Source organism: Musa acuminata, chromosome BXJ2-3 (assembly GCF_036884655.1).
Source record: "Musa acuminata AAA Group cultivar baxijiao chromosome BXJ2-3, Cavendish_Baxijiao_AAA, whole genome shotgun sequence".
NCBI lineage: Eukaryota > Viridiplantae > Streptophyta > Magnoliopsida > Zingiberales > Musaceae > Musa > Musa acuminata.
This window is the reverse complement of record NC_088340.1, coordinates 38,918,562-39,021,302: the sequence shown is the minus strand read 5'-3', so window position 1 is coordinate 39,021,302 and position 102,741 is coordinate 38,918,562. Positions and strand designations below refer to the sequence as shown.

General features: G+C 40.4%; 15 protein-coding genes, 1 long non-coding RNA gene and 1 other non-coding gene across 36 annotated transcripts; 12 read left to right on the top strand and 5 right to left on the bottom strand.

Moving 5' to 3' along the window:
• The first annotated feature begins 1,770 nt into the window (after positions 1-1,770).
• LOC135585266 (nodulin homeobox-like) lies at positions 1,771-19,257 on the top strand. Of its 6 annotated transcripts, none has more exons than XM_065100680.1 (19): positions 1,782-1,928; positions 2,002-2,180; positions 4,214-4,339; positions 4,420-4,575; positions 9,177-9,260; positions 9,352-9,477; positions 10,535-10,759; positions 11,138-11,269; positions 11,365-11,460; positions 11,534-11,695; positions 11,767-12,082; positions 12,190-12,312; positions 12,411-12,480; positions 17,085-17,145; positions 17,339-17,395; positions 17,493-17,778; positions 17,876-18,048; positions 18,148-18,182; positions 18,537-19,257. In XM_065100680.1, the coding sequence occupies exons 2-19, from the start codon at positions 2,154-2,156 to the stop codon at positions 19,102-19,104; spliced, it is 2,823 nt and encodes a 940-aa protein (XP_064956752.1). In that variant the 5' UTR covers positions 1,782-1,928; positions 2,002-2,153; the 3' UTR covers positions 19,105-19,257. The 6 variants fall into 6 exon arrangements, with proteins under 6 accessions (XP_064956750.1, XP_064956752.1, XP_064956751.1 ...); XM_065100679.1 differs by having other exon boundaries at positions 2,002-2,251; XM_065100675.1 differs by having other exon boundaries at positions 2,002-2,251; positions 17,282-17,395; positions 17,879-18,048.
• An 844-nt stretch (positions 19,258-20,101) lies between these two features.
• LOC135608145 (histone H2AX) lies at positions 20,102-20,831 on the top strand. Its single transcript, XM_065100673.1, has 2 exons — positions 20,102-20,396; positions 20,478-20,831. The coding sequence occupies exons 1-2, from the start codon at positions 20,199-20,201 to the stop codon at positions 20,697-20,699; spliced, it is 420 nt and encodes a 139-aa protein (XP_064956745.1). The 5' UTR covers positions 20,102-20,198; the 3' UTR covers positions 20,700-20,831.
• Positions 20,832-21,092: 261 nt separating this feature from the next.
• On the top strand, positions 21,093-27,331 carry LOC135608143 (uncharacterized). The gene is made up of 7 exons (XM_065100672.1): positions 21,093-21,461; positions 23,181-23,399; positions 24,318-24,404; positions 24,506-24,652; positions 26,497-26,523; positions 26,780-26,875; positions 26,967-27,331. The coding sequence occupies exons 1-7, from the start codon at positions 21,222-21,224 to the stop codon at positions 27,165-27,167; spliced, it is 1,017 nt and encodes a 338-aa protein (XP_064956744.1). The 5' UTR covers positions 21,093-21,221; the 3' UTR covers positions 27,168-27,331.
• Positions 27,332-28,286: 955 nt separating this feature from the next.
• LOC135585260 (nicotianamine aminotransferase 1-like) lies at positions 28,287-31,549 on the top strand. Its single transcript, XM_065100671.1, has 8 exons — positions 28,287-28,444; positions 28,529-28,839; positions 29,688-30,027; positions 30,105-30,317; positions 30,394-30,453; positions 30,526-30,681; positions 30,757-30,850; positions 31,209-31,549. Exons 1-8 carry the CDS (start codon positions 28,427-28,429, stop codon positions 31,337-31,339), a joined length of 1,323 nt encoding a protein of 440 aa, XP_064956743.1. The 5' UTR covers positions 28,287-28,426; the 3' UTR covers positions 31,340-31,549.
• An 821-nt stretch (positions 31,550-32,370) lies between these two features.
• Positions 32,371-40,494, top strand: LOC103978986 (squamosa promoter-binding-like protein 9). Of its 3 annotated transcripts, none has more exons than XM_009394972.3 (10): positions 32,371-32,953; positions 33,078-33,253; positions 33,613-33,869; positions 34,007-34,081; positions 34,159-34,266; positions 34,975-35,092; positions 35,685-35,820; positions 37,717-37,897; positions 38,656-39,225; positions 40,009-40,494. In XM_009394972.3, exons 1-10 carry the CDS (start codon positions 32,457-32,459, stop codon positions 40,327-40,329), a joined length of 2,439 nt encoding a protein of 812 aa, XP_009393247.2. In that variant the 5' UTR covers positions 32,371-32,456; the 3' UTR covers positions 40,330-40,494. The 3 variants fall into 3 exon arrangements, with proteins under 3 accessions (XP_009393247.2, XP_018678451.2, XP_064956742.1); XM_018822906.2 differs by lacking the exon at positions 40,009-40,494 and adding an exon at positions 39,824-39,996; XM_065100670.1 differs by lacking the exon at positions 33,613-33,869 and having other exon boundaries at positions 34,017-34,081.
• A 1,718-nt stretch (positions 40,495-42,212) lies between these two features.
• LOC135608142 (ribosome biogenesis protein NOP53-like) lies at positions 42,213-50,008 on the bottom strand. The gene is made up of 12 exons (XM_065100669.1): positions 49,709-50,008; positions 48,565-48,737; positions 48,445-48,490; positions 48,320-48,345; positions 47,415-47,495; positions 47,201-47,311; positions 46,671-46,756; positions 43,952-44,071; positions 43,747-43,869; positions 42,890-42,956; positions 42,716-42,795; positions 42,213-42,453 (listed from the first exon to the last, which is right to left on the bottom strand). Exons 1-12 carry the CDS (start codon positions 49,887-49,889, stop codon positions 42,444-42,446), a joined length of 1,104 nt encoding a protein of 367 aa, XP_064956741.1. The 5' UTR covers positions 49,890-50,008; the 3' UTR covers positions 42,213-42,443.
• A 277-nt stretch (positions 50,009-50,285) lies between these two features.
• Positions 50,286-55,809, top strand: LOC103978989 (LEC14B homolog). Of its 2 annotated transcripts, none has more exons than XM_009394977.3 (10): positions 50,286-50,494; positions 51,023-51,391; positions 51,497-51,616; positions 52,260-52,337; positions 52,925-53,098; positions 53,288-53,365; positions 53,700-53,875; positions 54,722-54,880; positions 55,091-55,151; positions 55,450-55,809. In XM_009394977.3, exons 2-10 carry the CDS (start codon positions 51,035-51,037, stop codon positions 55,642-55,644), a joined length of 1,398 nt encoding a protein of 465 aa, XP_009393252.2. In that variant the 5' UTR covers positions 50,286-50,494; positions 51,023-51,034; the 3' UTR covers positions 55,645-55,809. The 2 variants fall into 2 exon arrangements, with proteins under 2 accessions (XP_009393252.2, XP_018679202.2); XM_018823657.2 differs by having other exon boundaries at positions 50,287-50,494; positions 51,026-51,391.
• Positions 55,810-58,981: 3,172 nt separating this feature from the next.
• On the bottom strand, positions 58,982-61,100 carry LOC135608141 (leucine-rich repeat receptor protein kinase MSL1-like). Its single transcript, XM_065100668.1, has one exon. The coding sequence runs from the start codon at positions 60,540-60,542 to the stop codon at positions 59,352-59,354; it is 1,191 nt and encodes a 396-aa protein (XP_064956740.1). The 5' UTR covers positions 60,543-61,100; the 3' UTR covers positions 58,982-59,351.
• A 312-nt stretch (positions 61,101-61,412) lies between these two features.
• LOC135608140 (putative E3 ubiquitin-protein ligase RF298) lies at positions 61,413-66,584 on the bottom strand. Of its 4 annotated transcripts, XR_010485432.1 has the most exons (5): positions 66,449-66,584; positions 66,103-66,136; positions 63,940-65,995; positions 61,575-62,158; positions 61,413-61,491 (listed from the first exon to the last, which is right to left on the bottom strand). XR_010485432.1 is itself a non-coding variant. In XM_065100665.1 (4 exons), exons 3-4 carry the CDS (start codon positions 65,953-65,955, stop codon positions 61,637-61,639), a joined length of 2,538 nt encoding a protein of 845 aa, XP_064956737.1. In that variant the 5' UTR covers positions 65,956-65,995; positions 66,098-66,136; positions 66,449-66,584; the 3' UTR covers positions 61,413-61,636. The 4 variants fall into 4 exon arrangements, 3 of the variants coding, with proteins under 3 accessions (XP_064956737.1, XP_064956736.1, XP_064956738.1); XM_065100665.1 differs by having other exon boundaries at positions 61,413-62,158; positions 66,098-66,136; XM_065100664.1 differs by having other exon boundaries at positions 61,413-62,158.
• A 1,897-nt stretch (positions 66,585-68,481) lies between these two features.
• On the top strand, positions 68,482-75,011 carry LOC135608138 (phosphoglycerate mutase-like protein AT74). 4 transcript variants are annotated; one of them, XM_065100661.1, is made up of 3 exons: positions 68,482-68,965; positions 72,012-72,711; positions 72,797-75,011. In XM_065100661.1, the coding sequence occupies exons 2-3, from the start codon at positions 72,252-72,254 to the stop codon at positions 73,207-73,209; spliced, it is 873 nt and encodes a 290-aa protein (XP_064956733.1). In that variant the 5' UTR covers positions 68,482-68,965; positions 72,012-72,251; the 3' UTR covers positions 73,210-75,011. The 4 variants fall into 4 exon arrangements, with proteins under 4 accessions (XP_064956733.1, XP_064956730.1, XP_064956734.1 ...); XM_065100658.1 differs by having other exon boundaries at positions 68,483-68,649; XM_065100662.1 differs by having other exon boundaries at positions 68,483-68,649; positions 71,993-72,711.
• Positions 74,094-75,011, top strand: LOC135608139 (ethylene-responsive transcription factor 8-like). The gene has a single exon (XM_065100663.1). It carries the CDS (start codon positions 74,254-74,256, stop codon positions 74,911-74,913), a length of 660 nt encoding a protein of 219 aa, XP_064956735.1. The 5' UTR covers positions 74,094-74,253; the 3' UTR covers positions 74,914-75,011.
• Positions 75,012-77,390: 2,379 nt separating this feature from the next.
• LOC103978995 (oxygen-dependent coproporphyrinogen-III oxidase, chloroplastic) lies at positions 77,391-81,854 on the top strand. Its single transcript, XM_009394983.3, has 8 exons — positions 77,391-78,080; positions 79,325-79,400; positions 79,773-79,867; positions 80,270-80,353; positions 80,782-80,869; positions 81,149-81,273; positions 81,360-81,458; positions 81,556-81,854. The coding sequence occupies exons 1-8, from the start codon at positions 77,517-77,519 to the stop codon at positions 81,622-81,624; spliced, it is 1,200 nt and encodes a 399-aa protein (XP_009393258.2). The 5' UTR covers positions 77,391-77,516; the 3' UTR covers positions 81,625-81,854.
• A 926-nt stretch (positions 81,855-82,780) lies between these two features.
• On the top strand, positions 82,781-87,621 carry LOC135608137 (uncharacterized). 2 transcript variants are annotated; one of them, XM_065100657.1, is made up of 2 exons: positions 82,781-83,076; positions 84,492-86,327. In XM_065100657.1, exon 2 carries the CDS (start codon positions 84,549-84,551, stop codon positions 86,124-86,126), a length of 1,578 nt encoding a protein of 525 aa, XP_064956729.1. In that variant the 5' UTR covers positions 82,781-83,076; positions 84,492-84,548; the 3' UTR covers positions 86,127-86,327. The 2 variants fall into 2 exon arrangements, with proteins under 2 accessions (XP_064956729.1, XP_064956728.1); XM_065100656.1 differs by lacking the exon at positions 82,781-83,076 and adding an exon at positions 87,066-87,621 and having other exon boundaries at positions 84,401-86,141.
• Positions 82,806-82,878, bottom strand: TRNAA-CGC (transfer RNA alanine (anticodon CGC)). The gene has a single exon. It is a non-coding gene; the product is annotated as a tRNA-Ala (tRNA).
• Positions 87,622-88,154: 533 nt separating the features above from the next.
• Positions 88,155-93,726, top strand: LOC135608136 (vacuolar-sorting receptor 6-like). The gene is made up of 15 exons (XM_065100655.1): positions 88,155-88,172; positions 89,942-90,028; positions 90,140-90,473; positions 90,795-91,487; positions 91,573-91,661; positions 91,749-91,818; positions 91,918-92,001; positions 92,082-92,158; positions 92,244-92,325; positions 92,418-92,500; positions 92,593-92,656; positions 92,736-92,864; positions 93,017-93,120; positions 93,195-93,300; positions 93,390-93,726. The coding sequence occupies exons 1-14, from the start codon at positions 88,170-88,172 to the stop codon at positions 93,294-93,296; spliced, it is 2,001 nt and encodes a 666-aa protein (XP_064956727.1). The 5' UTR covers positions 88,155-88,169; the 3' UTR covers positions 93,297-93,300; positions 93,390-93,726.
• A 233-nt stretch (positions 93,727-93,959) lies between these two features.
• On the top strand, positions 93,960-97,716 carry LOC103978998 (uncharacterized). Of its 2 annotated transcripts, XR_001977355.2 has the most exons (3): positions 93,960-94,374; positions 95,329-95,472; positions 97,093-97,716. It is a non-coding gene; the product is annotated as an uncharacterized LOC103978998 (long non-coding RNA). The 2 variants fall into 2 exon arrangements; XR_010485431.1 differs by lacking the exon at positions 95,329-95,472.
• Positions 97,717-99,024: 1,308 nt separating this feature from the next.
• Positions 99,025-101,678, bottom strand: LOC135585245 (myb family transcription factor IPN2-like). 4 transcript variants are annotated; one of them, XM_065100654.1, is made up of 7 exons: positions 101,325-101,678; positions 101,116-101,192; positions 100,978-101,035; positions 100,820-100,883; positions 100,635-100,707; positions 99,913-100,568; positions 99,025-99,539 (listed from the first exon to the last, which is right to left on the bottom strand). In XM_065100654.1, the coding sequence occupies exons 1-7, from the start codon at positions 101,488-101,490 to the stop codon at positions 99,530-99,532; spliced, it is 1,104 nt and encodes a 367-aa protein (XP_064956726.1). In that variant the 5' UTR covers positions 101,491-101,678; the 3' UTR covers positions 99,025-99,529. The 4 variants fall into 4 exon arrangements, with proteins under 4 accessions (XP_064956726.1, XP_064956722.1, XP_064956723.1 ...); XM_065100650.1 differs by having other exon boundaries at positions 99,398-99,539; positions 100,635-100,704; positions 101,325-101,632; XM_065100651.1 differs by lacking the exon at positions 99,025-99,539 and having other exon boundaries at positions 99,837-100,568; positions 101,325-101,632.
• Between the last annotated feature and the right edge of the window lie 1,063 nt (positions 101,679-102,741).

The window sequence follows — 102,741 nt, the reverse complement described above, 5'->3', positions numbered from 1 at the left end:
TTATGGTAAATTGATCAATTACCTCTTGACAAGTTTGTATTTGATGTTTTTTACTAGCAAAGCTGCACATAGTGCTGAAGTTCTGTGCATTTTTCCATCACAGTGACAGCTTATAGTGATTGCCATTTATATTTACCTCAACTTTTAAATTAAAAATTATTTTAGGCTTGGTGGTATTGGAAAGTCTATTAATACAAACTTGTAATTGTATAGATGGGTGGATACACTACCGCCAATTATGTTTGGGATCTTTTGCAAAGCCACAAGATCACTCCATGGCTGCCTGCAGTGAAGGCCTTCTATGAAGGCTTAAAGGTGATGTACCATTTCATTGCTCATACGTGTGCTGCATTGGTTAGGAAATCATGTAGGTGATAGATTTATGAAGTAATGAAGTTTAATTACTTCATTCCAAACTAATTGATGGTGGCTAATGATTGGATTCCAGTTTGCAAGCTGCAATGATGAGCATGTCTTCACGAGTTTCATTGCCCTTCTTTGTTTCAGGAAAGGGAGATACCATCAGATAACCCAAGGCTTGTATTGGTTGGGCGCACATAGGACAATGTAAACCTCAGATTTGGAGGAAGGCGAAATGTCTAGAACAGATTAATCAAGTGCTTTCTTACTTTGAGATGCTTCCAAGAGCGTCAGGTGTGGTCTCCATGCCCACTTGATCCAGAAGAAAGCACAGTAGAAATCTTGAAGGCCAGCTACGTGTCCGTAAGTTCTGCTCGGTTGCGATCGCAACTTGTGTCACAGAGTCATTACTCGAGCAGATGGTCGACTGAACTTCCACAACTTTTGGTTTTCTACACCAAAATATTTAGCCACTGACAACTTCTGAAGTGAGAGGAACAGAAACCAAAGTTGGTGAAGAATAACTTGGACTCAACAATCACTAGTCTGGATTCTGAGTTTTTGAGTTCTTCGAGTGTTGCAACTGTGTGATTGGAAATGTCTACTACCGTTATAGTAGTGGATAGTAACATGCTTTTGTGCATTGGATTCATTGCAGAAACATAAACTTGCAATAGGTGCATTTGACGAGCTGAAGTTTAGCCGAAAGTCATTTTTTTTTGTCCCGCTTATTCACATTCTTCATAATTCATTTGTTGGGGGCGAGCTGAAGGAATGAAAATAAAAAATAATGAGATATTATCCAATTACAGTTTTTTTCATTGGAGTTACAATGTTTTTAATTCAGTAATAAAAAACATTGTAATTCTATTAAAAAAATATTGTAAGTAAAAAACATTGGAATTTTATTGAAAAATATTATATACTTGATCAGTTTTAATCCAAATTGGTCTTGATAAAAAAAAAAAAAAACTTTTATGGATATTTTGGTTCTTTTACAAAGAGAAGAGATTCTCTCTGGGAAATATAGAAATGAGAGACTGTAATCCGAGAAAAGCCCAAAACCTATGGTTTATTTAAAAAAAATCACCCTTGATAGAAAGCTAGGAGATAGGCATATTTTATTATTCTATTATATGTGTTATGTAAATTAGCAGATTTATTACCAGTATTTTTATTTATCTGGATATATCATAATAATAATAAATAAATAAATAAAAATAAAATACCAAATATCCTCTTTTTCAGAAATATATAAAGAAATTAGAGGGAAAATAGGGGCAATTAAACTTCTGATTCATATGTAGCCCAGCCGGCCCGGTTCAGACGACGCAGGTTCAATTAAAATGGTTCAACCCAACTGTTAACCAAATCACAATCTCTAACCCGACCCACACTGGCTTGAGTTCAATTAGAGCAAACGGGGGCTCTAAAAGCCCTAACTCTCAACTGGACGGGGATAGAACGCTCCCCCAAATCTCTGCCCGACGTGTCTCTGTCCTGACCATCTCCACCGGCCCTGAGCAGATCTGGACGGTCAACCGCGGCGGCTCTTCTCCGGCCTCCAGGTACCTCTCCCTCCCTCTCCGTGTGTTTCCGTGCCCTTCATCGGTGGTTCTGTTGTTCCCTTTTGTTTTATAGGTTTCGGTGATCTGTAATCGTAATCTGTTTGATGAATGGGATGGGCTAGCTTCTTGGTTTGGGGATTTTGAAGGGTTCCTTATCTGCCTCTCTGAGCGCATCAGCTCCTATGATTCCCGTGGTTCAATTACTTGATATGTATCTGACTACATATGGAGACTGATCTTTGTTATGTAAAGGTTTCATATCTTGAACTTTTATGGTGTTTATAACTTGTGAAAAGGCGGTGTGTCCCCAACACAGATTGCTGGTGCATATCACATACTTATTACGTGTCATTTTTAAACCCATTTCAATGATGAACAATAATAGAGACAGCATTTACATCGTGCATATGGTTAATTATTTCTCCAAAACTTATTTGTTGTCCTCTTGGGTGTAGCTGGTGAACTTTGTGGAATGATGGCTTTTTAGTAAATTTCGTAATATCAACCTTCCTTTTTTTTCTTTGTTAGAGAAAAATGGTGCATATCTTTTTATTCTGTTTGGTTTATCATGCTTACTTATTAATTTGATTGATGCTTCTAAGGTTCCAATATCTTTTGCTTTTACTTTGACATTTCAGAATGATATATCATATTTCTTTTGTCCAATTTTAGTAATTGCATTATACATTAAATCATTCTTACGTTAGGTGCCACATATGTTAATTGTTGCAGTAGTATTTTTCCACGAAATCAATTCTTATCTACATGGAATGCTAATTAATGCTCAAAAGGCCTATAATTATACATATAAAGATCCTAGGCCACACGATAAAACCTTGATCTCTCCGTTACAATTTTTTTGTCCTATTCTATGATTCTCTTAGACTTTCTATCATGAATTGTCATCTTGTACTGACCATGCATATTGGTCCTTGACCCAGACCAATATGTACCGACTAATATCGGTGTATCAACATATAGTACTTGGTGCGCACTGAGGACTCAAAGAGGAAGGAGGGTGGAAGAGGAAGGAAGATGAGGAGATGATGAAGTTAGAAGTAGTAGGAGGAAGGAATAGATGATGGTGGAGGAAAAAGGAGGAAGAAGGAGGGAGGAAGAGGAAGGAAGATGAGATGTTGAAGTTAGATGTAGGAAGAGGAAGGAGGAGGAGGAAGAGGAATGGAGAAGAGGTGGTAGTGGTGGAAGAATAAGCACGAAGAAGAGGAGACAGTGGAGGGTGAGGAGGAAGAGAAAGTAGGATGAGGAAGTGGAAGTGGTGGAGGAAGAGGAAGGAGGAGGAAGTGGAAGGAAGAAGAGGAGACAGTAGGGGAAGAGGAAGAGGTCAAAAGAGGAGGAAGAAGGAAGAAGAGTAGTAGGACAAAGAGGAGGAGGAAAAGACGAGGAGGAAGTGTGCTCGAAATCAATGGCGGGCAGCAATGGGGCCAACAGTGGCTCACAGGCTTTGTGTGTACAGAGAAGAGGGTTCGCGAACAAGAACCCTAAACTAGATGAGTGAATAGTTTTTTTTCTTTTTTTAATAGGTCAGACCAGACCATCTGAAATGGTGGCGGTCTGCATACCTAGTTCATGTCCAGGCTGATATGTACTACCTGTTTCATATTGGTCCAAGCGAAACCGTAGTCTATGCTTTCTACGTTATTAATTACTAACTGTGGTTTTGGTTTCCTTGTTTTCTTTGTGCATGTGGTACATCTTTTGCTAACATTTGTATTTCACCTGACAACCAATCCTTGTCATTGTATTATGTAACTGGGAACCAACATTCATTAAAGTCCAATCTGTGTTACAGCACCACACTTAGAACAGTTTTGAAAAGTTAAATCAACGAAAGTCATTCAATTAATGTCATAATGTGGAAAATTCTTAACTGGAGATCCTTTAGTAGACCTAGTTATAATGGATTGCATAGTTTCAGCTATGAATTGAACCCACTCCATCTCCACTGCTTTGGGAGTCATCACTGCTGCAATTTCTTGCTGAAACACCAACAAATATCATAACTTTAATTTTCCCACTTTTTGTTTGGTGATAGGACAATGATGTACAAGTGTTAGTATGATAAGGATCATAATGATCAAGGCAGGTTATTTTCCTTGTGATTTGTATTTACCTTTGATGTGATTGTTTTTCCATGAAAATGAAATTGAATATATGTGTTCTTTTCTGACCTCAGGATCATCTTGTTAACATGGTGTGTGTAATTTATCTGATGCTTACAGCTGTTTTTTCAGTTACCTTCTTAAATCTCATTTTCATCTTGACAGATGATTGACATAATTTCAGCCGTTGGCGAGTTAAATGGTCTTTCTTCTCAAGACTTGAACAAGTTGTTGAAAGATTCCGAGAACTTCACCATACAATGCAAGACAGAACAAGGGTCCTTGAAGCAGGCAAATTTCTACTCGCTACAGTTTTACTAGAACTAAAACTAGTTTCTGGTTACTACTTTCTAATTTTGTTTCCTTTTCAGATCAATGTGGAAAAACTTGCGGCTTCTCTCCCTTTGCACCTTATTGCGACTCTGCTATCACCTGATAGGGATATGCGCATGGGACATGTGCTTCGTGGCATTCGCCTTTTGTATACACTGTCTGATTTAGCTACACGCCATGCCAGACTGGAGCAGGTTTTTTATCTCATTAAATTCTCTATCTATTTTATCATAACAAAGAAACAAATGAATAATAAAGAATACCACACAATTTCTTTTCATTTGGTTCTTTTTTGCTTGCTTCATATTTCAAGATTGTACTACATGTTCTAATTATACTGAATAATTATTTGACCTATGGTAGTCTATGAACAATTAGTTGGAATTTTGTGTATTTATTACCAAGGATGAAAATCATGGCACATATCTCATCTTTGGAGTAATCTGAAAGGGTAATTTCTGGGCATGTACCCATGGTTTGCAGAATTTAAATATAAAAAAGGAACATCTACAGTCACCAGCATCTTGCCACAATCTTTATGACAGTTTCCATATTCCATGCTTGGAAATTATAAGTGCTATCTATTATATCTTTGTTTGTTCTACTAAATACAATAAGGGATGTAAGTAGAAACTATTTTAGTCTTGATATCTGTAAAAATTCCCATAACTACAATCTGTTGCACATACTTTTGTTACTGCAATTATGTCACATGTTCCATAGATATCCGGATATTGATAACTGAGGTTAGATATTTGGATGGCAGTCTGTGGTTCACTAGTTGATCTGTCACTGACCTTGTGTTGATGAGGTAATTTGTGCAATACTCTCATTTGCAAACCTGCAAAATTAAGTCAGCTGTCTTGACACTCTCAAAGGCAAAGTGCCTTAGCCACTTGTGCAAAATGCACAACTTTGGTACACAAAGGGAGGACACACACAATTGCATGAAAACTTGGATTTTATTGCTCAAATGGGAAGCATACTATATACTACAATTACAATGGTGTTGCAAGGGTCCAAGAGAAGAAAAGGGGAATACTTGTCATCCAAAAATTTCACACCCATGTGAATTGCTTAATCATCAAAAGCTCCACAACCTTTGTTGGGACTGGCTCTACATGTGTGCGGAGTTTTTGGTTGATAGTTTTTTCTTTGCCTACTCTTGGTACCCTTGCTTGCTCTTGTCAATAATGTTCCTCCATCTTCAGTGCAACTTGTATGATTTTCTGTTGTCCACCAAAATATGTTTTCTAATGATTAAGGTACTTTGCCCTTGTGATCATACAAGTAGGCTAACTTCTTTGGCATGAATTATTTAGATAACGTTAAATATGTGATGGTTAAGTCCATATGATAATGACATCGATTGAACATAGCTGGAATTAGTACTGAAGCATCAACTGGGTTGGGGTGGATCTGAAATAGGTATTTAACGTAGATAAACATTTTTATCATGGTTCGTTGTGTCGACCTGTATCGGGTGGTATGGGTGGTACGTATCGGTCCAACATGGGACAAGCACACGGATCACCCTATATTGGGCAATTTATTACAAGATACCCCGTATCGCTTGATACGAAGTTTGTACTAGTTGAAATGGTCAAAATCCAACCGTTACCGACTTGTATCGATTGAAATGGTCGAAATCCAATTGTTTTCGATTTGTACCGGTTGGTAACGTCGGATTTCGATCGATACCAATCAATAGTTCGGATTTGTTGAATTCAAACGGTTTGAACTAGATCTAAGGGCTTTTAAACCCTTTTCACCCCCTCATTCTCTCTTTCACTCTCTAAATCACTTTACCACCATCAACCTCTTCTTGCCCGATGCTAAGCCTTCTGACCCCAACTTCGCCTCCGTAAGTTGAGTCGCCTTGGTTCATCCGTCAAATGCCTCGCCGAGATAAGGTGCATGTGCCTTGAAGCTTTATTCGACTTTGGCACAATGCAATATGAGTCCGCTCCATCAGAATGAGGGACCCATAGAACGACATGATCTCACTCTTGCTTCTGCAAGAGTTTATGTCCTTGATCTCTGTCCAAAGAAAATTTATGCTTTCGCTCTATGTTTTGTCTTTTATGCCGACTTTTTTCATGCGGTTTGGGCACTTCGTCAAGTTCCACCCAAGTTGCTGCGCTCCTCGGTTTGCATTGAGTTGATGGTAGCCCTTGTGCCTATCATTCACGGGTTAGCCCTTCGTTGAGTCCGATCTCCACATCAACTCTAAGTGTGTATTTGCTTGGTGTTGCCTAGGATTGCTCTCCACTTGACCTCACGATACGTCCATCAACGCATTACCTCGTGCAAGATTATACGACGACTCCTTGCTGCTCGCTTGGTCCGTTGAGTTTTATGGAGCTATCATTTTGAGGTACCCCTCAACACGTGTAGTCCGTTGCACATGATTCTCCCTTTGGAGAATTGAGACTTATTCCTCCCGATATCTGTCCTATTGGAGCAACTTTTCTCTTCGCATCATTCCCTCTGAAAGTTTTAGAAACCACTATCCCCTTGGATTACTCTGCCTTGTTGAACAAACTATGTCTTGTTTCGCCATCATGAACCAACTTGCTAGATTACGACTCTTCGCCAATACAACCCTCGCTATGCCCCTTAAGGCCTACCAACACGCTAAACTTATTGCACACTTTAGCTTCCTACGGATGTATCCTTTTTATGCTGAAGAGAAAGTTTTAATGCCTCGTGGTGTCGAGTTTCGGTCGCCTTGGGATGGCCATGGATAGTCCATCATCTGCATACAAGCCCTTATATGTGTATCGAATTCTTCTATCTCCAAATATTTTCACATCTATAACATTGTTTTTAAGATCCTTATCAGTAACAATTCTTACACCATTTCTTTGTTAACTTTTTCAAAATACTAAATTTTAAATCTGGCACTATCAATCTCTCTAGATTTTTCCCCTATCTATTTAAGTCTCTTGTAAGTAAATAATATTTATTCCTCTTCTGATCATAGTGTTTGCCAATTCTAATCCTTTCCCTAAAAGTCTTCCTGTATTCCAAGTTGCTAACTGAACCCTCTGTTCTTGGACTAACTTCTTTACTCCTATTGGTCCAAAACAATGAGAGAACCCTTGTTTACTTGACACCATATATGAGCGCCGATGTGATGGGCCGCTTTCGGGCGACCTTCTAGCCCATAGTTTGCAATTCGGGACACCTAGGTGTGAATGTGCCTCGTGCCACTTTCGGGTGACGACTTAGCTTTATATTGAAATCGGTTAATGTAACACCTTGATTAGTCCCACATCGGAGGTGGACAAAACTAAGATTGGCTTATAAGGGTTCGATGGGTGTACTGTCATCAACTTTAGCTTAAGTATTCTGACCAGTGGTTTAGATCAAACGAAGTTGATAGGCGAGTTATCCCATTAGGTCAGGTCGTGACATTTGGTATCAGAGTTGACCTAGTATTGAGACATGGTGAGGGGGCTCGAGTAGGAAAGAGCTACTTGTGAATAGAGTCAGAGGACTCATCACAGTGTTGAGCCACCTTGGGTGACGTCTCACATGCACCATGCTAGGGTTTGATCTAGATTATATTGGGTCTTGTCGAGAACGTCAAGTCCTTAAGTGAGGGAGATTATAACATCCCGATTAGTTCCATATCGAAAGTGGGTAAGACTAAGATTGGCTTATAAGGGTCTGATGAGTGTTCTACTACTATCAGCTTCAGCTTAAGTATTTTGACAAGTGGTTTAGGTCAAACGAAGTTGATACGTCAATTGTCCCATCAGGCCAGGTCGTGATAGTTAAGATCTAGGTTCATGTGATCTGGCATAATTTTACGTTGGTTGTCAGTGACCTAATGCAACCCTCCATCTTTTTCATCTAAGCTTGGGCCCGACATTGGCGGTTTTACGCTACTAACGAAAAATGCCCTTTACAAAGGTGGTCTTATTGATAAACCAAGAGTGTTATTTGTTTTCTATGGAAGGTGAAACATAAAGAAAGTTATTATTAGAGTGGAACTTCATTAAACAAGGTGCATCTGTTCTCCAAATTTCTAAATGCAAACCACCTTTCCAGACTCTTTTTAAGCCTTGGTGACAGACAATAGATGAGAAGGAACAACAATTCTTTGAACAACACTTACGAGTTACAACAAAGGCCCACATTACTTTTTGAACTTTAAGTTGAAGTATTAATTAACAATGATTTTTGAAAAATTCAATAAAATCTTCTGATATATGAGATTAATCATTGAAAGCATAGAATTGCAAGATCATATAAACCAGATGCGGAGAGTAAGCTGAGGGGAATGAGAAGAATCTGGCCATACAGTATTCACCAAATATTACTGATGAACAACTATGAAGCAATATTCAGTAATATAGTGAAAGAACATTAAGTAGTTATTCCATGCAGACCTGCTATCATGACACAAATGGTATAGTGGTTGGACTTGTTCATTTGAATGATTCTGCAAGTGATTTACTCCATTGGCTCTGTAGTAATATTCCATGCATATGGCACCTACACCTGAGTTTCTGCAGGTATACTTACTGTATACAGTGAACTACAGTTTACTTTTTTAGACCCTGTCTAGCCAGAAACTTTTGTCACCCAAAAAGCAGTAAGTTTTTGCACTGTTTATGTGGATTACTATTATTTTCTGTCACCAATAGATTCTTTGTAATATCATACTTTTACTGATTATTGATGCTTCTTTACTTCCTTTTATCGATATTTTCACCAGTGATATACCAATGATTATGTTCATTATAATGGGTGTAGCTTTTAATACTTTATCCCATCTCTCCAGATTCTGCTTGATGATGTAAAACTATCTGAACAGATAATGGATCTGGTACTCTATATGTTGATTGTTCTTGCATGCCGCAAGCAGGTGAAACTTTCTCTAATCACCTACCACGGACCAGTTAATTTTCTTACAGTTGAGATATAAAAAATCTCTAATATTGTGGTTTATCATTCAGGATAATCATATTGGGTCTTCTCCTGTTCTGCACTCAACACTTGTTGCTTGCAGCCTTCATATTTTGACAAGTTATCTTTCATCTCAGTGGCATGATCTTGTGCATGTTCTTCTTGCGCATCCTAAGGTAGAACGTGATATTGTGTGTATAGATTTTATAGATGCTATTATTTGTTTCTCCTTAGTTTATGCAGGACTTAGCTAATGAAGATTATCTTGCAATACCAGTATTCTTTTATTTCGACAAGTGAAATTTGTCATCCATTGGCCTGCAAAGTAAAGACTACCCTCTTGACTTGCATGGATTGTTTCTTCTACCATCTTTTTTTTGTATAAATTGAGAAAGTTTTGTATCATGAGGGATACTACTTGAATTGCACTGAAGGAAATTGAGGGCGATAAGTGGCCCGTCTTCTCATTTCTGTTGCTGTAATTCATGGACTGTTAGGGCTTGACTTAGGTACCTTAATACTCCAAAGAGGTGTGTTTGCCGAGAGGGATCAATATGTATGAGGAGACATACTATTTGAAGAGCGTGAGAGGAACCACCTTTCTGAATCCATTTGCGAAGGACATATATATTTGCTAGTGTTATAGCCTTTTGAGTGATTAGTGGCTTTGTATGCGTCTAAATGGTCAAAGAATGAATTTAAAAGAAAATTGGGTTGCTGCAATTTGAGGAACAGACTGTTTAGCCTAAAAGGAGAAAGATAATACATGAAAATACAAGATATAAATGAAGAGGAAAGGGAAAACAAAAAAACATAAGAAAACGAGAAAAGAGTGGATAACTACAACCAAAGAACTAGACAATGGTAGTGATGTAGTTGCAATGAAGTGTGTAAACTGCAAGAGGTGTTGTGACATGAACAAATTAGAAGATACTGCTAATCTTCAGATTGATAGGATTTTATAACACTTAGGTTGACAGAGGATTATTGCCCAATAATCTTAGTTCTTCCAGTTGTAATTTTGAACTTTATGGATATTTTGCTAGCCAATGGTTCATTTTATTGGTTGTGGTAGAGCTTCATTATTTTCTCTATATTACCATGCCCCAGAGTTGTGTAGTTATTTCATTGTCCATCTGATGTCTCTGCCCACTTTTTTCATTTTATATTTGTCTAGCTTTGTTTAATTTATTTCATTTGTTGCTTTTCCATTAAATTAGTATTCATTTTCAGGTAGACATATTTATGGATGCAGCTTTTGATGCTGTGCATGAAGACATCAGGATTCTAGGAATCAAGCTACAACTGTTCAACAGTGAATTATTGAGCAACAAGTCTAATCTTCCTGCAGCTGAACGAACAGCTCATTACATCTGTCAGCAATGTGAGGCTTCCTTGCAATTTCTTCTGTCCTTGTGCCATCAAAAACTGTTCCGAGACCGCCTTCTAAGGAACAAGGTTGTCTATTCTAGGAGGTGCATACTTTTTATGCAACATTTTCTCCAATGCAGTCTATTTGTAGAATATATTCCATATATAAGCATTCCAACTAGTGCTAAGATTGACCATCCAACCATTGTTCCCTTGCTATCAAAGGATGTGATAAGAGTGGCTCAGTGTTACCTTCTAGCTCTCTGCCAGTAAAGATTACTCGAGTGTTGCACGCTTGCTGACTAAAGAATTGAATCCTTCACACTGGATCAACTTACAAAGTGACCTTTGACTTTTTTCATAATACACAACTATTTTCTTCTTTTTTCTTTTGCTTTTTACCTCTACTATTCAAGTGTGAAGCCATTTCATAAGGAATTACTGAAGTATCTAGTGGCAGAGCAGGAATTGTGTAAACATGGTGGCATACTTTCGCTGGCTTATTCTATCTTGAAGTTAAACATTTCACATTGTTTTAAGAATTCCTTCGACTTTGTGGCTGCTGTATCTAGGCTGAAGGCCAAGATTCTGTCTATTGTAAGTCTAGACCAACCACATTCTCTCCTCTAATTTTAATCTTAGATGAGTATTAAATTTAAATTAATTCTCATTATTAGTTACACTATGTGCAGTTGTTGCAGCTTTGTGAAGCAGAGAGTATTTCTTATCTTGATGAAGTTGCTGGTTCTCCAAAAAGCATGCACCTGGCAAAATCAGTTGCAATAGAGGTTAGTTTTGTGAAATGATTTTTTATTTCTCCTGAATTCGATCTATTCCTGATTGATTGGTATGTCTTGATAGTTTCTTGAGATACTGAGGATTGCATTTAGAAGTGAAGTTAGGCTACCTGGTGATACACAGTACAAGAGTAACCCAATGGGCCTGCTGCTTCTTAATGCGTTGCGTTTAGCTGACATATTTTCGGATGATTCAAATTTTCGATCATTCTTTATGTCTAAAAGTGTAAGACTTTGTACTTTTATTTTCCTTTTGTTATAGAAACTGCCTTGTGACAAATTTGTTCACTTTTCCAGATTCCAGTTCTTGCTGAAATTTTAGCAGTTCCCCATGAAAATTTTTCATTAAACTGGTGCTCTTCAAATATACCAGTGACAGAGGAAGATGTGAATATTGAATATGATCCATTTAATGCAGCTGGCATGGCATTGGGTTCTCTTAATGATGCCAGTGAGAGTGTTCATTCAGCAGCTTTTCTGCTGCCTGAAACTAATTCCACATGTCCTATTAATTTCAGTGGCATGCCATCAGCTACATATGCTCAGCAGAGAACGTCATGTTTGGTCAAAATAATAGCAAACCTGCATGTTTTTGTTCCCAATATATGTGAAGGTTGTATTTTGAACTGTAGTTTTTTACAAAATTTATATTTTGATTATAGTAGTAGATAAAATATCTAAAGTTCATGTAAACCAAGTTCTTTTCTATTATAAAAACAGAAGAAGAAAGAGATCTTTTTCTCAACAATTTCCACAAGTATTTGGTTATGAAGAGCCCAGAATCATCTGGAGATCACTCTAGTTTTGACATGCAGAAGGCTGCAACAGTCTGTAAAAACTTAAGTAATTATGTTTTCTTATGCTTTTATATTGTTCTTCCAAAGATAGCTTGCTTAGTTAAGTACTCTCTGAACCCCTTTAATCATTCATGTGAATCTCAGGTTCACTTTCCGAGTATGCTATCTCTTTGACGCCAAATTTTTTGATTGATGAGGATGTACACCTGCTAAGGTAATTGAAATTTGTGTTTATGTCTTTCTTTTTTCAACAGAAAGGGAAACAATCTGGGCTACTGAATTGATGTGTAAAAAAAAAAATCATCAATGTGAGACCTAAAAAATTGTCCACTTATGAATTAGATATCTTTTGACTGCATGCCCTTATTGTTTTACCAATCTTGCTGTGGACCTGTTTCAATTTGTACATACTAGACATCATTTGATAGTGTTAGCATAATTGTTTGTCTAGATGAGAATAAATATGCTCAACCTTCTATTAGGAGGATCTCTGCCTTCAAATTAGAGAACATTTCCTCATTTTAACAGCTCGTGAATTGAGCACATGTTTTAGTTCATTGCAATTTGGACTTGGTTTCTATATCATGATTACTTTCTGTATTCATGCTTGTGCTGATTTTACCATTTTTTCTTCTCTGATTTGATTTTGTACAGGCTGAAATGTAGTACACTGTACACATACTAAAAGGCTCTTTCCTTTCAATCTCGCTCAACTTGTTTTGTGTGAGCAGTACCATTGTGTGCTGAACACCATGAGACTTGCCTAGATGAAGGCCCACCGAAAATGGCTGGTGGCATTTATATATGTGGCACTTTACCCTGGTTTCTCACTATGAATTTAAATTTATTTCTTCCTTTTTTGGTAAATTATCCAAATGCTTAACTTTGGGATATAAGTTTTTTTTTGTCCTTTTGTTCTTTTTCTTGCAACACTGCCAATGCCGGTCCTAAGCTTGGATGAAAAAGGTGGAGGTTTGCGTTAGGTCACTGACAACCAACGTAAAACTATGTCAAATCTCATGAATATGGATCTTAACCGATTTCATTATAGAGCAGGTCGTCACTCGGAAGTGATGCGAGACATCTTAACTACCTAAGTGTCTTGAATTGCAAACGGTGGGTTAGGAGTTTGTCCGGAAGCGACCCATCACATTAGTGCTTGAATGTGATGCCAAGTAAGCAAGAGTTATCTCATTGTTTTGGACCAATGTGAGTAAAGAAGTTAGTACAAGATCGGAGGGTCAGATTAGCAAATTAGAATATAGGAACACTTTTAGGGAAAGGATTAGAATTGGTAGACACTATCATCAGAAGAAGAATTAATATTATTTGCTTACAAGAGACTAAGTAGGTAGGGGTAAAATTAGAGAGATTAATAGTTCTGGATTTAAAATTTGATATACTGAAAAAGTTAAACACAAAAATTGTGTAGGAATTATTGTGATAAGGAACTTAAGAACAATATTGTAGATGTAAAATATTTGGAGATATAATTATAATTCTAAAATTTGTGAAAGGATAAGATGTTTGAATGTCGTTAGTGTTTATGCCTCTCAAACCAAAAGAGAATTTTGGGAAAGCTTAGATAATATCATTTAAGGAATATGTATAATCGAAAAACTTATAATTGAAGGATATTTGAATGATTATGTAGGAAAAACATATTTTTAATCTAAAGGGGTGCATGGGGGCTTTAGTTATGGGGAGACAAATGAAGATGTTGGTATAGTTTTGCAACTTTGTATAATCTTATAATTGTAAATACTCATTTTAAGAAGGGATAAACATTTGATTATTTATAAGAGTGGTCACAACTCACAACTCACAACTGTAGTCAAATAAACTTTTTTCTCATTAGAAAGGTAGGAAAAGTTATTTGTAAGAATTGTAAAATTATAAATGGCGAAAGTTTGACAAATCAACATACGTTGATAGTATTAGATATTTGCTGTAGAGAATGAAAAAGGAAAAAGATAATAGAAAATTTTACTAGGACTAGATGGTGGAATTTTAAAGATGATAATATAGAGACTTTTAAAAATTGGATGGAAAAGAAGATGACTTGGAACTTAAATGAGGATAATATTAATATTATTTGGACTACGATGGCTAATATGATTAGGAGCTTAATCAAGGTAATTCTTGGTGAAACTAAAAATAGAAGTGTAACATTAAAAAAGAGTTAGTGGTGGTGCAAGGAAGTTCAAAAAGTAATTTTTACTAAAAGATCATGGTTTAAAGATTGGTAAAATTGTAAAAATGAGAAAAAAATTAAAAGCTATAAAGAATCTAAAAAATAGTTAAAAAAAATTAGTATGGCAATATATAAAACTTATTATAATTTTTATAATAAATTAGGTACTAAAGATGATAAAAAAGATATATATCTAATTGTTAAAGTTAAGCAAAGAAAGTGTAAGAATTTTGGTAATATTAGATGCGTTAAAAGCAAAGATCAAAGAATACTTTTTAATGATAATGAGATTAAGAAAAGATGATAAAAATATTTTTATAAATTATTTAATGAATATTCACATGACTTAGATTTAATGAAAAATAATAATGGTAGATTTAATAATCATATAAATGTTTGTAAAATTAGAGTTAGTGAAATAAAAGACGTATAAAAAAAGATGAAAATAGCCGAGGGTGTGGGACCTAATAGTATCCCTATTGAGGCTTGGAAAAGTTTAGGGGACAAGGAAGTAATTTGATTAATTAGCTTATTTAACAAGACCATGAGATTTAGAAAGATACCTAATGAATGGAGAAAGAATATTTTAATGTTAATTTATAAGAATAAGAGTGACATACAAAATTGTTTAAATTATAGAGAAATAAAAAACATGAGCTATACTATAAAACTTTGGGAAAGAGTTATTGAATTTAGGATAAGGCTTGAAAGAAATATATTTAAAAATCAATTTGATTTTATACTTGAAAGATCAACCATAGAATCTATTCATTTATTAAGACAATTAATGGAAAAGTATAGGAAGAAAAAGAAAGATTTATATGTGGTTTTTATTGATTTAGAGAAAACCTATGACAGAGTTCCTAGAGATCCATCATGGTGGGTTTTAGAAAAAAAAAAAAGTGTATCCACTAATTATATTGATGTTATTAAAGATATGCATGATAATATAGTTACTAATGTTAGAACTACAAGGAGTGTGTCTAGTGAGTTTTCTATTAGCATAGAATTACATTAATGATTTACATTAAGTCCTTATCTTTTTATATTGATAATGGATGAACTTACAAGTCACGTACATGATAGACCTCTCTGGTGCATGTTATTTTTTAATGATATTGTCTTATTTGATGATAGCCTAAGTGGAATTTATTATAAACTTGAGCTATGCAGGTAATCCCTACAAACTAAAGGTTTTAGATTAAGTAGGACTAAATTTGAATATATGTGGTACAATTTTAGTAAATTTAGGAATAAATAGAAGAAAATAGTTAAGTTGGATGGACAAGAAGTCTCTTTAAGTAAAAACTTTAGGTATCTTGGATCAAATATTCAACAAGATATAGAGATCGATGAAGATATTATTCATCGAGTAAAAACAGAATGGTTAAAATGACAAAGAGTATCGGGGGTCTTATGTGATCATCGGATACTTTTGAAATTAAAAGAAAAATTTTATAAGACAATTGTGAGACCAATGATGTTTTATGGATTCGAGTTTTGGGCAGTTAAGAAACAACCTATACAAAAAGTTTGTGTTACCAAGATGAGAATGTTGAGATGAATGTGTGGAGTTATTAGGTAAGATAGAAAAAAAAAACTTATTTATGAACAATTTGGTATCGTTTCAATAGAGGATAAGATGAGACAAAATTGTTTAAGATGGCATGGACATGTGCTTAGGAGACTTCCGGATGCGATCGTTAGAAAAGATGAAATGATTGATGTTGGTGATACGAGGAGAGATAGAGAAAGATCTAAAAATATTTTAATAGAAGTTATAAATAAAAATTTAAGTATTCTGAACTTAACTAAATATATGATTTTTTATAGATATCAATGACAACAAAAGATTCATGTAGTCGATCCCAAATAGTTGAAACTTACGACTTTGTTGTTATTGTTGTTCTTTTTCTTGCAAATTTTTGTAGTGCTTGTTCCTGTTTTTGTTGTCAACGCAGAAACAACACCTGAGCATACCTTGTGTCAGCATGGTAGTCCTGCTACACTTAAGGATGAGTAAAAGTACCAGTACTGGAAATGCAAACCTTGATCTATCCTTTGCCATTTGATGTTTAACATGACAATCTCTTTTGAAATGCTTACTACCAAATTGAGGTTAAGAAGATAGATAATTTTCTTTTGCTTGAGTCATTTTGCTACCTTTTTTCCCTCCTTGGATCATGGCACCATGATCATCTTACAGTCTTAGTACCCTCTAAATTTTCAATGATTATCGAGCACAAAGTTCACGAGGCTCAGCGGAAAAGCTTAATATATTTTCACTTGTCAGCATTGTATGTCCCTATCATGGCAATTTTAAGAAACATCAGGCCTTCTATGAAAGTTGGGGGAATCCTCATCAGAACATGCTCATTCAAGTTAGGATGCAACTTCAGGAAGTGCTTGGCTTTAAAAGGGTCTTGACACTTGGACAAAATGATTTGACATATGAACCTGCTCTCATATAGGCAGCACAGAACAATAAGGTTTTATTGAAAAACAGCACTGAGAATTTATCCAAAATTTGTAAAAAAATTTCCATGCCTAATTTGGGATGTGTTGTGTTTTTATTGTACTAAAGCAATTCATTTTAAAGTGTTTTCTTGGTATTTTTCATACAGTAAATATGCTGACGAGCTACAGAACTTAACTCATCCAGAAGTTGGAGATAGATTTATTCAGGTATAACAAACCAATTCTTTTCCTCCTACTTATTGGTTCACGTTCACTTGGTTTTGTTTCTTGCTTTCTTAGCATAGACTGTGTTACCCATTTTTAGCTTGGCTACATACCTTACCTTGTTTGAGTAATTATTTAGGAAAATGTAGTCAAATTGGAAGAAGATATGAAACCTGAGTATGGGCCTCTTATGCAGCAATCTTCTCTGTACTGGACTAAATTTCCAAACTCCACTTTCAGTAGAAGCCAACAGGTAGTTTGTAGTTTTATGTTGCAAAATTAGGTAGTTCACCAGAATAATCATATCAAAGTGACATTTCCCTGTATAGACTGAAATATAAAATTAACAGGATACACAGTTTGTTTTGGGGAATGTACCATCTATTTCAAGAAAACAAGATGAAACTATTCAAGATGATGATCTAAAGCGCAACAGCAATGATGATGTTGATCTAAAACGGAGAGTTGGGGAAAATTCAAGGTGTCAAGAAGTAGAGCAGCTAAAAATTATGAACCACTCAACGACCGGCCTACCAGAGGATTTTGAGGTGAGCCATGACAGAAAGAAGAATATAATCGATCAGCCTGAATACCTGAGAAGTGGAGAGAAAGATACCAATGATTGTGATACGAAAGGTATAGAACTTGATCCCAATTAGATGGATTTTGACTCAATACCTGACAATAGGGAGTTCCCAAAGTCAGAATTTACTAAAGAAAATGTTTCTCACAGAAGATGATAAAGCAGAAAATGGCCTAAGTGAAGAGAAGCAACCAAGGAAGAGAAAGCGGAATATAATGAATGAGACGCAGGTACTCTTGATTGAGAAGGCTCTCCTGGATGAGCCTGAAATGCAAAGAAATGCAGCATCACTGCAGTCATGGGCTGATAAGCTGAGTTCACAGGCATGTACAAATGGTCACTTTTTATTTCATCTAGGTTTTAATCAATGCAAGTATTTATCAGTTTGATGTAGCAAAATATCAAGTTTTTGTTTCTTTCAGGGCTCAGAAATTACATCATCTCAGCTAAAGAACTGGTAAGAATACCATCTTTTCCGGCACTACTATAAAAGCTACATAAAATTTTCTGTAGTAGAAGCTCTACAGTGTGTTCAACATTGCAAACTTAAGCATTTATTTTAGTGCATGAACATTCAATGCATTTTTCAATTTGTTGATCTGCTTGAATCTTTAATTCTCAACCGCTGATATCTGGATTTTCTCATTGGCATAGTTGATAATTTTTTCTGAGCTGTAACCTCTTGGTATTCAAGGCATTATTTCTGTTGGACTGGCCCTATATCACCACCACCTGTGTCCGGGCCTCATCTCTAGGTTACTTTGCTTCAGCAAGCTATCCAATAGCATTAACAAAACATCTGTTGATGCAGGCTGAACAACAGGAAAGCCAGGCTTGCACGTGCTGCAAGAGAGGTCCGTGCCCCATCCGAAGGGGAGAGCTATCCAGATAAGTCCTGTGGTCCGAGCTCTTCTCATTTTTGCGACTCCTCTGAGAGTGCCGGTGAGGAAATTTATGCTGCTCCTGCTAGAGGAAGCACCCACCAATCCATTCCCAAATCTGGTGGCATGATAACACGATCTGCTAGATGTGAGGATGTGGAGATGACTGCTCCTGATTTCGTTCGTGGAGCTCACCAGAACCGCCCTTCTATAATATCTTGTTCATTCGAACCAGGTCAGTTTGTCTCTGTAGTGGATGTGGATGGTAAATTAGTTGGCAAAGGAAAGATCATTCAGGTGGAAGGTAGGTGGCATGGCACGAGCTTAGAGGACAGCGGCACATGCGTCGTGGATGTTACGGAGCTGAAGATCGAGAAGTGGAAGGAGGTTCAACACCCATCAGAAGCAGCAGGAAGGACTTTTGAGGAGGCTGCAGCAAAGAATGGTGATATTATGAGGGTGGCCTGGGACGTAAGCAGGATCTTGGTACTGCCTTAGTTTGCAATAAAGTTGCTGTCTTAGAATTGTGTTAATTACATCTACTAAAAAGTCTTAATCAGGTTCAAAGAGCAGCAAAAAGCCTGTCAAGATAATTAAGTTAAAGAGAATTCATTGTACTCCTATTACTCTTAACTTAGGCCAGTTTTTTCATCATTCATCTAAATTTCACCTCTTTCTTTTCTAACCCATTGCAATATGCCTAAATTTTCAATGGAACTCAAGGGAGTGTTGTGATACAATAGTCATTATTGCTTGGTAACTGTTAGATGCAGTGGTATTATTTCTGCATGATTTAAGCTGCTTTCAAGTTTGTGTACCTTTTAGAACTGCTTCGATGTATTTAAAGTTGATAGCTTCACCCAAAAGTTCATCCTTAGAACTCCATGTAGAGACTGTTGTCATCGTTTCAATTATATTACATACGCATCAGCCAGGCTTGCAGTCAATGAATTCGTCACAAATGAGTTTGTTCCCTAACCTTTTCGTTGCGGAGAAAACCGATAATAAAATCATAAGTATAATTTTATTTAAATATAATATAATAACCAATTATAGTGTTCGATGCCACTATTTTAGCAGGAAAGAGTATAGAAATCATAAGATGCGGAACTTTTCTATGGAAATTGCCTGAAGATATCCTTGGCAGAGCAATATTGCTTGATTATTATTTTTAAAATCAAATCATTTTTAAATTAATGTCATGAATCAACCGGTTGAGACCAAAACTCTTGACGGTGCCGCAAATGTTTGCTTTGAGATTTGCAAGCTTCTAATCCAACGGCTACAAATGTCGCGCTGTACCATGACTTGGCGATGCGTCGTAGAATACACGTCAGCTAGCGAACCGTCGTTTCAATCGCTCCAATGAACAATGGGGAAATCTAGGCCCTCCACGTTAGGAATCCTGGGCATCCTTATTCCAGCCAGTCATGTCAAAGATCTCCTCCAAATAACCCTACCGTTCGCAGCTCTATATATACCCAAGCCCTCACGAAGCGATCGCACCAGCGTTTTCGCACGCCTCGCCATTGATCTCGTTCGCCGTCTTTGTCCTCGTTAGGGTTTTCTAATCGATCCGAGAACTACCAGAGATGAGCTCCGCAGCGCCAGCGAAGGGCGGCCGAGGCAAGGCCAAGTCGTCGAAGTCCGTATCCCGATCGCAGAAGGCTGGCCTCCAGTTCCCTGTTGGCCGCATCGCCCGGTTCCTCAAGGCCGGCAAGTACGCCGAACGCGTCGGTGCCGGCGCCCCTGTTTACCTCGCCGCCGTCCTCGAGTACCTTGCCGCCGAGGTTGGTGATCCGGTCCCCTTTGCTATAAATGTTGTGATTTTGTCTTGTTCCTTAATATGATTTGGATTTGGCTTGTTTTAGGTTTTGGAGTTGGCTGGGAATGCGGCGAGGGATAATAAGAAGAATAGGATCGTCCCGAGGCACATACAGCTTGCTGTGAGGAATGACGAGGAGTTGAGCAAGCTTTTGGGGGCTGTCACGATTGCTAGTGGTGGTGTCTTGCCCAATATCCATCAGACCCTACTGCCCAGTAAGGCGGGGAAAGGGAAGGGTGATATTGGATCTGCGTCACAAGAGTTTTAGTTTTGTGAAGACAATATTGTGGTGTGATGGGAATATGATTTGTGGAGTGTGCTTGATGATGTAGCACCTTTTGGTATTTTGTTCAATACACTCATCGTAGTATGAGAGGGTAATTCCAAATTATTTCTTTTATATGGGATCTATTTTCCCTTGTCTTCGATCTTATGTGCCATTTAGGTCCAAAGTATCACTTTCTGTCTCCATTCAATTGAATCGTACTGGTTGACTGAATCAGTGATTCTTGTGATTACTAATTGATAAAGCCTATTTGAAGCATAAGTAAGCTTTGGTTGCTTTGTTATCATTTCAGCTGTGTGATTTCTACTTTTCACATTAATCATTTTTTGGTGGACCAGATTTGTAATTCTTGTTTAGAGTCGCTTTCAGGGTAGATATCCGTTTGGTACACTTATTTGTATCTTAGGAATATTTGTGGTGTAGAATCATGCATCTGTTTCCTCCATTGTTCTTGCCTTTTAAATTGCCTCATCCACCTTCAAAGCTATCCCAGCACTAAGGGATATGAGTATGACATTCTGTTATCATGGCCCTCTTCCTCTCAAATTAAGATTGTTAACTGTCAGAGCTGTAAATTCTCCTGAGCCAGCTGTAGATTCTATTGATTCTGGAAGCTTGCGGTTGCAGCTTTTAGAACGAGTTGATGAGGAGCTAAAGAAGGGAAATGAGAGGGGAGCTCTATCTCTTATCAATGAGACACATGGGAAGCCAGGGGGCCTTCGGTGCTTTGGAACAGCAAGACAGGTTATTTGTCTTGATATTAGTGTTCTGCAATCTGTTTCTATGTTGTGTGGATTCCTGTTGAGTGTTCTTTTCTTTTGATTTATCAGTTTTCTTCCAATGAGCACTCAACTGGACGATGTGAAAGAGGGTTTCCACTTTTTCTTGATTTATAAGTGAGTCTTTAGTTAATGTTCAATGAAATAGTAACCAAGAGGAAGAATAAGAGAGATCTTCATGATTTTAGCTGCTATCAGCTATTTACGATGATGAAGGTGATTAGAAAGTTATCAGTAGTTTACATTTCAGCTAAAACGAAATGAGAGTGATGCATTAGATGGAACACCTAAGATTATTTTTTTATGTTGGTCCTCATTCTGTGTTGCAGCTTATGTTCATTGGCCAAATTATCTTCGATTTTGAATTGGCAACTATACGCATAATATATAAGCATCTAATTTTCTGAGATAATCTATCAATGAGGTTATGTAGTTGAAGTTATTTGTTGATTGCTGAGTTTTTTCTCACTTCGATTGATTGAAATTATTTTGATGTATGGTTAGATTGTTTTTGGTGGCAGACCAATGAAAGCAGACCAATGAAAGCTAAGCCATAATGGAATTTGATGGGATGAATATATTGAAATTATGTAATCTCAGACCAATTTGGTGCATCTGTTGGATTATATACTTTTGCAGCCAGAGGTTTTGGGCAAATAGTAAGCTAAGCCAAACTGGAATTTGATGGGGTGAATATTGAAATTGTGTAGTCTCATATCAATCTGTTGCATCCATTGCATTATATAATTTCACAGCCAAAGGTTTTGGGCAAATAGTAACTCGTGGCTCTGTAGATGTGGGAATTGCTCTTGAAACCACTTCATTGTCATACCTAATGCTCGTGCAATTAAAGAGATTGGATACCACAAATTGCTTTGGGACAGTTGCAAAAAGCTCTTGCTGACATGGGATGCTTGATGCTCTGATTGTCAACTTGCATTTCATCTATTATAATATGGTGCTATTTTTTTTTATGAATGAGAGCATAAAGCTGAATGTTACATCCATTATTTGTGTTTATATGTATATAAAATACCTTCGGCGTGACTGATATGATTTCTAGCCTGTCAAACTACATTTAACTATTTGTTCATGATGAGCTTGACTGTTTTGGGAAAAGCATGAAATCAGGTGGCCTCACATCACTGATGTGAGGGACTTGTTGGAAGAGAGGGTTGAATAAGGATGACTAGACAGACCACACAGAAGATGTGCTGATATGCTCTTATCAGAGTTAAATCAGAACACTTGCTGTTTTAAAGAATTATGAAAAAATCACTCAAATTTTTAATCTTTTGAATTGTTTTTGTAAGATCGTATATATATATATATATATATATATATATATATATATATATATATTATAAATGATGTTTATATGCTATTGCTGGAAGAGCTTGGAGTTATGTTGGAGGTTAAGTGCTGGGCATGGCCAGGTATATTTTGTGTGGCAATAAATTATAGGACTCATCAGGTAAACCAAGGCAAGAGAAGTTTATGTTCTTTTGATACTTAAATAAAAATCCTTTTTAGTTAAATCCAAATGGTTCTCTTTATCTGTAAGCATTTATGTGGCTTGTTTCCCCTTTGGGTAAAATTAATGAGGTGTTTACAAGATTAGCTTGTTCCAAATCTTAATTACTCGTACCAGTTTTTTGTTGACTGTGTGGAATTTGTGATGTAGGTACCACAAAGACTCTACAGCTTGGATGAACTGAAGCTTAATGGAATTGACACTTCTTCCTTTTTATCACCAATTGATGTAACACTGGGCTCGATAGAGAGAAATCTTCAGCTTGCTGCAGTTTTAGGAGGTGTTTCTGCATGGTTTGCTCTTGGGTTTTCTCCAGCACAGATATTGTATTTTTCACTCGGTTTACTGTTCCTTTGGTCATTAGATTTGGTGAGTTAACCAATATTATTACTTATGTGGGCAGTAATACTTCTTTTTAGTGACATTGCAAGATTGATAATCATGATATTTTACTGATGTTGAACCTTGCTAAAGCTTCTTTTGCTATGGGATATACTGATTATATTCATGCATATGACATATGTGTTTTGTGTTACATAACTCTTTGGAATATTGACAAATGTTTTAACAGTTGCAACAGCAATGGTCTGTCCAAAATGGAGGTGAAAGATCTTCTTAGATTGCTTTTCTGAGTACTAGCTACTTACCAAGTTCTTTTCTTACTCATCGCTGTTCATTTGAGCGCTTGAACTCTATTTGCAGTTCAATTTTTTGTTTGTCCTTGAAAGCATTTTCGACTTCTGTAGGATGAAAAATGTTGATAGATTATCAGATGGAAACTTGGCTGCAGTCTGAGCTTTGTCTGCATGGCAATCAAAACCTTGATGTAGGCCATAATAACTGCAAAAGAGTATCTTGATTTGTAGGCATTTATCAGTCTAGCTGGTGGATCGGTGGATCTTAGTTTGGCACCATGGCTGACAATGTCATGTTGGATTAACATGTTGATCCTGCTAATATGGTACACTAGTTCACATATATGCACTTGGCATGCACTTGTATGTGTATTTGTATATATAGGCATTTATCCTAGCTTATTTTTGCATATTTTCTTTTCTATATTGTTAATCTATCTATTTGTATATGCATGTATTTTTTCAGTGTCTATATTCTTCATAGGTGCTAGTTGCCAATGATAATAGAGAATTATTCCTAAACATACATGCAGAGACTAAAGTCACTTCTTAAAAGAATGATTCTCGTAGCTTTGGGGAGATTGCTGTGGGTCTATTGTTCTCAGCAAAACAGAGTTATCCAAATCATCTCTTCTTTTTTTTGTCATTGTAGATCTATTTCAACGGAGGAGTCAGGAATTTGGTGCTTGACACCATTGGGCACAAAGTAAGTCAGAAATATCACCAGAGAGTTATTCAGGTAAAGTTTTACCATACTATTAAAGATATCAGATTTAATTGTTCTGGAGTGTTATCGAAGGTATGGTCCTAACCCTTTGAAGATGGATATATGTGATACAGCATGAAGCTGGTCATTTCTTAATAGCCTATTTGCTTGGTGTGCTTCCCAAGGGTTATACATTATCAAGCTTAGAAGCGTTAATTAAGGAAAGATCTCTCAATGTGCAAGCTGGCACTGCTTTTGTGGATTTTGAGTTTATTGAAGAAGTATGGCATTCTTTTCCTGTTTCTTTCTTAGTTTGTCTTCATTGTTATTACCTTGCTTTACATGGAAGCACTGGCATTCTTTTCCTGTTTCTTTCTTAGTTTGTCTTCATTGTTATTACCTTGCTTTACATGGAAGCACCATGCTGGCTCGTGCATTACAAACTTGATGTATTGCCCTTGTCTCTAGTTTTGTTCTTTTGAACTTAGTTTCTCACAGTTCAGTGCTAAGTTGTCTCCACAAATGTGCACCAAGGAAAGATGCTTTTGCCATCTTTGGTTGAATGTTCTTAGCTTGTTAAAATTAGCTAAGCATGGATGTGGGTCATGGACACCACTTGACCCATTATAGATATGCTGGCACAGCAAATCTATAAAAAAGACAATATAGCTGAACATGATAGTAAATCGAATAGTTATAGAATAATTTATTATATTAATCCACATGAAGATGTACTTTGTACAATTTGTATGTAATTCATGAGAAGCATAACAATCATTTATCTTAAATGATGGCCATTTACTAAAATGCTAGAAACATGTCCAGCAGCCTTATGTATATGGCATGCATGTTCTACATATAAATCATGTAGATCCATGTGTGTGTGTTGTATATGATTGTGTATCATGCTTGTCATAAATACTTTGAGTCTTGACAAGAACCTGACATGGACATAGCAAGATTTTGGATCATCCTTTATACATAGTAGATCAGACTTGGCAATTCATCTCAAGTATTACCTGGCAATGTTTCTCTTCCCATCATTACCCAGAAGCAAATATGCAACTTTTACTACATTGATATTTGTTAATGCTCATATTGATGCTGAGTAAACAATATTTGCTTTCTAGATTCTCTTGTCCTCTTTGTGCATATTTGGCATGTACTGTTGGCCTCATCCCTGATGCCTGATGTCTAGTTTTTTCAAAGAAATTCTTTCGATGCAATATGTTCTATATCCGATAGAACAGAATTCCATGGTAAAATAGTGTGATGCCGCAGAGTGGCTTTTATAAACCAATTAAGGTTCATGCAAAAACTTGACATGAATACCAACTAGGTCCCTTGAGTTTATAGAACTGTATACCCACTAGAGGCTCCCTGATATTCATATTAATCTCCACGATTAAAAGTTGCTGATTACATGATTTTGTTTGTTCAAATTCACTGGGGGCATAGGAAGTTTTACATATTTCTAACTTAATGAGTCTTCTTCTTTTTTCCATTCTTAGAAACTCAACATTTATAAGTGCTTTATCTCAAAAACTAACATGCTTCTTTGTCATCGAAACCAAGTTGTTTGGGTCCTCAATTTTGCAACAAAATTCTATAGCTGCAGTCCAACACTTATACCCTGATTGGCTGTAAGAGAACACAGTGTTTAGACTATGATCTTTACAACCATTGTGTTCACCTCCTAATGTGGTCCAGTGCTTTTTCCAAACAAGAATGGTCATGCCAATTGGCATTCGCACCAGAAAAGCTTCTGCATGAGCATGGCAACACATCCTAGAATTGCTGACATATAGTTGGGACAAATTTTGGTCTGTACATGGGCTGATACATGGTTGTGAATATGTTCTGGGCACAATGCAGAATTGTACCATGCCAGAGAGGTGTGTATGTGAAATTACCTTACCACAGTATCCAATCAATTATGATTTAGAAATATATAGTGTTTTCACCTAATGATTTGTCAAAAATGTGGTTTCTCTGACTAGCCATTTAACAAGGTGGTTGTGGGGCATGCTACTAGATGAGTCTTTAGATATGTTTATGGTTTCTACTGTTGTTTCAATTTCTTGCTTCCAACGTATTTACCCTGACTGTATTATTCTTTATGCAGATAAATACTGGAAAGGTATCAGCGAAGGTGAGACTTCAAAATTCTTTCCTTGAAACATCAGTCTCATTTTCCACTGAAACATTTTGATTTGTTGGATGCATATAGTTACTCTCTGATCATTCCTTTCCCTTTTTCCCAATTTTTTTCTTTTGTAGGTCTGCACTCCTTTTCGAAACATTAGTTTCATTTTGAAAATTTCAATTCTATCACGGTGAATTTATCAGTGCCAAAGACAGTAAATTTTTCACCGCCTTTTCTTTTGGGTTTGGAATTTTTTAAGCAGATGCTGAACAGGTTTTCATGCATAGCGCTGGCAGGAGTAGCTACAGAGTACCTCCTATTTGGGCATTCTGAAGGAGGTCTTGCTGATATCGATAAGGCCAGTCTCAAGTTCCTAACATTCTCTTTATATGCACAAATTAAGAGTTCTTTTCTTTCTCCTAACTGTTTCTTCCGATGTCTAAAAATAGTTGGATACATTACTCAAGAGCTTGGGTTTCACACAGAAGAAAGCAGATTCTCAGGTAAGATGGGCTGTGCTGAACACAATTTTACTGCTGCGCCGCCATGAAAAAGCTAGATCACTGCTAGCTGAGGCAATGTCTTTAGGGAAATCAGTTGGCTCTTGTATTGATGTAATCGAAAATTCCATTGAAGCTGCAGATGTTTGATCCAAAAATGCATACAACATACTCCTGTCACTGGATCCTCAAGGATATTAGTCCCACCTGTGTAAATGTACACACAAATACATGTAGAACTAATTTACATACACATGCAATATATGATGTATATTGAAAACTCCTCTTTCCAAGTTAATTTTGTTGTGAATCAACTATTCTCTCTGCTCATCATCATTTCAGTTGATTGCATTTATGTATGTTTTGTGATTGGCAATGCTGCATGATATCTTGATGGACAATGCTACATCATCACGAGGTGGCCCAGATTGAAACAAGGTAAGATCTCACCCCTCTTCTTGATGAACTTGACTACTCAGAATTGAGCTCAACTGTTCTTGGCGTTCTATATCAGGATAAGTTCAAAGTCTGGTTTTGGTGGTTTGGATTGTGCACGGCAAGTGCTTGACATGTTGCTTAGCTGGGTGGCTTATCCGTACACCGCAGCATGCACAGCGGAGTCCACGGCGTGTTGAGCTCGCAACCGTGCGTGCCCCATCCAACATCCAACATCATCACGAAGACGGCTTCGCTGCCCACCGACTGCGACCAAACATCGAACAGGTTGTCGTCTCTTTTGATGGTCTCGTTGACCACCCTTACTTATCCTTCTTCAGCCTTAATCTCTTCCAAAAATATTATAAATACATGAGGGCTCAAATAATTGATAAAGAATATTTTGGGTATTTTAAATTTTTATTTTTTAGAAAAATAAACAATAACTATAATGGTTTACTTCTATTTCACGAGAATGACGTATCGGAAATTTACAGCGATAAATATGTTCCTTTCAGACTTCGGAAAGAAAGATACCTAAACATCTTTTCTAAGATGTGACCTGTCAAAATAGTTATGCCGTCAAATAAATAATCCACTAATTATTATATATAATTCTTAGAAACACTATTATTCATAGTTTTGGTTGATTAAAATGCTTAGATTTTATAAAATGGATATATATATATATATATATATATATATATATATATATATATATATATATATATATATATATATATATATAGTTAGATAAATTTCTGAGGGCAAAGTTACAGGACGGTGAGCTGATCCATTGGCCCACGAAAACACTTATTTAAACACCACACGTTGCATCGCGGTGGACCAAAATTCGCGAGTCGTACTGCCAAACACATCCAAGCGTTGGAATTCATCGTATCCTTCACCAATCCCTCTTCCCTCTATCTTCCTTCTTGTCTCTCCTCCACACCCCCCCTACTCACTCCCCTCTAATGGCGCCCACATCTCAGGCATCTTCTTCTTGCCCTTCATCAGAATCTATCAAAATTCTCTCTTGCTATCTTTCTCATTGAATTCCCTCTTTGTTCCTGTAGGGTTCCGTCGTCTCCGAGAACAAGAACAATGCTGCGTGCATGCCGAATAAGCCGGCGCCGACGGCAAATGGAGCGACGGTGAAGTTCAATCCCTGTTTGTCGGAGAACAAGACGTCCATCAGGGGAGTGGTGGCGCAGCTGCTGGCGATGGTTAATCCGGAGAAGCCGCTGATATCCCTCGGGGTCGGGGACGCCTCCTCGTTCCCGTGCTTCCGGAAGGGGAAGGACTTTTCAGACTCCCTCCTCGCCGCTGTTTCTTCCTCCATGTTCGACTGCTATCCCCCCTCCTACGGCTTCCCCTTTGCCCGCAGGTTCGCATGTTCCGTTTCCTAATAATTAGCTTGTCTTCTCCGTAGTTGCTGCGTAAGTTTGAGCCCATTCGTTATCGTGAATTTGAAAGTAATCCACCGAAAAGCTCCAAGAAACCACGCAAAGGCAAACGGTCCTGCACACTAGTTTTGGTGAGCAAGGTTAGGCATCCGTTTACTTCTTGAACCCAATTCTACAAACAGATGGAGTGCATCAGCCTAGTTTGACGAGAAGCGTAGGCCTGTGTGTAGAACCCTCCTGCTTGGTTCTTATCACCAGTCATCTGATGATGGAGCAAGGAGTTGGATCTTAGCCAGTGTCCCAAACTCTTCGCAATCTTTTGTCGTCGACCTGCGTGTTCCAGCCGTCTCTCATACGTTACTGCTACTATAGTCTTATATGTCATTGAATCTAGTGTGTGGTCGAAACGCTGTGGAGAAGACGACGTGCCGAGTACAAACACAAACAGAAGTCATCGAGTTGAGGCCGTCATCGCTCCTCGGAGGACACCATCACGAGGAGTTCAACACGCCACGTATCTTCAGGGGACGAATCCATTTCTTCCCCTCCGTCCCATAATAATAATAATAATAATAATAATAATAATAATAATAATAATAATTATTATTATTATTATTATTATTATTATTAGTGTTAAATATTATTTTTAGAGATGCATATTTATTAGTTTTCCAGCAATAATAATAGATATTATTTGCGTTCTATCATTTATTAGAGATTTCCAGCAGCGAAATGAGATCTTTCATGCAACTGCTGAGTTCACGTAAGATGTAGCAGTGGAGTGATCATGGCATCTTTCCCTCTTCTTCTTCTTGGAAACGATAAGCAGGGCGGTGGCGGAATTCCTGTCGAAGGGAGTGAAGCATGGCATCCGGGAGGACAGCGTGTACCTGACGGTGGGAGGGACGCAGGCCATCCAGGTCTGCTTGACGGTGCTGGCGAGCCCCGGCAGCAACCTGCTCCTCCCTCGGCCGGGCTTCCCCCCTTACGAGACCGCCTGCGAGCTCGCCGGCGTCGAGGCCCGGTACTACGACCTGGCGCCCCGGCGTGGCTGGGAGATGGACGTGTCCCAACTCCGCTCCCTGGCCGACGCCAACACCGCCGCGCTGGTCATCATCAACCCCAACAACCCCTGCGGCGCCGTCTACTCCTCCACCCATCTCCAACAGGTGCTCCTGCGATCCATGCTTCCCCTTCCATCCTGCTGCAACTCTCACCTATTCATCGCGAGTGCTCCTCTTGGCAGATCGCCGAGACCGCCAGAGACCTAAACATCCCTATCATCGCCGACGAGATCTACGGGCACATGGTCTTCGGTGGAAGCAGATTCATCCCGATGGCCTCCTTCGCTCACCTGACTCCCGTCATCACCATCGGAGCCTTGTCGAAGCGTTGGATGCTCCCCGGTTGGCGTCTCGGATGGCTCGCCATTTGTGACCCTCATGGGCTTATAAAGCAGGTAAGGGATTCTAACGCCGGCATCTCAGGACCAGCCATGTTCACATATTGACTTCGCTCGGCTTCCATCGTGACAGGTGAAGGTGGCGACGGAGATGCTCATGAACGTTACTTCGGGACCTGCATCTGTGGTTCAGGTACCAAATGATCTCCTATCAACGATGTCTTCACATATTGAAGCATGAACGATGAATCCATCTCTCGAACAGGCAGCAGTTCCTGGAATTCTCTCTGATTCCCATGAAGAGTTCCACAGGAATGTCCTCACGGTGCTGGAATCCTCACTGGATGCCCTTTATGCCAGGATTGGTCAGATCGAAGTCCTCCAGTGCCACTCTCGACCTCAGGGTTCAATGTTCATGATGGTTGGTTCTTGTTCATCTCCTGCTTCTGCCTGTGCAATGAACAGATCCAACCATGACTGTTCCATTTGGTTGCAGGTGGAGATCAACACAACACTCGTGTTTGGCATTGAGAACGATATGGATTTTGCAAAGGAGCTGATCAGAGAAGAATCTGTGCTCGTGCTGCCAGGTAACCTTCCATTTTGGTGTACATCAAGACAGTAAATTTATATCTTACAGTGTTTGTGGTCAAACTTGATTCTCAATCCGATGTGATATGCTTCTGATTCTGAGTATCTTTTTCATCATAATTTATGCAGATGTGATATACTTTCTTAGTGACTAGAATCAAGAACTAATTGGTACAGAATATTTATCATATTATCTAGAATTTAGAATGCACAATGTTCTAAATGGAGCTCAACCCAGATATGTTAATGTCAGACGGAAGCTTCCCTTATCTCTTCTTGTTTGTTGTTCGCTGCTGCACAAGTCGAAGCTTCAGTTCGTCTTGTTCTTCTACTGACCGTGTGACTGATCTCTGCCAGGCTCTGTCATTGGATTGAAGAACTGGATCAGGATCTTCTTTGGAATTCCTGCAGATGTACTGAGGGAGGCTTGTGACAGGATCGAGTCTTTCTGCAAGAGGAGGCAGATTAAGAGCTCAAGCATTCTGTGACCACATGCTACCAAAATAACATCCACATGATATCTATCCATGTATATGTATCCATGTATATACACATATATAGGGTTGATAGATGCACTGTAATAGTAACAAGCACCAGAAAACCCCACTGCAGTAGCAATTTAAATGTAATAACATTTGTATGTAAATTTTGGAACAGGTGATAATAATGACACTTGCCATAGTAAAATGTTTATTTTAGATGATATATGTAGTATATATATAGTGTTCTTTGTACTCTACGCATGTGCTCGAATGCATAAGTATTCTATGCGTAGAGGAATACATAGAATTGAACATGGAAAAAAAACATAAAGTCAGACTAAAATAAAGAATATAAAGATTTTGTTAAAATTATCTGATTATTTTTTAAAAAATAATTATAGATTTTTTAAATAAATGAACTACTTTTATGAAATTTCTATGGCCTATTATTTTTTAGAAAAATTCCAAAAAGCCCATGAATTGGATATTTACAAATAGGTAAATCCCATCCACCTCACTCATGAATTCTATCTAACATTATGTGCACATTACGACGATTGTTATCCTGATACCATATTCATCGTATCTAAGATCCAAAACACACTGTACCGCAACGTGTCATCTGCTGCTTCCAACGTGTCGCCCACGTATGACGACGTCCACGTGCGTTGTAGCTCTCACACTCACGATCTTCGGCCAGGACGAATTCAATCTACGCAACGGACGGCTGTGATCATCGTTCCCTTGCGGCATCATCTCCTCGTGTCGTCAGTCGTGGGCGAATGGAATATGTCAGGCCACGAATACTTTATTCGGAGCCGCACGTCATCGATGACGCACCCAATCCAAAAGATACCAAATTATTTCCCCCGTTTTGTACGACGAAGCAGTTGGAGCAGTTGGTGTAACAGTGGGTTGAGACGGTGTAAAGGTGCGTTATAAATGTTATATAACGGGATGCTCTCAGGACTGTTATGTTAACCGAATATATTTAAGTGAGCCCTTTTCACTCTCGTCGTCTCAAACGACGGGCGGGCGAGTCGTATACCGCTGAGCGCACTCTCCCTTTCTCTGTGCTTCCTCCGTCGACCTCTTTCTCTTCTAGGGTTAGGGTTTGCTATATATGGAGGCCCCGGAGCTTCTTGACTTCGCCGTCGATGACGAGGAAGACGGTACCCTCTTCCCCGCCTGGGAGTTCGGGGCGTCTGACCTCCCGACGCCTTGTCCGCTGCCTGCTACCGTTCCTCCGCCCATCCTTCCGTCGCCTCGGGCTGCGGCCGGAGAGGGGTCAGAGCCGGTTGGGAAGCGAGACCCGAGCCTCTTGTGCTCGAATTTCTTGGAGGGACGGGTCCCTTGCTCGTGTCCGGCGGCGGACGAGGTGGAGCCGGCGGAGTGGGGGGACAAGCCGATGGCGGGCGCCGTTGGAGGCGACCGGAAGCGGGCGACGAAGGCGCGAGCGACGCCGGTGGCCGCTTTGCGGTGTCAGGTCCCTGGGTGCGAGGCCGATATCGGGGAGCTCAAGGGTTACCATCGGCGGCACCGTGTCTGTCTCCGGTGTGCTTGCGCTCCGTGCGTGGTTCTTGATGGTCAGAGCAAGCGGTACTGTCAGCAATGTGGCAAGTAGGTTCGCGGTCGAATCTCGTTGTTGGTCGTTTCCTTCCTCCTGCTATCTTTTTGCTCCGAGTTCTTGACCGTGCGGTAATGTGCATGTGGTACCGGTTAACAAGTGTTGTAGCCTTTACAGGTTTCACATGCTGTCAGATTTCGATGAGGGTAAACGTAGCTGTAGAAGAAAATTAGAGCGTCACAATAAAAGAAGGCGGAGAAGACACACTGATGGTGTATCCATGATGGGAAAAGAGAAGGATCCTCATGGAAGCCTGCAAATGAACGTTTCTTGTGTTGATAAATCTATGACAGGTATGAACTGGTGGAATTTGAATTTATTCTTTATTCATGTTGTATCTAGATAGCAAAAATAGCAAACTCTTAGTTGCATGTAGAATATTAACCAATTTATGTTAGCGACTGCTTAATATCAATATATTTGTTTGGTTTGATAAAGAACTTGTTCATTCATTTATGATGGATAAATTTTATTTATTTTAATTAAAATAATTTCTCTTGATATTGGATAATTGAAGATCATCCCATGGCTGTATAACTAAATATACTAGTTAGGTCTAGTTCTTATAACTTGCTTGATACCCTTACCAAATTGGTAAGGGACACCTTGCTCATCCTTTTTTTTTTTTTTTTGCTTGCTTATTGTTGTCCAGAGATGTTGTTTGGAGTTGCATGCCACACAGAAGAAAAAGTCATAAACAACAAACTAATGGAGAGGAAAGTTCTACATGAATCGGATGATGGGTGTGATACTAAATTTAATTTGCTTAGTGGTTTTACAACTATTCGTGGAAACAGTTTTTTGTCCTTTGCTGCATCCAGTGAACCTCAGAATGAAGAGAAGGATGATAACCCCAAGTCCCCTATTTCCTTTACCCTCTGCAACAGTAAGAGCACTTATTCATCTACGGTAGGTTCATGATCTTTATCATCCTGGGAATTTGGTTGATCTTTAATAGCATAATTTGTTCTAAGAAGCATTATCGATGTTATTATATTTGAATAATGATTATTACATGTACCATATGAGGTATTACTTGTTTGTAGTGTCCCACAGGTCGTGTGTCATTCAAGCTTTATGATTGGAATCCTGCAGAGTTTCCTAGACAACTTCGACACCAAGTATGCATGCAAACTTTTAAATGCATTAAGCCTTTGATATAAGAGGCTAATTGATTGTCATTTGTTCCAAAATACAGATTTTCAAGTGGTTGGAGAGTATGCCTGTTGAGTTGGAAGGTTATATTCGGCCTGGCTGTACTTTCATGACTATATTTATTGCCATGCCAGATTTCATGTGGGAGAAGGTAGATCTTTTTTCCATAAAAGATTACTATTGATCCTTTATTCATGAATAATAGGTTGTACTCTTTCTTTCCTTTTTTTGTTTAATTTTTCTGAGTGGTTCTTTGGGCTTTTCCAGATGTCATCTTTATTATATACATGAAATTAACAAGAACATTAAGTTCTAGACCATTGACTTAGTTTTGGATAGTTGGAGTCCATCCTGATACCAATCTTACTGTCGGCACTTTATTGGCTGTTATCTTGTAGTAATTGGGTACAGATGTATAAGACGAGTTTAGGGGATATTATAGCTTAGAGGAGGTCATAGTTGCTTGAATACCCTAATTAAGTGATAGAATTACTCTGCACATGTAACAAAGTGGAAATTCTGTTAGAAGCTAATATTTTGCTTTGGTGGTTAGAAAAGGGTATAAATGATGCAAACATAAGTTGTAAGAAAGGCCTTACTCCAATCACAGCCTTCTCACCAAGCTCGTCACCGCAGCCCAATGATGTAGCGTCCTATAATCGTTATTTGATGAAGGATTACTCCACAAAGTATGGAACTTACTTTAACTGAACTTCTAGATGTTCTGATACTAATGTCCGGTAAACATTTATTGTTATGAAAGAACCATAGTGGCAGGAAATTGAAAATAAATTGTCCTCTTTTTGTCTCATCTTAACATGGGATGGCCCTTCCTTTAATCTATCCTTGCTTTGCACAGTTATCACAGGACGTGGCTGGCTGTATTGAAAACTTGATTTATGCACCTGAAAGCTTGCTTGTCAGAAGAGGCAACATCCATATTTACCTATGTGACACTATTGTTCAAATTTTGAAAGGTATTTCCTAGTTCATTTTCGGTGTGGACAAATAAGGGTGTTTTGTTTGTTCTTTTGACAATATGAAGCTTAGCCTGACTTTAATGACTTCTTCAGATTTTGTTGGTTATCATCTTAACTGCAATTTTATCTGCATGCCTTTGTGTATATGCATGTATGTACACATACATCTTGTGCACATCTATAGATGCTTGCATGTGTACAAAGCAGAAGGGATTTTGACCATGTGTTCTGAATCATATAATTTATTCCCAACGGTGTTGTAAACCAGAGGGTATAATCATATCAGATTAAGCCATATCTGATCACATCGGAGGTCTTGGGCCTTGAAGAGAAGTGTTAATCTTTGAATGGGAGAAATTATAATGCCACAATAGGTCCCATATTGGGTGTTGATAGTGGGTTGGATTAATATATTGAGCTAGAGGAGTTAAAAGTATCAACTATCTGAGCTTAAGCATCTTGAGTCACATAGTTCGTCTAGTTTACTCAACTTATTTGGTCAATAGGTTCATTTATTTGTGTAAATGATAGATACTGGTATTTAAACAGGCAGTTTGAAAGTGTTTTAGATTTTCCTCTATGAATTCAGATCAAAAGCCTTTGATGAGCACCAGGATGGAGGTGCAAGTTCCCAGGCTTCATTATGTTTATCCTACTCTTTTTGAGGCTGGTCGGCCAGTGGAATTTATTGCCTGTGGCACCAATCTGAATCAGGCGAAATTGAGGTAAAATTACTAGTAACCTGGGCAACTTATTTGCTGCATGATAAATTTACCTTTGCAATAGCTTGGTGTATGGTTCTGGTTTAAGTGCCAGATAATTGCAATTGTCTGTATTCTTTGACTTCGTTTTTGTATAGAACCTGTGAGTAGCAGTTCAGGCTTCATATGATTTGTACACTATTTGCGATGCTTGTATGTGGTGATGTTTCTGGTTATACCATTGGTTGCACGATCTTGTGAGTCTGAGCAGAGCTGCCAGAAGGCATTGATCTGAAAGAGAAAAATGTTTTTGCATAGCTTTCTTAGGATTCAGATACCACTTTTCTTACAAACCTAGATCTTATTGGTGAGGACTTCCCTCCTGAAGCTGAAAGAGTAATTTGCTAATTAAATGGTAGACCAAACTTTGTGTCTACATTTTGTACTCATCTAAGGCTATTTTGTTTTTATAACTTTATTTTCTAATGACTAGGTTGCATTTGATAAGTCTGAATAATTAGTTGAAAATGATTATTGTTGGCTTTCATATAGGTTCTATGACATTTCCAGCACAAGCTACAGTGATGTGTGGAGATGTTCCTTGTTTGGTAGGATATCTGATGGGGGATTAATATGTGGTTTTTATGTCCTATAACATTGCTCATAGAGGCCTATTAACATGGTCAATTTAAGTAGCATTACAGCTTGAGTTATTCTAAACTTCAGCAGTCTGTAGATTTATTTTTTATTGAAATTGCATAAAAAAATAATTTTAATCAGAATTTTAGTGTCTGATTAATATAGGCAAGAGTTTCCACATTTTTTTTGCCAGGTTCCCCATACAAACTATGTTGGTTATTAGTATGAATAAAGGTGCTATCTCTGTTCTTGTGTGTTCTACTTCTTTGAAGTAGAAGCACGGATCAATTACATGTAGCAGCATATCCATAACTGTCTTTCCTGTCCCTGTGCATTGGAATGTGTCTGTGAATGTAGCATATCAGCACTACCTCATAACAGCATAGAATGGCAACTAATACTAGCCTTGCCCAGTCTCTCAAATTATGGGCATGTTGACATGGTATCTTATGGCTTTATAAAGGCATTGCCTGCACAGGTACAGGTAATTTCTTTAGCCTTTCTAAAGAAACGCATTGGCTTTATAGAGATAGTTTCTATTGAATATCTTCTCTCTCTTTAGCCTTTAGCATTGACCTGCCTTTTGCCTAAGAACCTCAGAACAGAACTACTTACCTTCTGATCTAGCATACAAGTTTCTGATTGCAAACAAAGCGATGTGTGTTGCATTAATATATAGGATGTTCATAAAACAAGGTAGCACAGTGAGTGACCAAATTTGAGAAAGTATTTGGGACATGGAAGGCGAGTCATTTTGAAAGGATAATCTCTCTCTGTTTGTGTTTGTGAGAAAGAACATTGAGATTATGAAAAATGAAAATTTTGAGGAGAAGTCTCTCTTCCTGTTGCACTTCAATCACTTTCTGTTCTTTTGATCTAAAATTTAGATACTAAATAACATAACTAATGTATCTTTTGTTGAAATACAGTAGTTTTTACGCTTTTCTGGAGTGATACATGGTTCTAAGCTAGGGTAGCACTTTGATGGTTCTTGTTGTAACAGTAGCAATATTGACTTTCAATTTGTTCATAAACCTTCTTTTTCTACTGAATATGATAAGCCATGACATTGATCGTCCAAACCTCTCATCTACCAAGTTGCAATTCCTATTACAAGAAATCTTCAGAATCCCATGACTGGTTGGATCTAATATTATTACTTCCATACTCGTTGAATTGTATTGCACTAATTTTTAATGTTGTTGGGTCTGTAATTCATATAACTGCTGCTGATTGCATGTTAGGGCTACAAGAATCTAAACAAGATTGATACTTGTGCAGGTTTCTTGTATCTTTTGCAGGAAAGTATCTGGAATTAAGCTCATGTCTTGCCATATCACATCGGGTAACTAAACCATGCAATATCAATGATACGGATCATATTTGTGATGATGAGCATGAGATGTTCCAGATTAATATTCCTCAGACAGATTCTGATGTCTTCGGTCCTGCATTCCTTGAGGTTTGTGTCTTGCAACTTTTGTTTTCTTTGCTCATGGTAAATGCGATTTTTGTTCTGTTGGATGTTTACTTGAAGTGTCTACTGCATGCTTTGGATGCTTTCTTCATATGTTTTATTGTCTGCTCCTGCATAGAACCTGTAATGGAACGCCAGGAACTTTTGTTGTCATGACCTGGCCCTCTGGAAAACTGACCCATTTACTTGGGGTGAACATTTTATCGAGTTCTTTAGTGTCAGGAAACTAAGTTATATTAAGATAAATTAGGATGGACTTCAAGCAGTTAGGCAGACATGTTTAGCCTCATCTTTGTTATGTTTGTGCAATTTGTGCAAAGGCCATAAAAACTGTCCATGCAACCTAGATTGTATCAAAGAGCCATATGAAGATTTTCTACTGGCTTAGCTATGGGTGTGGCCTCCCTAAGCTCCAGGCATATGTGGTTTAGACGAGCTTTTGATTGTGCTTATCCTTAACTGTGCCCACAAAAATGTGTACAGTGTCTTTGTGCTGGAAGTGGTAGCCCAAGCATCTATTTTAGATAATCCTCTCTACATGTTTGTAATGACATGATTATTTTTAAAACAAAGTAAATTTTTGTTTGCTTTGCCTGCGTCCAGTTTATCTAAAATATTAATTCTTTGAACAATAATTTTGATTTGCATGCGAAGTGCTTGAGTTAGGTACAGATTCTCTACAGAAAGTTATTGATACTGCTGATTTTTTCTGCCATAAAAGTCGCTCAACTTGTCTCGTGTAGGTGGAAAACGAATTAGGAGTTTCAAACTTCGTCCCTATACTTTTTGGAAGCAAGCTTATATGTTCAGAGTTTGAGAGGATAAGCAGAGCTATTTTTGATAGCTGCTGTTCTGATGGTCTCTACAGGACTACGAATATTGATGCCACTTCATATTCTGGCAATTCTTTCGTTTCGAAACAAATTGGTATCCCAGCACTACTTTTGGACATTGCATGGGTGCTCCAGGAGCCTGGGTTGGAAAAAAGAGAACTGCTGAGTTCAACCAGCATTCATAGGCTAGTCAACCTATTGAAGTTCCTGCTACAAATTAAATCTTTGATTCTTATGGAAGTAGTACTACATTATGTAGATGGGATTAATTCGCTAAGCTTACATGAAGTAAATAACACCTTAGATGGTGATTGGTTGCTTTTTTTGAATTATATAAACCAAGCAAGAGAAGTTCTTTCTCAAAGAACCACACAGCATATGAGATCAGAATCAGGTTCAAGAAACTTGAGCCCCTGCCCTCATTTTTCACAAAGCTCCAGAGAGAATGACACAAAGGATAGTATGCTTTCGGCAAATCAAGTAAGCAGCACAACTTTTCTGGTCTTAGCTTCTTTGCCTGGCAATCTTTAGTAGTTTTTTTAGTTGACATTTCTTGATGTTCATTTGTTAGAATTATCGTCTCAGAGTTTATTCATGTGTCATTTTTTGTTTATGTCTATTTTTTAGCCAAATACTCAGTGATTTTTGCATAAAATAGAGATCTCACACATTGACTAATGAATGGTCTGTAATTAGGATCTCCCATTTGCAAATGATGATACTCAAATCAAGCTAATACAGACTTATTAAGTAGATGTTGCAAATGATGATACAAATCAAGCTAATACAGACTTATCAAGTAGTTGATGTTTTTCTTGGATTACAGAGTCATTTGTAATATAAAAGAGGGAAAATTTATCGATATTGTCTTATAGATGTAAGCAGTTCATCATCCGCATAAAAGTGTTAGTTATAATATCAAGGTGGGTTCAAGCCGGCTTCTATCAGTTTGTTGGTTTGCTTGATTTTTAGTCAATTCTAGCTTTCTTGCCTGCCTTTTGTTTATTTTCTGCCTAGTCTTCTGAATTGAAAAGATCTTAGGCGTAACGTTGGCTTCTCCATTTCCTTGTACATCCAGCACTGTCCTTTGGAACTGATGTTTTATTAGCTGTTACATTTCCGGCTGAATCCACAAGTCTCCCATTCATGATATGGTATTTCTTTTCTGACGACGGTCGTTGCTGTCGGAAACTTGCCACTACGTTCAAATAATAGGCTGATGAAACAACTCAAAAATAAATATATATTTTTATGGATCCCCAGGAGTTTGTGAGAGAAGATGAAGACAGTGTTGAGCTGACACACTCTCCCTCCAATCAAGAGAATCATGAAGCTATTCCGCTGGTGGCAGCGGCGAGAAAGCATACTTCGATCTGCTGCCAGCTGCAAATTGACAACAGATGGAAGAAGGGTCCATGGGGGAGCACTTTGTTCAGAAAGGCGAGCATGCATGTTGCTCTGGCGGTAGGAGTTGGTGCCATCATATGCTTTGTAGCTTGCCTTACCCTTTTCCACTCTCAGAAAGCTGGTGGTTTTGCGGTATCCATAAGAAGTCATCTGTTTAACCAGCTTAACCATCGTTAAGCTTTTCATTAGAAGAAGCCGTCTGTTTAACCATCGTTAAACACACTATTTGCTTTGTACTATTGTTAAAGATACATAACTCTATTACGTTGGCTTTGTACTATTGTTAAAGATATAAAACTGCTGTTACGTTGTTTAATCATCGCTTTGTCGAATGGACATTGTGGCCTGAGTCTGCCGATTATTACTACAGCTATTTGGTTTGGGGAATGTGAAAAGCGTTTTTGGAGAGTTAATTAGTTAGTAATTTTAGTATTTCGCTCTTTATATTTTAGAAAGTTATCTCTATATTTTAGAAAATTATATTAGTATCCTTAATGTTACAAAAGTAAAATATCTAAGTTTATTTACCTTAACGATTTCAGTTTTTTTAATGAAAATATGAAAACAAATAATAAAAAAATAATTTTAATGTTTCAATTGGTGATGACAGATGACATAATAGTTGAACAAGAGCAACTCTTTTATCACTCTGCATCTGCGTCGATGCTCCATCGTCATAGAATCAAAATTTGTCATCGAAGCCATCGTAGAGATTTGTCGATTGTCAAAGCAAGACTCAGAGATGCGCGCCCCTCTTGTCAATGTCGACGCCATCCCCTCCTTACCACCCGCCTCCTTAACCACCGCCACCACTACTCATTCGCGACCAAGGCCCAGGAAAATACCCTTCTCAACCTCTCCATCTTCGCTCACGAGGTGCTCATGTGCACCTAGGCATCCTTGATGCCCTTATCATCGCCTTCTACCTCCTCTCCCTCGTCGTCGCCCAACATGCAATCGCAACCCTTTACAGCCTCCTCTTTATCGAAGCATACTGCTCCTTCGTTGGGTTAAAGAAGCCTCTCATCACTACCCTCGTGGACTTCTTAAGGCCTCGACACACTGACTAGGTCAATCAAGGACGCGCTCAAGGCCCTCTACCCCGCTCAACCGCACCGCCCTGATCGAGTTGGGTACCGTGCCACCCCTCTTCACACTAGTGGTGAAGGACAGGTGGTAGAGGACACGAGGACAATAATCGCCTAGCTAGCAACATACAATAAGAGTATGGAGGCGTTCCAAAAGGTGGACAATGTTAATGTCCTAGTGGATCTAGTGGTTGGGGAGAGCAAGGGAAAATGTTACGACTAGGGAGGTGGACAAAATGAAGGCGACCGTGAAGGCTTTGGTCGACGACAACATCGAGGTGAGTGCGAGAGAGAAAGAGCAAAGCGAAAGCACTATTAAGGGTACTAAAGAGCGATCGAGAGCCAATTGTAGGGTCATGATAATTCTGAGATTGACACCAATGACTTTATGCCACAAACGTCGCTCCGTGGCAAAGTCGCATATCGCCCGTCACTCTTCATCCGCCACCACTAATTAAAATATTAAAAATTATCTTTTTATCCTTGATTTTTATATTTTCGTTAGTAAAATCGATGATGTTAAAATAACTGAGCATAAATGTTTCACTCTCATAACTATAACAATGTCAATATAATTTTTTAAAATACATAGATTGAGATACTAAAAATAATTAATTATAAAAATAATCTATAATTAATTTATTTTTGAATAATGATGCATAAACCATATTATACGTAGCATTAGACACCAACCCAATTGAGTCCAACCTCTTATTATATATATATATTAATTTTAATAATTTAATTATTGATATATAAAAATATAAAAATAATAAAAGTAGAGTGATGTAATTGTATGTCAATCCCTAATCCAATATTGATATCTTTAGCAATATATGAGTGTTTGTTGCCAAAGATATCAAACTTGGATCATACCAATGGATATGGATCAATGTTGGATTGACATACCAGGACATAACTCTACATTGATTATTTATATATTTCAATATATGAATAATTAAATTATTAAAATAAAAAAAATTCACAAAAGTTATTACTAATCTCCTTTGTAGACATGACGAGTTAGATTATAAAGTAGCAACCGGAATAAACTTCACCATCAGCTCACAAAAATGATGCATAAGGATACACATCAGCCAACTAACCAAACATTAACATATAAGAATAAAACTAAATACCAAAATTCACGCTTCAAAAAGGAGTTTGCTCCCTCGTCCACGCATGACCACTCTTGATGTCGCTTTATTTCCTTCTGTCCACAAGTAAATACGCTACTGTTAGACTACAAAAACAAAAAGAAAAAGTAACGATTGAAACACACAAGCACAAGGATTTAGCTGACACAGAATACATATTGCAAGTTGCATGCAGCTTATGGAACCAAGTTTCAGTGGCATCCATGCAGAGTAATCGACAAAACAAGCACATGAAAAGATGACAAGATTTTGTCATATGCCTCGCCAACTGTTAAAGAAACAAGCAAAGAGGCCAAAGCTAAACAATGAGAATCCCACCTGATACATTTAGCCTGAGGAACAAGCAAGCCCCGTTTCTCCAAGCTTTTGAAGCGATCCCTCGCAAGTGTACAACACCCCTTTAAACCGAAAGGGAAAGGAATCCATCAAATTCAACAATGAACATCCAGTGATGAACAATTTAAACATACTTTGCGGAGAAAACACTAGTACCTTCAACTTCCTAAGAGATCCAGAAATCTCCTCTGTCAGAAGAACTTGAAGAGGAGCAGGTTCAAATCTATAAAAGAGCAGAAAAACAAATAAATAAATCACCCTGAACAACCGGGATTGACTGCACACAATATGGATAATAGATTAATTTGCACATAAAAGACAATTAGATCAATCTCAGATCAAATAGAAGATAATTAGCAGACATTTTAACATGCAGTGTTTTGAAAGAGAACTTTGGGTGTTTATACTGGTTCTCATTAGCAAAATACCTCCGGTTGCCAATTCACTTTTAATTAGCTAACAATATCAACATTTTACAATAATCACTGGATCTATTTACATGTCAATACGTCTAAAGTTAGCAGTCACTGGACCTATTTACATGTCAATATTTTACAATAATCTCAAAGCCCCAAGAATTAACACAGAAAATAGTGCACAGCTTTGTTGATATAATAAAATATTTCAGGCTAAATTAATGAAAAGATATCTGTTGCTTGAGGGCTGAGCATTGTCCATGAACTCTAGCTATAGTGACCAAATATATTAGATACCAGATAAGAACCTTTATAGTGATATTTTTTAAACCATAAAGCTGGTTGGCCAAGTCAACTAGACAATTTGGACTATGTATACCAAGAAAGTCATTTTCCAGTAAAAAAAAATGATTCTAATAGTCCAGAGAGCCCGTAGTACAATGTATTTGTCTGTACAAAATAAGACCAGTTGCCAGCCAGAAGAAACATGCAGGACAAACATGTATTCTTATGAAGGCTTCTGTTATTGATGAATTAATGATGCAAGTGAAATAAAATCTGACAATTGCAGAAGAATAATATGTTTCAGGACATTACTTGTACTTCCCAAGTCGTGGTGGAGCAGATTTCAATCTTTCCTGCCTAGCTATGATGCGTCTCATGTGTCTACTGTTCTTTTCTTCATCCTCCTTGGTTATTTCATTTATTATATCTGGTAAACTGCAGAAAGTATCTGAAAATGTTAAATTAAGCATCAAAGACATATGATGACCACAGCGAAATAAGTTATGACCACAGACACCTATCAATTTCTTTCGAAAGAATCTCCATTTTTTTTGCTGCTTCTTCTGCTTTTAGCTGTTCCTTACGCCTGGCTCTACGATTTAGCTCCACACGAGTTACTCTCTTTGTTTTTGACTTTCTGTAAAAAACAGAATGTCTCATTATACAAGATTAATAAAATTGCAAAATATGCAAAAGCTATGACTGAAAATTTGGCATTCACACAGTACAAAAATTTAACTGTATGAAAAATTGATATGTTTGGGCAGTCACATTAAGTGAACAACCCACTAATCTGGTAAAAAGAACTCTTAACAGCCATCAAGGAAAACCTACAATTTTTTCTTTTTTTGTTTCAAAACCCACAATTTTTAGACCATCACAAAAGTCTACAAATAGTTAAAGATAATGAACAGCACATCTTAGCCACTGACTTTTAACAAAATAAATTTACTTGGTAAAGTTTCTGGAAAAGATATTTTGAAACTTAAAAGTGATTTAATTCATATATCATTTAAGTAACAATTTTCTCCAATAGAAAAAAATAAAGCTGATTTAGAGAAAGGCAAATTCAATTAGCATCCTTAAAGGCAATGGCATTTCTGAGAATGGATGAAGGAAAGAACAATTGTACAAGTTAATAATTCAAGGGAAACATTCAGCATGGGGTACTACTAGTGTATGAAAAGTTAATAAATTTTCCGAAAGATTGAAAATAAAAAAAGGATAAGTACACAAATTCAACAATGGACCAAGGGTTATCCATTTGTAATATGAAGACACGACTAGTCAGCATTTCTTTTTGCGGGTTGGCACAAAACAGAACATGGTCTGGCCATGCATTGACACGATTAGAGATGGCTTTGGATGTGCTAATGCTGCTATTCTTGCACTAAGGTATACATAAAACAAAAGATAATGACAACTTGCTTTAGTTTCCAACTGTGAGGTCAGGCAGTCAGCTATATGGATTCTTTTCCCTGCTATAATCTGTTGATGGGATAACATAGATGATAGAACAGTGGAAATAAATTCATTTCATAATAATTTTATTAACATCCAATTCATTACAAGCCATTTTATAGCATATTGCATCTAGGAAAATGTCCAAGGTTGATTAGTTTGATGTACTCAGACAAAAGTTCTAGATTGATCACTCGCAGTTTAAAGCAACAGCAGTTGAATGTTAATCCTTACAAATCACAGAAGGCAACTCATAAATCTTATTTTGTAACCCAATGATAGAAGACCATATATGAGATATTAAATAGGATTATAGAAGTTTCTAGAAGAAATGTATATCTTCAACTGGCATACAAGTTGGTGTCAATGATTTAAGAAAAAAATTTATTGCTTACATAGTAGAAAGAAGACATAAGCCCCCTGAGAAGTAATAACCCTTCATTATATAATTTTTTTAAAAAAAATATCTTGAACTTATCAAGGTAAATGAATGACAAAAGTAAAAGGCACAATAAATGTATCATGAATTGCAATTACATCCTCGATCCAATCCAAATACATGAATTGTGCAAATTAAAGAGACATGAAAATGATGCAACTCAACTTCTTTCCATGTCCAAAACCAACATTTATAAGTATGCTAAAAAGTGTCCTCCAGTTGCAATCTATAATCCATAAAACACAGACACGCTGGATTGAAGGGCATATACGTGTCGGACACGGATTCATCACCGACACAGCTGGACACGGATTCATCACTGACACAGCTGGACACATGTCGGACATGTGTCCAACAGTGCCTTTTTTTAGTTTTTTTTAAATTATGTTGGATACGACATGGCGTGTCGGATTCGAGCTTCCTCATCGCGAGTCAACTGCAGAGGTATCATGACATTGGGATTCCTCACCGCCGACCGAAGGCATCATGCAACATATGGAATCCTTCTTCCTCATGAATTTAGGAAGGATTTACAAACAAATCGTTAGTGTTAAATACCTTAGGGCCCGACCAAACCATTCTTCCTCACCGATGAAGCCTTTGCCCTCCACCTCGAGCCCCCCTCTCTGTTGTCACGCGTTGTCGCACTCTCGAGCCCTTCGCTTGGAGCATCCCTCAAGCCCTCGACGATTTCACCAACGTCCGACGAAGCATCTTCCTTAGTGGTGCCCGACGTCCAACGAAGGTAAATTAATTTACCTATTTTATTTTTTGTTTTTTAATCTATGTTTTTAATCTGGGTTTTTTTAATCTGAATTTTTTACTGCTAATCTAGATTTTTTTATTGCTGATTATTCTAGTAGGTAAATTAATGTATTTTTTTAGTAATTAAATTGTTAACATATTATTCTAGTAGTTGTTTGTAGGGACTAACAGCAACTTGCAGTGTTCTTCATTACAAAAAATCCATTTGGTTTAAGGCCAACATGCAAATTAGATGTTCATTAGTAACACAGAGATAGCAGCATCATGACTACAACATTAATGAGCTCCAACAATGGTTATGGAAATTGGACTTATTTTATTAATAAGATACATTAGTAAATGTAATGGAGAGACTATAAAAGGTTATCTATATATATATAAATGTCCTCGCCGTGTCCGTATCCTAATTTTTACAAAAATGATGTGTCACTGTGTCCGTGTCATATCCCGTGTCCATCTGTGCTTCATAGGTTGCAATACATTAAAACTTCCGAACTTTACATCTACAATGGGAAAAACCTCTATACAGACGACTTACTACAAGAAAAAGAAAGGATTCGAGAAAGCAAACCTCTGTCCAGGTAACTCATTGGTGACGCTGTCTGTTTCCTCTTCTATCTCACTTTCATTTCCATCATCTGCCTCTAGAAAATATTTCTGAAAAAGGTGATAAAAGATAAGTACACATTTACTTTTTAAATATGTAATCAGCAGCAGTAATTATTGTGAAAGCACTCATAGGACCCACAAATTAAGTAGAAAATGAAAAAAAAAGAGTTCAAGAACAGAAAAACAAAAAAGAGAAAATCAACAGGACAAGACTGCACATTCAGATTGAATGTTACGGATTCTAGATGTTAACAAAACAGCAATGAAGTGTTTTTCTTTTGTGGCATGAGCGCATGACATAGCAACTTTGTTCTAATTAAATATTTCAATGACTAACTTGCAGACTATTTCAACTCTTCAAATGCCAGCAAGAAGGGCAAAGAATAAATTAAAAAAATAATCAGTTTATTGCATGAGATCACTAGATATATTGTCAAAACATCTCATTCTCACAAAATAACCATTAAGACAAAAGGAGATACTCTTGCTCACATCATCTTCTGCTACTACTTCACCAGGAACTGTAATGGGCACTGGTTGAGGTCCCAACTCTCTTTTGTAGATTTTTTGCATCTCATCAGCAACAGCTTGAGCCAATGAATCCTATATTAACGACAGCATAGTAAGGTACACACACTAAGATTCTAAATAATAGAATCAAGCAGACCACTTATTCTAAATGTACAAGTAGAAGCTAGAATAGTACTTGATGAGCCTCCAAAGGAGGATTGAATGAACACCCAGGTGGCTCCACTTCAACAGCAGGAATGAGACAGGCCTTGTGCTTCTGGAAGATCAGAAATTCAGGAAGAAGAAAGGAAAAAATCATGCCTCAAGTACAGAGGGAGATTCTTATACAGCATACAAGAAAAAGAAGGCTACTCAAAAACCAAAATTGTTTATTTTAAACCGAACATATAATTTTAAAAGGAGAGCTTAGAAAGCGTAAAAAAGAATGAGTACATAAGAATGATAATGTGAAATCATAAATAATATTCATTAAGAAAGCACAAAAATCAACAAGCATACATTTATACTTCAGTAAGTTAGACTAATTGGCTTGACTACATATAAACTCTTTCAGGATTTATCTTTTGTTGCTCGAAACCTTTCAATCGATTCACTTAGGAGTTTAAAATTGATTTGTTTGGCTTTCTAGCCATTCTATCTAGATAAAGTTTTCAGACCTAGGCCTATTTGACCAGGGACTAAAACCATGCTTTTGGCATTCAGCCCATTTCTATATGAACCGATGACAAAGAGGGAAAGAAAAGGTCTCTAAGAGTAGAAGGCCTGAGGCAACAAACCATCATCATAGCCTGCAAGGGATACAATCACATAAGGTGCATCATGCACCAAAAGCCAATTACAAAGTCCACTCAAAATACAAACAGTGGAACCACATCTAGTGAGTAGTCACAACACAAAGACAATCAAAAAGCTCCATCTAGAACCCTATGTAACTTGAATTTGCATCAGCAATATTTAAAGGCACAATAAAGGAGTATCGGTGGTACCATGAGCATCTCGCTTTAGACTTTCCTATAGGTGTGGATGACTTTACACCAGAAATTAACTATTAGGCTATAGATATAAGAAATTGTCTACCACCTTTTTGGTCTTGGCATCTGCTTCTCCTGCAAGATTTAAAGAGAAAAACTTTGATAATGAAATCATAATTTGCAACATGAAACAAAAACAGAAAATTTGAACAGTAGATAGGTGATCGCACAAACCTTCATTATACCATATGTCGGTTAGAGTAGAAAATGTATCCTCTGCCTAGAAACATCAACAATATAAAATAAATACGTGACAGAAATTTGAGGTAGAACATCTTAAATCTGAAAGCATACCTTGGAAGCATTTTGAGTCTGAGTTTTTTCTGTGTCAACTTTTTTCTTTTTCCTCTTCAACTTTTTCAAGGTAGAAGATGGAACAGGTTGCACAAAAGGATTTTTCTGCAGCAAGCTCTCATAATGGAGAATTTTATCCTTATGCTTATCAATCTTTCTTTTGGCAGGAATTTCTGTGGCAGTTCTAAAACTTTCAACAAACCTCTATAGTGTTCAGAACTTTAGTAGACAAAATACATGATACCCAGAAAAATGCAGCTACTCAATGCAAGAAATCCAATTCTGCTCATTTAGATTGCAAGAATATGTACTAAAGGGTATCCTATGCTTCTCATACAAAATGGAACATTACTTCTATCAAGACTGTTATTGACTTGTGTATCCGAGTACTTAATCATAAAAAGGGCCTGCAGAACATCTACTGAGTCATGATCCTATCAACCCTCTCCTACAGTGTTCTCACTTAGCACTTTAATAAAATCACTTGGACAAGTGAAAAAAAAATATAGTCTTTTCTGCTTTCAGTTACTTAAACAGCAATGAATGTTGGTGTCACAATGGACTGCTTCTCAAACGCCAGAGTCAAGAAAAAAAATACTTTCACCCCTCTAAGCAGACAAATCAGTCCTATTAAATCGAATTACTTTTAGTTCATGGCTCTCAGATAACTGCAATCATGCCAACACCGAAGAAGTCCACTGAATCACATGTCGACTGCCGCAACAATTTCCAAGTATTTCAGCTTCCACAAAGAACCAAATGTTAAGCATCTGAGTCTGAATCTGAACAAAATCTTCTTCTTCATTACCTAATTAGTGAAGTTACTCGTGTTTATCTTCAAATAACTTCACAATTCTTATCTTAACACAGTTGTGCGTGCCTTTTAGCTTCAATATATACTTGCAACCTTACAGCATGACTAATTTGAATGCGTACACAGACCATAGATTGTCGTTATCAGTCTATATTCCAACCCTGAAACCAGCAAAACTGGATTCAATGGACCGACAGAAGATAAAGAAAATCCATGCGAGTCATGATGCTCGCCTAAAATCTTGAAGCAATCATGGGCAAAGCATACTAAGCATCCAAAGAATCAAAAGAATTTAAAGAAGGAAAAGCCCTAGAAGGAGCAAAATCGTACCGGTGGTGGATCTTTTGTCAAGGTAGAAGAGGGAATCGCTGGGAAGAGAGGCGATGGCGGCGGTGCGGCCGCTGAGTGCGTCCTTGTTGGACTTCTCGAAGTAGTCGTCGATGTCGTCGGTGCTGATGTTGGCCCTCCATGCCTTCTTCCCCTTCCTCGATCCCTTCGCCGCCTTCCCCATCGCTTCCCTATTCTTTCTCTCTTCGCCGGCCTCTTCGAGTGGGAGCGGAGGGCGGAGGGGTTGGGGGCTCGGGCCAAGTAATAAGCGGGGCGGAGGAGTTGGGGGGCTCGCGCCAAGTAATAAGCGGGCGGAGTGGGTTAGGGCAAGTACTGAGCGTGCGCGGTGCCTTGGAAGCCGATCCAGATGATCCTGACCGTCAAATTCTATCAATCACTCACATGCCCGTTCCTATCAGATGATCCTGACCGTCGATCATGTTAATTCATACAAGTGAAGACACGCGTCCTTAACGCCTTCACTCGTGGAAATTAATCCGTCCTTGCTCAGTGTACTCTGCCTACATATCATAAAATTCCATCTACAGACTGCAACCTGTCCACGAAGTATAAAGTCGAAGATACACTTCATACGTTTGCGCTTCTGCATCCGTCGGACGTCAATTTTGTACGCCGTCGCTGCAGCTGCTACAAGTCCATCTTCCAAGATCTGCTCCGTGGTCTTTCCTTCCTAGTATTAACCAACCCCGTCGCTCTGCTCGTCTCGCTTGGTGTCCGGTTTCCCTCTCTTTGGTCGCCGCTTGGAACCCTACTTCGGCATCCGATTAGGTAATCCAGAACGCATTTTTATTGCGATTCGACTGAGTTCAATTGGAGTTTCTGCTTCGATCGTCCAGAACTTGTCGGATTTTATTTCGTTTTTTTTTCTTTTTCTCCTTTTCGATTGGGAGAACTCGTCGTTATCTGTCATCAGAAAAGTTCCAATTTTTAGGCAAGGAGGTGCTTTTTTTGTTGGAATGGACGGTGAGAGAGTGTTATCTTGAAGGGATTAGAGTATCGGCATAAAAAAGAGTAGGTGTTTGCTTCGTGCCCCTTAGTGTTCTCTCCATCTTCACTTCCTCCTCACGAGGCCGATGACGAGAGGAAGAGTAAGTAGAAAGGAGGAGCTAAGGGATGCAGCGAATAAATATGCCATTTTTCTGAATTTATAGTCGAAGATCATTAATTGAATCTGATTAAAAATGTTTACAAACTTCTCTCTGTCTTTACCTGTAATAAAGATTACTCTCATGCCTTAGCATTTGCTTTTTCATGTGTTTCTCAAATGGTATATATAACAAGTTCCTGGAAACGCAGCAGTTTTCCACCATGCGACGTTGGAGGCTGAATCGGAGCAGAGCTTCTTCTTCCACGCTAGTGCCTGTTGATGCGACTTTCACGATTGATGATGAGATATCTCAACTTACGAAGCTCCAATCGGGACCCTGTACAAGTAACCTTAAGGCTCTAAGGAGCTGCCGGAGAATGCCTATCCCCACAACTACAATGTTATTGGCAAGGGAAGCTAATTATTCTGGACAGGGAAGGTTCTCGTCAGCTGATTGCTCACATGTTCTTGGCCGGTACCTGCCTGTGAATTCTCCAAGTCAAATAGACAGGATGAACAGTGAAGCATATGTGTCGCAATTCTCCATTGATGGTTCACTTCTTGTTGCAGGATTTCAGGTATGCTTTGCTTGAGCGTTTAATGGGAGGTTAGTAAGAAATTCTTTTCCTGTTGCGGTTCCGGACTAGTGACTGGTTATGTCCATCTTTTTGTTAATTGAACAGGGGAGCCGTATTAGAATTTACAATGTTGACAATGGATGGAAAGTACAGAAAGATATAAATGCTCAGAGTTTGAGATGGACAATTACAGATACAGCTCTTTCACCTGACCAACGGCATCTTGTAAGTTTAGACCTGATCCCAGTGGAAAAAATTGAAGTATTTCGCTCAATGTAGATCCTTTTTGTTTTCTAAAGAAACAAACATTTTAGATCTTGTTATATACTTCCAGATATCGGTGATGTATAACAGTTCAAACATTGACTGGCACATGGACCAATCTTAATCGTGCCTAAAAGTCCTGACTGCATTTCAATACCTATTATCAAGCTGTTATGGGGCTGGATTGGGTTGATAGCTTCAGTCAGACCAGTTCAAACCAGCTCTGATTTATGTTTATTTTGGGTTTATGATCAGGCTTCCTTCAGCTTTCATTGAGCAGCACTGTGATTAAGAAAATAAGAGGAGAAGAGACTTGAGAATATTGTTAATAAATAAACTGTCTAAATGTCTTGGAACTCCAACTTGTGTATGCTAGACAGCAAGTACAAGGACTATATTAGAAACCAGATTTAGAACATCCTTTGTAAGAAACATCTATATTACCTTTCTCATAGGACACCTCATTTTTGTATGTTCTGTTATTGTACTTTGTTTTAAAAGCTAATGGTTATTTATCATCTGATTTTTTTCCTCTTTTTTGGCATGATGTCCTTCAGTAAGATTGATTTGTATATTTGAATCAAACTTGTTTTTTTCATTGCAGGTTTATTCTAGTCTCACACCACTTGTTCATATTGTTAATGTGCGGACCGGGATGACAGACTCACAAGCTAACATTACGGTTAGTGCTTTTTCTTCAAAATAGCATAACTTTAAACAACACTAACTTCTGTTGAGGTCTGCCATAAAGGACCATTCTGTGTGCATTCTGCAACTTGATGGATCGCCACCCAGTTTTAGATTATTCCTTATCTCATGTCATAAAATGATGCTTAGAATTTTGACATTTTTCAGCAAAATAAGATGCATGTGTTTCCTTGTAACTGACATACTAAGGAAGATAAAAGATTTTTTAGAATAGCAAACCATAAAAAGAAAAAGTATTCAATCAGAGAAAATTCTTGCACTCCTTTATATGAATTAATCCAAGGAGATATTTTATGAGTAAATTTAATTACTTCTCTAGATGCAAAAATTTCATATTGCAGTATGCTGTAATCTAAGATATGCTTCCTGATGGTATTTATAATTTGCTGCTGCTTATATACTCTTATGGCACTTGTTATGATCATCTTTTGCTTAAAAACAGTAGATAGTTCTCATGTCAGTTAAAATGTCCATGTGTTTGTGTAGATGATGCTTGACCTTTTTCCCTATGATTCCCTTTTCCTAGTATCACCTGATATTGATAGTTCCTTTTTCATACAGGAAATTCATGAACATTTGGATTTTTCTGTTGATGGCGACAGAGACTCCTTCAATATATTTTCCATAAAATTTTCAACCGATGGTCGAGAGCTTGTTGCTGGAGGCAGTGATGATTCAATATATGTGTATGACCTGGAGGCAAACAAGTTGGCAATGCGCATTATAGCTCACACCGTATGATTTTTTTTATTTGTTCTTCTAATTTTGTATTCCTTTCATTTACATTTCTCTTAATTTCCCCCTCAAGAAATAGATTAATATCCCTTGTTTGGACAATTAATGACCAAATTTCAGGTTTTACATTGTTGAACTCTATTACTGATTCTTCTGGAATATATTTTTTTTGTCTCTCTGTCATCTCAGGATGATGTAAATACAGTTTCATTTGCTGATGAAACTGGCCATGTCATGTTCTCCGGTAGTGATGATAATCTCTGCAAGGTAAGCTCCATGCTTCAACTATATGGTCTGCAGTAAGAACAACATTATTCAATGTTGATTGCAATGTTGGTGTCTATTCTTTTGTTCACAAAATGTTAATCTGCAAGGCTTTCCATTAGTTTTTCTAGTTGAAAGTGTCTAGTGAGTATGCCTTAAAATTCCATGATAATTTAATAAATATCACATTAGGTGTTTGATGTGTTGCCCAATTATTTTGCCATCTGGTCAGCACTATTTTGCTCAGATGAGTATCTCATCAGATGAACTTACCTCTGTTAGAAGTTTATCTTCCATCTGCTTGGTTGATCATGAATCAGGATGTCATATAACTCAGGTTTGGGACAGACGATGCATTGCAGCAACAGGAAATCCAGCAGGTTTTCTCGAAGGTCATCTAGAAGGCATTACATTTATAGATAGCCGTGGGGATGGCCATTACTTCATTTCAAATAGTAAAGACCAGACTACCAAACTTTGGGACATTAGGAGAATGTCCTCCACTACTAAATCGTATGTGCTACTTCCTGTTATGAATAACTTTTCCTTTTATCTGACCATCTTGCAACTGGTTATATATTAGTCAAATATTGTCTTTGTGGTAGTTAGAACCAATTAAATCATTGCTTCGAAAGAAACGCTATTTGTACTAGGAGATATCGGAAAGTTATACCGTGGTCATAATTAGAAGACATGCCAAATTATCTGAAATTTATTATGCTTGTCCTATGGGTGGTTCTGCCTTCGGCACTAGCTTAGGTTGTCGCTAGATTTTGCTGGCCCTTGTTTTTTACCTGTTGGTTCTAATGGGATGTAGATCCACACTATGCATCAAATGCCCAAGAATGGAGAAGATAGTAGGCCTTTTTTCTGAAGGTTCAGACCATATTCTTGCTTGGCTTTGATATATTTCTTCTGCATCAATTACAAAATATTCGATAGATGCATATTTTGTGCTTCCATGACTCTTTCATGCATTGTTTGACGTGGTTCTGTAAAATTTATAAAGTGATCATATTTATCCCTAAAAGAGGCAATTTAGGACTGATGTAAGAATGACATGCAAGATTGTTGATGCTCATAGGAACTCTCAGGTTCATGTCTAAGGAGTATAGCATGATACTTCTGCAGTGTAATTTATACCATTAATACTATTTACTTATAATTTAATATTTTGGTCAATTTATATGAACTGTGTTGAATTTACTTTACTATTGGTTTCCAAATCAAAGAATCAGGTCTGCTTCTGGATTTATATGTTTTATTTCACGTTACTCTTTTGGATGTCATTGATGGTTCTAGTGCTTCAAATGTAGTGATCCCCAGTTGTTGAGACATTGTTCTTTCTGTTATATGCAGCCGAACTCCGAGAACTTATTATGACTGGGACTATAGATGGATGGACTACCCAGCTGAAGCAAGGAATCAGAAGCACCCATGCGATCGGTCTGTAGCTACATATAAAGGGCATTCAGTCTTGCGCACTCTGATACGCTGTTACTTCTCCCCTACACACAGGTTGGTCTGCTATCCATTGTTCCGAAGCGTCAGTTGATTTTGACATCAACTCACAGGACACACTCACAATCATTGAGATGCAAGGATTAGTACTCCAAAAATTTCCAGCATTTGTCTTTGCATTGGAAGTTTTGTAATATAAAACTTTTTGTTAGCTACTGTTCCATTAGAAGTATACACATGGCTTACTAGTTTTACCATTTGTTACAGCACGGGTCAGAAGTACATCTATACAGGATCCTTCGACAAGTGTGTTTATATCTATGATGTGGTATGTAGCTCGCTCAACTTCTTTCACTCTTGGTGTACTTATCTTCCATCTTTTTATTTAATTTTATTCACGGCTGTTAGTGAGGTATCTGAATCCAAACATCTTGCTGTGTAAAATCCCCAGCTACTCTTATCTAATAATCCATGTTGGTTTACAGATGCTCAAGCCAAAGTGTACATTAGTTTAACCCTTTGGTCTGGTTGCATTTTGCCACACATTTAGAACATCCTGGCTTTCGACTAGAGTTAACTGTTCTTCGAACTTGACAATATAGTTTATACCATAAACAATGTTTCAGGTAACTGGAGCAATCGTTGCAAAACTCGCCTGGCACAACGATGCCATTAGAGATTGTAGCTGGCACCCCTATTACCCAGTGCTTGTCAGTTCTTCCTGGGACCATGCTGTCACCAGGTGGGAGTTCCCAGGCAGTCCTGCCGATTCCGCCGTGAAGAGGAAGACAAGCCAGAGGAGACATGAAGGGCATCCGTGACAACAATCCGTTGTTTGGGCCTCACTTTATTTGTAAAGCAAATTGTGTATCGAATTTCGTCGCCTTGGTCTGTAAAAAGTTCGTCCCGTCATGGTGTATATTCACCATAGTCTTAACTCTGATGAACATGCAGACATAAGATGTTAGAAACATTTCGATTGCTGATTTTTTATCCTGTCAGGAACGAATGGATCTGTGCATCAGATAATATGCCTTTCTGCAGCTTCTTCGCTGCCTGCTCACACGGCCTAAAGAAATGCAACGAGAGAGTTCCTAGTGTTTCATAAGTTGGCTGATGCATTGTCACAGTAAACCAGATCGAAACTGGGACCGAATTGGTTTCGGTTTAGTAGTAAGACTTCTCTGGGTAAGAAACAGAACAATCACACGGTAAACACCATCTCGTGTGAAGCTACAGCAGAAGTATCAGTTTATTCATTCAAATTGTGAGAAGCTGCAGCCCCCCCAAAAAAAAAAAAGAAGCTTCCGTACCTGTGTAACGGAACAAAAAAGTTCCTACAAAAGTTGTTCTCGAAGAACTGACAAAGCACATCGAAGCCTTCAACGACACTTGTATTGTGAACACGAGGCGGCAAGGCGATAACCCGATGCCGGGCGTCAGCGCTGCTTGGCTGCATAGGCCAAAGAAATGGCAGCAAGTAAAGTAGCAGCAGCAGGGTAAAGCCAAGTCCGCATTCCACCCTTGTTCTTAGCCTCGGCCACGGCTTCGCGCAAGAGCTCGAGCTCCTGGCTCATGTTATGGATCATCGCCATCTTCCTCCTGAAAGTCATCTTGAAGACCGCCAATTCCCTTGAAATATTCTCAGTAGTCTCATCCGAATCATAGTCGAGGCCATGTCGTTTGCGATTAGCATTTTCTTCCAAGTCCTCAATGGCAAAGGAGAGCTTCATGACACCGTTTATCAGATTGTAAGCCAGTTCATATTTCTCAGTAAGAGCTCTGGACCTTTCATCCAGGGACAGCCTTCGTCCGCTCGGTGAATAAAGATTCTTCTTCGAGTCCTTGTTCTCGGCCATAAGGCTCTCAGGAAACGCCTTCATCTCCCGGAGTTCACCGTGGTCATCATCCTTCTCCATCTGCCCTCTTGGGCCATTGACTTCCGCCTTGTCAGGATCTAGGCCTCTGGGGTCGTTCTGAGATTGCAGCCGGGCGTTGCTTTCGGTGTTGGCTCCGCATAAATCCTGATGCGCAGAAAAACAACATGGACAATCTGCCATTTCATCCTCCTCCATGGCCCTCGATCCGTCGATTGCATTCTTCTCCTCTATAATCTTTTTCAATGAGTTCACCGTACTATCAACCTCCTTTACATGATCACCTATCTGCCCCTCATTGTCAAGCTGCAGTATCTTTTTCTCGTTTCCAGAAGAGTCAATCTCCATCGTTAACTTCTCTGCCTCCCCTGTAACCGTAGCATTCCTCTGGTTTGAGTCTCTCTCCAAGATTGCACGATCCAGAGCCTTCTTGAGGTAATCCTTCTCTCCAGTAACAAAACCCAAAGACTCACTGCTCTTCATGAGAGGCTCCTCTGCTAATCTCAACTTCTCTTCCAAAGCTATCTTTTCCTGCCCAGTGGCCTGAAGCTCTGACTCCCTTCCCTGAAGATTAGCGATCTCGGTCTCAAGAATACCTCTCTCTTCCCGAACCTCTTCCATCTTGCACTGGTCACTGCTGAGGATAAACCCTTTCGATTTATCCTCAAAGTCATGCTGCATCTTCACCATATTCTCATCGAAAGCATCAATTGAAACCTGAGACCCATCCGTCTTCTGAAGTGCCGTCGGCATCGCGTTCAGATCCCTTTTGCACGCGTCGCTCTCCAAGATCGCACGCTCCAAATCTTTCTCGATCTCACCCTTCTCTCCTTTAATCAACTGCAATTGATCATTAGCGCTTCGCGGAGCTTTTTTCATCGACCCAATCCTCTCCACCATGGAAGCGTTGTCGGCTTCCAGGGCTAGGATTTGAGCCTTCCGTTCTTCAAGATCCGACCGTAGCTTCGCGATTATCTCTCGACCGGTGCTCACTGCCATCACAACTTGAAGCTGCGTCTCCTCGAGTTTCAGTAGGGCCGAATTCCTATCCAAGATCGCCTCGTTCAAAGCCTTCTTGATCGAATTATCATCGCCCATGGCGGTCTCCAACTTCAAGCGCGAGATCAAGAGGTCGTTCTCCGTCTCCTTCTCCTTCGCCGCCGCCATCTCCGCGGCGAACTCGGCGAGGCGGGAGGAGATGACGAGGCGGGTAACGCCGCGCTCGAGGTCAGAAGCGAGGGAGAGGCGGTCGAGGCGGGCGTGGAGGTCGTTCACTTGCTTCCGCCGCATCATCATCTCATCGAGGAGGATCCGGTTGAGGGCCTTGAGGTTATCTGCATAGTTCGGTGATTTCTCCGCCGGCGGGGATGACGCGACGCCGCTGGTGGAGGACTTCTTGACCATCGTATCGGAGGGCAAGGTTCTTGAAAGGGCTTCGTGAGGGCTGAGCGGTTAGGGTTGGAAGGTACAGGAAGACTGAGAGAAGCAAGAAGAAGGCGAGCGGAGCCTCTTCGTTTATAGGAGGGGAGGAGGGAAGATGGGCCGTTGGCAGAAGTAGTTTGGGGATCCGCTATCATTTCCAGTTCAGGCTTCAGAGGAAATCACGGTATCGAACTGACGGGTCCCATACCGAGAGCAACTTCGGAACGTGAGTTTCTGTGTCTCCTGCGTTGAGCTAGACAAATGATCCTCCCGTGATTAAAGAAAACCGCTTGCTTGTTCGTACTCGCGGCTGAAACGGACGGTCGAGATTTGTCGATAGCAGCGCTCCTACCCCCGCGCTGCCTCGTCTTCTCGCCCGAGCCGCTTTGATTGCCAACTCCTTGCGGGTATTTTATTTTATTTTCTTTCTCTTTTATTTTAATGGCGGGAATTCGTGCATTCATTAGGTTTGGTCATGTTTATATATTATATATGTGACAGTCATTTACATATTATATATTTTGCGGCACAAATGAAGTATGCCTCATCATCCATCATGTGAGAGAAGCAGAGCAGTACGTGGGGATATGAAGGCCATGGCCATGTGAGCCGAATAATGAAGCCTTGTGTTTGTGAGACCGGTATCGCATGTTAAGTCCCCATCACGGTTGAGCGTGACAGTGTCATCAATGCATGGCTTCTCTTTCTTGGACGTGTGGGGCGATGGAGAAGAACAGTGCCTCGTTCCTATGGGCGAATAAATGCAGATGGTGGAGGTTTACACTGCATCGGGAGAATTCTTTGCTGCAAAGAGTAATCTTTTGATGATGTGTAGCTCACAGGATTCTCTCCTCCATCATGGAACCAAGGTAGCACATAATTATTGATGCAAGAACGTGTCTCCTGCAATGGAGAATCTCTCTGACAAAGAAATCGCAGCTCCGTAGACCTCCCCACAGTCCAACCCACTCACAGCTGTGCCTGCGAAGCAAAGCAGAGTCATCACCTTTTCAACATCTCTGCATCTTTTAAGCTGACTTCGATACATTTCGAAGTTAGTGATACAGTCAAGAGTAGTCACTCAAGGCAGCAATGTCGCAGATTGCAGATTGAAGATTGCTTCCGTGGCATTTGTGTTCATGGATCGGTGACAGGGAGAAGAGATCCACTCTACCATTAATTTCTTTTGCGGGACGAGGATTTAACGGAAGAATCACCATCCGTTTCGATCAGCCCCTGTTCCTGATGGCAGCGCACTGTTCCGGCGGCCGCATCCTCTGCGGCCCGGCGTTGCGCGGGCACGCCGCGTTGACCGGCGGCACCATGCAGTTGTCCTGCAAGCACAGAGACATGCCCGCCGGAACGGAGGCTGCCGCGCCGCCGATCCCGAACCCCGTCAGGTAGTTGTGCTGCAGGTAGAGCACCCGCATGCGTCCCGCCACCACCCGGTCCACCAGCGCTGCCGGCAACTGCCCTGTGAAACGGTTGAAGTCCAGGTACAACCGGCCAGCCGGCGCCAGCTCCGCCGGTACGTTTCCCGTGAGTCGGTTGTAGCTCAGGTCGACCGTGGCCCCCTCTACCGGCAGTGGGCTGGCCGGCCGGAGCGGACCCGAGAACTGGTTCCTCTGCAGCCGCAGAGTCGAGACGGGGAAGGTGAAGAGGACTCCCGGGAGCGGGCCGGAGAGGTGGTTCATGCATAGGTCGAGGAACTGGAGCCGGGTGAGCCGGGGGAGCACCCGGTCCACCCACCCGGAGAGCCGGTTAGAGGCGAGGGAGAGGTAGACGAGGGACGGGGGCAGGAAGGGGACGGAGCCGGTGAGGGCGTTGCTCCTGAGGTCGAGGCGGAGGAGAGGAGCGGAGGCTACAGCGGGGACGGGGCCAGAGAGGCGGTTGTGGGCGAGGATGAGTGTCCGGAGCTCCGGAAGGCGGAAGATGGCGGGGGGAACAGAGCCGGAGAGGCGGTTGGAGCTTAGGTCGAGGGTGCGGAGGCGGCGGAGGGAAGAGAGGGAGGGGGGCAGGGAGCCGGAGAGGAGGTTACCGGAGAGGGCGAGGAAGCGGAGGCTGGAAGGGAGGGAAGCAGGGAGGGGACCAGCGACGCGGCCAGGGACAAGGGAGAGCTCAGCGAGGGCGGAGAGGCGGATGAGGGAGGAGGGCAGGTGGCCAGTGAGACCCGGGGAGCCAGCGCGGGGGTCGCCGAGGGAGAGGGCGACGACGCGGTCGCGGGAGCAGAGCACGCCGGCGAAGGCGCAGGGTTCAGCGGTGAAGTCCCAGCTGGCGAAGAAGGCGGAGCCCGGGAGGTCGGCCAGCGACTGGCGGAGCGACTGCAGCACCAAGTAGTCCACCGGGTGCAGGATGCCGGCGGCGGGAACGAAGAAGACAGCACACAGCAACACTGCAACCTCCGCCTCAAGCCTCGGCATGGCAACCAAGTCACAGCAGAGTAAAGATGGCAAAGGAGGAAGAAAGAGAGAGGGTGGGGTGGGGTGGGCTTTAACTTCAGGTGGAGATGGTGGGGGAGGCCATATGAAGAAGGGTTAGTAGATTGGGAGTGGGACAGCGGGTGTAATGAATTGGAGAGAGGCTTGTAGGAGAAGGTTGGTGGCAGCGGTGGGGTCGTGTGTGCTTCTTTGGCCATCATTTTGGCTTGGGGAGGAAGGTGGCGAGGCTGTTCAACACCTACTGGTATATCTGAGAGGGCCCTTCTTCCTTCTTTTGCTTCTTTTAAGGTCTCCTTGATTTGATGTCTTAGTAGCAAAGGAATCTTACAGAACAATCCATTGACGTGCAGAACGCACCTGTGAAATGGGAACGTCCCCAAAGAGTCTTATAGTGGATGGGAGGATTTATGGTGGGAGTGGCACGACAATACCATGAAATTAAACAGATATATTGGCAGTGCTTCCGATGCAACTCGCACCAATCGGACGTGAGAGAATGGTAGGTGAGGGGTTTGGGCGTCGGTCGGTGTCGGCCTCGGCGGACTCGCCGTGCGTCGTGTTGCTTGGTGTCCTTTCTTGGTGTTCCGGGAGAGCGGACGGCGAGTGAGTCATGGACATCACACGTTTCTTGGTGTCCTTTTCTATGGTTTCTCCTCCCTCGCTCAGGCACCACCTGCATTTATGGTCTTGCAAGTATTAGAGACGTCCAAGTTAGAACTCTTTAACAAGTGATTAGAACATTCAAAGAACTTACTGAAGAGTTCTAACTTGGATTATGTATATAAACATTTTCCTCGTGTTCAACATTTTATGAAAAGAACTAAAAGCTGCAAACTCTGTGATGTCTCAATATCAAGGAAAAAGCAAAGCGGATGTTCCCATGTAGATTGACCAAAGTTCATCGACTCCACAAGATGATGCATTAAGAACACTGAGAAGAAACACCATCAGGAGCTACAAGTCCAACATAGGAGTGTGTATAAAGCTCAGAATTCACTGTGATGTTTAGTATACCTTATTTATTTCCAAATCATGAATCATGGTGTTCTGAAACTTTCACAGAGATCATATTCATGCTAACGGTCTGCCAAGCGAACCGAAACCCTTCGCTGAATGGGAGTCCTACAAGAAGGGCAGTCTTTCATGGCCTGCTTTTCATGGAGCTCATTGCATTTGGTGCAAACAACTTGGTGGGCACAGGGAAGGAAAACAACAGACATCTCCTCGGATAAGCACATGACGCATTCCCTTTCACGTTGTAGTTCTTCAGATGCCGAATCCTGGGAGTCCATTATGTCGGCCAAAATATTGGCATTGATGTTCTTGCTTCCACCCAAAAGGCGGCACGCATAGGTTCTTTCTGTTCCCCACCTCGGAGCAGCAAGAATAGACAAGTTGGTGAGTTGCCTTAGTTGCGCAATCTGCTGCTCAAGCCTGCGAATATCGCTTTTGCATCTTTGCAAATCATTTTCTGCTTTCAATCTTAATGCATTTTCCTGTGATTTTGCTGAAGTCTCAATCTGCTCCCGCTCGTTTCTTTCAGCACTGATCTCTGCAAGTGCCTCATTCTTCATCTTTTCTTCTTGCCTCCACCTAGCCTGCAAGTTCACCATGAGGTATAACTAAAGGAGCAATTATTGAAGTAAGCATTGCAAAGGAAGTATACAGCTTAATATAAAACGAACAATAAGAATCATTAGAGAAACATGAGAAGAAAGTAGCAAATTTTCACAAATTCCAGTGAATTGAGTACAAATTCTAGAGAGTACAAAAATGAAGGTACAACCACATTTGGTGATTTGACTAACCTAAGTCTAGACAATGAAGCTGCAACTTCTTTTCAGCAGACCTTGTCCTCCAGCTTCCTAGTAACCGTATAACAACCCTTCTCCCTCACCCGGGAACCATGACCATGTTACTTGAGATATTCCCAAAGGGCCCAACAACCCCCCTAAAGCACCCTACCAGGATGCTCCGACTTGTTCCCACATGTTAGGAAGCCTGCTCAAATAAAATATACCGAGTTTCCACTGATACAAATAAGCAAACACTGTTCCAAGATGAGTCAGTCCTCTGGTGAAGTTGCTCCTTTGAAACTGATGGCCAGGGTTCAATTCACAACTATCGTCTCTGCACTTATAAATTGAGTTGCCTATACTGATCGTCTCAAAACCCTACGTTGAAGGAACCTCATTCATTGTGCCATACATCTTTTAGTGGTTCGTCACTCAGTTTCCAGTATCTAGTCAGTCCTACTCAAGGTGGATATCAACCCACTTTACGTTAAATTTTCACCTCTTCCTATGGAGCAATTCTAACAAGCAACAACTTTTTCTAATATTTTTAGGTACCTTTTGACAACTTCAATATGTTTCTAAGTCTCAGTTCAGATGCATATCTAAATCAATTGTTTGATTGCCTATAGTCATGTAAAAAATTGGAAAATTACTTTTAAGTTTTCTATTATTTGGGATTGGCTACATTAAATTCTTCTTTAGACAACATATTACAAAAGTAAGAGCCATCAATCTCTCTTTATTTTTCCTAATAGAATTTCAGTCTTCCTTACCTCTCCTTGTGGTACCAATTTAAACCTTCCCATTAGCACTAGCATGTCAAATTGCATGGTAGTTGTAGCTTAAATGCCACCAACTACCATTCCCAATGTCTTCTCAATCACCAAATCATTATTGTCATGCATTCCAACCATTGGCACCTCTCTAACAATCCAGCCTGGCCACCTCTCTAACCATCCACCCTGACCACTGCTACCCTCCCATTGCACGTCACTCTTCTTGCCATCCACCCAAGTACAAATTACTTGCAATTGACAATTACAAATGCAAACAAACCAAATCCTTGTGTTGCATTTCTAGACATCACATTTCTAACTATAATGAGTTTATAATTGCCAATGAAACTAACCACAAAAAATCAATCATCTCCCTAGACAATAGCCAATTGTAGTAGCAAGACCAATTTGTATAGCAAGAGAACAGATGAAACTATAATTGAAAGACTAGCTGAATAATAGTTTGGACTCTTTTCAACAACATTCATTTTGCAAAGATATTAATCTTACCATGTAACTGTTCATATCCAAGTTTGATGGTACTTATCTGGCTTACCTGGTCCTGAGAGTGCTCTAGTCATACTTCATCTTATTCTTTTGCTGCAACCAAGGATACAAATGCATTTGCCAAAAAAACTACAGATACAGAATTTAAATGGCATGCCTATCCTAATTGAAACCTTAAAGTATATGTCCTCGAGAGAATGACTGTGCAAGCCCTATCACTGGTCAAAGAACTTCTCATTATGCATCACATGCACTTCGCGCTTGAAAAAATCCATGAGGTACTAGTGAAAGCGAGTTTACCTCGGATTGATCTTGAAGTTCCTTGACTTGTTCAAGTTGCTGCTGCAGCTGAGAAAGCTGATGCTTTTCATTTGCAAGCTCCTCTTGAAACATTATTTGCTGTTTTTCCCATGACTGGAACATTTTAAGAGTCTTCATCTCCCTTCTTGAAGCTTCTTGAAAATTTGCCTCTGATTGTGCTGCATGTAGTTTGGCAGCTTCCATTCCAAGCCTTAGCTGTGTATTCTCAAATTCAAGCCTGCGGGCAGCAGCATTAGCCCTTTCAACCTGCGCACTTGCCTTTGATATTGCAAGTTCCATCTCAGCAAGCTTCTTCCTGGTATTCTCTTCTAGAGTTTGCCTTTCTTTCTGGAGACAGGCTGCTTCTTCTTTTTCTTGTCTCAGAATTTGGAGCTCAACCTTCTCCTTGCTCAGCCTTCGAGCAGCCTGCATCACCTTTTCCTGGGCCCAGTCAGACCAATCTTGCAGCTGCACCTGGAGTTCACGCATCAGGGGAACTAATATGAGCAGCATTTCATCCTTCTTGTCCTCTGGGATCCAATCTCTGAACGTTGTGCCAGAATGGATCATACCATTACTGCTGCAATTTGCAGCATCAACATTAGACTCTTGTGTAGGACTAAGAGCAATGCTGCTTCCTGAAGACAGTGATAGAGAGAGTTCAGTGTCTGTAGTAGGTGTCATTGATCTGCTGGTAACTTCTTTTCTGCCGCCTGTGGGGCTAGATGAGTATCCATGACTAAAAGAAAGGTTAAGGTTAGCATCTGCAAATGATTTCTCAGTTCCTGTAGCTTCCCCTGGCTTCAATGAGCTCTTCAAACTTATGCTTGTAGCATCTGAGATTTGTTTGCATTTCCTATCCATGATTAAGCTACCCGAGCCACTTTGTCTACATGCTCTCGAAACCGCTTTAGTTCCCAATGGTCGATAGCTCTTCTCAACATGTACTGACCTGTGTTGGACAGTTCCTTTTTTGGAACAACCTACATGGACCTTTTTACCACTAACTGATTTCTCTTCTTGAGGAGACCGAGAAACTATTGAAGAAGAAGATTCTCCAACATGGTTCGATGAAGAAATCAAACTTTCTTTCATAGCTTTAGGTTTTGAAACCAGGTCATTCTCATTAGAGGCTGAGAACTTTCCATGAGGTAGACTTGGGATCACCATCATCTTTCCAGGTTCAGATTGCTGGGCACTATCAGAACAAGGTATGACTCCTCGAACATTACTTTTAGAACTTACTGGAATAGTGTCATTGGACTCTGACCCTGATTCTAACTTTGTGGCAACAGAAGTGCCCAAGTACTCATCACTAATGACAGCGTTTGATGAACTGCTGTCCATTGCACAAGCATGGGTAACATTAGCATCGGACATCAGTAAGCACCATAAGGCCTCACCTGTACTAATAAATGGTCGAACCCCTCTAAGCACACTAATCATCTCCGCCAACACCCTCTTCTCCAACTCCTTCAAATTCTTGGAAATGTTCTCTTTGGAAGAGGAATCCACCTGTTGTCCTCTCCTCAGCAATGCCAATGCATTGTCCACAACATTAGATACGGTATCCTTATAGCCGTAACAGAGCCCTGAGCTCAATACAGCACTTGTTGCAACTTCCTTACTGTACCCATGAGAAGTTATCATCTTAATTGCGGTCATAAAGACCACATCCAAGTTATCAAGCAAGATTTCCTCAAGCTGGGATTCTGTGAGGCAACTCCAATCAACATCTTGGAATTCATCCAACTCTGGTCCCTCTTTGAACCCAAACATATGAGTCCTACACATATCACACTCGCCCTCATGGTGTTCGAGGCTGGGAATCTCGGTGGTTTGCTCTGCGGGGAACAAATCGAAATTTGGCAACTCTGTTTGCAATGCATCGGCTAGCGCATTTGAGTCCACCAGCGGCAGATCAGCATGGAATTTTCTCTTGTTCCTGCTTCCTGCTTCTTGGATAGCAAAAGATGGATTCAGAGAACTACTATCACCAGCAACCACTGTCGCCATTCCAACTACGAATTCCTCCTCGATTGATCTCTGTCTATAACTAAGGAATGCAGAACCAAATTACGGGATACGAAGAAGAAGTTTCATGCAATCAAATCTACAAATATACCAAATGAAGAGAAGTGGTAGCGGGGGCTCAAACCTTACCAATTTGAGGAATAAAGATTATATTTTTATTTTCCTGCATCAAACAAAGTCGAATTCATCAGACAACAAGAATAAGAAAAAACCCAACACGCGCCAATAAAACAAAACGGCATCAAAACAAAGAAAGACGCCTAATTCCTACACAAACAGACCAAGACGGGACTCGGAGCAGGAACTGACATAATCCTTGCACGCATGCAAGGAACCAGAAGTTAATCAAATCAATTGAAGGGTTCCCGTGAAAGAGGACAGATCGAAGGAGGCGAAAACAATTGGGGAAGAGAGATGAGAGGGATTCGGGCCGGTCGATAGGCTTGGGACGTGGGAGAGATCGATCGGCACCCACCGGATTGGAGATTACGGCAAAAAGGATCGATCGCGGCGTTGACCAGGGTTCCTGTGATGGATTTGGGGGCGCCGAAGGCCGACGATGAGGAGCTCTTTATTTCTTCTGCCTCCGCTTGGAGAAAGAGTGAGAGATATCGAGAGAAACCTTTTTTTAATGCTTTTCCATATATATATATATATATATATATATATATATATATATATATATATATTCTGGTGATTTGCCCGAAATTTTTTTATTTAATTTCCATGCAAAACGAAAAATCAATTTTTTTTTGCTTATTGATAAGAACCTAATAGCCATAATTAGCAAATGTTGATGGTGTGGAATTAGGGCTGTATTTGGTTCTTTGGATTTAGTTTTCCAAACACGCTCAAAGATAAATAAGTCACACTTTTCTTTAGTATCGAAACATTTTTTTTATATAATTTTCTTTCTATTTTATCAAATATTTTTATTTTTTCAAATAATATCTTACTCCTTTTTATCAACGTGATTTATTATCGAAATCATAATCACACGAGAGACACGCACATATTGCGTCATATCCGCTTTGCCCCCTAGTCGACATCGTTGTGAGTTGTGTTACGATACTAATAGTTAACACTCTTTTTTAGAGAAGTCAGAGGGTTTACTTAGATTTTTTCTTAAATAACAATAATAATGATGATGAAAATTACAACGACGAAGTATTAGTTATTTTTCATAGAATTTATTAGTTTTTTTTTACTTCCTCCAAATGAATAATTATGATAAATTAATCAAAATACTATATGCTATCATATAGACAAACAAAATCAAGTAGAGTTTAGTCAAACTTTAATTTGGTTCAACTAGAGTTTCAATGGAACTCCAATTCAATTCTAGTAATTTCAAACGAAAATTTAAATTCAAAGATTAGATTCAAATCAACTCAAAGTTCTATATGCATTAGAATTCACCAAGAATCTAACAAGGACTTTGTCCCACCCATCTAAAGTATTCCAAGTTAGCTCAAACTCAATTCTGATATAACTAGGATTATGATAGTCCCTAACCAATTAGTACAGTAGAAGACTGCAGCGACAAAGAACTAAGGATAGTTTCTAATTGACTTTAGATACTCTAATGACCCAAGTTTCATTACAAAGAACTAAGAACATTGCATCAAAGCTTCATCCAACTGATATAAGAAACCCCAAAGCCTTAATGCATAATATCCAAAACCTTAGGTAAGAGGTTTCAATAGTAAAAGAGAAGGACGAGACCGCAATCGAAAACGATCCTCAACCTACTGAGAGCATATAGGTGTTATCCAACGACAATCCATGTTCTTATGCATCTTCTATTAGTCCTTATTTGTACTTTTTATTTTATTGCTTTAAAGAGGTTATTTTTAATCAATAATAATATCTTATTTAAAAATATATCAAATGAGATTTTAAATTATATATTTATAATTTAATCTATATTTTGGTATTTGTCCCTATTAATCTTTATAAATATAAAACTTCTAAACTTATGGATCAATTCGTAATTTAGAGTATACAAATTAAAGTTTTAATTGGCACAAATACATTTTTTTTTTCTTAATCAACATAAATACTATTAAGGTTGCTTTAGATATTTGTGTCAACCGCGTCCATTGTCATGGGATGACGAAGTATAAAGTCCAATGATCTGACTTACACTTGAGCCCAATCCGCAAAGCTTATTTTCGAAACGATCACGATAGGAATTCATTGGATGGCTATCAATCGTCATACGTGTCATTCTTTATGTAAAACATATTGGGTAAGATATGGGAGAACGATGATCCAAGTATTTTTAATTATTATTTTCGCTTTATCAATATGTTAATTAGTTTGATAATAACTTTATTTTTTAAAAAATAAAAAATAATTAAAAGAATATAAAGAATCCTATTCTCAGTCCCACCTTAGTGTAAGAATGTCTGTTATTGCTAACAAGAAACGATCGAACAATGTGTTGGAAGAATACAAGCCACATAAAATGAAGTGGTTCCAATTTGGGAGTTAGTTGGAACGGTGATGTGTTGGAGTTAGGGCGCGACTGTTGTCACTGTCATGCAACGCAACCGTCTCTCTCGCCCTGACCGCAGTGCCGCAACCTAAAGAGGAGCCGGAGGACGTCTCGCGCCTCTCCGCTGTCCGACCGCCGGTGGATGCAGATCTCCAGAAGGCCCGACTCTTGAATCTGTTAGTCGCCCTCGTTCCCCTCCCCCGCAGTTGATGCCCTTTTTCTTGCTTTTGTTATGCTCGGTTGAGGGGATTCCGTCGCCGCTTCGACGGCTCCATTTCCCTTCCTTCTCGTTCGTGATTGCCGTGCCCATCGATTGGTTCTTGATCTTTTGGGCCTGTTTTGGGCGTTCATTGGAGATCACATTACCACGTTGATTCGGTGATCCACTCGAAGTCTCTTGACAAATGCTGGTCGCTTCTTAGCGTGCTGAGGTTATTTTCTCGCAAAGATTAACAGTAGGGTAACAACAACAACCAGTCTCGACCGGTGGGGGTATGCATAATCGATTCTGTTTACAAGAATCAGCTGTTCTAGGGTTATCTTACGGGATCTTGCTTGATTGTGCCCTAGAAATCGGTTCATCCTAGATTGTCCAAAGTAATTTTTGTGTGTTTATTCGTAATATTTGTAAATTTGACACAGTTTTGATAGATTAATTTCGATTTCTATGGATATGATGACATCTCTGACTGCTGGGACAAAACCTTTTTCTTCATTTAAGGGGCTATTCAGGTAAACGAGAGATTATCCTGACTCGATCTTGGAACAATAATAAGGGACCTGACCAAATGCAATCAGAGCCGCGAGGGCTCTTTTTGATACGTGGAATTGTTTGGTGTGGCCTCTGTCTGAAGTACATGAACTGTTCCATTCAACTGTTTCCCAATTTATGGCCTTTTGATTCTGTCTTTACTTATGTTCCATTCAGCCAGGAAATGACTGTTCCTCAGCTTCAAAATTAGTGCACTATTTGAATCCAACCTAGTCGATTTGTCCACTAGAAGCATGCTCAAGTACATCATCTCTGTTATAGGTTGGAAAACTTTTGAGCCTTTTTCATGAGAAAACTCTAAATTCTTGGAGTTTGTTTGGGTCGTACTCTTGTACTAGTTTTATAATGGATCAATTGCCTATAGAAATCTGTGCTTTCCAAGCTCATGACAGAAGATCTGGTTTGGACTCAATTTTCATGATTTGGGTGAATTTAAAAAATATTCAAGCTGATTCAATGTCTTTTTGACCTATGCTTAACAATAGTCTTTTTGTCTAATTATTGATGAAGATGTTTCAAAAGATCTACACTAGTTTTAAAGGACTATTTGACAAGACACCATAATGACACTGATGTATTTCCTATATCAGACTTGTTTTTGACAGTTTGCAGAAAATATGCTGAAGTAACGTCTTGATTCATTATTCAACTATCTCTGATCATTCACCCAATGTTGAGATTGACTGGAACAATAGAGGGCAATTGGGTACCAGCATAAGACCAAGCATTCTCATCATTGATTTTAGGCATTGGTGACATGCTGAACTGAACTTAACTTTAAGAGTTGCATAATCTGTGTATATGTATAGGACTTCTGATTGGTAGATTGGCATGAATGCTTTCCACAATGCCATAACACAGCCAAGGGCAATTTTTTTGGTTCTTACCCTTTCACCTATGCTTGCCCTGAGTTATTTCATAAGAAGTACATGATTTTGTTTCTGATCAAGGAAAATGATTGCAAAAGCTCAATAATCTAGTGTAGGCTTCTTCTCTGCCCTTTTAAGCATTGTCTTTATAGTGAATTTTATTTGATTGTTCCTGTTTATCGTTACTGGAAATTTGTATTAACTGTTAGTTTAAAGGCTTTTAGACTGATGTGCTCACTTGCCCTTGCATATGGCAGACTAAGTTTTCATAGTGAAATAGTTGGACATCAAAATATTGTTGTATATCAGTGAGACTAGAATGGAGGTCCAGTGATTGGAATGATATAGAAGGTCAAGATATGGAATCAACAGTATTAGTGAATGAGGTGATGCAATTTTCTGCACAAGATACTCTGAAGTAGTAGACTAGATATAAAATCTAAAGGCCGCTAGCTGTCAGAGACTTCTTGTTGGGCAAGTGATTTCTTCACTATAGATTTCATGACTGGCTAACAGTATAGTAAATGTTTAGCTTCAGGAGTTGTAAGATAATAGAAATTAATTAAGAAAATAGTAAATTAGTTTTTTCCTCGAGTCTTTTTGTGATATGAATGGTCAATGTGTGAAAGATTAACAGTATCTTATATCTTCAAATGTTCTTAGCCTCCTTTAGAAGTAGAGTACTTTACCTTTAAACAGAATCCCACGGATGAGTTAAAACCCCCGGAACTCCCACAATGAAGTTTTTCAGTTGGAAAAGGATTGAAAAACATATGTACTAGGGTGTTACATTAGATCCCTAAGAATCATATTTAGCTTAATTAACCTTCTTCTAGAATGAAACAGTCATTCTGCATCAATAGCCGTGGAAAGGTTACTTTGGAGAAGTTACAATGAATGAGATATTTCATCCTTGCTAAAGTCTTCTTCTTGCTTGGGTATTTGATAGAAGTCCTGATGCATTGAAGAACAAAAGGAGTCTGCTAGACAAACCTGATTTGATTCACATTACAACCGGACACTTGCGTATCGGTATATGTTGTTCATTATATGCTACGACAATGTTCCTTAGATAATCTACGTTCTCAAGGTGGCAAGTTTGTTACAATCTCAGAATTTATTTTATGATGAAGGGGGCTAGTACGAATTATTTGTATAATTTCTTTTTTTGTTGTATACTCGCAAGTCAGTATTACGCTTATCTAATAGATGATCATTTGCAAATATCTTAATTCCACATGCTACACATTCCATGTATCCCTTTCTATCTTTTGTTTTGATTATGATGGATTATTCTGTATAAGGACTAGTTCGCTAGATATAGTTCTTGGTACCTTCGGCTATTCATGCTTTTGAGGCAATGTATTATATGTTTGTTCTTTGGTGCATTTGTTATAAAGCTATTCATGCTTTACTAAGTGAAGACATATGTTCTTTGGTGCGTTTGTTATAAAGTTCATGCTTTTTGAGGCAAAGTATCATATTTATTGGTGCATGTTGATATAAATATACTTGTAGCATTACATAATTCCCACTGTAAACAGCTTGGATTGGTGCACTGCACTTGTTGACGAAGCAAGTGCTGTGCATATATGACCATGAATAATAGCTTGTGGTCAGCGTTCTTAAAGAGCCTGAAAGCATCGAGTTCCTCAATTGAATAATGCCACTTGGCCTGCCATCAGTCACGTGTACAAGAATCAAAAGCTACGTGGATCCGAAGAACAGCCCACCGCCCACCTTTTTTGTCAAGCAGTCGTGCAGTTTACTCATTTTAACAAGCACGGGAAAATGTTTAGTTTAGATGCAGAGAGCGTTTTATTCTTGCTTCCGATTCATTAACCACTTAATCTCTGTTTCTTTTTGCTGATCTTTCAGGCTCATCATGTTGTTTCAGGTCAAAGATCCAATAGATACTTTTTTTTAACACAACACGTTGTTGGCGGATAAAGCTCAGGATTCATTGAAGGCTTTTTCATTACGAAGAGTTCTTGATAAGCTTGTACTTGTTGACGACGAAACCTCTGTACGAGGAATGACCCACCGAAAGGATTTATAGAAAAAGCCAGAGATTGCTCGGATCAGGAGGAACGGGAGAGAAGGGTCGCAGCTTGAATCCAGGAGGAAGGGGGAGGAGATGGATAAGAGCCAGAAGAGTGGTCACAGGTGTCTGCCCAAGAGGATCATCCTGGTGAGGCACGGGGAGAGCCAGGGGAACCTGGACATGGCCGCGTACACCACCACCCCGGACTGCCGGATCCCGCTCACGCCGCTGGGCGTCGTGCAGGCGCGCACCGCGGGGGAGCGCATCCAGCAGGTGGTGTCGGAGGGCGGGCGGGCGGCGAGGTGGAAAGTCTACTTCTACGTGTCGCCTTACGAGCGCACGCGGGCGACGCTGCGGGAGATAGGGAGGGCATTCCCGAGGAAGAGGATCATCGGGGTGAGGGAGGAGTGCAGGATCCGGGAGCAGGACTTCGGCAACTTCCAGGTGGAGGAGAGGATGAAGGTCATCAAGGAGACGCGGGAGCGCTTCGGCCGCTTCTTCTTCCGCTTCCCTGAGGGCGAGTCCGCGGCGGACGTCTTCGATCGGGTCGCAAGTAGGCTTCTCTCCCAACTCTACTTGGGCCTCCATATCTTTGTTGGGCTGTTGGGTTAAGCAGCGTCATGACACTGGGTTTGCAGGCTTCATGGAGTCGCTGTGGAGGGACATCGACATGAGGAGGCTAGAGCAGGACGACAACTTGGACGTCAACCTCGTGATCGTGTCGCACGGCCTGACCTCCAGGGTGTTCCTGATGAAGTGGTTCAAGTGGACCGTGGACCAGTTCGAGCTGCTGAACAACCCCGACAACTGCGAGTTCCGAGTGATGCAGCTAGGCCCCGGCGGCGAGTACAGCCTCGCCATCCACCACACGCCGGCGGAGCTGCAGCTGTGGGGGCTTTCGCCGGAGATGATCGCGGACCAGCAGTGGAGGGCCACGACCGTCCGCGGCAGCTGGTACGAGAACTGCCCCTGGCACATCGACAACTTCTTCCACCACCTCAAGGACTCGTCCGACGACGATGGGTCGTCGGACGAGTGCTACAATGCATGAACTAATTTATTTTCGGTTGTCTGGTCTCTCCTTGCGTCTCTTTTTCTTCCGTAGAAAATGATTCTTTGTGGTACAAGAATTGCTTCAATAAACAACACGTCGGTGTGGGCTATTATGAGTACAATAGTATCTTTTGTGGACCGTCGGACTACAGAATCCAGCGTATTATTTTGGAGTTCCGTAACCAACACACTCGGACACGGGTAGCGGGACCCACTGACCCAAGCCGCTCATCCACGCGGAATCCGATAGTCGCGGACACGCTGTTGCCGACTGCTCGCGAAGGGAGCCACTCATCGATAGACGCCGTTACCTGTTCCCGCGCCGCCTTGACGGCCGCCTCCCCCGGTCTCCGCGAAGGTCGTGACGGGCACTACATGTCAGTCGGAACCTGGGAAGGCTCGGCGAAAGAGACAGCGCCGCCCACGGGCTGCGGTGACCTTGTCCCGACAACCGCGTCTCAGATTTATTTCACCCCTCCGGCCAAGTTACCCACCCTGGAAAAGAACTCCGCAGGAGACCCAGATGATCTAGCCGTCAATCCAACGAATCTTCGTATTTGATCTCCAATTCTTAGCGACCTCTCTTGTGGGTGTGGGTGTGGGTCGGGGTGTCTGAAGCAGCGCTGGATTATATTATGGCGGGGCGGGCTGAGGGATGGCGTCGCGATAACAATTGCCAACGAAATCTTTGTGATTCGGAAGGATCACCGAAAATCCAACGTGCCATCAGCAACGGGTGCGGTGATACCACGTATCCAAATAATTACGAGAGGGCGGCGGCTGCGGTCGGTCAAACCGTCCGCCTACTACGCACATTATTTTTCTCTTCCCTTTCGCCGCTCCACCACTCCCTCTCTTCTCCTCTCTCATTCACCCTCTCTCTCTATCTCTCTCTCTCTATATATATTTATCCTCGCCCATATCTTTCCTTCCACCTCAAGGCAGCTCCCCTGTTCTCCTTCTAGCTGAATCCTCCGTGAAGACAGAAACAGAGAAGAAGAATACGGAACGGAGAGAAGCAGAGAAGTTTGGGGGTCTTGCAATGGCTCCGAGGACGAAGGGAGGCAACGCCGGAGAGGGAGGAGGAAACTTGCAGGTCATTCGCTTCCGGGGCGTGCGGAAGCGGCCGTGGGGGCGGTACGCCGCGGAGATCCGCGACCCCGCGAAGAAGAGCCGCGTCTGGCTCGGTACCTTCGACACGGCGGAGGAGGCGGCGCGCGCCTACGACGCCGCCGCTCTCCAGTTCCGCGGCCCCAAGGCCAAGACCAACTTCCCCTACCCCGACCCTCGCCACTTCCCCGCCGTCTTCGTCGGTGCTGGGTCCGGATCCGCCGCCTCCAGCCCCAGCAGCAGCACCGTCGAGTCCTCCACCCCTTCCCTGCCGTATCCCGCCGCGCCCCCACCGTTGGATCTCGAGCTCGGCCACGCGTCCGCCCGCCTCCCCTTCCTGCACCCCCTCCCGGCCACCGCAACGCCCGCGCATCCCTTCTTGTTCCTGGACGCGATGGCGAGATCGGAGAAGGCGGTAGCTGTGACAGGGTTCAAGACCGTGGCGATGAGTGCCTACGGCGGGGCGCACAGCGAGTCGGGTTCGTCCCTGGACATGAGTTATTCTCTCTCTCCTGTGGTGATGGCTGCGCCGGGTAGGAGGCTTCCCTTCGATGTCGATCTCAACCTGCCGCCTCCGCCGGAGGTGGCATGAGATCCGTACGTCTTCAAATCTCGACAGAGATAGAATAATAAAACTATCGAATATATATATATATATATATATATATATATATATATATATATATATATCCTCATCTTAAAGTCTTGGTTAGAGAAGATGTAAACAAATAGCTTTTTGGGGTTTTTTTCGACGCTGAGAAATTAAAGGGAATCTCGGAGATGAAGAGGGAGATCCGACTCAGTGTTGTTTCAAATCTACTATATGTGTTTTTGATGTGCAATTAAATTTTTTCTGCTACCTTTTTAATCTCATAAATTGTTTCATGCCATCATGAGATGGGAAAAGAACCGGAATCATTTCAAGTATTAGAGTTAAATCCGGATGGATGCTGCTTATCCTCATTCAAAGATGATGGATAAAGGTGCTTACCACATGAAATCTACGTGCCTCTTTTTTGGTTTTGATGTTCCCGAATCGTACGCGTCATTTTACACGGAGAAGAAGCCCGTACGGCGATCGAGTCCCTAAATTCCATGTCATTGGTCGTCCATTTTGATACGACAAATTATGGATCTCATCACATCCCACATGTAAAGTCAGAATCCATATCAAAATGTCACACGTCATGACATCCTACACACCTTGTTTCGATAAATCCAGGATGTCACCACCCTCGCACGCAAGGTCAGAGTCTATACGTGTTGAGACATACGCCTATCACCTCGAACCGTGTACGACCCACCCTCATGCCATAGTATAAAAACCCTTCATAGATACCCACAAAAGGGGGATCTCGAGAGGGAAAAAATATTCAACTAACTCCCTCGTCGGAGGGGCCACGGTCGGGGATCACTCGACGAAGGCCTTTTTCTGCAGGAAAGTGGCCACCCACAATTCACGGGCGCCCCAACCTTGAAAGCCGCCGAACGACGACCTCGCAGGCGAGCCATCGACTATTCAGCCTCCAGGCTGAGAAACACTAATCAAGAACCCGACACCGAGGGTCGATTGACGTTTTGACGTCCAGTTCAACTGATGAGATACTTTCGACATCGACCCGTGAACCAGACCGTACTGACTAACGAGTGATGGCACATCCGTTCACAAACACATTTATATACGTCAAATCGACATGAGCGTTGTCTCCATGTGTACGCGACATTATAACTCATCTGTGTGGCCTTTTTATTGGCTTGGTGGTAAGCACGTCGTTGTCCCTTTGGGTGAACGACGAGCTCGTGCATCGCAACACGTCATGCTCACACAAAGACGGAGGCGAAGCGCAAGCACAAAGAATGGGAAACGGGCTGCCGCCCTCTGCCATCCTCGTTTCCATCGGCGACCCCAATCGCTTTCCCAGTTGTTTTCGAGTGAGGGGGCGACGAAGCAGCGTCGCTTACCGCCACGTGGGAATCGCGGAATGCGTTTCCATGGAGCATCCCGATCGCTTACCCGGTTGTTTTGGAGTGAGCGGGAAACGAAGCCGCGTCGCTGCCGTGACGTGGGAATCGCGGCCCCATGGGAATCGATGCTTCCGAGCCGGGCGGTGCTGACCACTTACGAGGACGGTGGCTCGGAAGAATTCTTTTACGTCCTATCGCTTGAATTAAATTTAGGCGATTTTTCTGTGAAATTTCCCCTTTTCGTTTTTCTCTCAGAAGCTATCTCGTATTTTCTGTTTTAAGTAATATCTAAAATATTCCTTATCAATCCCAAATAATACTGTTCATAATCCCATACAGTGTTTTAACTATAAAATAAAAATATTACAAAATTTATTTAAAATATTTTAGAAATCATAACTTCAACCACAACTTCAATGTTAAAAATTTAGTATTGTAATAATTTATGAGTAAAAACAATTAAAAATTATAATTAATCATGATATTTTTAATATTTTTAATAGTATTTTTAGTATATTAATAAAAAAATATTATAATGCTATTGAAGAACACTATAAGTGAGCTAAATAAAATTAAAACACACTAAAAATCAGTCTATATATCATACAAGGATTCAAATAGATATTTATAATAGTTTATTATTCATATAATTTAAAAATACTATAAATGACTTGAATAAACTCATAATCTCAACTAAACCAACTACAAACCTAAAAAAAGACATCTTACTAATCTATAAATAATAATAACAAAAAATAATATAATATAATATAATTTATAATGTTTTCAAATAACTTTATAGTGCTCTCAGCACTACAAGTAAAAATACTACAACAACTATTAATGGAGAAAATATTGATAAGATTTTTCTTGGTATTATTCGAATTAGGGATACTATTTATGAAAAAAGATATTTAAAAAAAGTGAATTTTTTGAAGAAAAATCACTGATTAAATTGAAATTCTAATTCATTTATTTGAGTTAATTATGCATATACACATAAATGCAAAAACACCCTCATATAATAATTGTTTTACAAGAAGGCCTAATGGGATCCTTATCCGAAATAAAATAAAGCCTACCTTCTCTTCAGCTTAGGGTCACCGCTCTCCGCCTCCTAAGCCGCCGACCATTGGCGGTGACCGGACCCCCCCTCTAAGCTCACACCCATCTTTTCGACTCTCAACTCTCACCACTTCTCCGCCCCTTACGACTTCTTCCTCCTCCGCGATGGCCGCCGCCGCCGCCGTCTCCTCCAACTTTATCTTCCTCGCACCGAACACCTGCTCCTCGCAAACCCTTAAGCCGCCCTCCCTCGTCCCCTTCCGGCGCGCTGCCTCTGCCGTCGCCTTCCCCCGACTCCCCCGGCTCGTCCCAGTCCGTGCCTCCGTCGCCATCGAAAAGGAGACCCCCGAGAACGAGCGGCCCGAGACCTTCCTCCGTTCTGCCGATAGCCCCCCTGGCGACGCTGCCGCTGCGCCGACTACCGTTCGGGCCCGCTTCGAAAGGATGATACGGGAGGTTCAGGACGAGGTGTGCGCTGCCATTGAGGCGGCCGATGGCGGCGGGACGTTCAAGGAGGATGTTTGGTCCCGGCCGGGCGGGGGCGGCGGGATCAGCCGGGTGCTGCAGGACGGGGGGGTGTGGGAGAAGGCCGGGGTCAACGTGTCCGTGGTGTACGGGATGATGCCGCCGGACGCTTACCGGGCTGCCAAAGGGGAGGCCAAAGCTGCTGGTGAGGATTCTTCGGTCAAGGCGGGGCCTGTGCCATTCTTTGCCGCCGGAATTAGTTCGGTATGTGCCGGAAAGTTGACTCAAGTCGCTACCTTTTGTTCCTTTGGCAATTTGTGGGCATTGTAGTGGAAGTGGGAATTTAGCAGTTAAAGAATCCAATAAGTTCTTTGCTTTTAATCACGACTTTCGAGTCTGGTAAATCTAAATGGATTTCTCATACTTAGACCTCTGATTAAGGGATACAAGTTTAGGAATGGAAGAACCCTAGACTGCATTCTGTGTGTGAGTTGAAATGAATGCTTGGACAAATTGTGTCTCAAAATGATACTCCTCTCTTTCCTACCATTTCCGAGTCTTGACATGAAAAGATGAACATAATATAAATAAATTTGATAGGAATTTGGTTGGTGGTTTGATCATTGTCTGTAACCACTAAAGGGGAAACATTAGATCATCCAATGCTTAATGGTTTGATTTTTTGTCTTTTTATGTTTGTTATTATGGTGATTGCAGTGAATGGTTTGAAATATTTTGCAATTTAAAGGGTCCACCATTTGCTTGTTGTATTAGTCGTTATAAAACTGACGATGAACCGTAAAAGCAGGATTAATTAGGTTAGAAACAAGTATCAAATACGTTGACAGGAAAGTGGTGGAGACTCGACATGTCCTGTGCAACTGTTCTATAATAGGAGTGGCTCTTCGATAAAACTACAAACAAAGGGCTTGCTTTTGGCTCGACTGGCCACAGTTCTGCAAGAACCTAAATGATGTACACAGAAATTCCAATAGACATAAGTCTTGTTAAGGAAGGTAGATTTATGGAAAGTGCATGGTATCAAGTGCTTAAAAGTCTCCAGAATTATGGTTAAGGCGTTTAAGTTCTTCTAAGCATGGCAATTCAAATTTCATCCTTGCAGCGACCGCTTGTCATCTTAGGTCTGTACAAGCTACATGGTGCATAAAGCATAAGATCTTTCCAATAATGCTATAGTTGATCCTCACTTTTTGTCTGTTGATATCTGTCACCTAAGGTTTTGTGACTTATAAGGGCTGTCTTTACTTTTTTCTGCGCCTAGAAGGTTTTAACTTTTATATATTATATAAATTATCCTTGTAAACACATGGGTTTCAGGCAGGTAATTTACTCGGTATTATATAGAGATTGCTCATCTCTTCTCGGAGGCACTTAAGAGTTGTACAAAAATGTACCGGGTGGATTAAGCTATTGAACTGTCCGAGTAAATTATGCAGAGGATGGTTTACATGGACTGCTGTCTAAGCTGTTTGATTTCTGCTTTGTAGGTTTTACATCCGAAGAATCCATTTGCCCCGACATTGCATTTCAACTATCGGTACTTTGAAACTGATGCACCAAAAGGTACCTAATCTAAAAGTTGTTTCCACAGTAAACAATTATATTGGTCAGCATTTAGATCCATGCATGGCTACCATGTACATGTATGCCATACATTTAGAGGCATGGCATATGTACGTGATGGAATTGGTATGTTGCCGAAATACATGACTGAATTGGTTAAAAGAGCATCAAGAATGACATATGGACATGTATGCCATGTATGTAGATGAATGCTTATTTACATGCATACACATGTATATATGCATATGAATATGCGTATTACATTGTTATTTTATTCTATTTCATCTTAGCTCTCCGCCACAATTTATAAACTACTACATTTGGTGAAAAATATATAGTTATTTATCATCTTATACTTTTATTTGCCTGTAGATGCCCCTGGAGCACCTAGGCAATGGTGGTTTGGTGGGGGTACTGATTTCACTCCTGCTTACATCTTTGAAGAGGATGTAAAGCATTTCCATAGGGTATGTTGGATTTTTAAGCGACCAACATTTGACATTATCTTTTGGGCATCTTAATTATTTACATCTGAAATTACAGTATAACCCAAGCAGATAAGTAAGGAAATGACTGAACAAATGTTCTGTAAAATTTTGGAAGCGAACAAATTGAAACATAGTTTCGCTAATCTTTCAGCAGATCAGTGTGTTTATTGGTTAAAAATTTTGTTTTCTTAACTCCACCAATTTGTTCTGTGTATAACCTCTTCGTTTATGTTTCTGTGTTATCTATGTTGGTCAAAAGAAAGGTTGGAAACATTTGAAGTAACATGTTTGATAATAGAACTTATTCATTTATCATCCTCTGAATTAGCTCCACCTGTGTAAGTTGAAAGTTTTCTAATATTAGCTTAATTGTTTTATTAGGCCCAAAAGCAAGCATGTGATAAATTTGATCCAAGTTTCTATCCCAGATTCAAAAAATGGTGTGATGATTATTTCTTCATCAAGGTATACCTCTCTTCAACTTCAGCATACAAGCTAAAGGTCTTCCTAACCATAGGTTTCATTGCCGAAACTGGGGCTTATGGTTTTGGGAAATTTTACAACCTGTCTTATGCTTTAGAAATAAGGTGTTTTATTGCCATTTGCCTACTGCATGAAATATAACCATTCGGTGGTCATGACCTGATCATTATGTTTTGATTCATTTTAATGTTTGCAATGCTGCTGCATGCCACATGGAGTGTGAATTGCTAGTAACAGAGACGCATGAGCAATGCATACGAATGCTAATCCAAGATAATCGTATCCTTTTAATGCAGCACATAGCAACTTTTCTTTTAGAAGATTCTTTTAATCCAAGTCTAAAGGTCAGATAATTCACTTGCAGCATTTCAATTTCTTACTTTAGTTAATGGTTTGATCTTTTTCTTCAGCACCGTGGTGAAAGGCGTGGGCTTGGTGGCATATTTTTTGATGACCTTAATGACTACGACCAAGAGATGCTTCTTGCTTTCTCTACTGGTAATCCTGCACTCAATCTCTTGTGCCTGCTCTAGCAGGAAGCAATCAAGAGAAATCATATGTTTCAGAAGCTTTTACTGGAAAGTTTGTCCAACTCTTCTTTCTTTCTGCATCGTTGTTCATCCAATGTTATTTGCAAACAAAATGATCATTCGTCCAACTCTTTTTTTTCCAATCGTTGTTCATCCAATGTTATTTGCAAACAAAATGATCATGGTTAATTCAATTAGATTTATATAGAGTTGGTGCAAAATGTTCAGTAACCTGTGTTTTCTTCAGAGTGCGCAAAGTCTGTAGTTCCAGCATACATACCGATCATAGAACGAAGGAAAGACACACCTTTTACCGAGAAGCACAAGGCGTGGCAGCAATTAAGAAGGGGACGTTACGTAGAGTTCAATCTGGTAAGCGTAGAGGAAAAGAGAAATCTATCATGCTTTTGCTTTTGTTTTAGAGTTGATTTGGATCGAACATTATGCCCTTTGTGTAGGTTTATGATCGTGGGACAACATTTGGATTGAAGACCGGCGGACGAATAGAAAGCATTCTTGTTTCTCTTCCGCTAACAGCTCGGTGGGAATATGTTCATGTACGCTCATCAAACCACACACCCTTCTGTCTCTACATATAGATCTTATGCACATTCGCATAAATCTAATCGATGAATGGAATGAGTTTTGCTGCAGCAACCAAAAGAAGGAAGCGAAGAGTGGAAGCTGTTGGATGCATGCATCAATCCGAAGGAATGGATTTGATGTCGGCCAAACGGCTAAGCAATCTAAGCTAAGCCCTTTTATAGCGTTGAGAAAATGTGTGCAGGTTAGGAGTTGTGTATTGAGTTATGATTACAATCAATTCTAGAATAGTTAATGGTGGTCATGTTCATGGTTCGTATTATCGGTCCGTACCGATATACCGATCAACTGTTAGTATGGTATGTATTGAGCTATATCAAGCATATTGATACGCGGTATATTAGGGTTTACATATGTATCATTTGTATTGATCTTTTGTCGGATTGGTACATATCGCTGATATCGAGTGGTATGTTTCCTACGTTAAACTTCGGTCATGTTAGATAATATTTAATTTTTTTTTGCATCAATAAAAGCTAAAATGCATAAGGGCAGCCTTTCTGACTGTCATTAGCTCTCCACCCCTCCATTCACATCTGATCTTTTCTCCCTCTTGTCATCAAAATGACTCTAAAGAGAATGAACCAAATGTTGTCCTAAATAAAAAAATTTTAAAATTTAGAATAAGATGCATAATGAACGAAGAACTATCCAATTGTATTTTGATGAATAAGAAAAAAAAATATTTTGATATATGAGAAGTCCATATGCATATACTATTCATTTTTTTATATTTGAGAAAGCATGGGATAAATTATATCCCTTGTATCATTAATTGATTTATTTTGTGTTGGATTAACATAATTCTTTTAATCTGGATAAAAGTTTATGTTTATAATATTTAGTTATCATAGTATATATATATATATATATATATATATATATATATATATATATATATATATATATATATATATATATTTGTTTATTTCGATTAAAAGTTGGTGTTCAAATTCAAATCAGATTGAACTGAATCGAACCGAATTATATTTGTTGTTTATTTCGATTAAAGTAAAATAGTCAAAACTGAAATCAATGCGAATATATCTAATCGAACCAATTTAAAATCGAATAATCAATTTATAATCGAATAATCAATTTATAATCTTAAATAATTAATTTTTTTTAAATGAATCAATTGAATCTAATCGGAATCTTCATGTAATTGGGCGACACAATAATATTTATTTGAATTGATTTGATTAATCAATTTGAATTGATTATGGATATATTATATCTTTTAAATTAAAATCGATTTGAACCGTTTAACAAAAATCAAAGAAGGATATTTCGAATCAAAATGGAGGTGCGGGGAATCGAACCCCGTGCCTCTCGCATGCGAAGCAAGCGCTCTACCATATGAGCTACACCCCCGAGATGAAACTACATTTTAGAGAGCATTAACCGGCAGCTAGGAATCCTATTTCGACCACCAGGAGAGCAGATGGCGAAGTCGCGGCGGCTGAGGACGTTGAGGAGAAGAATATCTGGACCGTTCTACGAGGAGGAGGAGGAGTTGGCCAAGCTCGCCGCCCCCAAGCTCCCAGTCAAATCCCTCCGCGCCGACCATGGGTGAGTCATCGACACCTCTCTCCTCCCTCGCCTCTTATTATGTTTTCCTGGTAGATCGGCGAAAAGAGGGCTTTTATCATTCTTCTTCATAGACTTGATCTCAAATATGTATGTCGTGATTGACACTCGAATGGTCGATAAGCAGCTTTTGTTGAAATCGAGGAGGTATAGGCAACGGAATTGTATCAACTGCTATGACTCGAGGTGCTTGCCAAGACTCGAGTTCCTCTTAATCAAACTCAGTAAAATCGACAGAAGAATCTAAGATCAGATCAAAAGTAGCAAATAACAAAGAACCCGAAGACGACGAACCTTTGTGCTTCAACCATGAAGTCGAACAGGCCGCAGCTCTTGGGATAGAGGAGGTTGAATCGTTCACACTAGCGAAAACAATAAGACGTTTGGAGCCACAATCAAATCGCCAGTAACAACATTAGAAGTCATAGGAGGAACAATCATTGAACCTCCAAGGCCAATTGTAATTGATATGATCTCAACTTTCAATGTTGTTGAAACTCTACCAAAACTCACGATCACAAGGGTGAGAGGTTGGTCGGGAAAGATTTAGGTTAAAAATTATACGAGAAAAGTCATAGGTTTCTAATGATATATTTTGGGTCCAAGATATATCATAATCGATGCCACATCACGCTACAGTCGGGTCAGCAAGGGCAACACCCATATACGCTAAGTCAAAATCCTGTACTAAGCAGTCACCCCCGAGCCACGAGTGTCTCGACTTGGGAATCATCATCTAGTGAACGAAGACGACCTGCCCACCAGCCCGGGAACGGAGAGACGTTGCTTAACGTGAACGGCACCCGGATCAAGAAACGCTAATCAACACCCCATCGCAAGGGTCCGGCCTACCTCGACGCCCAACTCAACTGACAGAAAACTTCCTACATCGACCTGTGGACCGAGCCATGTTGACCCATCAACCATAACAGAAGACCTCGTTGCTTCTCTCACAAACAGAAGACCTCGTTGCTTCTCTCACAAGCAAAAAAATTAGATAAATTTATCTTGTGAATCAATTATACGATAAATTAGCCTTTTGAAATATGATAAAAAATATTTTTCTTAAAACTAAGAAAAATTATTTTTTTTTCGTAAATTCGCTCATCATTTTACGCCATCGGACGTAAGCATGCAAAGGTTTTGCATTCGTTGTATTATATATAAATATAAATATAAATATAAATATAAATAAATAAATAAATAAATAAATAATATATATATATATATATATATATATATATATATATATATATATATATATATATATATATATATATATATATATATATATCGACTTTTTGCTGGTAATTTTCACGTAAAGAATAAAGCGATCGATTCCGCTTCCTTCATTGGCCACCGTTCCGGCGACGAGGGTTTCTTTTCATCTATGGCAGGGGCTTGAGATCAACGACGGGAGCGACAACAGCAGCACCGGCCAAGGACGAGGCTCCATGGAACAACTCCTGAGCATGGGCTTCTCCGAGGATCTCGCCTCCGAAGCCCTCGCTGCTACCGGTGGCCACTCCCCGCTCGCTGCCGCCGACTGGATCCTCACCCGCTCCTCCTCCTCTTCCTCCGTTCCTCCTCCGCCTCTCCCTCCCTCACAATCCCCCTCCACCCAACCCTGCCTCGAGCGCTTCTTTGCCTCCTCCTCCGCAATCCCTAAAACCCTCAATCCTTCCTCCTCCTCGGCCCCTAAAACCCCCAACCCCTCCACCTCCACCTCCTCCTCCTCCCCCTCCTCCCTCCCCATAAAGCGCCGCCATCCCTCCGCCGCCGCCCCTCTATCGGACCGGATGCGCCCGGGCACCCTCGACTCCATCGTCGGCCAGGACCACCTCCTCGGCCCTTCCTCCCTACTACGCTCTTCCCTCCTCCCCTCCCTCGTCCTCTGGGGCCCGCCCGGTTCCGGAAAGACCACTCTCGCCCGTGCTCTCGCCGCCTCTCTCCCGGGCTCCCTCTACACATTCGTCCCCCTCTCCGCTGTCTCCGCCGGCGTCCGCGACCTCCGCGACGCCATCGACGGCGCCCGCCGCGCCCGCTCCCACGGTCGACGCACCGTCCTCTTCGTCGACGAGATTCACCGATTCTCCAAATCCCAGCAGGACTCCTTCCTCCCCGCCATCGAGGACGGCTCCATCATCCTTGTCGGCGCCACCACCGAGAACCCCTCCTTCCAGCTCACTACTCCGCTCCTCTCCCGCTGCCGCGTCCTCTCTCTTCAGCCTCTCAAGCCGCAGCATATCGAGGCTTTACTCCGCCGAGCCCTCTCGGACGCCGAGAAAGGCCTACAGGTCACTACTCAAGCTCCGGTGTCTGTCAACCAAGAAGCCATCGACTTCCTATCCCTCCATTGCGATGGCGACGCCCGTGTTGCCCTTAACGCATTAGAGATTGCGGCGACGCTAGCGGCCAGTCGGAAACTACATGACAACAAGGGGAATTTGGCAGTCACCCTCGACCAAGTGAAGGAGGCGATGCAATGCAAACACCTGGCGTATGACCGGGCTGGCGATGAGCACTACAACCTGATCAGTGCCCTTCACAAATCAATGCGGGGGAGTGATGCAGATGCAGCCATTTACTGGTTGGCGAGAATGCTAGAGGGAGGGGAGCAACCACTTTACATCGCCCGCCGGCTTGTCCGATTCGCGAGTGAGGATGTGGGACTCGCCGACCCTTCTGCACTGAGTCATGCTGTAGCTTGCTATCAGTCATGCCATTTTCTTGGGATGCCTGAATGTGATGTCTGTCTAGCTCAGTGCGTCACTTATTTGGCTCTGGCACCTAAGTCAGTTGCAGTGTACCGGGCACTAGGGGAAGCGAAGAGGGTGGTGAAAGAGTCAAGTGGTGGGAATGAGGGGGTGCCATTGCATTTGAGGAACGCTCCAACAAAGCTGATGAAGGATATGGGATATGGCAAAGATTACATGTATCCTCCTGATCATAAAGATTGCTCATCGCAGACTTATTTGCCCCCATCGCTCCTGGGGCACAAGTTTCTTGATTGGCCACCACAAGATGAATAGCAGCATGGAGGCTGGGTATGCCAAGAAGTGCACATTTTTGTTCATTTGGCTTTTGGTTCACTGATGATCTCTTTTGAAATATACTATGAATTCTGTTTTCATTTTGTTTGGCAAATCCGGGATCCTACATCCATTTTCCTTGATGGGGGTAATTTGCACCATACAAAGTTATACTACTTTTATCGCTCACTTGTTTGGTTATGTGAATTGTATTTGGCCTTAATGTTTGTAATATCACTGCTGTGAACCATCTATAATTGATCATATGATACTTGTGGCACTTTGTAATAGTAGCTGCACACATGTTAGAATATAGAAAAGGACCTTTACATACTTTAATAAGAATGTAAAAATGACAGTGGGGAATTGAGTGTCTAGGAAAGGTAGATACGTATTTATTAGTTTGGTGGTCAGGGTTGGGGATGGAAGGACAACTAATTTAATCATACATATGGTAAAGAAAACAGATGAATGCTACCATTTGCAGCAGCTTTATGATTGTTTCTTTTTTGGAATACTTGATCAGATTTTCTTGGATGAATATCTCCCTAATATAATTTTGTGATTGCGCTAATGATATCAAAAAGCTTGGGCAGGTAAGATTGAAAGTTGAATATAAGAAATAATTAGGGACCTTCATCTGTGACATTTTAGAATCTGATTCTTGTATTGTGATGATCACCTGTTATTGTTTTGTTAACTAACTTTGCTAACTCTATAAATTTTATTTAGTTAAGTTTGATTATATGCATATTAGTAGCTTTGATGCATGATTTATGTATTTTTAGGTCCTTAACTATTATTAAGTTACAGTTTTTTCTTCATATGCTAGGCTAGATGGAAATAAAAATTCAATCTTTTGCAGTTTATTCTGATGTTATTCGTTGACCTTGTGAATCCTATATTCCTATTGTTCATTGTATATACATAAGTTTGCAGGCAACTAACTATCAAGGCACATGTTCCTTAGCATGCCACAATGATTCAGAGAGCTGGCAGCAGAACAGGTTCTGCATCCAAACCTTATAATACAAGAGGCATAATGAAAAGCAAAATAACTAGGTTTTGCATTTTCTTAAATAGTGAACTGCAGAGTTATATAGTTTGTTGCAGGTGTTTTCTATGTTGTACCTTTTCTTTTACCATTGATTAATTTTTTATGTGCATTTGAAATTCTGTCAAGCTTGGGCATAAATTGTCATTTACATGACGGTCCTGGTCTCAGACGAAGCAGAGGAAATAGCCTCAGACTTCACTCAGATTGGTGCTCTTATCAACAATATTGGATTGATCCATTCCCTCTGTGCAGGTCCTTCCCCTACAACAATGGGTTTCCCATAGAGGTGTTTATAAATGGAAATTTTGTTGACATGCTAAAATGTGTTTATCATGATTTTGATTTCCATGGATGTTAATTTGGTGGATGACCACTTAGATGTGGACTCATGATCTTATTCATCACAGCATTTTTATCTACTAAAGGACCATATACTGATGACACTGCTTTCCGTTTTCTGGTCGGACATTTTTGATGGAAGACCATTCTGAGTTAGTCATACATAAACGGTATATTCTATGGTTGGTTTGTGTCATTTTCGTCACTAACTTATCTGCAGCATGCTATTCATTTGATTGATGCTAAAAGAGCATACACTACTGCTGGTGGTCCAAATAACGTGAGACTTATGAGTTGCAGTCATAAACCAGGCAAGATTTTGCAGATGGTATTGGATGATTCCTTTGGAGAACAGTAATCAAAGGAATGCTTACAGAAAAAAGGAAGGTAAGATCAATTTTACTTGAACCTTACGCTTTAAATGTGTGACATTTGTGGTAGACACCTCACTTGCAATCAAGCAAAATGACTTTGTTGCACCTTTGTTGTAATTTATTGATCTTTCTACATGAAGAATTGTTATTTTGGACACTTTGCATCAAATTAGATAGCCTTAAGACAAACTTGAAACTCACTGCAGGACACTGGTCAGGGCTCTCTCGTCTGCAATCAAGTCAGCCTTTGGTGGCCTTCAGGAACCTCATACAATGGTTAGGACTATTACCAATTCCATCTAGCTCTCTGTTCACTAGTATTTTTTTAACATGGTTTCAGTTTCAATACATTATTATTACCTGTTGTGATTCATCAAAATTCCAGGAGAAATTTCCAAGATGGTGGTATTAATAATCATCATCTTCACTGCCTAGAAGAAGAACATGGTAGATTCTTTTTTTTTTTTACATATAATCCATTAAATAATCTGATGATTTCTTTTTTAGAAGGAATTGCTTATTTGACTATGATATATTTTGACATGGTCTTAATTACAAGACAAAATTAACGTTTTGACAAATATAAAAAAATGCAACAATGTGCCTTTAAAAATGGTTTCATTTTAGGGTTGTTCGATTAGATCATGAAAACGATCGAACTTCTATCTTAGGTCATTTTTTAGATCTTTGGGTGCTATCTTAGCTTCACCAGAAATGTCTCTATAATAAATATATAGAGCTCAAACTTATCTATAGCTGAGGTGTAAAACAATACAAGTGCTGATAGGGGAAATGCTCATCCCAATCAAAGCTGGACACTGTTCCTGTTAGTATGATGTCAGCGTGTGATGTGGATATTAATCCAATATAAAATTTTTTATGATATTTTATTTATATTATAAATTTTTTTTTAATTGGATCAATCATAAAAAAATTATAGGATCACGATAATTAAGGTTACTAATTTGATCATTTATACTCTGTCTTGTTACTAATTTAAGCGTTCGAAGATTGTATTAGAACTTATCTGATCTTAATCTTTTGGTAGGTTGACATCAAATCATATATCTAGATCCCTTTGATTGCTATATATATATATATATATATATATATATATATATATATATATATATATATATATATATATATATATATATATATAGGGGCCTCCTTAAACCATTAGAGTAGCCATCGAAGACTTCTTAAAGTCAATCAACGTTTTGTCCCTTTTTCTTCGTAGAATAAGAAGTTAGCGTGGGTGGAACGCACAAATTGAGATCAAAGTCAATGGCTGCACCATGACCGGATCAAAGTCTACGATTGATCTCTAATGATGGTTGAAATTAATATGTTTTCAGATATTCTCCCTACTCTTGTTGAAATTAATATGGTACATTAATTGTGTGCCTAATATCTTGTAATATAAACCTCCAAAATAAACCTACTGGTTTCTGGTACACCAGATCGAAGCCCAATTGTTTAGTGGACGGACGCGATCGACCGGATCGTGCTTTAATATTAGCGAAAGCTGCAGTCGCAGCTCGTCAACGCTCCTGGAGGGAGGAAGACCTGTTACCTTGCCTCGTACTCAAGGAGCCGACCGTGGACTTCCGAAATGACTAAAATATACATGACACACGCATCACATACTATGTAATCTTCGCCTTAATGTGAATCATGGTGACTCTTAAGATTAATTATATATATGATTTCATCTGTTCTCACAATTGAAATTATCATGCAAAGTGTAGAAAGATTCTTCCACCAGAAAATGCCATAGAGGATAACAAAGACTGGCTAAAGTAAACGCGTCACTGAGATGACATGGCAACTTGTTTGACGGTTTCCTCTCATGTTATCATCAAGATTATTACTGGCGGATTGCTTTGTGGGACAAATCAAACCCAGCCAATTTTGATGAGGGCGAAGATGATGATGTGATGTTGATGATTTTGATTTCTTCTCTTTCTCTGTTCCTTCTTGTGAAGGAGTTCGCGGTGCTGTAGAAAAATCTGAGGGGCATTCTTGTTATTTATGGTAATTAGGAAGGACAGCTGAGTCGACTCGTAGACTTCGTCAACAATAATAACGGTCACTTTCGCTCCTCTCACGTCTCCCCTGCCTTCGTGGTGGTTGGTTGGCTCTTCAACTCTTCTTCCTGACTTCACCTTTCTTCCGCCAGCTGATGAATCCACCGTAGAATAATCGCTTATCTTCTCTTCTCTAAATACTTCCTCATATAGGCCACTGCTGGTCCTCTCCTCTATCTCTCTACGGAAAGGATGGCGAGCCTCCGAGAACAGCTAGCGGTGTTGGCCGTCCTACTAGCAGTGGCGATCCGGTTGGCGACCGGCCGGTTCGTGGTTGAGATGGAAAGCATCAGCGTCGTCTCCCCGACGTCTCTCCGGGGGCACCATGATGCCGCCATCGCCAACTTCGGCGTGCCCAACTACGGGGGCACCTTGACCGGCGTCGTGGTGTACCCGGACAAGGGGAGAACGGGTTGCAACGCCTTCGGCGGCGGCCCCTTCCGGTCCAAGTCCGGAAGACCCGTGATTCTACTGGTCGATCGTGGAGGTAAACTGCGCAATCAATTCTTGTGCTCTGTTCTTGGATTGTTCTTCACATGTGTTTGTTCTATCTCAATTTGATAGACCCCAACTTTGTGATAGATTGTCTGAATCACTCTGTTCTCATTGATGAACATGCACTTCGTAGTAGATCTCTATTTCTTTTAGGCTCACATCTCTGGTTAGCTGAAACAAAAAGGAAAGGGTAGCTGTGCTTTCATTTTCTTTCCGGCTGATGATTCTAACAATCTTTCGTTCAAAGCAAAGTTTATTAGAGGGCCTATCACCATTAGCGATTAATCGTCTTCTTCTTCTCCATTTACTGTAGATTGCTACTTTGCTTTGAAGGCATACAACGGGCAGCAAAATGGTGCTGCCGCAGTTATAGTCGCTGACACCATCGACGAGCCCCTTTTAACCATGGACGCCCCCGAAGAAGACAACGACAACGAGTACGTAGAGAAGATAAACATCCCCTCTGCCCTCGTCACTCAAACCTTCGGCAACTCCCTCAAGGAAGCCTTGGCGAAGGGGGCCGAGGAGGTGGTGGTCAAGCTGGACTGGACAGAGTCCATGCCGCATCCGGATGAGCGGGTGGAGTACGAGCTTTGGACCAACAGCAACGACGAGTGCGGCGACCGGTGCGACGAGCAGACGGAGTTCGTGACAAACTTCAAGGGCCACGCGCAGCTCCTCGAGAAGGGAGGATTCACGCGGTTCACGCCTCACTACATCACCTGGTACTGCCCTGACGCCTTCAAACCCAGCCGGGAGTGCAAGGCGCAGTGCATCAACAACGGGAGGTACTGCGCCCCTGATCCCGAGCAGGACTTCCGCGAGGGGTACGACGGGAAAGACATCGTCATCGAGAACTTGCGGCAGCTCTGCGTTCACAGAGTCGCCAACGACAGCAGCCGGCCGTGGGTTTGGTGGGATTTCGTGACGGATTACCACGTCAGATGCTCGATGAAGGAGAAGAAGTATAGCAAGGAATGCGCTGAACATGTTGTCAGATCTCTTGGTTAGTGGTGTTGGGTTTAATCGAACTCTATTCTTCCTCCATTCTACTCTATGCATGAAGAAGTTCTTCTCCTCCGATGCATTAGGATTGCCTTCGGACAAGATCTCAAAGTGCATGGGTGATCCTGAAGCTGACGTCGATAATGATGTCCTGAGGACGGAGCAATTACTTCAGGTGCAGCACACTTGTTTAGCTAAAGTTCTTAGCTTAGATTTCGATAGACAACCAATATTTGTCTGATATCCTTCTTATAATTTGTAGATCGGACATGGAACTCGCGGAGACGTGACTATTCTCCCCACCTTGGTCATAAACAACGTTCAATATCGAGGTCTCGCTCACAATTCATTGTTGTTCTTCCAAGCTGAAGAGGACTCATCTTTTGTTCTTCCCCGAGCTAAAATAATCTATCAATTTTACTGCCGCACAGGAAAACTGGAGAGGACTGCCGTGCTGAAGGCAATCTGTGCAGGATTTAAAGAGTCAACCGAGCCTTCTGTTTGCTTGAATCCAGGTTTTCATTGCATTCCATGATCACACTCATCTAAATAAGCCTCCTGTTCTTAGTTTTGACCGACATCATTTTGTTTCCAGATATCGAGACGAACGAGTGCCTCGATTCGAATGGAGGATGTTGGCAGGACTCAGAGTTGAACATCACCGCTTGCAAAGTAAACTGAAGCTTTGAGATGTTTTTATCCTGTTAAGCAGAAGATATGATCTCTGATAACATTGTGTTAACTCTACCCCAATCAGGATACTTTCAGAGGCAGAGTCTGTCAATGCCCTGTCGTAAACAATGTCCAATTCCAGGGAGATGGCTACAATTCTTGTATACGTAGGCACTTAATCTTTCATCATAAAGCCTTGTTAAAATCCCATCGATTTGTGCTAATCCATGAGTTACCTCTTGTGTATGTTGGTTTCCAGCTGTGGGTCCTGGAAGATGTGCAATCAACAACGGAGGCTGCTGGTCTGACACAAAGAATGGACACAACTTCTCTGCTTGCCCAGTAATGTCAAATCTCTTCTCTTCTTTTCATTTCTCCTCACCTTCATTGTCTGAAGCTTATGTTGGTCATAAACATTCTCTTGATGCACATAGGATTCCGACTTGACGGGTTGCCGCTGCCCGTATGGATTTCATGGCGATGGTTACAAATGCGAAGGTACTTCATTCTCTTCTCGTTGTTATCTTTTGCACTGAATCCACAGAGAATGAATGCACATCTTGTTTTAATGCGATAGATGTGGATGAATGTAAGGAGAAACTCGCCTGCAACTGTCCCGAATGCTCATGCAAGAACACATGGGGTGGATATGACTGCAAGTGCAAAGGCAACCTGTTGTACATCAAGTCCGAGGACACATGCATTGGTAAGGACAGTTGTATTGCTCACTCGCTTTCCATGAATACAAAGAAGATGAATTTTCTTCTCTTTCTCGATTCATTTAAAGTTTTATGTGCTCTGTTTCTTCCACGTCTCCTGAGATCAAAATTTTCTCTTCTGTCTGCAATCATTGTGCAGCTAAGAGTGCATCAAAATTTGGGTGGCTTATGACCCTCTTCATCTTGGCCTGTGTGGTCGGTGCTGGAACAGCAGCCTATGTGTTCTACAAGTACAGACTCCGGGTAAGTCTGCGTTAGAAAACCTAGCTGTGTATTCACATCACTGCTACGTGACTGCTAATGCTGCTTTCTCGCAGTCTTACATGGATTCTGAGATCATGGCCATCATGTCACAGTACATGCCTCTCGACAACCACAACAACGAGACCCGACCTCTACGAGAGGATACAGCAGCTTAACGAGGTCAGGTCATTCTTTGCTTGTGTTTTCTCTCCTCCCAAGTCTTGTCTGTGATCACCTCTCTATCTGACATTTCTTGGTTTCTTCTGCAGAGGAGGATTACATGTCGATGTAGATTCATCTACAGGTTTAGTTCAGAGATTAAGGCGAAAGCAGTCGTTTACACACACAGATTTTTCTTTTCTTTGTAACACCAACCCCCCCCCCCCCCCCCCCCCCACCCCACCTTCTTGTGTGATAGCTAGTGTGACACACAGTGGAGAGAAGACAGGAAAGAGAACACCAATTGGCTTGTGTAATACAGGAATTGGAGGGGGTTGCACTCAGTTGCTGTTGTTGTGGAAGATGAAAAACCAGCACACAGCAGTGTGGTGTCTAAAAATAAATGCTGGATGTTTTTAATAGGAAGATCTTAGTGTTTGTGTGAAATCTTCTTTGATGGGATAACTGACTCGTTAACTTTATCACCGTCGATCTTATAAATTTATTTATATTTCTTTATATATCTAATACGAGACTAAATCGACGGATATCGAAACATTATAAAACTATTTATATTTTTTTATCATATTTAATATGAGATTAAATGGGTGTATCAAAATAGGGTTAGCAAAATTAAGTTTGGAGTCATCTATTGCTGCCTTTTCTCCGATCAATGTGGAGGTTCTCGTGATTAAGAGTAGAATGGTTATGTGGAATGATTAGTTGTGTTGGTTGCATTAATTAACATAGGAGATCGAACTAAGTATTATGCCATAGAAAAATTAGGCTCTGAGAAAAATGATTTCCAATGCTATATGATGGGAGGTCAAACCATTCAACGTCTGATCTAAAAGGACCGATCGATCAAATTTTTGCGGCTTTTAAAGCAAGGATGATCACTATCGCACCAATAAATCTGAACGATTTGATGGTGCCATGGGGTCATGCATTTGGGCCGCTGAGGAAATCTTCTTGGTTTATTTCCGGTTCGTTCCCGGCCCATTAAATCCCTAAGCGGTAACCGCCTTGCTCTCTTCCGGCTCCCCCATCTCCCCGAGAAACCAAGAAGGCCGCCGGTTCCGGCTTCTCTTCTCGGTAAGGAAGTTCTTTTCTTCGTTTCTCCCTCATTATCTCGTCGAATCCATTGTTTTTTCAGTTGAAGAAGGTTTGTTGAATTGGGGTTGTGTAAAACGAAGATAAGGAGATCGATGTTGTGTAAAATGGTGTTCTCGACTAGAATAGATATGTTGGATTTCATCGTCGATACTGTCTGATAACGTCCCTAGTTGGCAGTTCTTGGTTGGAAAATGTGCAAGGATGCATTGCTAGTGTAGTTGAAGGATGGATGGATGGATACATTGTAAGAATAATTCTGAAGATGGTGGTAAGTATGTCATTTCCTAGTCAAGAAACAACAGCTACAAGCACAATTGTGACAAAATAGAGATATGTTGTCTGTTCCGAAGTTGCAGTTGTCTGAATTCTCGAAATCACAAGCATCTTTTTCTTAGTTCTCCAATAAATACCATAAATAAAGTGCAGGTGGATGGAAGCCAACGTGTTCTTGAAAAACGTGTTCTTGAAATGCACAACTCGCACACACTCTCTTTCTAAAGTGAATCAATACACCAGTGGAAAGATTAGAAAAGATTCTGATGCTATGTTGTTGGCAGTTACTTAGACACTTCACTAAATTTGGCTTTCACTGTTACAACTGGCTTATATTGCTCAATGTAGTAATGAGCTCAGAGCCTCGGATGATGCTTTTCTGAAAATAAAGGTAGATGTTATCCAAGATAATTGTTATAATGAATGTGACTTGGAATTGCACTTATGGCCTCCAGATAAGGGTAGCCATGTTTGATCTCAATACGAGTATAATGTTCCTTGATTCCTGTTGATTTCCCATGGAGGCTCTTGTATGAGTTTTGCAGTGCAGTTCTTACATTAGTATTATGCGAATGGCCACTGCTATTGGTTTTTCTTGTTTCATTTGTTCTGTGATAAATTCATTGATACAGTGAATTGATTGCTAAGTATTCAATTCAGTCATTGGCTTGGAGTCTGTCAACATGGTGGGATAACAGAGGTGTCTGTGTTCTGTTCTTCACCAGGTCAGCACCATGATGAGGCATACTAACCAAACATGTCCAATGGGATGTAGTACCTGGACAAGGTCTAATATGGTGCCAGGTAATTTAAAGGAACCACTTGAGCTATAGAAGCAAACTGAGTCTAATTAAAGCTTGTGCAACACCGTCAGTGCTGTTCATGAGAATAGTCCCAAATCATCAATTTGAGTATATACTCTTGGAGCGACTATTTTGTCAGCACTTCTCTTAATCAACATGAGAGTCCTTGTTTTATGTTGGCAAGATTTTCTGCTTCTGAATGATATCTTAGCGCATTTCTGACGTTCTTGTGATGCATCCGGATGGTGCAGATGAGATGCAGCACAAAAAGTGAATGGTTCAATATGTATTTAGTTATCATATTTATCCTAGGTCCAACAAAGTCAAACTGGTTATCAATTGCCTGACACAGCCCTCCTACTTTTTCAGGCTCATTGAGAGGTGGACTTCTAATGCTTATACGAGATATACATTTATATGCATTTGCGTGTTGGTCTGGTGGGGTTATATTGAATTAATGGTAAACATACTAATTCAATTAATTTTGTAGCAATGCCAGTATTTGTGGAAATTAAAATGTCTACCAAGATATATTCCGAGATAAGCGGAACTATTAATAGGTATAAAGTGCCTAAATAAAATTCTCAACTCTATGGTCTGCTTCATGTGTCATATCATACTATTGTCTTTAAAATATATCATCCAATGTTGTAGCTTGGAATGACATCAACTTTTTTGTGTGATTATTTCTTGATATATTATGTATTGTCAGTTCACTTATTGTTTGATCTCCTACATCAGTTCTTCCATCTTTGATTTTGGATGGCAGCATTTGCCTGTAAATCATGTATCTCCTTTTGCAATTACTCTGGAACCAACACAGTTAGTTTGGTTTCATCTTCAGGTTGGCCATTTTTTTCTGGCACTAATTGCCTGGTGATCATGTAGCTGTTTTCTTCAAGTCGTGTTTCCTTGATGAGTGTTGCATCAATATTTATAATGCTATTATTTTATTTCATCATTTCTCTAGAACTTCCAGCTTAGAGTTGGAAGGGCTGCATTGTTGGTTGAGTTGCCAATTGTTTTCCTAGATCCTATGCCCAGTCAAAGATTCTTCTGGTGGCCCCTCTTTTCACCAAGTGCTTTCAGTGTTTTAGGCCATGTAAGACAGCCACTCAAATTATCACTAGCTCCTTAAGCAGATGACTTGACAAAATGCCTTTCTTGTAACCCAGCTCTAATTACATTGCATATATTGATTTAAGAGTCCCAGTAAGGTCAATCTGGTTGCTTGGCTAGTTCATGGAATGCTTGTTAAAGATGTTCTGTTGCAACTGCAAGCTACCATAAGACGAGCTGCAGAAACCATCTATCAGGTACAATAAGTTTGCATGTTACCTTGTCTGACAAAAAAATCCATTCACTTTTGGTTTGCAACTGTTGTAATAGAACTATTTTCAGTGATGCAAAGTATTTTGTGTTGTACATTTATCATTCCATTATGTAACCAACTTAGGTAATCCATTCAGCTCATGCTAATGCAGCACATAATCTGATAATCATGGCTTGAACCCTGATTGTCTTCTTGTTGGTAAATGTATTTTTTGCATTACTAATATGAAAAAGAAAATCATGCTGTCCTTATTGTATTTTTGTTTGTTGGTTGCTCCGCTCCCTGTAGAGCAAGCCGTTGTTGGGAAAAGGGTGTATATGACATGACTTTCATACCATGCAAAAGGACGGAGCGGGATCATGGTGAGACCCAAATGCCAGTTGACGGTGGTGGTGAGGGAAACCACTCCTGAAGAGGAAGCAAAGATTGCCAAACTCCAAGTCAGCAGGAAACTCACAAGGCGCGAGAGGCAGCTCCCGAAGAAGAATCAAAGATTGCCAAGTTCCAAGTCATCGATTTCAAGAAACTCGCAAGGCGCAAGGGGCGGCTCGTTTCACATCAGCTCTATAGAGACCACACCAAGGTGGGATAGGAAAGGGATGGATGCTGCTGCACTGTCATACTGCCATGATTGTGTTCTGATGTTTTACATCATGGACAAAATTTGGCATGTTTCGACTTGCACAGCGATCATCACAGTTCGAAAGAAAGAAAAAAAAGGAAATAATCTTTGTAGCAGCAGCTTGTTTGGCTGCATTATATCAACCATGTTTGTATCTCTCGTTTTTTTTTTTTTTTTTTTTTTCATGTTGTAGTTAGATATCATCCTTGCCAAGCAAAATGCTGTAGCATTTTTTTACTGATACAGGGTACCCCTATTAGATGTCATGATTTCACTTTTGAATTGTTTGATATGGCCTATTCTACATGAAATTTTGACCTAAAAACTTGTGATATACTCTTGGAATGAGTTGCATGCCCCTATTAGATTTCTTGCTATGTTGATGGATTTTTCCTTTTAGTTAGGCCCTTTTTGTTTTTCCAAGTAATATCAACATGTTTCACATCTTTTTGCATGCATGCTTATGTAATCTATATATTTTTTCTTTCTTTTCCATTTTGTTTAACAACACATGAACACATTTAGGGTTCTAAGATGACCTCTTTGAGAACAATAGCAACGCATCCGAAAAACTTTTTTATATTATTTTTGTGACTCATCAAAGGAGTAAAAGTTGAAGCAATTTGATCTTTTGCAGTCGATGGTTTGCTCACTTTCAGGATTGTGACTGCATTCTTCAAGCAGAGAAACATGTAGTGTTTCACTGCCGAAAACTTGTCTCTCCTATCATGCTGTAAAAGTGATTCTATTTCAGGAAAAGAAAATCTATTTCATTGTATGAGTCAAAATATTACTTCTGTCAAAATAAGCCCCCTAAAGATATTAATAATAAAATGAAATTATAATATAACATATATTTTTATTTAAATATAAATTATGAGTCAAAGGAGCGATCTTATCATTGTTGCGGTCCACATTACATCGTATTGATGGAAATTTTGTGCATTGGGACCAACTCGCCAACTTGGAAGAACTGTTCGCTTTCGTTTTAGCCTCCGTCCTCCCAACGCATGGGTTGTTTCATGGATGCTACGAAGAACTTTAACGTGACTACCACCGCCTTCCGCTGCAACCACCGCATCGTAAAAGATGACGAAGCTTCCCTGTGCCTGATCGTACTTTCTTATCCCAAATCCTTCTCTTTTCCCTGTCTCTCTCTTTCGCTCACGCTTTACCCCACACGCCAAAGCTGTCCCTTCTCTCGGAGACTGAGACGGCGCAGTATCCGAGAGGCGCTTTGGTCTCGTCCCCGCGGGTGATTTCCACTGCAAAAGGAGCCTCAAAACACTCCTCCCATGGCCACCGCGACCTCACCGGCTTTTGGCATTTTAAATGCCCACCCCCCACCACCTTTGCCTCCCTCCCAAGCTCCGCCACAGAGAAGCTTCCTCGAGAGCCTGACTCCTCTTTGCCTCCTGTTCTCTCCCTTTAGCCTTTGTCCCTCCCACTCTTGCTCTTTGAGTCGGAGATCTTTCTCTTGCTCCCTCCCTCCATTTCTCTGAGACCAATAAAGGCAACTGCACCACCTTCTCTCTTCTTTTCTCCGTGACCAACACAAAGGAACGAGAGAAGAATTAAAATAGGAAAACTGTTGGCTACTAGAAACCATTTTTATATGCTCTTACATGCACTAGATCGTCATGAGGTGGAACAGTAGTTGGCAGTCGGTGTTCTTCTAATGGAATGGGAAAAAGAAAGAGAAAGGAATAAGAGGCGATGATGCTATTTGTCTGCCTCAGCTCGAAAAAGGAAGCCCCGTCCATGTCTGTGGATATGTGCTGTCGTCGTTGGCATCGATATCAACCTCCGCAGGTTATTTGCTTGTAACGATGGTAGGAAAGGGTCATGCACTGACTCTCAGGAGAATCAAAAGAATGAACCAACAAGAAGAGGGTTGGAAATTGTGTTAGATCCAGTGAGCCGCTTGTATCTCTTTTGCTGCTTTTTAGAGGGGTCTCCGAGCCACAAGTCCTCCTCCGAGAATGCTCCCAGTTGTGGCTGTCCATGGGTAAAGAGACACTCACGTACTCTTCCTCATCATAACATGAAGTGGGGCAATGCTTCGATCTCTCCGACTGGCATAATACCGATGTATCTATCATCTTAACAAAATCTGCAGAAATGGAAAACCGGATGCAAGCATGACAACACGAGTAATCCAGTTTCGAGAAAGGTGTTGGTCTGACATCATAGATTTGCGTTGCTACCGTAGTAATTAGCGATACTTAAATCGACATGCAGCAGTGAGGATCCTTACGAGTTCTCTTAGCTCGCTCACAGGATACAGGAAAACCAAGCAGTGACGAACATGAGTGTCATAAGGTGCTCCTCATATATATATATATATGTTCTCAGATAGATAATCTAAGTTTAGTGATGGTGATGATGATGATGATGATGATGATGATGGTAGACAAACCTAACTCAATAGCTCTTATTTAAGCATGATACCGTTAATCCTTGTTTTGACTGATAGAAAACCTCACCCATATGACAAGTTCCTTGCTTGGGGCATTGCACCGCCCGTGATCATGGGATTCATCATCTCCATGGGAAGAGGATCTCTTCTCGGAGACGGCCTGTCGAGCTTGGAAGTTCCTCCATCGTACTTCTTCTCCCTAGAGCTGTCCATCGAGAGAATAGGCTTGGCCTCGTAAACATTTGCTATGGAATCCGCATCGATGCCGGTGTCGATCACTGACGACGCTATCTGAAGCTGCTCGCTCTTGGATGGTGGTGGTTCTTCCTGTGATACGATGCATGCCGCAGTCGATCCCAGTTCTTGTAGGCGTAGGTCGTCAGCCCAAATCAATGGACCCTTCCCGTTGGAATGGTACGGATTAGACCTCTTCTTGCTCATAATGCTGTCGTCGGTGGGGAACAACCCGTCGAGGGGCCTCTCCAGTTGGTGCTGCATCTCCAGCTGATCCCCACCGTATATGTGGAGGTCTTGGAGAGAGGGGTAGCTCACTGGAGAACCCATTTCTTTCACGGCACCCATGTCGGGAACTCCTCGACTTGCTTGACCTTTGTAGCCACCCGAAACCATGCTCTCGGCCGCGAGCGTCTGGTACGCTCTCTCCAATATGTTCTGCATGTACTTCCCGTGCGCCTCGATCCGCATCTGAAGGTGTTTCTGCACCTGTTTGAATGAAAGCGTGAGAAGAGAAGATAGGTGATGGGGTGAGCAGAAAGCAGCATGTCTTGCCTCTAATTGCTCGTGCAGCCTTCTGTGGACTTCCATCTGCATCCGGAATGCATCGTTCATGTGCATGTTCCTGCTATAAGAGATTCAAATCCACAACCATCCTCAATACTAAATTCATCTCCTGGAAATAGAGACAATTACTGAGTTGCAGGTTTAGGGAGTTGGTCATTATGCCGGTGGCTTACTCGTTCATGTTGCGACCCATTATCGCCGATGAAGAGGCCGAGTTCCTTTGTAGTTCTAGGGCAGCTGCAAACCATGGCAGCGATGAGCAAGTAGAAGGACATGATTAGATTGTATTTATACGAAAAACAGGAAAAATCGGTGATATTAAAATTCTCACCGTTCTTAGCAGACTGATCGTTGAATTCTTTGTGTGGTTGCTTTCCGAGCCGGAATTTCTACGATTGAAAGCATCAGAAACAGAGTTAAAATCTCAAGTATAGAATGTAATTGAACATGTTGCTATTGGAATATGTACCTGAAGATGGCTCTTAAGGTGGTAGAGAGTGAGACCCTTAACACCCATGACTCTCATGATGGTCTTTGGTGTGGCCTCTGCAGAAACAAACATACCATTCAGAGACGGAATAGAAAGAGAAGAGATTGTGAGATCATGTGAATTGAGTGTGTGTACGTGGGGAGGAAGAGAGAGGGAGAGGAGGAAGAGGAGGAGGAGATGGGTAGTACTGTCGGGTCCTCCGAGCTGGGTGACGGCATCGACAAAGCGATCATGGAGCTCGACGGTCCACCGAAGGCGGGGCTTGGGATCGGTGGTGAGGACAAGGCCGGAGTCGCCTTGGACACACATAGGCCTCTCATGTGAATTCATAGTTGGCTTCTTGGACGGGAACATTCTTTTCTCTTTCTCTCTCTAATTTTCTATCTCTCCTGCTGTAGAACTGAATCGAGATTCAAGAACAAAAGGATGGCATATATGGAGGAATAGGGTGCGGTTCCTGCAGAGTTGCCCTGAGCTAAAACACACTCTTCTCTCCTCTCTCTCTCTCTCTCTCTCAATCCCTCTCTGGTGAAGCCATGGCTTATTGCTATTCGATCGCCTGTATAAAAGCCACCCAGTGGAAACCCTACTTTGCCAAAAGATATGCGTGGAGAGAGAGAGAGAGAGAGAGAGAGAGAGAGAGAGGCTATATTATTCTTCTCATGGATCATCACTGGGAGACTTTTCTCAAAAACAAGGAACAGGATAGACCCAAGGGCAATCATATTAGCCCTACCTCCTCGAAATTATACTTGTAATCACTGCAGCAATCTGCGCCCCTGTCTCTCTCTCTCTCTCTCTCTCTCTCTCTCTCTCTCTCTACATACTTTGATATCTCAAGTCCTGTATAGAATGTTACCGGTAAAGTAAACCTTATACGCCCTCCATAATCTTTATACTTTAACTCGGTACCTCAAAAGAAAGGTATAACAATGATTAAATTGACCATGCATCGACAGCTCCAGATTCATCCACATTGAACATCCATTTCTAGCAGTAGTAGCACATATGTCCTCCGCCTTTATAATTGTGTTGCATGGATCAAGGACAAGTGGAGTACGGAGTTTGAGCTTGCCATGATGTGTGTCATTTGTTTAGCCAGCTTGATCGGTGGATGGATATCCGAAGACCCGAGTCCCCACCGCCGGTGGTTGGGCATGGAGAGCAGCATCATTTCACTGAGCCCCTCGAGTGGTGGCGTTGCTTAGTGGAGTAGAAGATTTGCTTGGCCATGGGTGTGTCGCTATATCATTCCAGACAACATTTAATAGGTCAAATCCATTAAGTTGACACAAAAAGGGGGATGGGATGGGCGGGGTGGGAGAAGATAGGCGAAGGTTTGAGGACAACCAAAAGCACTCTTCGTCTTCGTCTTCCTCTTTCGTCTCTCCCTTTCTCTTTCTATCTCATGAACCGAAAACGCACACCATTTGCCCTATACCGCAAGCGAATATATGCTTTCTTCTTTGACAAATACCAAAGATTCTTCAGAAAAACTTAAAGCTGAGGACGGCTTCGACGACTAATTCCTGTCGATCGATTTGATTGATTGATTAGCTCTCAGATAAACCAGTAAACACACGAATCATCAACTTGTATGCTAAA

Excerpts from the sequence above, each read along its gene's own strand:
- LOC135585266 (XM_065100674.1), top strand. The coding sequence starts at position 2,201 with ATGGTGTTTATAACTTGTGAAAAGGCGGTGTGTCCCCAACACAGATTG. Across the intron at positions 11,270-11,364 it reads AGGCCAAGATTCTGTCTATT|TTGTTGCAGCTTTGTGAAGC; the intron begins GTAAGTCTAGAC and ends CACTATGTGCAG. Across the intron at positions 12,481-17,084 it reads GAGGATGTACACCTGCTAAG|TAAATATGCTGACGAGCTAC; the intron begins GTAATTGAAATT and ends TTTTTCATACAG.
- LOC135608145 (XM_065100673.1), top strand. The coding sequence starts at position 20,199 with ATGAGCTCCGCAGCGCCAGCGAAGGGCGGCCGAGGCAAGGCCAAGTCG. Across the intron at positions 20,397-20,477 it reads TCGAGTACCTTGCCGCCGAG|GTTTTGGAGTTGGCTGGGAA; the intron begins GTTGGTGATCCG and ends GGCTTGTTTTAG.
- LOC135608143 (XM_065100672.1), top strand. The coding sequence starts at position 21,222 with ATGAGTATGACATTCTGTTATCATGGCCCTCTTCCTCTCAAATTAAGA. Across the intron at positions 21,462-23,180 it reads GCTTTGGAACAGCAAGACAG|GTACCACAAAGACTCTACAG; the intron begins GTTATTTGTCTT and ends TTTGTGATGTAG. Across the intron at positions 26,524-26,779 it reads CTGGAAAGGTATCAGCGAAG|ATGCTGAACAGGTTTTCATG; the intron begins GTGAGACTTCAA and ends TTTTTTAAGCAG.
- LOC135585260 (XM_065100671.1), top strand. Across the intron at positions 28,840-29,687 it reads GGCTTCCCCTTTGCCCGCAG|GGCGGTGGCGGAATTCCTGT; the intron begins GTTCGCATGTTC and ends AACGATAAGCAG. Across the intron at positions 30,028-30,104 it reads CCTCCACCCATCTCCAACAG|ATCGCCGAGACCGCCAGAGA; the intron begins GTGCTCCTGCGA and ends TCCTCTTGGCAG.
- LOC103978986 (XM_009394972.3), top strand. The coding sequence starts at position 32,457 with ATGGAGGCCCCGGAGCTTCTTGACTTCGCCGTCGATGACGAGGAAGAC. Across the intron at positions 32,954-33,077 it reads TACTGTCAGCAATGTGGCAA|GTTTCACATGCTGTCAGATT; the intron begins GTAGGTTCGCGG and ends TAGCCTTTACAG. Across the intron at positions 33,870-34,006 it reads AGAGCACTTATTCATCTACG|TGTCCCACAGGTCGTGTGTC; the intron begins GTAGGTTCATGA and ends ACTTGTTTGTAG.
- LOC135608142 (XM_065100669.1), bottom strand. The coding sequence starts at position 49,889 with ATGGGGAAGGCGGCGAAGGGATCGAGGAAGGGGAAGAAGGCATGGAGG. Across the intron at positions 47,312-47,414 it reads CTCCTTTGGAGGCTCATCAA|GATTCATTGGCTCAAGCTGT; the intron begins GTACTATTCTAG and ends TCGTTAATATAG. Across the intron at positions 44,072-46,670 it reads AATGAGTTACCTGGACAGAG|AAAGTCAAAAACAAAGAGAG; the intron begins GTTTGCTTTCTC and ends TGTTTTTTACAG.
- LOC103978989 (XM_009394977.3), top strand. The coding sequence starts at position 51,035 with ATGCGACGTTGGAGGCTGAATCGGAGCAGAGCTTCTTCTTCCACGCTA. Across the intron at positions 52,338-52,924 it reads ACTCACAAGCTAACATTACG|GAAATTCATGAACATTTGGA; the intron begins GTTAGTGCTTTT and ends TTTTTCATACAG. Across the intron at positions 54,881-55,090 it reads TACTTCTCCCCTACACACAG|CACGGGTCAGAAGTACATCT; the intron begins GTTGGTCTGCTA and ends CATTTGTTACAG.
- LOC135608141 (XM_065100668.1), bottom strand. The coding sequence starts at position 60,542 with ATGCCGAGGCTTGAGGCGGAGGTTGCAGTGTTGCTGTGTGCTGTCTTC.
- LOC135608140 (XM_065100665.1), bottom strand. The coding sequence starts at position 65,955 with ATGGCGACAGTGGTTGCTGGTGATAGTAGTTCTCTGAATCCATCTTTT. Across the intron at positions 62,159-63,939 it reads AACTTCAAGATCAATCCGAG|GCTAGGTGGAGGCAAGAAGA; the intron begins GTAAACTCGCTT and ends GTGAACTTGCAG.
- LOC135608138 (XM_065100661.1), top strand. The coding sequence starts at position 72,252 with ATGGATAAGAGCCAGAAGAGTGGTCACAGGTGTCTGCCCAAGAGGATC. Across the intron at positions 72,712-72,796 it reads CGTCTTCGATCGGGTCGCAA|GCTTCATGGAGTCGCTGTGG; the intron begins GTAGGCTTCTCT and ends CTGGGTTTGCAG.
- LOC135608139 (XM_065100663.1), top strand. The coding sequence starts at position 74,254 with ATGGCTCCGAGGACGAAGGGAGGCAACGCCGGAGAGGGAGGAGGAAAC.
- LOC103978995 (XM_009394983.3), top strand. The coding sequence starts at position 77,517 with ATGGCCGCCGCCGCCGCCGTCTCCTCCAACTTTATCTTCCTCGCACCG. Across the intron at positions 79,868-80,269 it reads ATGTAAAGCATTTCCATAGG|GCCCAAAAGCAAGCATGTGA; the intron begins GTATGTTGGATT and ends TTGTTTTATTAG. Across the intron at positions 81,459-81,555 it reads CTCGGTGGGAATATGTTCAT|CAACCAAAAGAAGGAAGCGA; the intron begins GTACGCTCATCA and ends GTTTTGCTGCAG.
- LOC135608137 (XM_065100656.1), top strand. The coding sequence starts at position 84,549 with ATGGAACAACTCCTGAGCATGGGCTTCTCCGAGGATCTCGCCTCCGAA.
- LOC135608136 (XM_065100655.1), top strand. Across the intron at positions 90,029-90,139 it reads TCTCCCCTGCCTTCGTGGTG|GCCACTGCTGGTCCTCTCCT; the intron begins GTTGGTTGGCTC and ends TTCCTCATATAG. Across the intron at positions 92,002-92,081 it reads TTCTGTTTGCTTGAATCCAG|ATATCGAGACGAACGAGTGC; the intron begins GTTTTCATTGCA and ends TTTTGTTTCCAG.
- LOC135585245 (XM_065100654.1), bottom strand. The coding sequence starts at position 101,490 with ATGTTCCCGTCCAAGAAGCCAACTATGAATTCACATGAGAGGCCTATG. Across the intron at positions 101,193-101,324 it reads CCAGCTCGGAGGACCCGACA|AGGCCACACCAAAGACCATC; the intron begins GTACTACCCATC and ends TTGTTTCTGCAG. Across the intron at positions 100,569-100,634 it reads GGCTGCACGAGCAATTAGAG|GTGCAGAAACACCTTCAGAT; the intron begins GCAAGACATGCT and ends TCATTCAAACAG.